Genomic DNA, 144,179 nt, shown 5'->3' on the forward strand with positions numbered 1-144,179 from the left:
CCCCACATATACCACTGTCACCTTCCCACATAAACCACTGTCACCTTCCCACATATACCAGTGTCACCTTCCCACATATACCACTGTCACCTTCCCAAATATACCACTGTCACTTTCCCACATATACTACAGTCAGCTTCTCACATATACCACTGTCACCTTCCTACATATACTACCACAGTTACCTTCCCACATATACCACAGTCATTTTCCCACATATACCACAGTCACCTTCCCCCATATACCACTGTCACCTTCCAACATATACCACTGTCACCTTCCCACATATACCACCGCCACCTTCCCACATATACCACAGTTACCTTCCCACATATACCACAGTTACCTTCCCACATATACCACAGCCACCTTCCCACATATACCACTGTTACCTTCCCACATATACCACAGTCATCTTCCCACATATCCCACTGTCACCTTCCCACATAAACCACTGTCACCTCCCACATATACCACAGCCACCTTCCCACATATACCACTGTTACCTTCCCACATATACCACTACCACCTTCCCACATATACCACAGTCACTTTCCCACATATACCACAGTCACTTTTCCACATAAACCACTACCACCTTCCCACATATATCAACCTTCTCACATATACCACAGCCACCTTCCCACATATACCACTGTTACCTTCCCACATATACCACTACCACCTTCCCACATATACCACAGTCACTTTCCCACATATACCACAGTCACTTTTCCACATAAACCACTACCACCTTCCCACATATATCAGTTACCTTCTCACATATACCACAGTTACCTTCCCACATATACCACTGTCACCTTCCCACATACACCACTGTCACCTTCCCACATATACCACAGTCACTTTCCCACATATACCACAGTCACTTTTCCACATAAACCACTACCACCTTCCCACATATATCAGTTACCTTCTCACATATACCACAGTTACCTTCCCACATATACCACAGCCACCTTCCCACATATACCACTGTTACCTTCCCACATATACCACTACCACCTTCCCACATAGTGTCCCTTCCCACATATACCACAGTTACCTTCCCACATCCTGTACCTTCCCCCACATACCATTACCACCTTCCAACATATGCAAGTGCCCCTTCCCACATATAGCAGTCTCACCTTCCCACATATGCCAGTGTCCCTTCCAACATATACCAGTGTCCCTTCCCACATATACCACAGTTACCTTCCCACATCCTGTACCTTCCCCCACATACCATTACCACCTTCCAACATATGCAAGTGCCCCTTCCCACATATAGCAGTCTCACCTTCCCACATATGCCAGTGTCCCTTCCAACATATACCAGTGTCCCTTCCCACATATACCACAGTTACCTTCCCACATATACCACAGTCATTTTCCCACATATACCACAGTCACCTTCCCCCATATACCACTGTCACCTTCCCACATATACCACTGTCACCTTCCCACATAAACCACTGTCACCTTCCCACATATACCAGTGTCCCTTCCCACATATATACCAGTTACCTTCCCACATATACCACAGTCACCTTCTCACATATACCACTGTCACCTTCCAACATATACCACTGTCACATTCCCACATATACCACAGTCACCTTCCAACATATACCACAATCACCTTCCAACATATACTACAGTCTCCTTTCCTCACATACCATTACCATTTTCCCCACATAATAAACCTCCTCCTTCCCACATATACCAGTGTCCCTTCCCACATATACCAGTGCCCCTCCCCACAAATACCACTTCCACCTTCCAACATATACAAGTGCCCCTTCCCACATATACCACTGTTACATTCCCACATATACCTCTACCACCTTCCCACATATACCAGTGCCCTTCCCACATATACCACTGTTACATTCCCACATATACCACTACCACCTTCCCACATTTACCACTGCCACTTTCCCACATATACCACTACCACCTTCCCACATATACCACAGTCACTTTCCCACATATACCACAGTCACTTTTCCACATAAACCACTACCACCTTCCCACATATATCAACCTTCTCACATATACCACAGTCACCTTCCCACATATACCACAGCCACCTTCCCACATATACCACTGTCACCTTCCCACATATACCACAGTCACTTTTCCACATAAACCACTACCCCCTTCCCACATATATCAACCTTCCCACATATTCCACAGTCACCTTCCCACATATACCACTACCACCTTCCCACATATACCAGTGCCCTTCCCACATATACCACTGTTACATTCCCACATATACCACTACCACCTTCCCACATATACCAGTGCCCTTCCCACATATACCACTGTTACATTCCTACATATAACACCACAGTCACCTTCCCACATATACCACTGTCGCCTTCCCACATATACCACTGTCACCTTCCCAAATATACCACTGTCAATTTCCCACATATACTACAGTCAGCTTCCCACATAAACCACTGTCACCTTCCCACATATACAAGTGTCCCTTCCCACATATATACCAGTTACCTTCCCACATATACCACAGTCACCTTCTCACATATACCACTGTCACCTTCCAACATATACCACTGTCACATTCCCACATATACCACAGTCACCTTCCAACATATACCACAATCACCTTCCAACATATACTACAGTCTCCTTTCCTCACATACCATTACCATTTTCCCCACATAATAAACCTCCTCCTTCCCACATATACCAGTGTCCCTTCCCACATACACCAGTGCCCTCCCCACAAATACCACTTCCACCTTCCAACATATACAAGTGCCCCTTCCCACATATACCACTGTTACATTCCCACATATACATCTACCACCTTCCCAAATATACCAGTGCCCCTTCCCACATATACCACTGTTACATTCCTACATATACCACTACCACCTTCCCACATTTACCACTGCCACTTTCCCACATATACCACTACCACCTTCCCACATATACCACAGTCACTTTCCCACATATACCACAGTCACTTTTCCACATAAACCACTACCACCTTCCCACATATATCAGTTACCTTCTCACATATACCACAGTTACCTTCCCACATATACCACAGCCACCTTCCCACATATACCACTGTCACCTTCCCACATATACCACTGTCACCTTCCCAAATATACCAGTCACTTTCCCACATATACTACAGTCAGCTTCTCACATATACCACTGTCACCTTCCTACATATACTACAGTCAGCTTCTCACATATACCACTGTCACCTTCCCACATATACCACTGTCACCTTCCAACATATACCACTTCCAACTTCCCACATATACCACTGCCAACTTCCCACATATACCACAGCCACCTTCCCACATATACCTCTGTCACCTTCCCACATATACTACCTTCCCACATCTACCACTACCACCTCCCACAATAAATCAGTACCCCTTCCAACATAATACCACTGTCACCTTCCCTCATATACCACTGTCACCTTCCCCAATATACCACTGTCACTTTCCCACATATACTACAGTCGGCTTCTCACATATACCACTGCCACCTCCCCCTATATATCAGTTCCCCTTCCAACATATACCACTACTACCTTCACACATATACCACTAGCAACTTCCCATATATACCACTACCACCTCCCCCTATATATCAGTACCCCTTCCAACATATACCACTACTAACTTCACACATATACCACTACCAACTTCCCATATATACCACTACCACCTCCCCCTATATATCAGTGCCCCTTCGAACATATACCACTACTAACTTCCCACATATACCACTGCCACCTGTCAGCAAATATCTACCCACTTTATATTACTCTGTCACCTTCTCCACTGTGTTTTGTGGGAAGGCTGCGACTTTCCTAGATACCAATGTCACCTTCGCTAACACAAGAGACATCCCTCTCAGATACCACTGTTATTTGGCACTGGCTAATTTTGTATTGCAGAAATTATGGAGAAAATCGTAGAGAAATGACGGGTGGTGAAGTTCCCTTCAACATCTCCTTGCCACTTTTGGGGATAGGCCTGCTGTCCCTGCTCCTCAGCCTCACCTTCTGCTGTTATATGTGGAGGTATAGCAAGAATAGGTTGATCAAAACAAATGCATTTAAATTTTCCTGTCAGCTGGGCAAATGAGCTAATGTCATGATGTGTTGTCCCTTTTCAATTTTTTTTTAGTTAAAGAGCTTCTTCTGAATACTAAAAATGCCTTGTGTTATGTAGCCCTGAGCATGCTGAGGTGAATGGCTGCCTAGCTTGTTCATATGAATGACCTTGACCCACTGACTTTCAAGTACAGAGAGGTTAAATGTGTTATATTTTTTCAAATAGCCAAGAGACCTATAATATATAAAAAATTGTTTACATCAATTTGACCTTCATTTACTTTTAAGGTCATAAATGTGAGATGTGTGTCAGATAACAACATTGAACAATTAGTCCCATTAGGCCTTTTGTCTAGAGTAAACAGTTTCCTTACCTGCAAGTAAATAGTTATGTGTACATGAAGTGACCAAGGAGAATAAATCTATTTGTCATTTACTGGAATTAGCTGTCCTTCACATGCAGGGAGCATCTTATATTAGATATTTTTTTTATCTGCATTCAAATAACTTTTATTTTTAGATTTTGTTTTTTTGTTTTTATCAAAATTTATAGTCCTATATCTTCGCAAAGTAATGGCATATCTTAGAAATTGTTATCATTCCACCAGAAATATACCGACCAAAAGTTTCCACTCTAGGCTTCATAGTTCAGTAGAAGAAGCTTTTGGAAAACAATGAAAGTGGGTGAAGGTCATTCATGCAAACTTGATAGTCTTTCCTCCTACCAAGCTAAAGGCAAGCTATCATGACACTGCGCATCAGTTATACCTCGGGCACTTCGTCCACAGGCAAAAATACGCTCAAAATAGACAGATAATTTTGGTAAGTATTCAGATTATTTTGTGTTGATAAATCAGATAAATTATGTGACCGATTTCCTAAAGATACAGACTTTCATAAAGACATGAAAAAAAGCTTACCATCCAAAACGATGTTTATGAGAATAAAAAGTGTGTATAGTTCTATTTGTGGTAACTTTACATAAATATTAATCAGGCCTACATTCTGGGTTGACAGATTGCGGTGTAAGGCACGTCAGGAGCAAGGATACAGAAGGGTAAGTGCTGTCAATCTGTTCTCTCTGAATGGTTACCACGTGTTCAGAAGCATGTGCATTGCGTGACAAGTGTAGCGATAGTCCTACTGTTTACCAGCTCCAGGCTGTCCATGGAGTTCGCGGTCTCTTGGTGCAAAATTTACATGTAAAATATAGGACCTGTCATTACTATCATACCAGAAATTATTTGCCTTTCTTTGGGTTTTTTTTAAAGTCAGGATTGGAAGTATTAGCCCATTTCTGAATTCAAAAAAGAACAAAACAAGTTTTTGAATGTAAAAAAAAAAAATCCAGGGAATATCAGATTTCAAAATTTGCAATCTATTTGTATTGTGTGAAGTAGAAATGTGTATGAAATGCGAAGTAGAAAATTGTACAGTATGCAAAATAGACAATTGTGTAATATGCAAAATAGACAATTGTACAATATGCAAAATTGACAATTGTATAATATGCAAAATAGACAATTGTGTTATATGCAAAATTGTATAATATGCAAAATAGTATAAAATGCAAAATAGACAATTGTATAATATGCAAAATAGACAATTATATAATATGCAAAATAGACAATTGTATAATATGCAAATAAATAGTTGCAAATTTTCTTTATTTGGAAATATGATTCCATTGCATTTAGATTCATTTGATGTTTTTGTTTTTTCAGATCAAATTCAAGACATGTAAAAAGAGAAAGCTTCCAAATGATGTGAGTGTGTTATATGATATATCTGGAAGTACCGTCTGGGTCACGTTATCTAAAGCCTGGTTAGCTTTAGGAGTTGTTAAAGCAGAAATTGTATGTTTTAGATCTTATTTACCATATATGTGAAGTTTTGTGTATAGGAATTTTAAATCATCATCAAGAAAAACAAAATTATTTATAAAATTCATAACAAATTTTCAATAATATCAAATTGAAAATATAAAATTTGTGACTTGTTCAGCTATATTATTTCTGAGCATTTTTTTCCCCAGTGATAATTGTATTCCTGGTTTTCACATATCATCAGTGTATATATATATAGACACAGCTGTCCGCAAATGGGTGCAGACAGTGAGGAGGAGCATGCTGGTTTTATTACCACTGACAAATTTATTTCTGGTATTCAGGTATATTCATAATTTTCACAGATGATGCACCTATGTAACACACCAAGTTCATGTCTGTGAAATACATGAGATGTTCCTGTAATGCTTTACAGCCTATTTTGTGTAGAAATAGGGGGAGAAGCTGTAAGATAACAATCACAACATATTTTTATGTTTCTTCTTTTCCATGGAAACTAGACGTGCCCAGTGTGTATTGAGGAGTTTGAACAGTCGGAGTATGTGGCCATATGTCCGTGTAACCACTGTTTCCATATGAAGTAAGTAAAGAACACTATCGTGTTCAATATATGGTCATGATAAAGTTTATTATGGAATATATTGTACAAAAGAGTATGAGAATACAATTTGGAAAGAGAAAAAAAAAAAGGAAAAAGAAAATTCCAGGGGTAAACTTGGCATCTACCCAATGCCTATCCAGCAAATTTTCTTTGTTGCTATTTTGGAATCATAATGCAAAGTATCAAAATGAAAGATGAATACCTTACAAAGAGAATAAACTCTAATCCAGAAATAAAACCTTCATGTTGCTTTATCCTCTAAGAGAGAATTACAGAAAATAAAAGAAGCACTTTTAAACAAATTTTAAGTGAAGTGGTACCATTTTTTTGAAAGACTAATTTTCAGATAACGAAAATTTTCAAACATTTAAAACTGTAACAATTCCTGTAAATTGCCATCATAAAGGTTGATGTGGCCATGTTTCAGTTTTGGTATTTACTAATTTAAATAAAAAGATGTATATGATATGAGGTCTATTTCTTTATGAAAATCTGTCAGATATGTCAAGTAATAAAATAACAAACGGCAGAATAAATACAATACTGGTCAAATGACATGACTTTGATCCCTTTCAATGTCATCATATTCATATTTTAATATTGATTTCAATATAAGATTTTGCGAAGTTATCGAATGAACAGTAGCCCTTTAAAAGTGCTTGAATTATGATGAGACTTTGCTTAGAGGTCTGACTTGGGTTTCCCGGGGTCTTTCCCCACCACCCATCTCCCAGGGAGTTAAACCTACATCTTCAGGTGAGGTTTAAACACTGTCTTTAGCTCTAGAAATCATGGCCGACCGGATCTGGTCTAGAAAATATCATTACTAGTAGTCCAGATGTAGGTATCAAATTTAAGAATATCAAAAAGGGCCATGAAAATGTAAGGTGTTTATTTCATGTTAATAAATATCGTAAATATATGATTTTAAATTCCTACAATTGATATAAAGACATCGAGTGGAAGAGCAAGATTCCCCTTGACACTCTAATCAATGTCTGCGTCCTTACAGGTGTCTGTTGGAGTGGCTACGGTACCAGAACGCCTGTCCCATGTGTAAGGCACCGGTCCAGACCCTACCTGCTGCCGGGGAGAGAACTGGGCTCATTCCACTTGACCAGAGGGCGCAGGGCTCGGAGAGGGCCGGGGTTTCCACCATTGAAACAGTGTAGCTAGTCCACAGTAAACAGACTTGGGACCTTGGATCTTAACTGTGATAAATGATGTGTTCTTCAAGATGGAGGTTACAAACATGTTCTCCTTGTGATAAAAGTAACCACTAAGGCAGAAAAGGAGCTTGGATCCTTAATGTGATAAACAAAGAGCTTGTCAAGAGGGATGTTACATATCCTCCTTGTGCTAAAATTAACAGGATATGACAACAGTAATAGCTGTGAAGTGGAATCATTTCATAAACGTTTTGGAAACACAGAGTGGTACCTGGAGTATTTTGATGTGTTGTATTAGGATTCATGATCAATACAGGTCAAAATTACCAGCTGCTTGAATGTTTGTAATGAATAAATTTTTCATGGTGATTGACAAGACTCCAGTTGAACCAGATGACATGTGGCCTAGCTGGCTCAAGTGTATGCTCTGGTTTATGAGTCTTTCAGTTCTCTGTAACTGACAGGTTCTGCAAACAATGACGGGGGACTGTCATATGGCCCCTGGTGATAGTGATGTGTTCTATGGTGATATAGTGCTCGGTGGTGATAATGGTGGTGTTCTGTGGTAATTGATTATGCAAAATATCATAAAATATATTGTGATCACATTTCATTTCTTCATTTTGAAAATATATGTGGTAGGGACAATCACCCATACAAATTGATAGGCCTTTTTGTTGATTTTAAATGAAAACAGAAGCATTCGATCTGAATTAATCAAGCTCGTGGTTGCAAATGTAGATGCTTATAGTACCAGGTAAAGACAGAGTTACCTAAGATGTTCACTAAAATATGAGAAAATCGAGATTGGTAACTTCATTATTATCATTTAGTTATATAAATTTTTATTGTTGAATGAAAATCATTCATTGCAATTCAAAATTAAAGTAGTTTCTAATTTTCCCGCAAAAAGTGAAATTGTTAATTTTAAAGTTCCTATGAATTTTCTTTTTCATTTCTTTCAAAATTTCTTTCAAAATCAAACAAGGGGAAGAGTAAATCACACGACTTCGTACAAAGGGAAATAAATATCTAGTATTGTACATGTTTTTATTATGATAAGTGTGAAGGCCTATTTATATACATGTGTTAATAAATGTAACATGTCACTAATACAATTATATTCTTCTTTGTCACTGAGATGTTTGTATAGATGAGATGAATATCAAAATATTGGGCCCTTTTGTTTATAGGGTTCAAACTTTCGGACCAGCTGGACCTGAGAGTTGTTTTATGGCACTTTCTGGCGAGCCTTGGACGCTATATTGTTTTAGCTGAAATTTCTATATCAAATCTATGGAAGATTGAATTTCTGGATGTTTGGTATGAGGGAACTGTTTGGTCCACATAAACAAACACGCCCAGTAAACTTTATGATTAATTATGTTCAGGGTCACAGAAATGTTTGTGAAATAATAATATCATCATAACATTATGTATTGAGATTTACTGATTTGGTCTAGGTCATTGAAATGTTTGCATTATTGAAATGAATATCATCCTACCATTGTAGGTTTAGGTTTTAATTCAGCAGCTGTAACTACACATATAATCAGATTATCATTAAATCTGCATTTTTCTTTTGTTTAGTTTTTAGCATTGTATGTTAATCATTGCCATAGAATCAAGTTAAAAAAGTGCTAAAACACACTTTTAAAAGTAAACAATAAACATCATTTTGATGTTTATTGTTAATTATATACATGTATATTTTGTGAGAGTGAGTGTGTAGATATATATATGCTGTATAACATGACCTACATTGTTGTTAAAATTGGTTGTTATTTTTACTGCACTGTTGTACCGTTACAATGCAAAATTGTCCTCGTATTGCAGCTTGTGAAAATCTTAAAAATTCTTGTTAAATTTGCCAATATCTGTGTACATGATTTTGGTTTTCTGTATTATATTACCTCAATACCATTTGATCTGTGTTCTGTATCGTAGAGCATTCCTGACATGTCCACCTTTATTCCAGTGGTCCGTTGTTCATTGTTTCTCCCCTTTTTCTGCCCTTATGGCTTTTTCTGTACATGTGTGAGCTATAGATGTTTAAGAGATTTTATTGTCAAAGCAACGTACATTTGGGTTGCCGTGCCTGAAATTCATCAACACTTAGAGTCTGCCTCAAAGCTGATTTATAGATTTGTTTAAACTTCAGTCTCTTTGCTTAGTACATATTAAGTTCATGCTGAAGTCTGTTATGTCTTTGGTTAATTAATTTTTAGCTTAAGTTTCTATGTTTGGAGTACGAAAGGTGTCTATTGATCTTAAGTCTCTATATCTAAAGTCTGTAAGAGATTCAGTTTGCACTGAGGTCGCTTGTTAAGTCTTTGTTAAGATTAGAGAGCTTTGTTTGGGTCAAAGTCATTGTTAAGTCTATAGGATAATAAGTTTTAGCTAAAGTTTCTATGTTAAGTTTATGGAAGATCGAGTTTGAGGTTAACCTTTTATATGTTTAGTATAGAGGATCTTATACTAACTCTATGTAAAATTAAGTTTCAGCTTAAGTCTGTATGTGAAGTTCATGAAATACTTAGGTGTGAGATTTAGTCTCCATGCAAAGTCTTTGGTAAGTTTGAGATCTAGGCTCTACATCAAGCTCACAAGAGGCTTCAGTTTGAGATTGAGTCTCTAAGTTAAGTCATGTTGGAGACTTCAGTTTGAGATTTAGTCTCCATGCAAAGTCTTTGGTAAGTTTGAGATTTAGTCATTAGTTAAATCTGTGGGAGACTTCAGTTTGAGATTTAGTAAGTTAAAGTCTATATAAAGTCTATTGGAGAGTAAGTTTTAAAGTCCAAAGGAGATAGGTGAGATTGAGGCAGATTCAAAGTATTGGTGATATGTTAAGGAGCCTGGTCAGATTTAAGACTTTGAATATTTTAAACACAAAATATGGCACATGTATAAACATAACTGATAATTAATGAATATTTTTGTCATATTAAAATTCTAGGGAAGTGCAATACAAAGTTGGATCCAGGTAAATGTTCCGATATGAGTTTTTGATCAAGATTATTTCTAAACAAATCCATTAATAATCAACCTGTATGAGAGTTTCTGTAAGCTTTGACATTGACCTTTCATAGGTCCTAAAATCTGAATCTGATTTTGGTTCTAATGTTTTATATCATTTACAAACATTGATATTGGTTTCTAGGAAGGTGTGTTAATCTTTTTTATTTTATTTCTATGAAGCTGCAGGTGCTTGTTTAGTTGTTAACGGTAAATAGAGGCAGATATTGAACAGCGTTTTACTCATTTTATCCACAATCAATAATATTTAACAATAACCCTACCCATCATGTGTGTTTATCCCCTTACATAATGCTATTTGCTCAAATGAAGACGAGACACTTATGACTTCTATAAAAAAAAAAAAAAAAAATGGATTGTTTGATATCAATTGAAGTTTTTAATGTTTGATATTCCAATATGAATGTTTAAAATGAAAATATTGTCAAATGACAATATCCAAGTTGTCCTGTGATGCAATGGTGATGAGACACCTTAATACAATAATGTCTGTTATACTGTTTATCATTCGATTGTTGTGAGAGATTAATTTTTACGTTAATTTGTGAGTAAACTCCTAAACTACCTAAACCTTAAGTCTTCCTCAAATATCTATCATTAGGTAATTAATATAATATTAAAATTGCACACTCCCAACCCACCAGTTGAAATATTCTATCACAAATAAAGTCAATATAGGTTGTGAAATAAAGTAATGTACACGTTATTAATTACGTGTTAACACATCATAAATGGTGCAAAATAATCAATAGATTTGTAATACTTGGGTAATACTATAATACTTGGGTGATACTATAAAACTTGGGTAATACTATAATACTTGGGTGATACTATAAAACTTGGGTAATACTATAATACTTGGGTAATATACTATAATACTTGGGTAATACTATAATACTTGGGTAATACTATAATACTTTGGTAATACTACAATACTTGGGTAATACTATAATACTTGGGTAATACTATAATACTTATTTATTGAATGTTAATTGAAATTAAAGGGAGACTATTCTAACATAAATCGGAGATTTAATATTGACGGTCCCTTATAACCTTAAACAATATAGGTGAACAGTTGAGCAGGGCACTTGTAAGTTTCTATAAACTCATTCACCCCTGAAGACACATTTGAACTCTTCCAATTCAAAGGTTGGAATAGTTCATTGTGAAATTTCATGGGTGAATGAGTCAAGTTTGTGAACTGTTTTCCAAGGAATTCTCTTTATGTTGAAAATATACTGTGGTAATGTTTTAAAGAAACTGATTTTAGCTAATTGAAGTTTAACATATTTTACAGAATATTCAATTTTATTACTAATTTCTAATAGAAACATGATTGTTTGTTGTCCTTGATTGAAGTTTACAACAAAACTTTACATGCAGTGTATCAATAGTGTTAAAATATTTTACATTAAACTTATGTATATTCTGGTGCCTATAAATATATATTACTCATTAACAAATTATATTGTACAAAATATGGTGTACATTGATTGCTCCATTACAAATAAAACCATTTAAAATTGAACATATCGAGTACATTGTATCTGCTTTCAGTGACCAAAGTTATATACATGTTCTGAGCAAGTGCACACTGTGTGTTACAACATTAAGTGGTCAACCCATGCTGTACTATGGGATATTTTGGTGTTTTTTGTTCCAATAGGGTGGTGAAATTTTGGTGTTTGACAATATTGTGTAGTAAATTTCTCAGCTTTCAGATGCCTATATACCAGTATTTGCTCCATCATGATCAGTACATTACGGTAGCTGTGCGGCTAAAAAACAGACCAATAGCCTTTGTTTACCCAGGTATTTACTAAACAAGAGATCTCAGAGGGATCTTGGCGCCCACCATTGTGCCATCTTCATTAATTCCTTGTCAGTTTGATCTTTTCTCTTCTTTTCTCTATAATCTGTTTGATCGAGTCATGTTAACAGTAAATGCACCTTGAGGTAACTTTTGATCTTAACTTAATACTGCTGTGTATAAAAGACAACCTTCAAAGAGAGTTTGTCATTTCACATATTTACTAGTACAGTACTTAATGTGAAAGAAATATAATTGATCATTGCAATATGAGAAAGATCTGTTTAGTTCTTCCTTTAGCCATTTTGTTTTTATGATCAGTCTCAAAATATAACATGCACAACGAGGGATCAAAGGGAACCTACATATCAAATTTGAGAAAGATCCCTTAAGTTATTCCTGAGAAATAGTACTAACAAACCTTCAATGTCAAAAATTGAAGATGCCTGTCGGTCGTCCATTTTGTTTATCTGATCAGTTTCAAAAGTAAACCTGAACAATACAGGATAGGATTGATTTCTACCCCCAGTACAGGTATGTCGTATTACCCAATACACAGGTATATCTATCCACAGTACAGTTATGTCTTATTACTCAATACACAGGTATACCTACCTACAGTACCGGTATGACTTATTACCCAATACACATATATATCTACCCCCAGTACAGGTATGTCTTATTACCCAATACCCAGGTATATCTATATACAGTCAGGTATGTCTTATTACCCAATACACATATATATCTACCCACAGTACCGGTATGACTTATTACCCAATACACATATATATCTACCCCCAGTACAGGTATGTCTTATTACCCAATACACAGGGATATCTACCCACAGTACAGGTATGTCTTATTACCCAATACACATATATATCTACCCACAGTACCGGTAAGACTTATTACCCAATACACATATATATCTCCCCCCAGCACAGGTATGTCTTATTACCCAATACCCAGGTATATCTACCCACAGTACAGGTATGACCTATTACCCAATACACAGGTATATCTACCTACAGTACAGGTATGTCTTATTACCCAATACACTGGTATCTCTACCCACAGTACAGGTATGTCTTATTACCCAAGACACAGGTATATCTATATATAGTAAAGGTATCTCTTATTACCAAATACACAGGTATATCTATATACAGTACAGGTATGTCTTATTACCAAATACACAGATATATCTACCCACAGTACAGGTATGTCCTATTACCCAATAATCAGTTATATCTACCCACAGTACAGGTATGTCTTATTACCAAATACACAGGTATATCTACCCACAGCACAGGTATGACCTATTACCCAATACACAGGTATATCTACCTACAGTACAGGCATGTCTTATTACCCAATACACAGGTATATCTACCCAGTGTACAGGTATGACTTATTACCCAATACACAGGTATATCTACCCACAGTACAAGTATGTCTTATTACCCAATACACAGGTATATCTACATACAGTACAGGTATGTCTTATTACCCAGTTTACATGTATATATCTATCCAAGGAACAGGTATCACATTATTGATTATACATAGATGTTTGACAATACACACCAGGTATGTAAATGCTACGGTTTTTAAACACAACCTACACTGACCTACTACACAATCTATTGATTTATTGTCACGGTATGTCTGTCGGTAACCTTGCTCAACAGGGAAGTTATTTGGTCTGCACATCTGCAGGTCTAAACAGGTAGATCTACACATTGCCATGGATTTGTGAACACAGAGCAGAAATTTGTTGATGTTACTTCCCAGTCAGCACCATTGTCAAATTTCAGACAGAAATATGACTTCCAAGTTTTGATCAAAACTTTTACAATGTCAGCAGGAAAGTGACAGATTTATCAGCAAAGCTAGAGGGAAGTTCATCATGTGATTGTGAATCCCAGGGCTGGATAACTATGGACAATGATACGTGAACCTTCTGATGTGTGGAACGGTTAACCTGGATTCATCATCACAGTAACCCTGTGACATCAGTGATCGTGAGGTAGTTATTCTATACTGTGTATACATTACTAAATGTTAAACAAACATATACTACTGGTCCATTGGGACATTCAAGTTTTCACTTCTTGACATACCCAAATCTTATTTGCGAGTGTTTACTGATAACAGTATCTTTATACAAGAACAACAAATATCAACAAATAATTTAGCTTTTCATAAAAAATGGCAACCCCTATCAGTCAAATTCCTCTCCGAATTAAAGGTCAAACGACATGTATTCACCACAAGGGCAGAAAACTATATTTTTATTGTGAAAAATGTCAGGAACTGGTTTGTCCAAAATGCCTTTCTTCTATTCATCAAGGCCATTTTGTTTGTGAGCTAAGTGAAATCTCTCCTCAGAAAGAACCAGACATTAAAAACTTTATAGACAGAACAGAAAAAAATGACCTTGTGCAAATTGGGAAATACATCACCACTACCGATACCCTGCTTAAAGACAACACCAGTACTTTTGACAAGTTGTCACAACAGTTAAAATTACAAACAGATAAATTAAAACAAGAGCTGGACATGCTTACAGCACAGACACTCTCTTGTTACCACAAAATGGAAGAGGATAATACCAAACTGATAAATAAATACAAACAGGACCTTGAGATGTACGAGAAGCAACTCAAACAACAAGTTCAAGAATGCAAAGCAGCTCTCCAGCGTGGTTCACACATACAGATTTATGATGCTTTTTGTGAGATCCATTCTCCTACATACGGTCTTCCTGTAAAACCTGTCCTAGTTACTGCCAACTTCACTCCAAATGAAAATCCTCAAGATCGTTTGAAAAAAGCTTTGGGAAAAGTTACCACCTCAGGTCAAGGTCAAACTTTAACTGACCAGGATCGGTCAGTCTCAACATCTGATGATCTGGGACAACCCTTTACACAACAACAACGGTCAGGAGCAAAAGTGAAGAAAGCAGTGACAACATACAAACTGCTGCCACAGACCGAGGTAGTGGAGGAGCGGGAGTTTCCATGTTACATTAGGTCTATATGTCCCACCACTGATGGTCAGGCGTGGACCAAGTACCTGGACAAATTAACTCACCTGGACAGGAAGGGTAAAGTAATACAGAAGGTCAAAAACAATGTCTGTATCTATGACATCAGCCTGTCACCCACCACACACACACTGTGGGTCTGTGATTATGAATACAGCATCATGGAGCTGGTATCAGGACGACTGACACACCGATTTAGTACCAATGAGGAACCCAAGTGTATATGTGTTACAGCCAGTAACCATGTCATTGTAGGGATGACCAAACACATCTCCAAATTTACCACAGATGGTAAAATGGTGTGTACTACAATGGCTAAAGGGACTGGGAAACCATTAGTGTGTTCACCACACAGGATCACAGAGTGTCCTGTCACTCACAATGTGGCAGTCACTGATTTCAGTATTGAAAGTGATGGTGGTGATGGAAACAAACATGTTGTTGTGATGGACACTGATTTCAAGGAGCTGTTTGTATATAGAGGTGACATCCCCAGTATATATAACCCAACACCACAAACAGAAGGTGAACCATTTTACCCCCGTGATGTGGTGTATGACAGTGTGGGGAACCTGATCATAGGGGACTATGACAACTACAGGGTCCTACTCATCAGTGGAGTTGGTGAGTTCCTCAGGGTCATACACACAGACACAGACTATACAGTGGCTGTAGGTATAGACAGGGAGGATGTCCTGTGGACAGTGTTTGGGACATGGTGTGATAAAACAGTCAAACTACTACAGTACAGCAGTGTGTGACACCTGTAACCAAACAACTAGTGTATCTAGTTACCATGACAATGACATGGAAATTAAAGACAAAGGAAACTTATCATGATTACCAATCAACCATAAATTGTGTGACATTCACAGGATTAAAAGTAAAATGACTAGACTACAGATTGTGTGACATTCACAGAATTATAAGTAAAATGTCTTGACTACAGATTGTGAGACATTCACACGATTATAAGTAAAATGTCAAGACTACAGATTGTGAGACATTCACAGGATAATAATTATAGTACAATGTCTAGACTACAGATTGTGAGACATTCACAGGATTATAAGTAAATTGTCTAGACAACAGATCGTGTGACATTCACAGGATTATAAGTAAATTGTCTAGACAACAGATTGTGTGACAGACAACAGATTGTGTGACATTCACAGGATTATAAGTGAAATGTCTACACTACAGTTTGTGTGATATTCACAGGATTATAAGTAAGATGTCTAGACAACAGATTGTGTGACATTCACAGGATTATAAGTGAAATGTCTACACTACAGTTTGTGTGATATTCACAGGATTATAAGTAAAATGTCTAGACTACAGATTGTGTGACATTCACAGGAATATAAGTAAAATGTCTAGACAACAGATTGTGTGACATTCACAGGATTATAAGTAAGATGTCTAGACAACAGATTGTGTGACATTCACAGGATTATAAGTAAAATGTCTAGACTACAGATTGTGTGACATTCACAGGATTATAAGTAAAATGTCTAGACTACAGATTGTGTGACATTCACAGGATTATAAGTAAAATGTCTAGACTACAGATTGTGTGACATTCACAGGATTATAAGTAAAATGTCTAGACTACAGATTGTGTGACATTCACAGGATTATAAGTAAAATGTCTAGACTACAGATTGTGTGACATTCACAGGATTATAAGTAAAATGTCTAGACTACAGATTGTGTGACATTCACAGGATTATAAGTAAAATGTCTAGACTACAGATTGTGTGACATTCACAGGATTATAAGTAAAATGTCTAGACTACAGATTGTGTGACATTCACAGGATTATAAGTAAAATGTCTAGACTACAGATTGTGTGACATTCACAGGATTATAAGTAAAATGTCTAGACTACAGATTGTGTGACATTCACAGGATTATAAGTAAAATGTCTAGACTACAGATTGTGTGACATTCACAGGATTATAAGTAAAATGTCTAGACTACAGATTGTGTGACATTCACAGGATTATAAGTAAAATGTCTAGACTACAGATTGTGTGACATTCACAGGATTATAAGTAAAATGTCTAGACTACAGATTGTGTGACATTCACAGGATTATAAGTAAAATGTCTAGACTACAGATTGTGTGACATTCACAGGATTATAAGTAAAATGTCTAGACTACAGATTGTGTGACATTCACAGGATTATAAGTAAAATGTCTAGACTACAGATTGTGTGACATTCACAGGATTATAAGTAAAATGTCTAGACTACAGATTGTGTGACATTCACAGGATTATAAGTAAAATGTCTAGACTACAGATTGTGTGACATTCACAGGATTATAAGTAAAATGTCTAGACTACAGATTGTGTGACATTCACAGGATTATAAGTAAAATGTCTAGACTACAGATTGTGTGACATTCACAGGATTATAAGTAAAATGTCTAGACTACAGATTGTGTGACATTCACAGGATTATAAGTAAAATGTCTAGACTACAGATTGTGTGACATTCACAGGATTATAAGTAAAATGTCTAGACTACAGATTGTGTGACATTCACAGGATTATAAGTAAAATGTCTAGACTACAGATTGTGTGACATTCACAGGATTATAAGTAAAATGTCTAGACTACAGATTGTGTGACATTCACAGGATTATAAGTAAAATGTCTAGACTACAGATTGTGTGACATTCACAGGATTATAAGTAAAATGTCTAGACTACAGATTGTGTGACATTCACAGGATTATAAGTAAAATGTCTAGACTACAGATTGTGTGACATTCACAGGATTATAAGTAAAATGTCTAGACTACAGATTGTGAGACATTCACAGGATTATAAGTAAAATGTCTAGACTACAGATTGTGAGACATTCACAGGATTATAAGCAAAATGTCTAGACTACAGATTGTGCGACATTCACAGGACTATAAGTAAACTGTCTAGACTACAGATTGTGAGACATTCACAGGATTATAAGTAAATTGTCTAGACTACAGTTTGTGTGACATTCACAGGATTATAAGTAAAATGTCTAGACTACAGATTGTGTGACATTCAGAGGATTATAATTTTGAGATCAAAAGGTCCTATACAACTCAACTACCAATCAACTACTTTTCAGTGCTGTTTGCAAACAAATCTGTGACCTATAAAGTGGATTGTATATAATATCACTCTATACCTGGATATAGTAATCAAAGTTTTCATTTACACACTTGATAGATACAGGCCAAATGTTATTTAGATCTGTTAGGAATCTACAGAAAAACACTTCACAATCTTTCTTCACAAAATAATAATTGGGAAAACTAACTGAGAAGTAGATCAAATTTAAAGTTATTCATTTGAACAAACCTGATCTCACTCACTGGTAAATCAGGCATTCTGTCAGACAAATATCGTGACTCAATGTCACTTTACTAATCAGGAGAAGCTGTTTCGATATAGACATATACAAATGTATGTCCCTTATGACCTTGAAAGTAGGCTAAGGTCATATATAAGAGAAAACTTAATAGTTCAGTAGTATACCAGATACCTATTGGCTGACTATCAGGACCCTGGGTCTATATATAATGACATTGAAAAGGAGGGGGGTGGGTGGGGGTACACATCCTCCATTTATACAGAATTTAGTTGTTTTTGCCTCCAGGTTGTCTTGACATATAATCCAATTATACAAAATGATATAATACAAAAACTAATACAAAACAAGTTTGGTTAAATTCCTTCATTGGTACAAATGGATAAGGATTTTTTCTCTTCTATTTCCCATATTGGGTCCCCACTCTTCTGGTCAAAAAGGGGGCAACAGCCTCAGTTTATATACAAGAGATCCCAGAGGGATATTGGCATTCACCATTGTACCATCTTCATTAGTTCTGTGTCAGTCCGATCTTTTCTCTTCTTTCCTCTTATCTGTTTGATCGAGTCATGTTAACAGTGAATGCACCTTGAGGTAACTTTTGATCTAAACTTAATAGTGATGTGTATGAAAGCCAACCTTCAATGTGAGTTTGTCATTTCACATATTTACTAGTAACGTACTTAATGTGAAAGAAATTGAATCGATCATTGCGATATGAGAAAGATCTGTTTAGTTCTTCCTTTAGCTATTTTGTTTTTATGATCAGTCTTAAAATATAACACGCACAACGAGGGATCAAAGGGAACCTGAGAAATAGTACTAACAAACCTTCAATGTCAAAAATCGAAGATGGCTGTCGGTAAGCCATTTTGTTTAACTGATCAGTTTCAAAATAAACATACACAATAAAGGATAGTAGGGAACCTGCATATAGAATTTGAGAAAGAACCCTCCAGTACTTCCTGGGAAATAGCACTAACAAACCTTAACTATCAAAATCCAAGATGGCTACCTGTCGGCCATGTTGTTTATCCGATCAGTCTCAAAAGGTGTCCTGTACAACAACGGACTAAGGGTAACCTACATATAAAATTTGAGAAAGATCCCTCCCGTGCTTCCCGAGAAATAGCGATAATAAGAACTGTTTAAGGAGGGACCACGGACGCAAATAGCCTGGTATTGTACATGCACAAGTTGTTTTCAGATGCCATGAATATACAGCCTCTTGTACGTTATCTCACCTGGCTGCACAGGAGAACACATATAAGGTTAATGTTACTTAACTACCCCGATACTTACCAATGTTATCGATCAATAGTGATGTGACTTACCTGTAGACCTTAAATACAACACAACGGATATGAAAACATTGAAAAGTTATCACACCTTCAGATGAAAACATACCGTTATTGATGTGCTATGTATGGTATGTGTTAATCCTGCACAAAAAAAAGGTTCCATGGTTTGCTTTACAAAGATATTACTCATGGAAGTCAATAACAGATGCATATATGATTAATATCTAGGTTGAATGTCGACCGAAAATCGGATGTTGCGACAACATCTCTTTGAAATCATGAAAGTTTGTCTCATTCATTCAGAGTGCAAATCAAAATATAGCCACATCCAAATTCTCTAAAGTACAGTAGCGTATGACGCACAGCTGATATCACGCTATCTCGATCATTCTGCGTTGGTCACATCACAACGTATCGGTCTGTGGTCAAATACTACACATTGGTCATCTTGTTCAGATGATTACTGAAAAAGTCACAAAGATATATTTATTATGAGAATCCTTTGAAGGAATCAATTCTTTATTATATATCAGAATATCATATTAGCAATGATGTACCTGTAAACTTAGAACCTCTAAGTACAAAATGTAGCTGAGGAAATCGTCTTGTTCGATTATATATAGTGTAAAATTGGCAAAATAATCATTCAATTTTCAATTCCATATACATGTACATAAAGTTAAGCAAGGGGATCCAAGCATGTCATTAACTCATTCACCCCTGAAATTGCATGATGGACCAACCTTTGAATTGGAAAAGTTCAAATGTGTCATCAGGGGTGAATGAGTTAACAATGAACCGTTAGTGATTTTATTATCTGACTGAAGAAGTCAACAGTTGCACAGACTAGCGTAAAATTGGTCAAGAACTGAACAGAGACAGCGTCGGCATATCAAAGTCCTCACCCTACAACAGGAAAACTAGCACTTTACAATTGAGCCATACTCCTAACACTGGGTGAGAGTTCTATATAAAAATAATCATATATACCTAGCACTTGCAATCTACAACAATTATAATACTATTTTCATGGTCTGACCGGTGTAGATTGCAATAAAAATATCTAGCAGGCACAAAACTAACTTAAGCTTGCATAGATACAAGTATACAAGAATAATTACTATACAAAAAGTCAACAAAAGTCTACAAACTGCACCTGCTAACTTGACTACGAACCATTGTAGTTCTTTATTCTAGAGTTTTCCTAGTTTCGGCAACCTAAATATTCACATAAGGTGTTTTTTCCTTATAAAAATAAAATTCTGTATGTCTGCAGTGAGTCTGGTTTTTGTTTTTGAGACTGTGCTCCAATATAGTGTGAGCTAAGTAGGTCCTCGGGTACAGAGGTATCGTGATCAACTCAAAAATAACTTCCTGTGTGTTTCTCATGTCTACATGATCACAAGACTTCACATATATGGTTTTTCCTGACAATATCTCGGATTAATTTGACAAATAAATCTTTGATACAAACAAGATATTGAAACCATTTGATTATTAAAACACTTCAACGTTCCAGTTAATCATCAAGATTTCACTGAATTTCCCCAAAATTTTTCAAGTTTAAATAAAAGGTTTTACTATTGAAATGAACATGAGAAATCACAAGTGTTTAATGGAATGTGGTATATATATATGGCAATCTTCAATTGACTAATTTCTTTTTGTTAACTGAAGAAGCTATCTGCTATTTTACAAAAGTTATTCTATTTAAAACTAAAAAAAAAGGAAACAGTTTTTCATTCTATTCTTTCAATGTTTTTTCACTTTGTCTTCATTCAATCATTCTTTTCACTTGAAACTTACATGCATACATGAACGCCAGTTATACATCCGGACATGTAATCTGTACTATTTATAGTTTATGTGGTCAATAACACAAAAAAACCCATTAATTAATTAATTTATATAAACTAGAGTCTAAATGAAGCCTTTATAAGCTAACAACCATGACACAAACACAAATAAAAAACAATATCAAATAATAATTATATAAATATAGATATATATAGACACAGGTGCTGCCAACCATGACCGCGACAGTTTATATGGCTCATACTTCAGTGATTTCGACACAGGAAACTTCACCGTTTTAACCGACTAAAATTTGTTACTTTATACAATTGGTCTAGGTTTTGAAGTGATTGATGGACAAGAAATATATTATATTGTTACATTGAATGGTAACTTGGTCGGACATGGTTTTGAGGACATAGTTCTGATATTCGCTGAACTTGTTTAACAAATCGTCCTTTTTCACTGTCATCCATACAGCTTGTATTAATGTATAATATGTATGTTAATTGATATAGGAGCTAACAATGTTTTCTGGTACCCTTGTGTTTCAGATAAGAGCTATTTCCTGTAAGAAAGCAGTCATTAGCTGGTGTAAGAAATCTCTTTATTAGCTGGTGTAAAAAATCTTTGTATTAGCTGGTGTAAGAAATCTCTGTATTAGCTGGTGTAAGAAATCTCTTTATTAGCTGGTGTAAGGAATCTCTTAATTAGCTAGTGTAAGAAATCTCTTAATGAGCCACTGTAAAAAATCTCAATGAGCTGGTGTAAGAAATCTCTTAATTAGCTGGTGTAAGAAATATCTTGATAATTTTTTTTTTATCTTACATGACATTTCACAAGCTGAGTGGTAATTAAGTTAAATATCATGACGTCGTACTATACAACCACATGACATAATGTTATTACCTCGCTGTCATCATGAGAATCGGTATTTTTTATATCATTTGTTGAAAAGAAATGAGAAATTCTCTTTCATACATGTTTGCTAGAGATTGGGAAAGCCTTTGGTTTTACTGTTTTAAAACTATAGGTGTGGACATTTTTGAACATTTCACACACATTTATCCCGCGTCTGTGTCGTAATATACTGAATTCCTTAAAACCTGGTTCTACCGTACAAATTTATACATTCTAGTAAAAGTTCTCAGCGGAGATGGTAACAATCTTTAAAGAAAGTTTGTTGAATATCTATTGATATTTGTTGACATTGAAATGTATCAATTGTATCATCTTATAAATGACATATCTTATAAATGACAATAAAAATAGATTATATGTGCATGTGAAGATGTGATTTATACAAAAAAAAGTCTTCACACCATGGCAAGGATCCTCTGTAAATATAAAGCGATATTTGACGACTGACTTCGGTAAATAAATATCAACCTAGAACACCCTAGCCCTATCTTCATTAACAACCCAACATTTTAACGTCTGAAGAGCATACAACGGAGAACAATTCCGCTTGCAAGTGGAAACGATATGTAACATTTACAGGTAAAATCAGGTAAAAATTCACCAGGTACACCAGTAAGAAATTCACCCATTAACCATAAACAAGTTCAATAATAAACAAGGTAAAAATCAATTTTAAACCAATCATAAATGTACTAGTCAAATCAGACACAATTTGACCTTTGACCTGTAAACCAGCTACACTATAACCTTTGACCTGTAAACCGTCTACAATATGACCTTTGACCTGTAAACCAGCTACAACATAATCTTTGACCTGTAAACCAGTTACAATTTTACCTTTGACCTGTAAACCAGTTACAATTTGACCTTTGACCTGTGAACCACATACATTCTGACTCTCTTGTTAGTTAGTCATGGACAGCTATTTAAAGACATGCCTTTAAAATCTATAACAATACAAAGTCACAAATAATACTTTCAAGTTTAAATTTCTGCTATAGCACACAGTTAAAATACTTGTTGTAATTTCATCGGCCAATGTGATAAAAAAAACAACCCCAGTGCACAATTAAACAACAACAGCATATCCCAAAGTATCACATTAAGGAGTATGACACAGAAATCTAAGTACAGGTGTGGATTGGATTGGTGTACATGTGTGGTATACAGGTGTGGATTTGATTGGTGTACAGGTGTGGATTGGATTGGTGTACTGGTGTGGATTGGATTAGTGTACATGTGTGGATTGGATTGGTGTACTGGTGTGGTATACAGTTGTGGATTGGATTGGTGTACTGGTGTGGTATACAGGTGTGGATTGGATTCGTGTACTGGTGTGGTGAACATGTGTGGATTGGATCGGTATATAGGTGTGGATTGGATTGGTTTACTGGTGTGGTATACAGGTGTGGATTGGATTAGTGTACAGGTGTGGATTGGATTGGTGTACTGGTGTGGTATACAGTTGTGGATTGGATTAGTGTACTGGTGTGGTATACAGGTGTGGATTGGATTCGTGTACTGGTGTGGTGAACATGTGTGGATTGGATCGGTGTATAGGTGTGGATTGGATTGGTGTACTGGTATGGTATACAGGTATGGATTGGATTGGTGTACATGTGTGGATTGGATTGGTGTACATGTGTGGATTGGATTGGTGTACAGGTGTGGATTTGATTGGTGTACAGGTGTGGATTGGATTGGTGTACAGGTGTGGTATACAGATGTGGATTGGATTGGTGTACAGGTGTGGTATACAGGACAAGCATTATAACAAAACTGCAACCTGACAGCTTTCAACATGTTAACAAACCTTGATTTGTGTTCTGTATCGTAGAACATTCCTGTAATGTCCACCTTTATTCCAGTGGCCCATTGTCCATTGTTTCACTCCTTTTTCTGCCTTTCTTCTGGGTTTTTGTCTGTGTGAGCTACAGATGTTTAAGAGATTTTATTGTCAAAGCAACGTACATTTAGGTTGCCGTGCCTGAAATTCATCAACACTTTGAGTCTGCCTCAAAGCTGATTTATAGATTAGTTTGAACTTTAAGTCTCTTTGCTAAGTACACATTAAGTTCATGCTTGTCTGTTATGTCTTTGGTTAATTAATTTTTAGCTTAAGTTTCTATGTTTAGGGTACGAAAGGTGTCTATTGATCTTAAGTCCCTATGTCTGAAGTCGCTAAGAGATTCAGTTTGCACTGAGGTCGCTTTGTTTAAGTCTTTGTTAAGATTAGAGAGATTTGTTTGGGTTAAAGTCATTGTTAAGTCTATAGGATAATAAGTTTTAGCTAAATTTTCTGTGTTAAGTTTATGGAAGATCGAGTTTGAGGTTAACTTTCTATATGTTACTATAGGGGATCTTATACTAGCTCTATGAAAAATTAGTTTTAGCTTAAGTCTGTATGTGAAGTCTTTGGTAAGTTTGAGATTTAGACTCCACGCAAAGTCTTTGGTAAGTTTGTGATTTAGTTTCCATGCAAAGTCTTTGGTAAGTTTGAAATTTAGTCTCTACGTCAAGCTCACAAGAGGCTTCAGTTTCAGATTGAGTCTCTAAGTTAAGTCTATGGGAGACTTAAGTTTGAGATTTAGTCTCCATGCAAAGTCTGTGGTAAGTTTGAGATTTAGTCTCTAAGTTAAGTCTGTGGGAGACTTCAGTTTGAGATTTAGTAAGTAAGTCTAAATTAAGTCTATTGAAGAGTAACTTTTAAAGTCCGAAGGAAATAGGTGAGATTGAGGCAGATTCAAAATATGGCACATGTATAACCATAACTGATAATTAATGAATATTTTTTTCATATCAAAATTCTAGGGAAGTGCAATACAAAGTTGGATCCAGGTAAATGTTCCTATATGAGTTTTTGATCAATAATATTTCTAAACAAATCCATTAATAATCAACCTGTATGAGAGTTTCTGTAAGCTTTGACATTGACCTTTCATAGATCCTAAAATCTGAATTTGGTTCTTGTTTTATATCATTTACAAACATTGATATTGGTTTCTAGGAAGGTGTGTTAATACTTTGTATTTTATTTCTATAAAGTTCGTGCCTGTTCAGTTGTTAACAGTAAATAGAGGCAGATATTGAACCACGTTTCACTCATTTTATCCACAATCAATAATATTTAACAATAACCCTACCCATCACATGTGTTTATCCCCTTACATAATGCTATTTGCTCAAATTAAGACGAGACACTTACGACTTCTATAAAAAAATTAAAAAAATTAAAAAATTGTTTAATATTAATTTAAGTTTTGAATGTTTAATATTCCAATATGAATGTTTAAAATGAAAATATTGTCAAATGACAATATCTAAATTGTCCTGTGATGCAATGGTAATGAGACACCTTAAAACAATAATGTCTGTTATACTGTTCATCATTCGATTATTGTAAGAGATTATGTTTTATGTTAATTTGTGAATAAACTCCTAAACTACCTAAAACTGAAGTTTTCCAAAAATATTTATCATTAGGTAATTAATATAAATATATTAAAATTGCATACTCCCAACCCACCAGTTCAAATATTCTGTCACAAATCAAGTCAATATAGGTTGTGAAATAAAGTAATGTATACGTTATTTATTACGTGTTAACACATCGTAAATGGTGCAAAAATAATTAATACATTTATAATACTTGGGTAATACTATAATACTTGGGTAATACTATAATACTTGGGTAATACTATAATACTTATTTATTGGATGTTAATTGAAAATAAAGGGAGACTATTCTAACATAAATCGGAGATTTAATATTGAAGGTCCCTTATTACCTGAAACAATATAGGTGAATAATTGAGCAGGGCACTTGTACGTTTCTATAAACTCATTCAACCCTGAAGACACATTTGAACTCTTCCAATTCAAAGGTTGGAATAGTTCATTGTGAAATTTCAGGGGTGAATGAGTCAAGTTTGTGAACTGTTTTCCAAGGAATTCTCTTCAGGTTGAAAATATGCTGTGGTAATGTTTTAAAGAAACTGATTTTAGCTAATCAAGTTTAACATATTTTACAGAATATTCAATTTTATTACTATCTTCTAATAGAAACATGATTGTTTGTTGTCCTTGGTGAAGTTTACAACAAAACTTTACATGCAGTGTATCAATAGTGTTAACATATTTTACATTAAACTTATGTATATTCTGGTGCCTATAAATATATTACTCATTCACAAATTATATTATACAAAATATGGTGTACATTGATTGCTCCATTACAAAATAAAACCATTTAAAATTGAACATATTGAGTACATTGTATTTGCTTTCAGTGACCAAAGTTATATACATGTTCTGTGCACACTGTGTGTTACAACGTTAAGTGGTCAACCCATGCTGTACTTTGGGATAGTTTGGTGTTTTTTGCTCCAATAGGGTGGTGAAAGTTTGGTGTTTGACAATTTTGTGTAGTAAATTTCTCAGCTTTCAGATGCCTATATACCAGTATTTGCTCCATCATGATCAGTACATTCGGTAGCTGTGCGGCTAAAAAACAGACCAATAGCCTTTGTTTACCCAGGTATTTACTAAACAAGAGATCTCAGAGGGATCTTGGAGCCCACCATTGTGCCATCTTCATTAATTCCTTGCCAGTTTGATCTTTTCTCTTCTTTTCTCTATAATCTGTTTGATCGAGTCATGTTAACAGTAAATGCACCTTGAGGTTACTTTTGATCTTAACTTCATACTGCTGTGTATAAAAGACAACCTTCAAAGAGAGTTTGTCATTTCACATATTTACTAGTACAGTACTTAATGTGAAAGAAATAAAATAGATCATTGCAATATGAGAAAGATCTGTTTAGTTCTTCCTTTAGCCATTTTGTTTTTATGATCAGTCTCAAAATATAACATGCACAACGAGGGATCAAAGAGAACCTACATATCAAATTTGAGAAAGATCCCACAAGTTATTCCTGAGAAATAGTACTAACAAACCTTCAATGTCAAAAATTGAAGATGGTTGTCGGTCGGCCATTTTGTTTATCTGATCAGTTTCAAAAGTAAACCTGAACAATACAGGATAGTGGGGAAGCTCCATATAGAACCCTCCAATACTTACTGGGAAATGGCACTAACAAACCTTAACTGTCAACATCAAAGATTTGTTTATCCGATCAGTCTCATAAGAAAATAGGCATAACTTCATACCAAGGGGAACCTACATATTTTTTTAAGAAAGATCTCTCCAGTACTTCCTGAGTAATAGCCATAACAAACCTTCACTGTCAAAATCCAAGATGGCTGCATGTCTGCCTCTTTTTTATCTGATCAGTCTAAAAAGTAAATATGCACAACTAAGGACCTAGGGGAACCTACGTATAAGATTTGAGAAAGATCTCTCCACTACTTATTGAATAGTGATAACAAACATTCACTTTCAAAATCCAAGATGGCTGCCTGTTGGCCATTTTGTTTATCTGATCAGTCTCAAAAATTAACATGCACAACGACGGACCAAGGAAAACCTGCATCATAAATTTAAGAAAGATCCCTCCAGTACTTCCGGAGAAATAGTGATAACAATCCTTCACTATCAAAATCCATCTTGGACCAAGATGGCTGCCTGTTGGCCATTTTGTTTATCTGATCATTCTTAAAATAAAACATGCACAACTACAGACCTGTGGAAGCCTACATAACAAATTTGGGAAAGATCCCTCCAGTACTTCCTGAGAAACAGTGATAACAAACCTTTAATGTCACAATCCAAGATGGTGGCCTGTCGGCCATTTTGTTTATCTGATCATTCTCAAAATTGAACATGCACAACTACAGACCAATGGGAACCTGCTGTACATATATAGTTTGAGATGGCCATTGTGTTTATCCGATCAGTCTTAAAAGTTGCCCTGCACAATTAGGGACCAAAAGGAACCTACATTTAAAATTTGAGATAGATCCCTCTGGTACTTCCTGAGAAATAGCGATAACAAACCTTCACTGTCAAAATCCAAGATGGCTGCCTGTCAGCCATGTTGTTCATCCGATCCGTCTCAAAAGTTGCCCTGCACAACAAAAGACCAAATGGAACCTACATATGAAATTTGGGAAAGATCCCTCTAGTCCTTCTTGAGAAATAGCGATAACAAGAACTGTTTAAGGACGGACGGACGACCGACGGACAGACGACGGACTCGGGGCGATTTGAAAAGCCCAACATCAGATGATAGTGGGCTAACAACATACCCACAGTACAGTTTTGTCTCATTACAAAATACACAGGTATATCTACCTATAATACATGTATGTATTATTACCCATTCTTGCATACTAGACCGAGATATCCGCATTTCCGGCGGTGCTGGAAAATTCTATCCGACCCACAGGTCTAGATCGCTTACATGCGCAGACTGGCGGGGAAAATATAGTGACCTTTCGGGGTCACGCTATTGTTCGTGACGTCATTGTATGGCGTTTTGGGGTCAGTCAGGGTCATTGACGTCACTAACAATTGACATCTGGGCTTCATATGCAAATGAGAAATGTGCAGACATTTTATAACTTTACTAGAAGAGCAGCTGTTATTACGGGTTTTAGGTAATAAGCAAGAAATAGAATCCATCCCTGATGTGAGGTAAGGATAAGGTTATTCAAACCCTCGGGATGAAATATTGAGCAAAAGACCCTCGGCACAGCCTCGGGTTTCCTGCTCAATATTTTATCACTTGAGTTTGAATAACCTTATCCATACCTCACATCAGGGATGGATTCTATTATTCTTGCATACTAGACCGAGATATCTGCATTTCCGGCGGTGCTGGAAAATACTATCCGACCCACGGGTCTAGATCTCTTAAACGCGCAGACTGGCGGGGGAATTATAGTGACCTTTTGGGGTCACGCTTTTGTTCGTGACGTCATTTTATGACGTTTTGGGGTCAGTCAGTGTCATTAACTTCACTAACAATTGCCATCCGGGCTTCATATGCAAATGAGCAATGTGTAAACAGTTTACAAATTTACTAGAAGAGCAGCTGTTTTTACGGGTTTTAGGTAATAGGCAAGAAAAAGAATCCATCCCTAATGTGAGGTAAGGATAAGGTTATTCAAACCCTCGGGATAAAATATTGAGCAAAAGACCCTCGGCAAAGCCTCGGGTCTCCTGCTCAATATTTTATTCCTTGGGTTTGAATAACCTTATCCATACCTCACATCAGGGATGTATTCTATTGATACACAGGTTTCTCTCATTTCCATGTGTGTAAGATAGAGCTATCCAGGGTAAGAAAAGAGTGTCGGAAATTTCTATCTTACACCCCATTTCACATGACGTGACATCACAATGGCTCAACAATGACATGACGTCACGAATTTGGAACTCTCCGATGCCGCAATGCGGAAAAGGCGAGATTTATTAATTTTTGTTTGCAACTATGGGGTATGCTTAATCTGGCTGATAGATTCGTTTTCGTCTACAAAGCTCACAGGAATAATTAATATTTTCAAAATGGTACCCAGTCCAAACGCATTAACATGGTTTCTGAGCTTATTGTGGTAGTTGGAATGAGAGAAAAATGCTCTTTCATGCCCAAAAGTGTAGAATAGGAAAATCCTACCTCAAGATTTTCAAATTTTGCAAAACCCTCAGCATAGCTGTAATTATCCAATACACAGGTGTATCTATCCACAGCACAGGTATGTCTTATTACCCAATACACCGGAAAATATACCCACAGTACCAGTATGTCTTATTACCCAATACACAGGTATATCTATATACAGTACAGGTATGTCTTGTTAACCAAGAGACAGGCATTTCTATCACAGTACAGATATGTCTTCTTACACAATACACAGGGATAGCTACTTACAGTACAGGTGTGGCTTATTTCCCTAATCAAAGGAATATCTACCTTAAGTAATACACCGGAAAATATACCCAAAGTACCAGTATGTCTTATTACCACACACAGGTATATCTATCAATAGCACAGATATGTCTTATGACCCAATACACCGGAAAATATGCCCACAGTACCAGTATGTCTTATTACCACACACAGGTATATCTACATACAGTACGGGTATGTATTATTACCTAATACACAGGTATATCTACTTACAGTACAGGTGTGTTCTTATTACCCAATAGACAGGTATATCTATCCACAGTAAAGGTATGTCTTATTACTCAATACACAGGTATACCTACCCACAGCCCAGGTATGTCTTATTACCACACACAGGTATATCTACTTACAGTACAGGTGTGGCTTATTTCCCTAATCAAAGGAATATCTACCTTAAGTACAGGTATTGCTTATTACCCAATACACAGGTATATCTATCACAGTACAGATATGTCTTATTACACAATACACAGGTATAGCTACTTACAGTACAGGTGTGTCTTATTACCATATACACAGGAATATCTACCTTAAGTACAGGTATATCTTATTACCCAATACACAAAAGGTATATCTACCTTCAGTAAAGGTATGTCTTATTACCCTATACACAGGTATATCTATATACCTACAGGTATGTCTTATTAGCCAATACACAGGTATATTTCCCCACAGTACAGGTATACCTTATTACCCAATACAAAGGTATATCTTCCTTCAGTACAGGTATGTATTATTACCCAATACACACAGGTATATCTATCACAATGCAGATATGTCTTATTACCCAAGACACAGGTATATCTATATACCTACAGGTATGTCTTATTACCCTATACACAGATATATCTACGCACAGTACAGGTATGTCCTAATACCCAATAATCAGTAATATCTACCCACAGTATAGGTATGTCTTATTACCTCTTATTACCCAATACAAAGGTATATCTCCCTTCAGTACAGGTATGTCTCATTACCCAATACACAGGGATATCTATATATAGTACAGGTATGTCTTATACCTACAGTACAGATATGTCTTATTATACAATACACTGGTATATCTACATACAGTACAGGTATGTATTATTACCTAATACACAGGTGTATCTACCTACAGTACAGATATGTCTTCTTACACAATACACAGGTACTGTAAGTAGATATACCTGTATATTTGGTATTAAGACATACCTGTACTATATATAGATATCCCTGTGTATTGGGTACTAAGACATACCTGTACTATATAGAGATATACCTGTGTCTTGTGTAATAAGACATATCTGCATTGTGATAGATATACCTGTCTATTGGGTAATAAGACAAACCTGTACTGTAAGTAGCTATACCTGTATATTGGGTATTAAGTCATACCTGAACTGGGGGTAAATATACCTGGGTTTTTGGTTAAAAGACATACCTGTACTGTGGATAGATATACCTGTGTACTGGGTAATAAGACATACTTGAACTGGGGGTAGATATGCCTGTGTATTGGGTAATGAGACATACCTGTACTGAAGGAAGATATACCTTTGTATTGGGTAATAAGGTATACCTGTACTGTGGGGAAATATACCTGTGTATTGGGGAATAAGACAAACCTGTACTGTAAGTAGATATACCTGTTTATTGGGTAATAAGACAAACCTGTACTGTAAGTAGCTATACCTGTATATTGGGTAGTAAGACATACCTGAACTCGGGGTAGATCTACCTGTGTATTGGGTATTAAGATATACCTGTACTTAAGGAAGATATTCCTGTGTATATGATAATAAGACACACCTGTCCTGTAAGTAGATATACCTGTTTATTGGGTAATAAGACAAACCTGTACTGTAAGTAGATATACCTGTATATTGGGTAATAAGACAAACCTGTACTGTAAGTAGCGATACCTGTGTATTGTGTAATAAGACGTATCTGTACTGTGATAGATATACCCAATACACAGGTAGTATATCTACTTACAGTACAGGTGTGTCTGATTACCCAATACAAAGGTATATCTTCCTTCAGTACAGGTATGACTTATTACCCAATACACATATATATCTACACCCAGTACAGGTATGTCTTATACCTACAGTACAGATATGTCTTCTTACACAATACACAGGTATCGCTACTTACAGTACAGGTTTGTCTTATTACCCAATACACTGGTATATCTACTTACAGTACAGGTGTGTCTGATTACCCAATACAAAGGTATATCTACCTTCAGTACAGGTATTTCTTATTACCCAATACAAAGGTATATCTTCCTTCAGTACAGGTATGTTTTATTACCCAATACACAAAAGGTATATCTACCTTCAGTACAGGTATTTCTTATTACCCAATACAAAGGTATATCTCCCTTCAGTACAGGTATGTTTTATTACCCAATACACAAAAGGTATATCTACCTTTAGTACAGGCATGTCTTATTACCCAATAGACAGGTATATCTACCCCGAGTTCAGGTATGTCTTACTACCCAATATACAGGTATAGCTACTTACAGTACAGGTGTGTCTGATTACCCAATACAAAGGTATATCTTCCTTCAGTACAGGTATGCCTTATTACCCAGTACACAGGTATATCTATCACAATGCAGATATGTCTTATTACACAAGACACAGGTATATCTATATACAGACAGGTATGCCTTATTACCCAATACAAAGATATATCTAACTTCAGTAAAGGTATGTCTTATTACACAAGACACAGGTATATCTCTATATAGTACAGGTATGTCTTATACCTACAGTACAGATATGTCTCATTACACAATACACAGGTATCGCTACTTACAGTACAGGTGTGTATATGGTAATAAGACACACCTGTCCTGTAAGTAGATATACCTGTATATTTGGTATTAAGACATACCTTAACTGGGGGTAGATATCCCTGTTTATTGGTTAATAAGACATACCTACCCACAGCACAGGTATGTCTTGTTAACCAAGAGACAGGCATTTCTATCACAGTACAGATATGTCTTCTTACAAAATACACAGGAATAGCTACTTACAGTACAGGTGTGTCTGATTACCCAATACAAAGGTATATCTCCCTTCAGTACAGGTATGTCTTGTTACCCAATACACAGGTATACCTACCCAAAGCACAGGTATGTCTTATTACCCTATACACAGATATATCTACGCACAGTACAGGTATGTCCTAATACCCAATAATCAGAAATATCTACCCACAGTATAGGTATGTCTTATTACCCTATAATACACAGGTATATTTACCCAGAGTACAGGTATATCTTATTCCCCAATACACAGGTATAACTACCTACAGTTCCGGTATTACTTATTACCCAATACATAGGTATATCTATATACAGTACAGGTATATCTGATTACCCAATACAAAGGTATATCTTCCTTCAGTACAGGTATGTCTCATTACCCAATACACAGGATACACAGGTATATCTATCAATAGCACAGATATGTCTTATTACCCAACACACAGGTATATTTACCTACTACAGTTTTGTCTCATTACAAAATACACAGGTATATATACCCCCAGTTCAGGTATGTCTAAATACCCAATATACAGGTCTATCTACTTACAGTACAGGTGTGTCTGATTACCCAATACAAAGGTATATCTACCTTCAGTAAAGGTATGTCTTATTACCCTATACACAGGTATATCTACTTACAGTACAGGTGTGGCTTATTTCCCTAATCAAAGGAATATCTACCTTAAGTACAGGTATGTCTTATTACCCAATACATAGGTATATCTATATACAGTCAGGTATGCCTTATTACCCAGTACACTGGTATATCTACATACAGTACATGTATCACTTATTACCCAATACACAGGTATATCTATATATAGTACAAGTATGTCTTATTACCAAATACACAGGTATATCTATATATAGTACAGTTTTGTCTTATTACCCTATACACAGATATATCTACCCACAGTACAGGTATGTCCTAATACCCAATAATCAGTAATATCTACCCACAGTATAGGTATGTCTTATTACCCAAGACACAGGTATATCTATATATAGTACAGGTATGTCTTATTACCAAATACACAGGTATATCTATATACAGTACAGGTATGTCTTATTAACAAATACACAGGTATATCTATATACCTACAGGTATGTCTTATTACCAAATACACAGGTAAATCTATATATACGGTACAGGTATGTCTTATTACCAAATACACAGGTATATCTATATACAGTACAGGTATATCTTATTAACAAATACACAGGTATATCTATATATAGTACAGGTATGTCTTATTAACAAATGCACAGGTATATCTATATACAGTACAGGTATGTCTTATTAACAAATACACAGGTATATCTATATACTTATTAACAAATACACAGGTATATCTATATACAGTACAGGTATGTCTTATAACCAAATACACAGGTATATCTACCCACAGTACAGGTATGACCTATTACCCAATGCACAGGTATATCTACCTACAGCACATGTATGTCTTATTACCCAATACACAGGTATATCTACCTACAGTACATGTATGTCTTATTACCCAACATGTATGTCTTATTACCAAATACACAGGTATATCTACCCACAGTACATGTATGTCTTATTACCCAATATGTATGTCTTATTACCCAACATGTATGTCTTATTACCCAACATGGATGTCTTATTACCAAATACACAGGTATATCTATATACAGTACAGGTATATCTTATTAACAAATACACAGGTATATCTACCCACAGTACATGTATGTCTTATTTCCCAATACACAGGTATATCTGCCTACAGTACATGTATGGCTTATTACCCAATACACAGGTATATCTACCTACAGTACATGTATGTCTTATTACCCAATATGTATGTCTTATTACCCAACATGTATGTCTGATTACCCAACATGTATGTCTTATTACCCAACATGGATGTCTTATTACCAAATACACAGGTATATCTTCCCACAGTACAGGTATGTCTTATTACCCAATACACAGGAATATCTATATACAGTACAGGTATGTCTTATCTATCCACAGCACAGGTATGTCTTATTACCCAATACACGGGTATATCTACCCTCAGTACATGTATGTCTTATTACCCAATATGTATGTCTTATTACCCAACATGTATGTCTTATTACCCAACGTGTATGTCTTATTACCCAACATGTATGTCTGATTACCCAACATGTATGTCTTATTACCAAATACACAGGAATATCTACCCACAGTACAGGTATGTCTTATTACCAAATACACAGGTATATTTATATACAGTACAGGTATGTCTTATTACCCAATACACAGGAATATCTATATACAGTACAGGTATGCCTTATTAACAAATACACAGGTATATCTACCCACAGTACAGGTATGGCCTATTACCCAGTTTACATGTATATATATCTATCCAAGGCACAGGTATCACATTATTGATTATACATAGATGTTTGACAATACACACCAGGTATGTAAATGCTACGGTTTTTAAACACAACCTACACTGACCTAGTATACCGTCTATTGATTTATTATCACGGTATGTCTGTCGGTAACCTTGCTCAACAGGGAAGTTATTTAGTCTGCACACCTGCATGTCTAAACAGGTAGATCTACACATTGCCATGGATTTGTGAACACAGAGCAGAAATTTGTTGATATTACTTCCCAGTCAGCACCATTGTCAAATTTCAGACAGAAATATGACTTCCAAGTTTTTATCAAAACTTTAACAATGTCTGTAGAAAAGTGACAGATTTATCAACAAAGCTGAGGGAAGTATATCAGGTGATTGTGAATCCCAGGGTTGGATAACTATTGACAATGACATGTGAACCTTCTGATGAGAGGAACGGTAAACCTGGATTCATCATCACAGTAACCCTGTGACATCAGTGATCGTGAGGTAGTTATTCTATACTGTGTATACATTACTAAATGTTAAACAAACATATACTACTGGTCCCTTGGGACATTCAAGTTTTCACTTCTTGACATACCCAAATCTTATTTGCGAGTGTTTACTGATAACAGTATCTTTATACAAGAACAACAAATATCAACAAATAATTTAGCTTTTCATAAAAAATGGCAACCCCTATCAGTCAAATTCCTCTCCGAATTAAAGGTCAAACGACATGTATTCACCACAAGGGCAGAAAACTAGAATTTTATTGTGAAAAATGTCAGGAACTGGTTTGTCCAAAATGCCTTTCCTCTATTCACAAAATCCATCCACTTTGTGAGCTAAGTGAAATCACTCCTCAGAAAGAACCAGACATTAAAAACTTTATAGACAGAACAGAAAAAAATGACCTTGTGCAAATTGGGAAATACATCAACTCTACTGATACGCTCCTTAAAGACAACACCAGTACTTTTGACAAGTTGTCACAACAGTTAAAATTACAAACAGATAAATTAAAACAAGAGCTGGACATGCTTACAGCACAGACACTCTCTTGTTACCACAAAATGGAAGAGGATAATACCAAACTGATAAATAAATACAAACAGGACCTTGAGATGTACGAGAAGCAACTCAAACAACAAGTTCAAGAATGCAAAGCAGCTCTCCAGCGTGGTTCACACATACAGATTTATGATGCTTTTTGTGAGATCCATTCTCCTACATACGGTCTTCCTGTAAAACCTGTCCTAGTTACTGCCAACTTCACTCCAAATGAAAATCCTCAAGATCGTTTGAAAAAAGCCTTGGGAAAAGTTACCACCTCAGGTCAAGGTCAAACTTTAACTGACCAGGATTGGTCAGTCTCAACATCTGATGATCTGGGACAACCCTTTACACAACAACAACGGTCAGGAGCAAAAGTGAAGAAAGCAGTGACAACATACAAACTGCTGCCACAGACCGAGGTAGTGGAGGAGCGGGAGTTTCCATGTTACATTAGGTCTATATGTCCCACCACTGATGGTCAGGCGTGGACCAAGTACCTGGACAAATTAACTCACCTGGACAGGAAGGGTAAAGTAATACAGAAGGTCAAAAACAATGTCTGTATCTATGACATCAGCCTGTCACCCACCACACACACACTGTGGGTCTGTGATTATGAATACAGCATCATGGAGCTGGTATCAGGACGACTGAAACACAGATTCAGTACCAAGGAGGAACCCAAGTGTATATGTGTTACAGCCAGTAACCATGTCATTGTAGGGATGACCAAACACATCTCCAAATTTACCACAGATGGTAAAATGGTGTGTACTAAAATGGCTAAAGGGACTGGGAAACCATTAGTGTGTTCACCACACAGGATCACAGAGTGTCCTGTCACTCACAATGTGGCAGTCACTGATTTCAGTATTGAAAGTGATGGTGGTGATGGAAAACGACATGTTGTTGTGATGGACACTGATCTCGAGGAGCTGTTTGTATATAGAGGTGACATCCCCAGTATATATAACCCAACACCACAAACAGAAGGTGAACCATTTTACCCCCGTGATGTGGTGTATGACAGTGTGGGGAACCTGATCATAGGGGACCATAACAACTACAGGGTCCTACTCATCAGTGGAGTTGGTGAGTTCCTCAGGGTCATACACACAGACACAGGCTATACAGTGGCTGTAGGTATAGACAGGGAGGATGTCCTGTGGACAGTGTTTGGGACATGGGGAGGTCACACAGTCAAACTACTACAGTACAGCAGTGTGTGACACCTGTAACCAAACAACTAGTGTATCTAGTTACCATGACAATGACATGGAAATTAAAGACAAAGGAAACTTATCATGATTACCAATCAACCATAAATTGTGTGACATTCACAGGATTAAAAGTAAAATGACTAGACTACAGTTTGTGAGACATTCACAGGATTATAAGTAAAATGTCTAGACTACAGATTGTGAGACATTCACAGGATTATAAGTAAAATGTCTAGACTACAGATTGTGTGACATTCACAGGATTATAAGTAAAATGTCTAGACTACAGATTGTGTGACATTCACAGGATTATAAGTAAAATGTCTAGACTACAGATTGTGTGACATTCACAGGATTATAAGTAAAATGTCTAGACTACAGATTGTGTGACATTCACAGGATTATAAGTAAAATGTCTAGACTACAGATTGTGTGACATTCACAGGATTATAAGTAAAATGTCTAGACTACAGATTGTGTGACATTCACAGGATTATAAGTAAAATGTCTAGACTACAGATTGTGTGACATTCACAGGATTATAAGTAAAATGTCTAGACTACAGATTGTGTGACATTCACAGGATTATAAGTAAAATGTCTAGACTACAGATTGTGTGACATTCACAGGATTATAAGTAAAATGTCTAGACTACAGATTGTGTGACATTCACAGGATTATAAGTAAAATGTCTAGACTACAGATTGTGTGACATTCACAGGATTATAAGTAAAATGTCTAGACTACAGATTGTGTGACATTCACAGGATTATAAGTAAAATGTCTAGACTACAGATTGTGTGACATTCACAGGATTATAAGTAAAATGTCTAGACTACAGATTGTGTGACATTCACAGGATTATAAGTAAAATGTCTAGACTACAGATTGTGTGACATTCACAGGATTATAAGTAAAATGTCTAGACTACAGTTTGTGTGACATTCACAGGATTATAAGTAAAATGTCTAGACTACAGATTGTGTGACATTCAGAGGATTATAATTTTGAGATCAAAAGGTCCTATACAACTAAACTACCAATCAACTACTTTTCAGTGCTGTTTGCAAACAAATCTGTGACCTATAAAGTGGATTGTATATAATATCACTCTATACCTGGATCTGGTAATCAAAGTTTTCATTTACACATTTGATAGATACAGGCCAAATATTATTTAGATCTGTCAGGAATCTACAGAAAAACACTTCACAATCTTTCTTCACAAAATAATAATTGGGAAAACTGACTGAGAAGTAGATCAAATTTAAAGTTATTCTTTTGAACAAACCTGATCTCACTCACTGGTAAATCAGGCAATCTGTCAGACAAATATCGTGACCCAATGTCACTTTACTAATCAGGAGAAGCTGTTTCGATATAGACATATACAAATGTATGTCCCTTATGACCTTGAAAGTAGGCTAAGGTCATATATAAGAGAAAACTTAATAGTTCAGTAGTATACCAGATACCTATTGGCTGACTATCAGGACCCTGGGTCTATATATAATGACATTGAAAAGGAGGGGGGTGGGTGGGGGTACACATCCTCCATTTATACAGAATTTAGTTGTTTTTGCCTCCAGGTTGTCTTGACATATAATCCAATTATACAAAATGATATAATACAAAAACTAATACAAAACAAGTTTGGTTAAATTCCTTCATTGGTACAAATGGATAAGGATTTTTTCTCTTCTATTTCCCATATTGGGTCCCCACTCTTCTGGTCAAAAAGGGGGCAACAGCCTCAGTTTATATACAAGATATCCCAGAGGGATATTGGCATTCACCATTGTACCATCTTCATTAGTTCTGTGTCAGTCCGATCTTTTCTCTTCTTTCCTCTTATCTGTTTGATCGAGTCATGTTAACAGTAAATGCACCTTGAGGTAACTTTTGATCTAAACTTAATAGTGATGTGTATGAAAGCCAACCTTCAATGTGAGTTTGTCATTTCACATATTTACTAGTAACGTACTTAATGTGAAAGAAATAGAATCGATCATTGCGATATGAGAAAGATCTGTTTAGTTCTTCCTTTAGCTATTTTGTTTTTATGATCAGTCTCAAAATATAACACGCACAACGAGGGGTCAAAGGGAACCTGAGAAATAGTACTAACAAACCTTCAATGTCAAAAATCAAAGATGGCTGTCGGTAAGCCATTTTGTTTAACTGATCAGTTTCAAAAGTAAACATGAACAATAAAGGATAGTGGGGAACCTGCATATAGAATTTGAGAAAGAACCCTCCAGTACTTCCTGGGAAATAGCACTAACAAACCTTAACTATCAAAATCCAAGATGGCTACCTGTCGGCCATGTTGTTTATCCGATCAGTCTCAAAAGGTGTCCTGTACAACAACGGACTAAGGGGAACCTACATATAAAATTTGAGAAAGATCCCTCCCGTGCTTCCCGAGAAATAGCGATAATAAGAACTGTTTAAGGACGGACCACGGACGCAAATAGCCTGGTATTGTACATGCACAAGTTGTTTTCAGATGCCATGAATATACAGCCTCTTGTATGTTATCTCACCTGGCTGCACAGGAGAACACATATAAGGTTAATGTTACTTAACTACCCCGATACTTACCAATGTTATCGATCAATAGTGATGTGACTTACCTGTAGACCTTAAATACAACACAACGGATATGAAAACATTGAAAAGTTATCACACCTTCAGATGAAAACATACCGTTATTGATGTGCTATGTATGGTATGTGTTAATCCTGCACAAAAAAAGGTTCCATGGTTTGCTTTACAAAGATATTACTCATGGAAGTCAATAACAGATGCATATATGATAAATATCGACCGAAAATCGGATGTTGCGACGATATCTCTTTGAGATCATGAAATTTTGTCTCATTCATTCAGAGTGCAAATCAAAATATAGCCACATCCAAATTCTCCAAAGTACAGTAGCGTATGACGGACAGCTGATATCACGCTATCTGGATCATTCTGCGTTGGTCACATCACAATGTATAGTCTGTGGTCAAATACTACACGTTGGTCATCTTGTTCAGATGATTACTGAAAAAGTCACAAAGATGTATTTATTATGAGAATCCTTTGAAGGAATCTATTCTTTATTATATATCAGAATATCATATTAGCAATAATGTACCTGTGAACTTAGAACCTCTAAGAACAAAATGTAGCTGAGGAAATCGTCTTGTTCGATTATATATAGTGTAAAATTGGCAAAATAATCATTCAATTTTCAATTCCATATACATGTACATAAAGTTAAGCAAGGGGATCCAAGCATGTTATTAACTCATTCACCCCTGAAATTGCATGATGGACTATTCCAACCTTTGAATTGGAAGAGTTCAAATGTGTCATCAGGGGTGAATGAGTTAACAATGAACCGTTAGTGATTTTATTATCCGACTGAAGAAGTCAACAATTGCACAGACTAGCGTAAAATTGGTCAAGAACTGAACAGAGACAGCGTCGGCATATCAAAGTCCTCACCCTACAACAGGAAAACTAGCACTTTACAATTGAGCCATACTCTTAACACTGGGTGAGAGTTCTATATAAAAATAATCATATATACCTAGCACTTGCAATCTACAACAATTATGATACTATTTTCATGGTCTGACCGGTATAGATTGCAATAAAAATATCTAGCAGGCACAAAACTAACTTAAGCTTGCATAGATACAAGTATACAAGAATAATTACTATACAAAAAGTCAACAAAAGTCTACAAACTGCACCTGCTAACTTGACTACGAACCATTGTAGTTCTTTATGCTAGCGAAGTTTTCCTAGTTTCGGCAACCTAAATATTCACATAAGGTGTTTTTTCCTTATAAAAATAAAATTCTGTATGTCTGCACTGAGTCTGGTGGTTTTTTTGAGACTGTGCTCCAATATAGTGTGAGCTAAGTGGGTCCTCGGATACAGAAGTATCGTGATCACCTCAAAAATAACTTCCTGTGTGTTTCTCATGTCTACATGATCACAAGACTTCACATATATGTTTTTTCCTGACAATATCTCGGAATAATTTGACAAAAAATTCTTTGATACAAACAAGATATTGAAACCATCTGTACAATCATCAAGTTTTCACTGAAATTTCCCAAAAAATTTTCAAGTTTGAATAAAAGGTTTTACTATTGAAATGAACATGAGAAATCACAAGTGTTTAATGGAATGTGGTATATATATATGGCAATCTTCAATTGACTAATTTCATTTTGTTAACTGAAGAAGCTATCTGCTATTTTATAAAAGTTATTCTATTTAAAACTAAAAAAAGGAAACAGTTTTTCATCCTATTCTTTCAATGTTTTTTCACTTTGTCTTCATTCAATCATTCTTTTCACTTGAAACTTACATGTATACATGAACGCCAGTTATACATCCGGACATCTGTACTATTTATAGTTTATGTGGTCAATAACGCAAAAAAAACCATGAATTAATTAATTTATATAAACTAGAGTCTAAATGAAGCCTTTATAAGCTAACAACCATGACACAAACACAAATAAAAAACAATATCAAATAATAATTATATAAATATAGATATATATAGACACAGGTGCTGCCAACCATGACCGCGACAGTTTATATGGCTCATACTTCAGTGATTTCGACACAGGAAACTTCAACATTTTAACCGACTAAAATTTGTTACTTTATACAATAGGTCTAGGTTTTGAAGTGATTGATGGACAAGAAATATATTGTATTGTTACATTTAATGGTAACTTGGTCTGACATGGTTTTGAGGACATAGTTCTGATATTTTGTAAACTTGTTTAACAAATCGTCCTTTTTCACTGTCATCCATACAGCTTGTATTAATGTATAATATGTATGCTAATTGATATAAGAGCTACCAATGTTTTCTGGTACCCTTGTGTTTCAGATAAGAGCTATTTCCTGTAAGAAAGCAGTCATTAGCTGGTGTAAGAAATCTCTTTATTAGCTGGTGTAAGAAATCTCTTAAATAGCTGGTGTAAGAAATCTCTTAATGAGCTGGTGTAAGAAATCTCTTGATGAGCTGGTGTAAGAAATCTCTTAATTAGCTGGTGTAAAAAATCTTTGTATTAGCTGGTGTAAGAAATCTCTGTATTAGCTGGTGTAAGAAATCTCTTTATTAGCTGGTGTAAGGAATCTCTTAATTAGCTAGTGTAAGAAATCTCTTAATGAGCCGGTGTAAAAAATCTCAATGAGCTGGTATAAGAAATCTCTTAATTAGCTGGTGTAAGAAATATCTTGATAGTATTTTTTTTATCTTACATGACATTTCACAAGCGGAGTGGTAATTAAGTTAAATATCATGACGTCGTACTATACAACCACATGACATAATGTTATTACCTCGCTGTCATCATGAGAATCGGTATTTTTTATATCATTTGTTGAAAAGAAATGAGAAATTCTCTTTCATACATGTTTGCTAGAGATTGTGAAAGCCTTGGGTTTTACCGTTTTAAAACTATAGGTGTGGACATTTTTCAACATTTCACACACATTTATCCCGCGTCTGTTTCGTAATATATTGAATTCCTTAAAACCTGGTTCTACCGTACAAATGTATACACTCTAGTAAAAGTTCTCAGCGGAGATGGTAACAATCTTTATAGATAGTTTGTTGAATATCTATTGATATTTGTTGACATTGAAATGTATCAATTGTATTATCTTATAAATGACAATAAAAATAAATTATATGAGCATGTGAAGATGTGATTTATACAAAAAAAACGTCTTCACACCATGGCAAGGATCCTCTGTAAATATAAAGCGATATTTGACGACTGACTTCGGTAAATAAATATCAACCTAGAACACCCTAGCCCCATCTTCATTAACGACCCAACATTTTAACGTCTGAAGTGCATACAACGGAGAACAATTCCGCTTGCAAGTGAAAACGATATGTAACATTTACAGGTAAAGCCAGGTACAAAATCACCAGGTACACCAGTAAGAAATTCACCCATAAACCATAAACAAGTTCAATAATAAACCAGGTAAAAATCAATTTTAAACCAATCAAAATAGTACCAGTGAAATCCGACACAATTTGACATTTGACCTGTAAACCGGCTACAATATGACCTTTGACCTGTAAACCAGCTACAATATAACCTTTGACCTGTAAACCAGTTACAATTTGACCTTTGACCTGTGAACCACATACATTCTGACTCTCTTGTTAGTTTGTCATGGACAGCTATTTAAAGATATGCCTTTAAAATCTATAACAATACAAAGCCACAAATAATACTTTTAAGTTTCTGCTACAGCACACAGTTAAAATACTTGTTGTAATTTGATAAATGATTTTGTATTTTTTTTTTTTTTTACAAATTTCATGGGAAAGGGACTTAAATATATATAATAATGTGAATGAGTGTATAAAACCAGTGCACAAATAAACAACAGCATATCCCAAAGTATTACATTAAGGAGTATGACACTAACAGTAATCTAAGTACAGGTGTGGATTGGATTGATGTACAGGTGTGGTATACAGGTGTGGATTAGATTGGATTGATGTACAGGTGTGGTATACAGGTTTGGATTGGATTGGTGTAGAGGTGTGGTATACAGGTGTGGATTGGATTGGATTGATGTACAGGTGTGGTATACAGGTGTGGATTAGATTGGTGTAGAGGTGTGGATTGGATTGGTGTAGAGGTGTGGATTGGATTGGTATACAGGTGTGGTATAAAGGTGTGGATTGGATTGGTGTACAGGTGTGGTATACAGGTGTTGATTGGATTGGTGTACAGGTGTGGATTGGATTGGTGTAGAGGTGTGGATTGGATTGGTGTACAGGTGTGGTATACAGGTGTGGATTGGATTGGTGTACAGGTGAGGTATACAGGTGTGGATTGGATTGGATTGGTGTACAGGTGTGGTATACAGGTGTGGATTGGATTGGTGTACAGGTGTGGATTGGATTGGTGTAGAGGTGTGGTATACAGGTGTGGATTGGATTGGTGTAGAGGTGTGGTATACAGGTGTGGATTGGATTGGTGTAGAGGTGTGGTATACAGGTGTGGATTGGATTGGTGTAGAGGTGTGGTATACAGGTGTGGATTGGATTGGTGTAGAGGTGTGGTATACAGGTGTGGATTGGATTGGTGTAGAGGTGTGGTATACAGGTGTGGATTGGATTGGTGTAGAGGTGTGGTATACAGGTGTGGATTGGATTGGTGTAGAGGTGTGGTATACAGGTGTGGATTGGATTGGTGTAGAGGTGTGGTATACAGGTGTGGATTGGATTGGTGTAGAGGTGTGGTATACAGGTGTGGATTGGATTGGTGTACAGGTGTGGTATACAGGTGTGGATTGGATTGGTGTAGAGGTGTGGTATACAGGTGTGGATTGGACTGGTGTATAGGTGTGGTATACAGGACAAGTATTATGACAAAACTGCAACCTGGCAGCTTTCAACATGATAACAAAACTTAAAACCGTCTGAAAAAACAAAGTTTCATAAACAAAAATAAGCATCATGCATGGCATTGAAAAAGACCATCAAAACAGAATCTTTTAAATTACAGAAGAACTTTCTCAGTTATTATACAACCATCTAAATATTCATAAGTCAATCACTCTCCCTTTCAAAGTTTTTCATTACTGTAGTAGGTTTCTACCATCATATGTCATTTCTTCGGAAGATGATTTTCAAAAGACCAAGACAAGATCCTAAAAACAAGTATTCTTATTGAATATTGCTATGTCAATAAAAAATACAAAAGCTTATCAGACATATTTGATTTTTTTTTTAATCTATTACTTAATAGGGCTGGTCTCTCAAGCATAGCTGACTGTAGTAAAGTGTTTCTGTAGGATAGTACATGTATCAACATTAATCAACCCTTCCAATAATAACCCTAGGTAAGCTTAAACATTCCGTAACAGACGATGTTCAGAGCAACAGGGCTACACCGATTAGAAAATCGATATTAAACAGCCAGTGTTACCACCTCAGTTTTTACAATATAATACGAAAAATGCTAGTATTATGTTCTCCATTTTCTATAAATATGGAAAATGCTGGCACCTGGATATAAACAAGAGTTAAACAACTAAAATAAACTAATAAAAACATAGCATAACAATAACCCTGACAAAAGCATGTTATTCTTCAAATGTTGATGTTAAGTGACAACAAATTAAACCATTCAGCAGAGAGACAGCCAATGTTAGAGTAGTCTTTACATCTTATACCATGCCAACCTTACATGGCTTGTAACTTCAAGTTAAATATTGGTACATCCTAAATTGATTATACATGGAACAACAATTCATACTGGATAAATTTCCAATTCATTTAAATAACAACATTTCTGATTGGATGAATTTCCAAGTAATTTTTATAAGGATGCATCTGATTGGCTACACATTCAATGTATGCTGACTGTTAGTCACAATACGCTGGCAATTACTTAAGGTGCTTTCCAGTAAACCACACACATATTCTGGATACATAATTCGGCAATTTAAAAATCTGAATTTGCAAACAGTGTCAATTCCACTTGAATAACATAAAATGGTGAAGGATTTTAATTTACTGTAAAAGAGAATTTTAATTCCCAAATTTTTGAACACTAATTCCTGTGAACTTCGACAGAACATATTAATTGTTAACGTTGTTTAAGTACTGCTAGTTTAACCATTATGGTAATTAATGTTTGTAAGCCTAGATGAGCTCGACATAGTTCGCGGGAAACATTCCGTGTTTTCCTGAGGGATCTGTGCCCATCCACCATCCTGGGTCAATCTGGTCGATGTTCAAGATGATGTCATCAGGGTCAAAGGTTATTTCAGTCTCATCAGCTAAAATGATATATTTAAATGGAAATGAATAATAATATTCAATTGGAATATAAAAGTACCATGAAAAAAAAAGAAGAGAAAAATTTGATTACCATTATTTAATATGATTTAGGGATGATAGATCACGCAACAAGACAGGACGACATCAAGATAGTATTTCGCTCTACAATGAAAACTGGCTTAAAAACCAAGAATCTAAATTGCCCTCAATTAGACCTCTCTCAGACCAATGCTTCATTTCTGCAACTACATATAATTACTTTCACATTATACAAACTTCGTTAAAAGAGGCCTGTTTGAGTATACAATAAATTGTCTACGGCTACGGAAGAAATTTCACAAAGTTAAATAACAAAATACAAGTTCTAAAGCATCCTTAGAATATCATTTTATCACGTCTGATAAACACCTTCTTTCCAATGTCGTGTACAGATTGTGAAACAAATTTGCTGTAAATTTAGAAACTGTAAATGAGGTTAAAGTTAAACTTACAAGCTTGGTAATCGTAGAGGGCCCGCGCACACTGTCCCTGACTCTGTGCTACCCTAGCTTGTTCCTGTTCCTCTGCCTGCTGTTGGTAAGCCTCCAGCTCACCCTCATCATACTGAGGCTGGTCCACGTGCACGGAGGGAACCACATCAGGTGTGCTGTCTTCTGTCAAGTTGTAAAATCACACCAACATTTATCATTATGTTATTCAATATTGTAATCGGAAAGGGCAAACTGATAGTTTTTCGATTACAGTCTATCCTCAGCCCATCACTGCTGCCGACAGGTACAAGGGTGGCTGGAATACTAAGATCCCCTGATGTTTCTAATAGGCAAACCCATGCTTTACAAATACTGTCATCATAGACAGATGTATGGTACACATAGATCAATCAAGCTGGTTGTTATATACAGGTGTATGTTCGGCCACATTGTCTTTAATTATATATACACCTCAGTCAGTAATAGGTGATCCTTACAGACAGGTGTAAGCTATACAAAGGGGGTCTATATAGACAGGTTCAAGCTATACAAAAGGGGTCTATATAGACAGGTTCAAGCTACCAGGTAGACTTATGAGTGTAGAAAAACAAACCATACCATCTATCTATATAGAATCATACAGTTATATGTTTGTGACAAAAACACATAAAACATTGCCTACTTTTATAACGAGGGTATAATGTCACAAAAAATATGTCCTTACCGTTGTCATCCCAATCATCGTCCTTTTCCTCCTCCTCATCAGATTCCTGGCGTTTGGGCAGTCCATCAGCCAGTAGGTTCCGGCCCCTAGGGAGCTGTGTGACTTTGGGAGGTGGTGATGGCTCTCTCATGACGGGCTGCTGGGGTGTTGGGGATGGTTCCCGCATCACCGGCAATTGAGGCTCTGGCGAAGGCTCCCTTGGGGGTGGAGATGGTTCTCTAGGGGGAGGAGAGGGTTCTCTTGGGGGAGGGGAGGGTTCCCGTGGGGGAGGGGATGGTTCCCGTGGGGGAGGGGAGGGTTCCCGTGGGGGAGGTGAAGGTTCCCTGACTGGCTGCTTTGGCGGACTGCGGTCTTGTGAGAAAACGTCGTCGCCCGTGTTTTCTGTTGGTAAGCTGATGGGTTGTTTTGGTTGTCCATTGTACTGTTGTTCTTGACTGAGGAAAGCTGGCTGTCGCAGTTTCCTGAAATAACAGAGTCAGTAAATAGCAGGATATATGTATTGACATGCTCAAGTCTACTGAAAGTCACTTCAGTGTCGTTACACTTAATGAAACATGATACAATCTCAGTTTCAAGATCTAGAAGTAGCTGTAAGACATATATATGCCCTCTCCCTCTTTGATGGAAAAGGAGCGAGGTGCAAAGTTTTACTAAAGTCAGAGAAATGAAAGCTTTCTCAAAGGACAGAGACCTACATTTAATACACTGGTGTAGTACATGAGGTTTGATGGATGTTGGACTTTTAGTATTACGGGAATGGAGCTAAACAGAAAGTATATAACCCAGAACACTATTGACCAACCAGCACAAAAACAACAGTTGCTGACCCCTCTAGGAATGTAAGCGATGCTACAGTAAAAGGGATTGCCACGCAAACTATTTTTTTTAGTTAGGAGTGGGGCAGCAGACGTCAGTTTGGCACATTGCCTGGTGTCAGTTGATAATCGTATGGGAAAGAAATATTGAAACGACTACAGCGGTGAGGAGGGAACTTACTTTGGGGGAGGAGGGGGTCCTCGTCTGATGGGAGATGGTGGTTCGTCCATACTCTCCGATTCTTTCCTACGGAACAACGCCCGAGCGTTGGCCGCTGAATTGGAGGTTAATTTAGTCGCCTCCTACAAATGATGACATGGATGAGAATGACACGTTATACTGTCTGTGTTTCTGTCTGATGTAATAACAATGTAATGCATATCGGAAAACAATTTATCAAAAGATGTGAAAGAAATGGACCCAGATGCACAGACAGACAGATGAAGCCCACTTCCGTTCAGCTATGGCCTCCAGCAGGGAACGAAACAATACACATTTCCTTCATATATCTAAGTAATAACCATGATTATTTTTGGGATTACTTAAAAAATGTGTGCACTTTGCATAAATCTGCAAATAAACCCCCCAAAAAGTGCTACATTTCTTCGGCATATACTGTATAACCCCCAAACAAATCTTGGTTATGCCTGAAAATTTTATGTAAAAAGACAACAGTTTATTAGTTTATAGGTAATGAATATTTCTTCATTTCTGACGAAAACATGATAATTATGCACAAAACTCAACATTGCACAGTAATTTCATTGCCAAGCAACTTCAACAGATCAGAAGTTAAAATTACAAATACTGCGTCAAACATTGCAGTATACAACGTCATCCCTTTTTGTGTCGTCTGTTTTTTTTTTAGGTTATACAATATATACATTTTTGATTTTAACCTAAACAATTGCAGCATAGGGGGAAAGAGCCAAAATGAAATTACACTAGATCGTAAAAATTTCATTCTCAGTTATTCATTCACCCCTGAAGACACATTTGAACCCTTCCAATATAAAGGTTGGAATAGTTCATTATGAAACTTCAGGGTTGAATGAGTTAATATAAATAGTGATGTGAAAGGATGAAATCATTATAACTATTATTATATTGTTAACAAACATCAACAGATTTTTTTAAAGAACTTACAGCGGCTCGCTCTTTTCTCACCACCTCGCTTCGTTTTCCTCTCGCTGTTTCCTCCTTATATGCCAAATCCTGTTCTTTTTCCTGAGAAAAGAAGACACCAATCATAAACACTAACACTGTATTGGCCGAGTTATTAGGCTGTGGTCTGACAGATTGGCCAATTCCGAGTGTGAACTTTTTCAAGACAAAGCAGCTCGCAGAGATCTTCCAACTGACTACATACTTTCACCAAAACAAACCTGACCTACAAAATTGGCAAGGTGACTGGTGCCCATAAGAAATATTACATAAGACTTTAAACAACTCTACCCCTCAGCCTGTATTCATGAAACTGTTCCCATGCTCAAACCCAAATTATGTGATCAAGCCCAATTTCTTGTGTCAGTGATAAAAAAATAAATAAAAAAAAAAAATTGTCAATGATATGTAAATAATTTTAAATGACTTTGAGCCCAATACTGTTTTCAGTGTTTACACTTGACTTTTTGACCATCTTACATGATTGAAGCAGGTTATAAGAAAGCCGTCTTGAGCACAGAATTTCTCTGTTGAGAGATTTCTGAGAAATCGTGCTTGAGCATGAGAACGGTTTCATGAATACGGGCCCTGGGCTAAATTAGTGGGACATCACTGTAGACACCACCAGGCTTATCATGGAACCACCTTTGAAGTAAACCAGACCCAAATACGTCTTGAAGATCATGAATAGAAAGCGCTATATTTAGAACAGTCCTGTCAAGGTCCATTGGGGTGAGACTGCAGGCCAATCATCAGTGATCTGGAGGCCCAGGAGATGCTCAAAGCGGACGTCCAGCTAACTGATAATCAAACAGAATCTTCAACCTCCTCACAACAGAGGGATGAAGGTTATATAGAGCGCTGGGTTTTTTTCTGCAGGAAGTGCAAGCACAGTATGCTAAAACGAAAAACTTTGCGACTTGTGTAATTTTTTGCAGTTAAAAGGTCATAGGAGTGTATTGCTAAACGGAAATAGGAAGTACATGCCTAGTTGAAAACCCAATATGGGGAGACAGTATCACAATCTCCGCATATTCTAATGTTTAATATTAAACTGATGAATATTGTATGTTTATTATTGACAGAACAGTATGTTCTTTCAATATAAAATATTTCAAAGCAATCTAGGCATTAATTCAGTTGTTTTTTAATCAATGAGTCACATGTGTCCATTTTTCTGTACTTCAGGAAACCGGCTACCTATTTCACTACTGTGAAGTTTTTCAAGAACGATAACTCTTTCATTCAATTACTAGGTGTATATGGTTTTATTATAAAATGTCAATTTTTAATCGTTTATAGATAATTCATTTTACACAATTTCAGTATTTATGAAATTGATATATATCAATGCAATACTAATCTATGTCAGTATCATGTTTATTGACATCATATTGCAAAACATTGTGTTTCATTTTTTTATTTTTTTACAAAATTCACTCCTTTTTACATAAATTTCTATTTAAAATCCTTAAAATTCAGACAACCTATATTTTTTTTGTGGCAGAAAATTTTCTTTACTTCAAAGCAATATAACTACAAAATTAGAAGAAATTCTACTGAGAAATGGCGACACAATCCTATTACCTTAATTGCCCCAATCAAGCCCTACCCAGGCAAAAGTGGTTGGCATCTATACTATGTTTAACTTCATAAAGTGACGTTAAATTAGTACTTCAGGTGATGTTGTGATAGCTCCTCCATGTTATTTTTATCAATTTATCTATGAATCCTAAATATTATCAAAAGACTGGAATAACAATATAACTATTATAATAACTGTCATGAAAATAAATTGTTTATATCTTACAGCGAATTATAGGACAGCATCAATCATGTAAAGCTCTTCAAAGTTTCTGAGTAAGAGTTAAGAATTTTCAATAATAAACAAGGTTAGATAATTATTTAGGAGATATATAGCCTACCCATTGTTCTTTTTCTGTTGCCGTGTCTTGCTGGCTCAGACGTCGTTCAAGCTTACGTTGATCTGTGATGGACTTCATTCGTTCACGTACTTGGACATCTCGCTTCTCTGCTTCTTGTTTCTGTCAAAAACACAATTTTCAGCATATTTTCATCATGTTTTCAGCAAACAATTAAAAATACCATTAAGATATTGTTAAGTTTCATTACATTTTCAGCACAGTAAACTTTCATCAGTATAATTCAACATTAACTTCATTAGTATGTTTTCAGCATAAACATTTCTATCAGTATGTTTTCAGCATAAACATTTCTATTTTCAGCATAAACATTTCTATCAGTATATTTTCAGTAAGGTTTACTTTCATCAGTATATATATTCAGCATGATTTTTACATTAGTTTATTTTAAGCTTGTCATCAGGAAATATTATCAGAACTACTTCAACTTGATCATTTTATGATTTTTTTTTGCATGGTATTTTCCAACCAATGGTAACTGATATATAGTTATGGTTTATATTTGAAAAAACGAATTACATACATTGTTTTGTTTATTTAAGTATGACTAATGGAAGATATGCATAAAACAGAACGACACTGTTATATCTACAAAAAATGCCAACTGAAACAGAGAACTATATATCTACAACATGAGAAGTATTGAGTATTTAATCTGAGGGCTGAGCACATTTAATCTAGCATTTTGTTTCCAATTTTATGGAAATATCAGTTTTAAAATTTTACTACAATATGGAAGCTGGATACAATGGCGTCACAAAACATACACGCTATGTCACACGTACTATGCATCCTGAAATTGAGTAAAGATTAAGAAAGAGTAAAGAAAACTGTCAACGCATGCAAATTGTGGAAACAGGAAAATCTGTTCTACAAATAAACAAAAGAGTTAGTCCACAACAGAACAGGCTTGCTACAACAGAGAGGGAATAGTGAGATGTTTGACTTATAAATAGTTCTATTTGAACATTTTATGTATCTAACTTCCAATTGAATTGTCCATCAAAATATTAACAGACAGTGTCCAGATTTTGAGTCCATTTGTTTAAAAGCTACAAAATGTATTTACCAACTAGGTGTAAAATTTACTGAAACAAACTTAAACACACTAGAACTCTGGACACTTGAAAACTACAGCAGAACTTTGATAATGTGTACAATTGTTTGGATTAATTTATCTCAGCATTTTTTTTTAAGCATAAACAGTATCGAGAGATGAATCTTGACTATTATTCATCAATTTGGAATGTTCTGCATTTTGCCGTATGTTCTGATTGATTTTGTCAAAATACTCAGGTATCAGATTACATAGGATGTCTGAATACTCAGTGATCAGATAACATAGGATGTCAAAATACTCAGGGATCAGATAACATAGGATGTCAAAATACTCAGGGATCAGAGTACAGAGGATGTCTGAATACTCAGTGGTCAGATAACATAGGATGTCAAAATACACAGGGATCAGACAAGACAGGAAGCCGAAATATTCAGGGGTCATATTAGACAACAAGACTAGTGAAATCTTCAGCTGGACTAGTGGTTCTAAAAACTACCAGCCAGATTGACTAGTCAAGATTTTGATAGTATTTATCATGATGGATAATATTGTTTTAGTGGATTTCCATGTGGACTGGAAAATTGGAAACTACTAGCTAGTGTCTTATAAACAACTAAAGAGCAGTTTTAAATACTAATATTCATTCATATCTTGAAAAATTAAATATGAAATCTAGAAAATCATCTGTAAAACAATAACATATAACCCCACTCCTGCTTTGATTGGAATGGAGTTAAATAAAAAAAAGTGTAGCAAAGTCTGTACCGGTAAGCTGAAAATATAGGTCACAGTGACCTAGATCTGATACATTGGTGTAAGTTCTCCTCAATGTGTATCTACATATGAAGAATAATTATTGTTAGGCTTCTAGTATTAGAGAAAGTGAGTTAAATAATAATAATTATAATAATTCGAGGTTCTGATAGACTGCTTTATCACCACCTAGTTTGTTGGTCGTCTCAAAGCGGTTCACAATTATTCGTGGTTATTGATGGACAGATAGACCGAGGAACAGACAAACATTTAGTGCCCACTAGGTGACGAGGACAAAATTATTTGTGAAATTGTTTTGCATCTGAGATGTCCTGAATTACACCCCGTCCATTCCTTACTTATTAAACTGTCTGCAAACATAGATTCAACAAGTTCTAAAACAAGAGGCCCAGGGGCCTTAATAGCTCACCTGGTATTTTATTTTTCAATTTAAAACCTGCTGAGTACCATTCAGGTTTATCAAAGGAGTACAAGTAACAAAGTTGCATCTTCCATTTATAAATATTCAATTCCCTTTGCCCAAAGATTCTCTAAAACAAGTTTGGTTAGGTTAAAATCCCTTCAACGGTACAGAAGGAGAAGGATCTTTAATGTTTTCCTCTATTTCCCCTAATGGGCCCCACTAATCTGCCCCAAAGAAGGGGAATCCACACACCTCAGTTTAAACAAAATTGATTCTTTTCTCCCTAAGCATGCTTCAGACTGCATTTGGTTTAAATCCCTTCACTTGTATAGTAGGAGAAAAAAAATCCTCTATTTCCCCTATTGGGCCCCGCTCCTATGCCGCCAGAAGGCCCACACCCTCCGTTTATACAAACTTGAGTCTCCTTTGTCCAAAGATGCTCTAGGACAAATTTGGTCAAAATCCTTCAATTGGTTGAGGAGAAGATTTTTAAAGATTTACCTATTTTCCCCTATTTGGCCCCGTCCCTCTGCCCCCAGGGGGACCATACCCTCCGTTCATACAAAACTGAGAACCCTTTGGCCAATGATGCTCCAGACCAAATTTGGTCAAAATCCCTTCATCGGTACAAAAGGAGAAGGATATTTGATGTTTTCCTCTATTTCCCCTAATGGGCCCCACCCATCTGCCCTTAGAAGGAGGCCCACACACCTCAGTTTATACAAAATTGATTCTTTTGTCCCTAATCATGCTTCAGACTGCATTTGGTTAAAATCCCTTCACTTGTATAGCAGGAGAAAAAAAATCCTCTATTTCCCCTATTGGGCCCCGCCCCTCCGCCCCCAGAGGGGCCACACCCTCCGTTTATACAAACTTGAGTCTTCTTTGTCCAAAGATGCTCTAGGACAAATTTGGTCAAAATCCTTCAATTGGTTGAGAAGAAGAACATTTTTAAAGATTTACCTTTTTTCCCCTTATTTAGCCCCGCCCCTCTGCCCCGAGGGGGGGCTATACCGTCCGTTTATACAAAACTGAGAACCCTTTGGCCAATGATGCTCCTGACCAAGCTTCAGACTGCATTTGGTTTAAATCCCTTCACTAGTATAGTAGGAGAGAAAAACTCCTCTACTTCCCCTATTTGGCCCCGCCCCTCTGCCCCTAAAGAGGCCACACCCTCCGTTTAAACAAACTTGAGTCTCCTTTGTCCAAAGATGCTCTGGGACAAATTTGGTCAAAATTCTTCTATTGGTTGAGAAGAAGAAGATTTTTAAAGATTTACCTATTTTCCCCCTATTTGGCCCCGCCCCTCTGCCCCCAGGGGGGTAATACCCTCCGTTTATACAAAATTGAGAACCCTTTGGCCAATGATGCTCCTGACCAAATTTGGTCAAAATCCTCTGAGCCATTCAGGACAAGTAGCATTTTAAAGGAAAAAGTTGACGGACGCCGGACGCTGGACGCCGGACGCCGGACGCCGGACGCTGCACCATGGGATAAGCTCACATGGCCCTTCGGGCCAGGTGAGCTAATGATAACCAACGGAACTGGACAAAAAAGTGTGGTAAATCGCTGAATTGTTGCTAAAGGCCAACAATAATTACCTCCCTTTAAGGCATGTATTCTAGCCTCGGGCAGCATACACTTACTTTCATAATACATTGCATTTCTAAAACTAATCTGGTTAGTTGTAGTACTCTAAATACGTTTTAGCAAACTGAGAAAATCGATTATAAAACACACTGTGATACATATACATTCAAAAATAGTGAGTATACTGGTCCACTGTATATGTAGATAAAGAAGCACTGTATATCAGACATCTACATCAGATACTACATATGTGTCAATTCTTCGGTTCTCGGTTCATTACAGACCTATTTACAGGCTCTTTACAGACCTATTTACAGGCTCATTACAGGCCTATTTAATTGTTCTCACATTTACAACAGAAGGACTTTTAGAAACATTAAAAGTTGTTTCATACAAACATTTATTATTGATATAAAAGTTTTGGTGATATTTACTTATTATTCAGGCATTGATTTTTTTTTTTAAATCCACACATCGAAGGACGAAACGGTAAGGATATCAAAGCAAGGGGGTTTATTAGGTCATCACAAATTTGAAATTAATATCAGTAAAATTAACCGAAAGAATGTGAAGAACTGACACAAGACAAGAAGAAGATTAGTAAATTTATAAAACATTAGGTAAAACTTAATCACACTGAAAGCCAATCCAATAAGAACCACAGCCAAACTATAAGAGAACCAACATGCCAGAGTGGTCTCACACTGTATTACCTCCCTTTCCTTCCTTTCCACCACATCACGATGTCTTTCACTGAGAACTTTTTTCCGTTCCTCAGCAACTCGTTTTTGTTCCTCTTTCTGTATGCAGTAAATCATTGCCATCATATTTGGAAAACTCCCAAGCAATATTTTGGGGTCCAAGTTTCTCAAAAATTTTCACCAAGGTCCATTCCATCATATATAATATTTCGATATCTAATTAATTTAAAGCTCAAGTTGACCATTGAAGACACAGCTAGACTTGAACTACCGTTTGATGCAAACAATATCCTATGGTCTAGATCTAATGAACTCTTCAGGAGATGGTCAATTTTCAATGAAAATTTCTGAGAAGTAGAAAACTAGACTAAAGAACAGTTCTTTGGACCTTTTACTGTTTTCATGGAGAAAACACCTATCTTGTATTCTTGTCTTTACAAGTGAGTGATATATGTATGTTCCAGGGATTTAGCTAGGCCTTTTTTACTACATTCATTCTCCATTTTTCCCTTTGATATCTTTTGAAAAAAAATCCCCTTTTTCTATTCAATTTTCCCCTTTGGAAATATTTTAATACACACCAGACATTTTTCATGCAATTATTGTATACTTAGAGTGTGAAAGCCAATGGAACACATATCCATGGGCACCAAGATAAAGGTTTTTCTTCTCATATCGTAATTTTTTTCCCATTATAATATTTTCAGTATCATTTTCATCAAAACAAAGCATTTGGTCAATTTTAGTCCATAATTCTGTACATGTAGACACTTAACATACCAGTCATTTTCCCCCTTTTTGCCAAAAGGGTAGTTACTTCTAAAAGCTGGATAAATCCCTGTGTTCATAAAAGTGTCTCACATTACATGAACATTTTAAGGAATTATTTTAGACGTTTATGGGAAGATAAAGAATTAAACATATATACTTCTATCATCATAATAATTCCCCATAGGTTTGTAATACATTTGTATTGGAGTATTTCATATAGCCCATCATTTGAATGTTAGCTACAATATAAATACTGTGCTTTATAAACACAGGAAAACCTTAGGAATCATTTGATTTCTATTCAAAAGGGTCTGTATTTCCAATATGAAAAGTCACTGAATACCACAACAAGCACTGTATTACTTAACTCAGCTAGCCTAGGAGCGTTACCAAAACACCCCCAATATCTTTATCAGATCTTCTTTCTGCATTTATCAAGTAAGGCACTTATTCAATTAATATCTGAATTAAACTTCAACCCACCTCTGCCTCTGCCCAGAATTGGTCGCGATTTTTGGTGTTGATTTCCTTGGCGATTACCACTCGTTTGTATACAGAGCCCTGAAACATTGAGTATTGTTGAGTACATAATGTCGTTTAAATCAACCAATCACAAAACTGCATCACATTTACTGCTGTTATCTGTTTTACCTTCAGCGTGTAGCAGTCTAGTCTGATATAATCGTATAAGAAATTCGCAGATTATTCGTAGCATGAAAACCACGAAAATATTACTGCCATGAAAATAACCTGTATAGAGTATATTAAAATAAAACATTACGATTGAATGCACAATAAAAACGTAACATCCCCTGAATAATATGTGGAATACATCTTGCTATTGTGGGCCCAAAGTAGGTAACCAATATTTATTATATTCATTATATTCATTATCGCAAATTTAGAGTCAGCATTATGATTATACAGAGCCATTTCTATTACCACTGGGCCATCCTTCACTGGTTTCTTGGGTTTTTCATCGTGTACGCTGTAGTTCGAGCCCGAAGCCTTGGACACTTTGCCCGTGATTATGTCCTCGTCCACGTCGTCATCATTCCGCGCCTGAATGGTCACATGTACTGGCTAAAAAGAGACATAACATTTTGATCAAATAATGCCCTATGATATATATGTGTGAGCTCAGCTTTTATTGATGGTGTTTTAGTAGCATAGTGCAAATAATTTTGAAGATAATAAATCACCACGCTATACTGAAATATTTCTGTAATTTAATTTACATATTTTATACATGAATCATAATCAAAATACCTATACTATTCCTTCATTGCAGAAAAACAAAATACATGCATGTCTTTCAAATTTTTCATGAGGAGGAAACCACATGGCATAATGTAAAAATATCTAAAATGTACTTGTATTAAATACAATAACTATTACTTCATAAAATATACAAAGCCAGAGTTTAATCAATAAATAAATATGATGCAGACGAAAAATGAAGATGNAGTTACTAGTAATCTGATGCTGCTTTCAGGCAAGCCTTTACAAAGCCTTGCAAGGCCTGCATAAACATTTGCAGGTTCGCCAGGATTTAAAAAGTCGAATATGTTACATTTAAAAACGGACGTTTAATTTACATATTTTATACATGAATCATAATCAAAATACCTATACTATTCCTTCATTGCAGAAAAACAAAATACATGCATGTCTTTCAAATTTTTCATGAGGAGGAAACCACATGGCATAATGTAAAAATATCTAAAATGTACTTGTATTAAATATCTAAAATGTACTTGTATTAAATACAATAACTATTACTTCATAAAATATACAAAACGTGCGGGACATCAACGGCTTTCTGAAGGTATCACAGATCTAATGTCTTTCTCTGGTTCAGGATTTATACGTTGTTTGAGGGTAGAGTTGAGATCATTCACTACATCTGACAATATAGGTCTTTTTGTCTAGAAATGTATTGATTGCATTCCTAAAAAATCGAACTTATTCTAATGTATTTTCATGCTTGCCTAGTCCCTATTTTAAGAGAAATTACAACTCTCATCTTCATTTTTCGTCTGCATCATATTTATTTATTGATTAAACTCTGGCTTTGTATATTTTATGAAGTAATAGTTATTGTATTTAATACAAGTACATTTTAGATATTTTTACATTATGCCATGTGGTTTCCTCCTCATGAAAAATTTGAAAGACATGCATGTATTTTGTTTTTCTGCAATGAAGGAATAGTATAGGTATTTTGATTATGATTCATGTATAAAATATGTAAATTAAACGTCCGTTTTTAAATGTAACATTTTCGACTTTTTAAATCCTGGCGAACCTGCAAATGTTTATGCAGGCCTTGCAAGGCTTTGTAAAGGCTTGCCTGAAAGCAGCATCAGATTACTAGTAACTCCTGGAGTCACTCTGCAGACAGGGTAAGTGAGTTAACCCCTAGAGTCACTCTGCAGACAGGGTAAGTGAGTTAACCCCTAGAGTCACTCTGCAGACAGGTTAAGTGAGTTAACCCCTGGAGTCACTCTGCAGACAGGGTAAGTGCATTAACCCCTGGAGTCACTCTGCAGACAGGGTTAGTAAGTTAACCCCTGGAATCACTCTGCAGACAGGGTGAGTGAGTTAACCCCTAGAGTATCAAGGATAAATTTAGATATGACCCTGTTAGTTACTGGATTCTCATGAGAACTGCCAGCACACTACTTACCCAGTTGATCAGGACATACTTGGGGAGGTTGGTATTGGGGTCCATCACCTTACAGTAAGCATACATGATCTTGGAACTGTTAAGGTCATCAACCATCTCCTCAATACCACCATCTGCAAAAAAATACATTAAGTTATAATTAGTTGTGGTCAAACAATGTTTTCAGCAAGGACGGCCCCAAGATGAACAAATATCTTCTATATATAGAATTTCCCCTAGTTTGACATTTTTACACTTTTCCAGAATGGGCTCTCAGTCCTGATCAAGTACACTTTTTGAACGTAGAGTAACTGTCCAAAAAAAAAGAAGAAGGCAAACAGCCACCAAACAGAGTTTTCATAGCTGTCTTTTTAGAAGAAAAAAAGTGTTTCTTTCTCCAACTGTTTAATAGTCTGTTACAAGATTCTCGTTTAAAGTTTAACATACATGTATTTGATAAATTGTAAAACTTACCTCCTTTTCCAACCAATTTAAGTGTTGAAGATTGACCTTCATAACCAAATATCAACCTGAAAAAAAAATATGAAAATATACAAATCTATAAATGAATAAAATTAAAGTTCCGAGTTTTGACACCATTTCTGCTTGCTAGTCTACAGGACCAAGTCAATAGATTATATGTAATTAAGTATACATTAATGTAACTAGTTTTAAAGAGATTTTCTGAAGGAAAAATCCCCAGCAGGAAATACAAAAGTGATTTGCAAGAGAACTATGGTGTAGTCCATGTAATTAGACAATGATTTACACGTTGATGTGAGATGTAATGTGTCTGTAATTTAAGCTGTTTATATACCTTGTATTTGGACAGGAATATTATTATTTAACAATCTATCAGTCAAATAAGATCACAATACCTTATAAGGAACATCATTTTTACACATCCAAATGACAAGTTTCAATCTAAGTTAACTGATTCACCAGTTCAACCTGTATCAAAAACGTTAGTATCAATGTTGTTTTGATGATTGATGACAGAGCCGAGTTCTTGGCTGATAACAAAATAATCTGTTGAATCTCGAAAATGGAGATACACTTTACACTTTTCCTGTAAAAACATAATCATAGGAAATAATTGTCCTGGTTTTTTTGGGACTCTTTTTTTTTTGGGGGGGGGGGGGGTCATCATTTTTAGACACAGACCATACTTACTTTAATGAACATCCGGGCCAACAACAGTTATTAATAAAAATGTGTTTGAAAATGGTGTATTGATTTCCAAAAGAAATATCAGAAGGAATACTAGATATGCTATCGACATAACAGCTGCATGTGGTCCAACATGGCTCACATTCAGACCTTTTCTGTCTGGTCAATTAATCCCCTATTGCAAAATTTCTCTACATTAAAATCTGGAGACACTATTTCATCTTATTGAAATCATTTCAACTAAGGGCACCAGTAAATGTTTGTAAATATTGAGTAATGTGTGAAATATTTAGAATGTCTCAAGCTAATGACTGTATACTATTTAAAAAGAATATAGTATGACGAAAGAAGGAAAATGACACTACTGCCATTCAAAACATACATGTATAGACCTTCAGGTCTCGAAACAATACCAAGTTACTTCATCAACCAGATTGTAGAATATTCTGATTACCTACCCATGATGCACCAAAACTTAAAGATCCATGTCCCACTGCACTGTAGTTTTTCGTAATGTATATACAGTAACCTCCCCTTAGTTTGGTTTTGTCTATACCGGTAACTACAGAACGCTTGGACAAGGACACTTCTGTTGAGTAGCTGGCAGCTCCGTCAGTTAGAGCGACAGCATAACATTCTGAAGTCGTGAGTTCAAATCCCTGCCCTGCCCGCTGAATTTTTACTTTCAAAACGCTGTTGTTGATTTTGGTTTTTTTCAAATTTATTTTTAATACTTTTTTCATAAAAGTCCCACAAAATATTGTTTTCTTTTCAGAAACGATTTATGAAAGCAACATTTATGCCGAAGAAATCTGTTTCTGATGCGTAGTTACTGTTTCTGGCAGTGGTACGGAGATCCTTAACTTCCTGTGTACATTTGTGTCCCAAGGTTAACGCTTTATGTCTACACCAGCTTGGCGGGACATAAAAAGACAATGATCAACTGTCATGGTTATATATATACCTATCACTCAGTCTGGCAATGTCAAAAACTATACTGGTATAGCCACATCAAAGTCAGATCAGCTATGAATACCATGGCCTGATGGCAAGGTTGGTGTCATAATATACGACATTAATATTGTATGGCTTTGCCATTACATATTAACTCATTCACCCCTGAAGACACATTTGAACCCCTCCAATTCAATGGTTGGTATAGTTCATTATAAAATTTCAGGGGTGAATGAGTTAAACCAAAATTAGAAGGTATCCATATCAGCTATAAATGCTTTATATATAACACTATTGCTGATGTCTTCATTATATATATATATATATATATAATTATTGTTACAGTGAACATTATATACAACTGACCCTTACTTATAAATGTTTTTCTTTTTATTAGTATTATTTAAACAAGCATACGTACAGGATACGTACACTAATTTGAACTTTTAAAAAAATGCTGAATTTTGATAAATTGATTTAGTTTTGACTGACATTTCTCTTGGCACTCAGAGCAAATGACAAGTTCTTTTTTTTTCCATTTCGGAATATCTTATTGTACCAATCTCAAGCACAAACAGAATTGGGCTACAGGCATATAGCCTATATATAATTGTTAAGCCCTCTCCTTATGACAAGTTCTATATGAAAACCCACTTAAACGTTAACTGAAAGTAGTTCAATGTTTATTGACACTGGATACCAATTAATGACCCTTCCTGGAAGATAGCCGTTACATTTATTGAAAAAGCATACCGGCACATGCACACAGTACACTAGCAAATATTTAATTTAATTAAATGCTGAATTTTGATGACTTAATTTTATATCTCAGATCAAAAGTTTAAAAGAATGATAAAAACAATTTAATTGCTTTCAGTTTGTATACTTATTCCATAAATGTGGATTCCAATAGGAAACTTTCAAATTCAAAATGAAGTAAAAGATAAGTGCACTTCATGGAATTCACTATTTCAACTTGGTTTTCACAGTACAATTTAAATACAACTTCAGTTTTGCTTGATTATCCTCTATTACATCAAATCAAAATGGAAAAAAATCTGTCTTTTTATTCATTTTTCTGGTCACTGTTATTAAAAAAGTACATGTGTAGCGGAAACTGATTAGGACTGCAGGTGTTAAGATAGCTGCGACAATGTAGCTTGTGACGAGCAGACAATTTTTTTATATTGCCTCGTCAGAGCTACGACTCAGTCCTATGTCAACTAATGGAGCAAAATCAAAAGTGTCAAATCTGTTAGATGACTGTCTAGTGATCAAGTAAAGCGGATGTAAAACCAACTAATCAATCAATCAATCAATCAATCAGATAGTACAGTTCAACTTATTTAAATGTCTGTCTAGAGTTCAGAGGGTCAGGGTTTGAATCCTGGTCTGTCTATTGCATTTCCCCTGTCCATGCTTACACCAGCTAATACAGATATTTCTTACACCAGCTAATACAGACTTCTTACACCAGCTAATACAGATATTTCTTACACCAGCTAATTAAAAGATTTCTTACACAAGCTAATACAGAGATTTATTACACCAGCTAATACAGTCTTCTTACACCAGCTACTACAGATATTTCTTACACCAGCTAATACAAACTTCTTACACCAGCTAAATAAAAGATTTCTTACACTAGCTAATACAGAGATTTCTTACACCAGCTAATACAGAGACTTCTAACACCAGCCCATTAAGAGATTTCTTACACCAGCTCATTAAGAGATTTCTTATGCCAGCTCATTAAGAGATTTCTTACACCATTTCTTACACCAGCTAGTACAAAGATACCTTACACCAGCTAATGAAAAGATTTTTTACACCACCTAATACAGAGATTTCTTACACCAGCTAATACAGATATTTCTTACACCAGCTAACTTGGGGTCCAATCAAATATAACAATTGAAGACCTTAGTAAAGAATCTCATGTGTCTACAGCAGGGTCGAAGACTTTATTGAAGGAGAGGAAAGTAATAGAAGTGTACTTGGATCAAGTGACATGGTTAAGCTCAGTTGGTTTGAACGTCTGTCTAGAGTTCATGTGATATATATATATATGTAAGGTTCTGCATGGGTTCCTACCTAGTATATATATAACTTTATTTGTATGCTTTTTCCAGTGTTGCAGTTGAAGTCTCTGTATTTGGAGAAAACCCCATATATAATTGATGGCCAATGCAACTAAGATAAAAACTATTTCTAAATTTGTACAATGAATTAGTAACAAAAGTTGGACTTAGGAAAATTATTATAATTTGAAGGTATTGATGAACACGATATAGGATAAATAAAGCATATCAGAAAATTAAATGCAACTAAAATTTGATTCCAATGTCTAATTGATAAAAGGAATATGTGTGCTTGCAGAAGAAAACAAGTAAGATTATTTTCAACGTATATTTATAATCATTGTCATATATGCCAACCGTCTAGGAGGGAACTCCAGATTTTCAACCTGTTAATTTGCTTAATTGTTCTTATATTCTAAGATCTATTAATTTCATCTAAAAGAAAAACAAGGGATAATTTTGTCGAGCTGGGGGGGGGGGGGGGGGGGGGGTGTTATACACACATATTATTTATGTTTTAATTTTGAGCATTCATGATCACTCACTGAATGAATCTCCATCAAAAAGTTGGCAAGTATGTTATGTCAAGTACCTATTGATTAGTTACAATATTGATTAGTTACAATATATGAATGTCTAATCAATGTGTAACATTTTGTTCCATCTTGAAAAATAAGTGGATAACAATTTAAAATTAATTTTCATCAAGGGCGATGTATCAAAATAATATACATAAATATATTTCAACAAATAATCCCAAGTGGCAGTTCTAACAGATCATGGAAGTGCAGAAAAAGACTATCAGCCTGTACACAGTATTAACCCCAGGGTACAGTGACACCGAGTTAAGCTGTGATGATTCATAACATGAGTCAAGTGTTCAACAGGTGAAATCAACCCTAGGCCTGATACGGTTGCACAGAAGTCGATAGAAACCGATACGATTCCTTGGGTCATTGACACCTGACAACATGCAGAATGTTTTCAATCGTAAGGTTTGCTTACGACCTAAACATCTAAGTATATTTGGATGTGATATCGGTCCCGATTAATAAATAAATAAACAGAAACAATAACCGGAAGTATATATAGCTGGGAGTGACACTGACAAGAGAAAATGGGCGGGTTGGCGATAACAAACAGGTTATTTCAGTTTTGTGCACGATTGGAGTGTGCTTAACATTAATCCAAATTAATTATTGGTTAAGAAAAGACCAGTCTCACCAATCCGTGTCCGATTTTTCATCCACAACATCCCGGTAACTCTTGATAAGAGCATCTTGATTTTTCCTCATATCAAGCGCCATCCTGCTTTCTGCATGTGCTTGTGTACTACGTCACCAATTCATGCGTAGTGTCACGGTTTGCACTCACCCTCGGGCATAATATACACTGCGATCTCTTCAGAAGGGAAAGTCTTGCATACTGGTATGACCATCGGGCATTCTCTGGTCAAGAACAAGACACGCTTGACCGACTGCGGCTAAGCCTGGTAATTATCTAGTTACGTTATGTTGTGTGGTCATTTTACGGTCTGTTATCTCATAATGCGCTCCCGCTGTCAGTCAGCTGTCATGCGAGGCCACGGTTTGTTTACAAACATCGTCTTGAAATATGAATGGCGCTGCATAAATAGGCCACTGTGAACGTAAACCACCTAACGGACTCGACATCGTTTTATTAGCTATTGATACGGAATTGATCATGTTTATATCATAAAGATTGATCATAACTGTGTAAGAACATGTCCTAGAATTTGGAAGATATAGATTCAATAGGCCTAGTGTGAAAATTGAAATGTCTGCATAATATTTTGAAGCAGTTTCTAAAAATAGAATTTATGCAACTAATATAGGTAAGATTATAATTTGATTAAAAGAAAATCTAACAAATAAGTTGCACCACTTTTAGTTGATAACTTTATATATTTTTTTATAAAGGGTACTGTATGTGTTAATTTATACCTTTAGTATAGTATTTATATAATAACAGATAATGATAATTTTGAATTTTCTAAATAATCCAAACTTCAATGTCAAACTTATCGCACTTAACAAATTGTTTGGATGATCTACAACTTGCACAAATTATACCGTGCATCATGTGCATTATTGCCTGTCTGTCTTAATCCTGGAAATTATCATTAAACTTTTATTTTCAGACTTGTAATGGTAATTGAATTATTTAAACTGAACTACAAATGTAACATACATATTAATATTAATTGTCATATCTGAACAAGTTATGTTAGCACCAGTATGCATAACAAGTATTCAGTTCGCTTCAAAGATTTCATTGTAGGAGTTTACGCTAGAATCAAGATGACGGATCATTAACTTTAGGGTCCACGTATAAAATCTGAATCAATGGATTTAGTTTGTGCTTTTATTACCAGCTGTCACTGTCAGTGAATTAAATTGTTGTAAAGTATGTGTATTACTGTTACAAGTTTCAACCTGGTGCCCTTTTCAATGTACACACAAAAAAGTGTCATCTCAAATTTAAAACCGTCAATACACAAAGGGAACAATTGGCAGCATGTCACCATTTATTGTATATATGTACACCTGACCATTTATTGTATATATATGTAGTACACCTGACCATTTATTGACTTTTAAATCTGATACCAATGCCAATGTTCAGTTTGTAAATGTTTGCTTATATAGCTGTTGAGACGTACATTTGATTGCTAATCTGCAGTAAATGTTGTCATTAACTTATATTACATCTGATATCAAAGAGACGTAACTAAACTATTCTAAAGAGCAAACATTACCTGATAATTGTGTTTATATATTAATTGCATGCTTTTAATAAATCGAAAATCGAAAATCAGCCATTAATGTTTTCACTAGATTGGTCCAGGCACTGTAATTGGACTGATATATCATATATACTTATGTTTTTGTCATCTATGTATACCCTAGCCTTCAGCCGATTTTTTCAAGAATATTTGTACCAAGGTGGCTGTCCTGGGCACTAATTACAGTAAATATGATAGCTAGGCTTGTACATAATTAAATTTCCTGTTTTCAATATATAGTTTAATTTCCAGCTTTCAATACTTTTCATTAGAATTCTCATATTTCTGGTCACTACATGTATATACCTTGCATGCACTAGTAGGCCGGAGTTTGATTCCCCAATTGGATGTGAATATGTATAGGGTCACCCGATTCTGGCCATGTGCCAGATTGCAGGTTTTTTCCAGGTTCTCCAGTGCCCTGCATGATCCCTGCATCATGCATGGTGACCGGTGTCCAAGGAGACAATGTATCTGATTCTGGCCTTATTGGTTACTTTATATTGTATAAAATATCGTTAAATTTATCACAGGAAAACTTACATGAAACATTGAAAACAATGTAGGCTTCATATTGACTTACATAACATTGAATATTGATGAGGAATAGATGATTGGTTGCTTGTATAACTGTTATTTGGGACTTGTGAGATTTAATAGCTACCGTACATAAAATTACATTGAGAAGTATCTGCATGAGAGACTACCTTAACCTTGTCTAGAGCTTTCTCTGAAAAGATCACCACTTTCTCTATCATCCTTATAAAGCATTTAACTTTATACTCAACTGTTCCATCTTTGTTAAGAGACCAGCTTAGAGTCTAAAATGTTCTTGGGTAGTCTCCTAATACAGATTTAACTGTAGATATGTTGAAGCAATATGATACTCTAAAAGAGAACCGCCCAATTGGTTAATTGATGCTGGTGAAATAGATTTGGCAGTTCTAGGGGAAAACTATACTAATTTGAAGTGCATACTAATGGACAATTAAGCTCACAAGAACCTGATACTGTTGTTTGTGTTAGCAGGTGATTGAAATAGTATAAAAGCAAATTAAAAGAAGTTTTCAGAATCAACAGATTGCTTTGTTTTCAAGCAAAAATATATGAAAAGAAAGCCTAGCTGCTTCACAGTGGGCAACAGTTGGTTTCATTGGCCTGTGCTGTACATGATCACTGCATTAGTATTCCTGGGGAAACAGTTGGTTCACGTACAGGCTGATATAGGGTTTACTGCTGCCCACTAAATTATTTATTGCTATTGGAAAACGGTCGGTTCTAAAGAGTAAAAGGATGACTTCTGTCCATTGCATAATAATTTTGTGAATGAAAATTTCATAGATACTTTATTTTAAAATTGAAAAAAAATATCTGGTACGTGTGTTCCAAACCATTTTCAATACAAAGCATATCACATGTGTAATACTTTTCGTTGTTTATAAGAGCTGGCCTTCATTTCGTTATCATTAATTAAATCATTGAAGTTTTGAGATGGACTATATATATATAGAACTTTTATTAGCTAGGTTGAATTATGCAAATTATTACATTATCCTTGTCGCAGAGTTAGCCACTTAATTGGGTAGGTGGGTGGCAGGGGATGTATTTTTACAGAGTCGGAGTAAACTTTATTTATTTTACAACAATTATGAAACAAATTATTTCAACTTATATTAATAACTCTTATTAGCTCGGATGTTAGCATGCAAAGGGTCTAAATGTGGGAGGAAACCAGAGTACCCCGGAGAAAACTCACATGGCCGGGCAGGTGACCCCATACCTTTTCATGTTCGATAGGGGAATTGAACCTCGGCCGCCTTGGTGAAAGGCAAGTTCGCTTTGAGTTGACGCCACCTGGGTGGGAGATCAGTCACAGGTATCGTAGAGCAATCTTTGAGTGGGGGAGGGGAGAGGTGGCTTCAGTCACAGAGCCGAAGATACCTCAGGGAATTAGTCACAGATATGGAGCAACCTTAGGATGGGGTGAACATCAGTTACAGACTTGGAGCAACAGGGCAGTACTGCATTTGAACAAGAAAGATCGATGCTCTAGCTAGCCAATTGAGGTGATTGAAATAGGAGTTTGTCACAGGCACCGCTGTATCAGGAAAGGAAAAATGTAATCATTCTACACTGGGATTAGAACACAGGACCTCAAAACTCTAGATAGACTCACTGACAGAGATCCAGTCCAGACTCAAAACTCTAGATAGACTCCCTGACAGAGATCCAGTCCAGACTCAAACCTCGAGATAGACTCACGGACAGAGATCCAGTCCAGACTCAAAACTCTAGATAGACTCACTGACATAGATCCAGTCCAGACTCAAAACTCTAGACAGACTCACTGACAGAGATCCAGTCCACACTCAAAACCCTAGATAGACTCACTGACAGAGATCCAATCCAGACTCAAAACTCTAGATAGACTCTTACCAATTAAGCTACCTGGTCACTTAGATAGACTCTAACCTTAGGATGGGGTGAACATCAGTTACAGACTTGGAGCAACAGGGCAGTACTGCATTTGAACAAGAAAGATCGATGCTCTAGCTAGCCAATTGAGGTGATTGAAATAGGAGTTTGTCAAAGGCACCGCTGTATCAGGAAAGGAAAAATGTAATCATTCTACACTGGGATTAGAACACAGGACCTCAAACCTCTAGATAGACTCACTGACAGAGATACAGTCCAGACTCAAAACTCTAGATAGACTCTCTGACAGAGATCCAGTCCAGACTCAAACCTCGAGATAGACTCACGGACAGAGATCCAGTCCAGACTCAAAACTCTAGATTGACTCACTGACAGAGATCCAGTCCACACTCAAAACCCTAGATAGACTCACTGACAGAGATCCAATCCAGACTCAAAACTCTAGATAGACTCTAACCAATTAAGCTACCTAGTCACTTAGATAGACTCTAACCAATTAAGCTACCTGGTCACTTAGATAGACTCTAACCTTAGGATGGGGTGAACATCAGTTACAGACTTGGAGCAACAGGGCAGTACTGCATTTGAACAAGAAAGATCGATGCTCTAGCTAGCCAATTGAGGTGATTGAAATAGGAGTTTGTCAAAGGCACCGCTGTATCAGGAAAGGAAAAATGTAATCATTCTACACTGGGATTAGATCACAGGACCTCAAAACTCTAGATAGACTCACTGACATAGATCCAGTCCAGACTCAAAACTCTAGCTAGACTCACTGACAGAGATCCAGTCGAGACTCAAAACTCTAGATAGACTCACTGACAGAGATCCAATCCAGACTCAAAACTCTAGATAGACTCACTGACATAGATCCAGTCCAGACTCAAAACTCTAGCTAGACTCACTGACAGAGATCCAGTCGAGACTCAAAACTCTAGATAGACTCACTGACAGAGATCCAATCCAGACTCAAAACTCTAGATAGACTCTAACCAATTAAGCTACCTGGTCACTTAGATATACTCTAACCAATTAAGCTACCTGGTCACTGACAGAGACCCAGTCCAGACTCAAAACTCTAGATAGACTCTAACCCATTAAGCTACCTGGTCACTTAGATATACTCTAACCAATTAAGCTACCTGGTCACTGACAGAGATCCAGTCCAGACCTCACTACTATACTCCTGATTATAAACACAGCTGGGAATTTATTTTTAGTATTTTCTTGGTTAGAATAGTTATTAGATAATGGGCAAATCACTACATACATTCAGCTTTATATATCTTCCTGACAACATTTTGCACAAACTTGTCATTGACAAATGTATGTTAATTATGTAAAAAAAATCATTGTTTGTATATTATGTAAATTCAACTCATGTTAGCCTAAATTCTTCTCGCATGACTGTATTTAAAAGAATTTCATTATTCTTATGAGACAGTTTAATTTGTACAAGTGATGTATATTTCACCTGCCTTGTATAGATGTGTATATATATGGATGTACTTATATACATGTTTGTGTATATATGTGGACAAAACGTTAACACTGCAAGTTTTCCTGGAAAATTGCCTGTTTTTTATTTTTTTTCTATTTATATTACTTGCAAATTTATAGCCATATATGAAATAAATTTATGTAAATGGTTGTCCTTTTCACCATAATGTAAGACTTGGCAGGTGTATTGTACTTTGTACTCGATACTCGTGCTTTACTTAAGGAGGTACAACACACTAGCTTGCTTTCCATTGCATGATGTTTCCATATCCCCAGTAATCCTTAATTAATAATGTTGAATGTCTGCAGTAAAAGTTAGTGCCTAGATCTAAATCAGCAGTTTTGGATCAAAAGATACAATTGTAAGTACAAAAAAGCCTCTTGACAATCATATGCGCGTGACATTTTACATACATGTATATGTACCAGGTGCATGTAATTACATTATGCATGTATGTCGGCTTATGTAAATTTGAGGATGTTACTTTTATTAAACCGACCACACGTAATTAATATGTTTTGAAAACAATAGTTGTGTTCAATGATCAGACTTAAATGAATAAAATTGTGATTAACATTTACAGAAAGATTTAATCGTAAATATTATAAGAAATAGTTTTCTATCTTGGTCAGGTTATGTATGAAGTGATTAAACTGCGGTTGAGCATGAGTAAATTTATCATAGATGGCGAAGTAGTTTATTCAATTTATACATGCTCAACTGTAATCACTTAATAACCTGACCAAAGTAGAAAATGATTCCTTAAAAATATATATATGATACCTGATTTTTTTTATGGATGCCATAATTATACATCCAAAAAAAACAAAAATCGTGATACACAGCAGTCTCTCGTGAATGATCTACTGATAACCAGTATAACCTCGCTACAAACATTCTAAAATGTCTGATCTCCTGTATCAATTTTTGTTTAAAATTGTTGACGTGATAATCATGTAAATGTGATGGGATATATATGTAGATCAACAAAGCTGTTCACTGTCTTGTTGTACACTGTACCGTTTTTTCCCCTGTAACGGCCGTTAATTTTCATATTGTCATCACAATCTGACGTACGTGTGCAGCTCTCATGATCACATAGCTTGACTTCAGCCAATCACAGACAGGCAAATGATATAGAGCCGTTTATGGCCAGTTAATCCGCATATGTGACATATTTTTATGCATTTTTGTGATTGTATATAATGTAATTTGATACATATAATTGTATAAAATCAATGTTATACGTATTGGATAAATATTGTAATTTTACAGTCATCTGTATCAGATTTCACTTTTTAATACAAAATTGTATCATAATGTAATACAGAATTACTAGCTTCCCTGTTACGTATATATGTATCCCAAAAAACAGGAGCAATGTATAAGTAAGAATCTTATATCTTAATTAGATTGGCAACATTGAAGACTTGACTTGATTGGTGATCTGGAAAAAAAAAGTGTTTTTCATGAATATTCATAAAAGTTTTACGTAAATAAAAGGATTCTGAATTTGTGTCGATTTCATATGAGATGGAGATTTATGAACTTCTAGACTTTTTTTGCCTCCTAATGTATAGGATATGCACACATTATGTGTACTGACTATTAACGTCCCTCAGGCCGGGCCTTGTTGATTATCTCGCATAAAAATGTGCTAAATTACACGTTTGTTCTCAAACTGGTATGGAATCTCCATTTTAGACCTAGTTACAGAGCTCTATATTTGTGGCACCTGTACGTAAGTAATGAAGTACCTCGTTAGTTTGACGGTACATATATATTGTAGTCAGTCGGTCTGCAGCTGGCTTACAACTCTAATTCATTATAAATTAAAACACTGTACACAAAGTGTTTGTAACAGTATACTGTTGTTAGAATTGAATTCATTTTGCATTGACGTTTTTTTATACAAACTTGTTGTAACAAGTTCTTCATTTTTGAGAGACTTTCTGTATACACTCGGCAGGGCGTTACTTGTCTAGCTAACTTGTTAATTTACATATGATATCATGTTCTGCTGAGCAAGCAATATATTTTGATTTATTCTTTTATTTTAGACAAATATAATTTCAAATCAGGTTCAACAAGTGTATTTGAAAATGATAATCAATTCATTCTTTCTTTAGACAGATTTTTAAATCAGGTTTAATAAGTGTTTTTTAAAATGATTAAAATATATATAAAGGTAAAGTAAGGATCATATGGTAATTCTGACTTCAGATTAAGCTTACCAGTAAATGCTGATTTAGTAAAAATTTATATATTTTTTTTGTTGGCTAGGATTATATGGGTGAGTGAATAACCTCAATCCAAGCATTCAATTCTTCTTCGACCAATTAGACGTCCACCTTTAACTTATATGATATTGTATGTCACTTTTACGTACATTCTGTGTGTATGGGTGACTGTTTATGCGCTGGAGAGTACTTCTGTGTTCTGTTTTGGCTATAGAACTGTGTTTCTGCTTGAAAATCACAGCACAGATAGTGTTATACCTACCCTGACCATATGTTATCCGCCATCCAGGGTTGCCGGAGTTGGCAGTAAGGGTAAATATCTTACTCTAAGATTAACAATGAAAATTTATAGAAATTTTGAAACAATGAAACAACATGCATGCATTAATATGTCAGCGTAGTCTTTACTTTTGTCTTTCGAGTATTTCTTTTTTATGGATATACCCGTCTTCTGAGGGGTTTACAATGGTATCATCTTGTACGTCTGTCAACGACTTTGTCTCTGCGCATGCTCTGTCAATCGACAATTTATTCCTGATCATCTTCCACAAAGTTTTGAGGTGGTTAGTTTTGGTAAGAGGCACAGAATTTAATTTCCGTATTTCTTCAATGCATTATAACCTTGCAGACTTATATTGGTTGATAATGTATACATGTATGGAGTCAGTGTAATGTATCTATGAACGTAACTTATATCACCAGCCGCTTTTAGGTAAACCAGCGGGAACAACTATTCAGAAAAAAATCTATTTAGATAAACTTGTATGCATGGGGGACATGTTCATGGCATGGTTGTTAAGTGTGTTGCCTTAAGCCTATTGACTGCCGATTGCAAGTCACAGGGCAAGAACCAGAGTTATTAACGCAATGGTTCTTTCAGCCATTGTGGAATTGAGAAATTGACTTTCCTCAGGTATCGGGAAGGTAAAGGTATATGTAGTACAATGTACAGGGTACAGTACTATAGTGCACACATGGATGCTTCAGAGACAAAACAGAGATGTGGAGGTACTGAGGTACACAAAACAGAGATGTGGAGGTACTGAGGTACACAATACAGAGATGTGGAGGTACTGAGGGACACAAAACAGAGATGTGGAGGTCCTGAGGTTCACAAAACAGAGATGTGGAGGTACGGAGGTACACAAAACAGAGAGGTTGAGGTACTGAGGTACACAAAAAGGGGATTTGGAGGTACTGAGGTACACAAAAAAGAGATGTGGAGGTACTGAGGTATACAAAAAGGGGATGTGGAGGTACTGAGGAACACAAAACAGAGATGTGGAGGGACTGAGGAACACAAAACAGAGATGTGGAGGAGTACTGAGGAACACAAAACAGAGATGTGGAGGAGTACTGAGGAACACAAAACAGAGATGTGGAGGGACTGAGGTACACAAAACAAAGATGAGGAGGTACTGAGGTACACAAAACATAGATGTGGAGGTATACTGAAGTACATAAAACAGAGATGTGGAGATACTGAGGTACACAAAACAGAGTCTTGGAGGAACTGAGGTACACAAAACAAAGATGAGGAGGTACTGAGGTACACAAAACAAAGATGTGGTGGTACTGAGGTACACAAAACAGAGGTGTGGAGGTACTGAGGTACACAAGACAGAGATGTGGAGGTACTGAGGAACATAAAACAGAGATGTGGAGGTACTGCGGTACACAAAACAGAGATGTGGAGTTACTGAGGTACACAAAACAGAGACGTGGAGGGACTGAGGTACACAAAACAAAGATGAGGAGGTACTGAGGTACACAAAACAGAGGTGTGGAGGTACTGAGGTACACAAGACAGAGATGTGGAGGTACTGAGGCACACAAAACAGAGATGTGGAGGTGCTGAGGTACACAAAACAGAGATGGGGAGGTACTGAGGTACACAAAACATAGATGTGGAGGTACTGAGGTACAAAAAACAGAGATGTGGAGGTACTGCGGTACACAAAACAGAGATGTGGAGGTACTGAGGTACACAAAAAGGGGATGTGGAGGTACTGAGGTACACAAAACAGAGATGTGGAGGTACTGAGGTACTCTAAACAGTTTATCATGTATACTAGCAGTAGTAGCAGAAGGTGTCACTTTGCTTGCCACCAGAATATATATACATATGACAAGATGAAGTTTGGTTTATATGGCAGTATTAAATGTCGTGTTAAAATGTTAAATGGTTAATTAAGTAATTAAAACATAAATTTTCACTTCTCAAACATCTACATGTTAAGGGACAGCATAACAGCTGTTGACCAGCTGTAGCTAAATTAGAACACCCAACTAGAGCTTGGAAGTTCCAAGTTCGAATATAAGTTTGGCCCCATACAATGTAGCATTTTTCCTCCTGGTATATAAGTCTAATGCTTCTGTTTGTTAGTAGGTGTGGCCTGTACTATGTACCAGCCCTTCTATATGAATGGTATATCAGTGTCGGATTTATTGCATTCCCATCACGTTTACAAGTACAGGTCTGTTTATTAGTAAAATTACAGTAATTATAACATGTACGTACCTGAGAGTTACCAGCTACTAGATTATTTGTTTACGTGGTTCCAGCTTGGTATGAAGGTTACAGTGTGCCAGGAGCAATGGGCTGTGAAAATTAATTCCCAGTGTCTGTAAAATATGTTACAAGAATGCACAGTGCACACTTATGATTAATTACAGGCTGCAACCAGATGGTAGCTCTTGACTTTCATTTCACCACTTAACAATTAAAAGTCTCACGAAACATTAGCAGCTTTATCCACAGACATGGTTTATAATATGTATGGTATCAAACAATTTATTTGACATAAAAATTGAGTGATGATTGTGAATTACTCAAACGCACGTTTTCACTGAAAATATCTATATTCCTAATGTATTTTTAGCCTACCTGTCCAAAGTGCAGGTCAATTCATGCACTAGCGCAATGTCCATTGTCTGTGGTCAGATTTTCCTTTGAAAAACTACTATTCCAGAGCAGTTGAGGAGATTTTGGCTAAATTTGATTCGGAACATCCTTGGACAAAGGAGACATTGTTTAAATGATATAAACATCATATAATTAACAAGTGTTTTCTGAGCATGAATACAAAGATGAGTAAGATCATGCTACCATGAGAAGCCTAGGGTTCTGGCCTCACCGCTGGGGACTTAAGTTCCATGGACATATCATGGAAATGATTGAGTTTCAAACCCGTAACCATATACATAATATGTACAGATATATAAATGAATATGGATCTCAACAAAATATGCTTTATGAAACATCTTTGGTCTTTGTTTATAGATGAAAGGACTAAACGGAACCCTGGATCATATGAACAGTGTACATTCCAAGATGTTTATAGAAATGTTTTATGTTGTAGAAATTTTTGATGTTGTACAAAGGCAAAATACAGCTAGGAACAATTCCGAAATGGTTTCTATGTTTACTGTATAGTTAGTATTTTACGCTGGAAATTTAATTTCGCTAATTATTTGCAGTCACCAATTTAAAGATAGCACTTACTAAATACCAAGCGAATATTAATACCACAATATTTTCCCATGAAAACATAGTTATATATACAGAAATAAATCTGTTACCTGTTCACTGCCAAATAATGAAGATAAAACAACAATTCAATGTCATATTTTACTTTATTTTCACAAAACATATGTAAAATAAATCTCATCACCCAAGTGCAAAAGTACACTCCTCTGCCAACGCGATATTTTCACCTGGCCATATTGCACGAAATTTAACCCCTGCAAACTGGTTCTGATCGGGACAACCATGAAAATATAGCCCCACGAAATTTAACAGTATACTGTATCTTAAAATCTCTCATGTTTATATTCATATCTTTACAGATATGCATACAACCCAAGCTGACATTGAAAATCCCTGTCCTGACATTGCCACCTATAGTGATGGTAAACAAGGCGCCGAGCGACATCAGCACCGGGAGCAGTCAGTACGAGTACATCAAGTGTGTAGTCGTCGGCGACTCGGGCGTGGGCAAGACATGCTTGGTGCGGGCCTGGGCCTGCGACACTAAGTACAGATTAGAACAGCTGGTCAAGACCCATGTATCAACGGTTTGGGCTACTGACCACTACAGGAATGACAAGGAGGTCAGTTATTAGCTCACCTGCCCTAAGGGCTAGTGAACTTAATATGCTGTGGTGTGGCGTCTGTCGTCCGTCGTCCGTCAACTTTTCCTTTAAACAACTTCTTTTGAAGAATGGACAGGCCTAAAGTCATGATAATTTGGTGATAGCTTCGTTGGTTAGCGCCCAATAAAGTTTAAGAACAAAAATGACCTTGACCTACTATGAAGGTCACAGGGATCAAAAGTTTCAAATACTTAAAACGACTTCTTCTGTAGAACTGATAGGTATAGAATCTTAATATGTGGCTCGTAGCTTTTTGGTAGAGAGCCCAACAAAGTTTGAGAATGAAAATGACCACAACCTACTTTCAAGGTCACAGGGGTCAAAAGTATCAAATACTCTAAGTGACCTCTTCTGAATAATTTAAAGGCATAGAATTATAATATTTGGCTGGTAACTGTCACAGATGTAGCCTGACAAAGTTTGCTATTGAAAATTACCTCAACCTACTTTCAAGGTCACAGTGTGGTCAAATATGTCAAACACTTAGACCAACTTCTCCTGAGGAACTGAAACGTATAGAATCTTTATATTTTGCTGGTAGCTTTTTTGGATAGTTCCCGACAAAGTTTGAGGATGAAAATGACCTTGACTTACTATCAAGGTCACAGGGGTCAAATATGTCAAACTTATCAAACGACTTTTCCTGAATAATTAGAATGCATAGAATCATATTATTTGGATGGTTGCTTCTTGGAATTGAGCCCAACAATGTTTAAATATCCAGGTGAGCGACACAGGCCCTCTGGGCCTCTTGTTATAAGTGCATCGGTCGGTCAGTATCTAAAGTTTTCAAATTTGATCACTGTATGTTTTCAATTGATCAGTTTATTATACGCTGTTTGTAAAAAAAAAATCATTACATTAATGTTCAAAATCAAGGATAATTAGTTATTATTTTAGTGCCTAAACTGTTTGTGACCTGAAATACTCAAATTTACAATGAACATGTATCATAATGATTTTTCGGATTTTTCGTTCTGTCATTTTATTCCATTGTTTTTTTCGCAGGTTCTTGATAGATCCTGGTGCCATGTAGATGATTGCCGAGTCTCCCTACGATTATGGGATACCTTTGGTTACCATGACAAAGACAGAGGATTTGCCTACAAAGGGTAAACAGTCATAAAAAAAAATGATGAAACTCTGATTGCCTGAAACTTTTTCAACTTCACAATTTCCTGTAGACCATTTTATACTTCAACGAATGTGAAAGTTTTATTTGTAATTTAGCTAGTTGCATGTATTATGTATTTTCAGGGCTGATGTTGTGCTCCTGGTATTCAGTGTTGTAAAGCCAAATTCTCTACGCAATATTCTTTCAAAATGGCAGACAGAAATAAAGAATGAATGTTCCACGACCCCCGTTGTCGTTGCTGGGACTCATGCAGACATGCGCTTCCTGTACAAGGACCAGCATTACCGGGGCATGGAGAAGGGTTTGTTGTACAAGTAAGTTGTCAGTTCATCATCAAACTAGGGAACATTTTCAGCTCTGACCTGATTTGGAAGCAAAGTGGAAATTATGAGTGAAAAAAATTCGAGTTCAATGTAGCCTCATTTTCACATTTTAACTCAATGGAGTTGGAATATTTGATAAGAGGTTGGTTGGTTTACGGATTTAATGCCTACATGACACCACCGATCAGTTTTGTTTCACTGACGGAGGTCGGTGTTCTGTCAGTGTGCGATAAGGGGTACAAACCCATTCTCTTTACAGCATATAGTCCTTCAATCTGATTGGTTGTGTTTGCACTTTAACATTGATATTTAAGTCATTTTCACCGAACAAAGGTTGCAGATGTAAGTAAGTAAGAGGTATTCACCTAGAATTTCTGCCCATTCTTTCACAGTTTGAAGAAATGTCTGCTTAATTTCTTTCGTAAAAGATACGTCAATTTATTATTAGCAGTTCCTGATATTATTTTTAAAAATAGGCTACGCGCTGGTCATACGAGTAATAAACGTGATGTAAAGAGTGACAAAAGCGTTTGAAGGTCCGAATTCTGTGTGGCCAGAGAATATTACTCCACCATGTGCTCTTGTTTGAAATAAACTACACTTCATGTATTACTATCTGCATCAAATAAAGCTTATTTACACCAGGAAGCTGAATGGTACTGTAACTTCCCTGTTGTTTCGTCCAATATCAAAAATCTGTGATGAACAGGAATGTCTGGGTGATGTGTGATTGCATGCTCTGAAACTTCCGTTGATGCATTGAACTTCCCTGTGCAGTAATAACACCGGAATTGTCTAAGTTCAGCCATGTATCCTCTGAAAATGAATATACAGTAGATAGGTCACTCAGATTGTGGATGATACGTTTTTCATCAATCATAGCCTAGTAATAGTAAGCGTTTCCCAAAATGAAATATTCTCCGAATTCCTTATTCTCATAACAGGGTACCATGGGAGGAGCAGAACCTACTTACCCCAACAGTAATTCTGATTTCATTTCCAACTTTTGTAGGGGTTAATGTTTATCCTCTCATGTATACTTGTTACAGTAAAGTGCTTTAATTTCGCTGTGTCAAAATTTTGTGTTTTCATACCTAGAGCAAATTTGCACTACATGATTCCCATGTGTCAGAATTCATACACGACACAGCTGTCACAGACAACTACTGGTGATGTTTTCCTAATTTCATGTGTTTGGTGTTGCCCGTTTGACATCGATTTTAATTAGGTATTTTTTTTACTGCTAAGATGTTAATAGAGCGATAATTCCTTTTAACTCAAACCTAACATGTTACCTGTCCCCCTGACTGCCTGCAGTATTAGCATGCAATTGGGTGAAATGTCTCTATGATTATTGACAGCTTACTTAATTTACTTGATTGAGCCCACTGTGCCTTAGTGAGCTGTTTTCAGCGGTTAAGAGTCGAGACACCAGTCGTTTACACTCTTTGCTTGACAAATTAAAGAAAACAGACGTTTTCTAAATCTCACAAAATAAGGTTACAATTCCTGTTTGTGTTCAAAACCAACTTGGCCTTTATAAATCAATACTAAACTGATGAATCGTATTCCTAACACAAGTATAATACTTGTACGACCCGCGTGTGATAGTCGACCATTGTGAGCATATTCTGTACAGTTGTAAAGATAAACTTGCTACTTTGTAGAACAGTCTTATTGGCATAGACATATACATTAGATTTTTAAATAAGAAGCTGTGTGTTTGTATGAAGAAACATTAAAGAATTTTACACTAAAATGGGAACTGTACGTTACCATGGAAACAATGTGTGTTTTCAGGGCGATAGATAAAGGTGACATCATTACGCCCGACCAAGGACGTGAGGTGGCACGGATGATTGGTGCTCCGTACTACGAGACCAGCATCCTTTTCAACTACGGCATCGAGGATGTCTTCTTCAATGTAGTGAGAGCAGCCATGGTCGAGAGACGTAAAATAAAATTTTGGAACACACAGCTACGACGTATACAGTATCCTCTGATCCAATCACCACTGCAGGTTCCTCAGTCTTCATTTCCAACAGTCACCGTGGCAGCATCAACTTTTGACCTTAACCTTGCACAGTTGTTTAAAGATCAAAATGATGGTGATATCATCTTTAATGTCCGGGGCGTACGTATCCGCGCACACAAGATCTGTTTGGTTATTGCTTCTGAACTTTTCCGTGAAATTCTCTTGATGGACATAAAGGAGCAAGAAGGCGGTAGTGTTCCTCAGACTAATGGAAGGACGGAGAAAAGAACTAACAAAGAGGACGAACAGGTGCTTTTGGATAATGAGGATATTCTAGAAGAATCTCCCATCATTGATGCAAATTCTAATTGTTCGGATGACCGTATGGTACGGCATGGCAGACGAGACATTATCAGCACAAGATATTTGAACCATGCAGCATTTGAAAAAGTTGAAACAGTACGTAGCAAGAACTCAACAGGTGAAGGTGTTCAGCAGACAGTCGTCACGGTTACGCAGGAAATCACGCCCCAGGCATTACAGTGCGTCCTGGAGTACTTGTATACTGGTCGGGTGCGAGAGGAATACAGTCAGTTGTTGGAGGTACAACAAGCTGCCGAGCTTCTCAAGTTGTTCCCTATGCTGGTGGCTCTGTCTAACTTACAAACCCAGGAGACTTACCTCAACCTGGGTCTGGAGAAACGATTCCACACCGACAGAGTGGATAAGCTTCAGGAGTTGATTTTTGAACAGGGGCTCCTAAAGGGTAAGTTGAATTCTCCTTGGGGCTTCTAAAGGGTAAGTTGAATTCTCCTAGGGGCTCCTAAAGGGTAAGTTGAATTTTAATAGGGGCTTCAAAAGGGTAAGTGATATTGTAAAAGTGAGAAAAAAACCTTTCTTATAGGGGCATCTAAAGGAGAACTTACAACTAGAGATTAACAAATTAACTTGCAGTATGTCAAACCATTTTTGAGCAGCCTCTAAATGGTCACATTATTATACTATAGGAGTTTCCAGAGGCTAATACTATTATGATAGGGGCATCTGTTAAGTGTGATAATTTCTTTGATGGTTAGCATATATAGCCAATATCATAAGTAAATAACATGTTCATTAAGAGAAGTAGAGAAAAAATCCAATAATGAATGTCTAGTTGCAATCACAATGTTAAAAGTTGTGCTGATAACAACAGTTCCATTACACCTGTGTTTTGCAGACATCCATTTTGAGGTAGACGATGGAGTGGTAGGTGCCCATAAGCCCCTGCTCATCGCGCGCTGTGAGATGATGTGTGCCATGTTTACTGACAACTTCCTGGAGGCCTCCGCTCATGTGGTTTGTTTTAATTCCTTCCTCCAACCTTCAAAATCCTTAATCTTCACAGCCCTTAACCCTTTACCATAACTTCCAACCAGCCAGGGGCTGTGGTGGCCGAGTGGTTAGGGCATCTGACATTCTGCTACCACTAGCCCTCCACCACTGGGTCGCGGGTTCGAGGCCTAAGTGGGTCAGTTGCCAGGTAATGACCGCAGGTCAGTGGTTTTTACTCCAGGTACTCTGGCTTTCCTCCACCTCCAAAGCCTGGTACCAAATTTGTAAGCCCTCAAATTCTCCAACCCTTAACCCCAAAGTCCATACCACCTAGCATGTAAATCTTAAAATTTTAAAAACACAACTCCTAAACCCTCAAATTCCTGAACCCCATATCTAGCTTCCATATCACCAAATGCAAAGTCACACTTCAAAAACTCAAACTGCCCAACTGCCAAACCCCTGAAATATAAGGATGGACACTCAAGGGTGATTTTGTGGTTCCATTGATTTCTAGATTTTTTCCTATTCAAATGGTTCATATCTTTATACACAAAGCCCACATAGTGTTTGAACAGCTATTGTTTAGCCTAAAATGGTATGCTTATCTCAAAAAGTGAGAAAGTTAAACAAATACGGAATTACATATAAGGGAGGACTACTACTTTTGGGAAACACTATTTAGACTTGAAAATCCTTTCTATTTATAGAGACATTTACACTTGGGGAACACTGTATATCTTTACTTAGACTGGGAATTCCCTGTCAATTTATAGATTCCTTTACCTGATGTGACCTGTGAGGTATTTGGTGTCCTACAAGAGTACCTATACACAGACAAGATACAGAGTCTGGACTCTGTAGACCAGCTGGCTCTCATTGCTGTGGCCAACCGCCTCTGTCTACCCCACCTAATCTCCTTGGTAGAGGACTATGTTGTGACGGAGCTGAGCCGAGCCGCACGATGTGACGAGGACATTTTGGAGGAAGTGCTCATGTTGATAGAGCCATCTCAGGTAATTACATATATAAGGATGAATAGAATCTTCCCCTACCTTGAGGGTGTGACAGAGAAATCTCCAACCCGAGGGATGATTTTCTTGATTGTCTTACCCGAGGCTTTGCCGAGACATTCGAGAATATCATCCCGAGGGAGATTTCTGTCACACCCTCAAGGTAGGGAATGATTGTTTTTCTCTCATCCTGTTTCACTCACAAATCCACTGACAAGTGTGATTGCATGAAATATAAGCGGTAATTGCATGTTTTTCCAGCAAATCTAGAGTTGTCTCCCATGGTCTGCTACTATTGATGTGACGTCATACTATTGTTATGACTTAGATCGCACGAATCTGCAGGAGGCTTTTCCCCCTAGTAGGTGACAAGCTGATCTTTTCCGGATTAAAAGGGAGACACACCTGTGATTCAGGGTGGGAGAAGTCATCAGGAACGATCAAAGCTGAACAACTGCTCATACCCAAAGTTCTTTTAATAACCAGTTATAGTTCTGAGGCCCCTAAAATCGCAGATTTGTTATTTTGATACAATTCATTGGATCTGTTTTACACAGATTTCAGGTCTAGTGGATGTGTCAAATAGTACTATGGTAAGGATAGATGTAGTTTGCAGGATTTGTTTTTCTCAGAAAATTGTTGCAACAAAAATCTCGAAAGTGAAACCTTCATAAAAACCAATGAAATTTAATTTTTGACCATCTGAGCATTAGTCATATTGCTCAATGTTTGATGTTCTATGTTCATTCAAGGTTCATTTAATGTTCATCACCCCTCAGATGACTGGAACCAGTTTACTGTATGTTATAATTTAGTGGAATCTCACGTATGTATGCTGGGTTATGAATAATTGATCGAAGGTGTGTCAACTTCTTCCTTGAAACATCTTCATTAGTAACAAATTAGGCCAGGGTAATAATCTGTTTGCCTGTAGCATGCTAGGTTAAATTGGGCTATCAAGTTTGTTCAAGTGAATGACCTTGACCCAGATGTTTCAGTATTTATTAGCATGTCAATGTTCATTCAAATACAATTTTCTTTTAACTGTTCAGAAATATTAGTACATTGTTGTGTTATCTGAGGGTGATTAAGCTAGATATCGCTGAGCCTTGTGAATAATTTATGAGAGGAAGATGTGAAATTGAATGTAGTAAATGGACAAAATTGTCTAGATATAGCACTTGGAAAAATGGATTGATTAAAGCACTTTGTGTACCTTTGTTAAGCCATTACACAAACCTACCAAAGCTAGCTGTGTTTTATACGACCTTAAAGCTAGAGTGAGGTCCTTGGTGTCTTTACAATTGTGATGTCATAGTCATAACGTTTGATAATGATGACCAATACTGGCTGGATGCTATTTCACTTAAGAGCTCATGGGCCATGTGAACTTATACCATACCACAGTTTAGCATCCCTCATCTCTCCCTCTGTGCAGCAACATTTCCTTTAAAACACTAATGGTTCTGAAAGGCTGAGTGGATTTTAACCAAATTTAATCTGACTATTGTTAGGCCAAGAGGACTCAACATTACATAAACAGAGGGTGTGGCATCTCCTTGGGGCAGAGGAACAGTGCCCAGATAGGGAGATACAAATAAATCTTTCATAGACGCGTTTAGTGCAGGTAATTAAACCATGACAACATCACAACAGTGGTTAACAGTGGTCAACATATCAAGTCTACTGTTTCCTTATAAAATGTTTAAAAATCATTGCCAAATCATTGCTGTACTGGGCAAGTTCCCTTAAGACAGGTATCTAGTTCTGCTTGTTTAACAGTTAAATCAAGAATGATATTGAATGCTTCAATGAATATGATTGGTTACATTTTTTACCGATAGTTCCACAATGCACTCCAGTTAGCTGCCTGGTGTCAGCATTACGTGTGTATCCATTACCGTGAGGCCAGTAAAAGGTTTTGCCGGGAGTTGCGTAGCCTACAGAAGGAGAACTTGGCATTAATAGAGGAGAACCAATGGCCTCCAGTGTGGTGAGTATCTGTAACTTAGGGTCGACAATGGTAAGCCGATTACTTAAATTCCCTCGCAACAAAACAGGGGATATAGGATTCCACCCGTACGTATGTACGTGTGTTACACTCTTTTTCATCACTCTAGCGACTTCATTCCTCAACGGAATTTCATGAAACTTCATACAAGTGTTAAGTATGACAATACCTTGAATAAGTTCTCGTTTCGGGTTTCTATGTTGAAGGTCAAGGTCACTGTTACTTTTTTTTAGAAAAAACTTTGCCATCGCTCTTGCGACTTCATTTCCTCTTACATATGTCACAATGTGTGAATGCGAAGGGATTTGTATCACTTGTGATGCCCTGTTGGTTATAAAATTTAAGAACTGAATAGTTAGATATCTAACTGTCCCATAGGTAGCCCCATGTTTACCTGGGTTAGTATCCATCTATGAGCTATGTTAATGTTGTTTTGCATTTATGCAGTAGGAAAGAGATGCTAGCTGACAGGGAAATGTTAAATCTGGACAGGTTTTAAAAAGGGGCCAAAAGGCAAACTTGTGAAATTCCATTTTTGCAATGACCCAGGCGGGTCTCTCCTTTGTTAATTTGATAAAACTGTATACGGGTACAAACGTCACATATATCTCTGCTAACAAGTTTGACTTATGTCCTACAGATCTGCAAATCAAATTTTGAAAATAAACTTTTGTATATTCATGTGTCATTGGCAGTACAAACTGCCCTGTTTAAAAATTACTCAAGTCTTAAACAGGATATTTCTTTGAAATGGTTGTCGTTTAATAATGGTCTTTATCATACAGGTATGTTAAGGAGAAAGAACGATATGACCAGCTGATGGGACAAAAGACTCCCAGTCTTCACATCCAGCGGAAGGCCCAGTTCTCACGCTGGCAGCAGTGCAAGGGCTCCTGTTTCTGTTTCTGTCGTCGAAGCAGGGTGTTAGTGGAAGAAGATAATTATGACTTCCCAATGTGAAAACTGCTGAAAGGGGAGATAATTCAGGGCTTTCAGTTTACTTTACCCTTAAACCTTATCACTAGTTATTAAAAACACTTGTCACCATCACAAAATGTTTGAATACTCAAATTTATCCACTTCGATGATATTATATTCCGAGGAAATGCAACGAGCCAAACTGAAACCACTGAAAAGTCGGCACTTCTCCAGGTGAGCTGCCTGCATCATTCAAGAGTGTCACTATCATCACTTCTTCGTAGTATGACAAAGCCTGTTCCTCAAAGACATGCTGTTACCTAAGTGAGTTTGATTGTCTCGTTGTTAGAAAATGTCTGTGATAGTGCTATAGGTACCCATCTGTAATAGAAGTGGTCAAATACTAAGGGGGTTCAAACCCTGTAAAGACCTATGTAATTCCAGACACGGAAAAAAAGTCCAGGTGTTATATTTACCTGGTCGATTAACAGAAGAAATCTCCAGAAAATAGAATTATAGCGTGAAACCTAATTCTGCGATATTGTTGCGATGTATGTTAAAGGAGACGTATAAAAGCATGTAATATAAAGTCTTTGATGTGTTTCATGCTGAAGTTGTGATAAAACCTGTCTAGATATACCAGTATCGTCGTCATCAAAATTGTGACCCTTTTTGTGATCTAATCAATTGTTTGCCTCCCCATACTTGATGTCGCCTTTTTTGTATTACCATGACAACAGTTATATCCTCTTGTCTGTCCCCTGTGATATCATCAACACGCACAATTTTCAAGAAACATGTCCCCAAGATCATGAAAATATTAAGGCTTCAGTCCAAATTAGGATGTTGTTTTATTCTTCAATTCCTCGTTAAATTGTCAAGATAAATATTTATTGCATTGACGTTTAAAATTTGAACATAAATCTTTGACTGTTTCATGATCCTGGGGCGAGGTCTTGTTAACTCACTCACCCCTGAAGACACATTTGAACTCTTCCAATTCAAAGGTTGGAATAGTTCATCATGAAACTTCAGGGGTGAATGAGTTAATGATAACTACAAGTAAATTCACATCATAAGTACCAGGTAGATATTTTGTTACTATTAGTTGGATTAATGTAATCAAACTTTCAATCATGTTTGGTTCAGTTTTCATACACGTGAAAATGTTCACCACATAATTTGATAAATCACATGAAGATATGTATGAATATATTTTAAAATGTTATTTGATAAATCATGTTAGCTAATGAATCAAAGGTGGATCTAGGCCCAGTGCCCCATTTAAGATATTTTGGTTGTTTTTGGGAATATGTGCATTTCCCTGTTTGAAAAAATCCTAGATCTGTGCCTGTGAATCATAAAATATCTATAGAGAATTAAGTCATGCTTGCACGACAACTACAGTAAACTTCGTTATACTGCCTACAGTAAACCTTGTTATACTGCCTACAGTAAACCTTGTTATACTACCTACAGTAAACTTTGTTATACTGCCTACAGTAAACCTTGTTATACTGCCTACAGTAAACCTTGTAATACTGCCTACAGCAAACCTTGTTATACTGCCTACAGTAAACCTTGTTATACTGCCTCCCTTTGTCCAGAGAAAAAGGAACCTTGAAATATGTTGGCGAGGTGGCACATGGATTAAAGGGCATTATAACAAGGTTTTACTGTAGTTTTAACATGATAAATTCTAGATATTATATTCGTCCTGTAGAAATATTTATCCACTATATATTTAAAAAAAAAAGAACCTGTGTGGACAACAGATGTCATAATGTATATAAATGTTTGTGATTGCTGGTAGTATAGCTGGTGTGGTCATTATACTCATCTGTGATATTATGTGTAAAATAAGGAGTTTTAGATAGTCGAGTTGTCTCTCATATAACCAACTATTTATTCAATGTTGATTTTAACTCAAGTATAAATCAACCTACTTAAGTAATACTGATAAAAGACGTTGAACAATTCCAACCAGAAAAAGCTGTTAAAATAAAAGCTGTAAGATTATTGATCCTGTATGCATTTCAAACTAGCTTTTGTGTGATATTGGTTTATCTCCGTCAGTCTCAATATACAATAATCTGGGAGAATTGACTTCGCTGATCCCAGTGGGTAGTAATTGAATGAAGGGGAGATAATCCTACATTCGGCAGTGATCAGACTGAAAGGTCTATGAATGTGTACTGATAACAAATGGTCACAGTTAATTTGTTATATTTACCAGTTTTATTATATTCTGTATACTTGGTCGGTTAGTGTACATACATATATATTTTATCATTTTTTTTCCTCGGCTGACATTAGCTTTACAATATATATATAGTATTGTTTTATTGATGTTGTTGCCTTACTAAGTTGTTTTCAAGTCTGTGATCTTGAAATGTTTTAAAGGATATACATCCAAAGTCATACACAAAATGAATGTAATTATTATTATTTTGTGGAAACTGTAAAGGCTGTACCAAGTAGCTAAATATATCAATTATTTATGTTTATGACAGAAAGGTTGAAAAATAACCTATACATTTTTTATTTTATTTTTTTAAATCTTCATACTGACCTGTCTCATGACTATGTTTTGCAGACAAAAGTCTTGGTGATTTAATGACTAAAAGTATAAGTACCTTAACATGATTGTAGGCGTCTAGTCATTTGCTGTTGAATTACATGTACTTTGAAGGAATTCGTTTTAAGTTCAATGGATAAGCGTGAGGAAATCAAGCACTGAACATTTTCCATCTTTCCGTGTATTCAAAGATTTGATATTTTTCTATTTCTTTTTTAATTTTCAAAGTTTACCTACAATGTATGATATGTTCCTATTATGCAATGAGAGGAAAACAAAATACAGATCAGATAATCCGACAAGTCCTTGTTTCAGAGATCAGGAAAAGGTTTCGCAATCTGCACACTATAAATGGTCAGTATAATGAAAGTGCCAAGATAGATTGGTAAAGGTTAATAAGACACAGGGACTGATAGTGCTGAGATAGTAATAAGACACAGGGACTGATAGTGCTGAGATAGAATTAGGACACAGGAACTGATAGTGCTGAGATAGAAATGGGACACGGGGACTGATAGTGCTGAGATAGTAATAAGACAGGGACTGAAAGTGCTGAGATAGTAATAAGACAGGGACTGATGGTGCTGAGATAGAAATAAGACACAGGGACTGATAGAGCTGAGATAGAAATAGGACACAGGAACTGATAGTGCTGAGATAGAAATGGGACACGGGGACTGATAGTGCTGAGATAGTAATAAGGCAGGAACTGATAGTGCTGAGATAGTAATAAGACACAGGGAGTGATAGTGCTGAGATAGAAATAGGACATAGGGACTGATGGTGCTGAGATAGAAATAAGACACAGGGACTGATAGTGCTGAGATAGAAATAGGACACAGGAACTGATAGTGCTGAGATAGAAATAGGACACAGGGACTGATAGTGCTGAGATAGTAAGAAGACAGGGACTGATAGTGCTGAGATAGTAAGAAGACAGGGACTGATAGTGCGGAGATAGTAATAAGACAGGGACTGAAAGTGCTGAGATAGTAATAAGACAGGGACTGATAGTGCGGAGATAGTAATAAGACAGGAACTGATAGTGCTGAGATAGAATTAGGACACAGGAACTGATAGAGCTGAGATAGTAATAAGACACAGGGACTGATAGAGCTGAGATAGTAATAAGACAGGGACTGATGGTGCTGAGATAGAAATAAGACACAGAGACTGATAGTGCTGAGATAGAAATAGGACACAGGAACTGATAGTGCTGAGACAGAAATAGGACACAGGAACTGATAGTGCTGAGATAGTAATAAGACAGGGACTGATAGTGCTGAGATAGTAATAAGACAGGGACTGATAGTGCTGAGATAGAAATAAGACACAGAGACTGATAGTGCTGAGATAGAAATAGGACATAGGGACTGATAGTGCTGAGATAGTAATAAGACACAGGGACTGATAGTGCTGAGATAGTAATAAGACACAGGGACTGATAGTGCTGAGATAGAAATAGGACACAGGGACTGATAGTGCTGAGATAGTAATAAGACACAGGGACTGATAGTGCTGAGACAGAAATAGAACACAGGGACTTATAGTGCTGAGATAGAAATAGGACATCATAGGGACTGATAGTGCTGAGATAGTAATAAGACACAGGGACTGATAGTGCTGAGATAGTAATAAGACACAGGGACTGATAGTGCTGAGATAGAAATAAGACACAGGGACTGATAGTGCTGAGATAGAAATAGGACATAGGGACTGATGGTGCTGAGATAGAAATAGGACGTCATAGGGACTGATAGTGCTGAGATAGAAATAGAACACAGGGACTGATAGTGCTGAGATAGAAATAGAACACAGGGACTGATAGTGCTGAGATAGAAATAGGACACAGGGACTGATAGTGCTGAGATAGAAATAGGACACAGGGACTGATAGTGCTGAGATAGAAATAGGACACAGGGACTGATAGTGCTGAGATAGAAATAGAACACAGGGACTGATAGTGCTGAGATAGAAATAGGACATAGGGATTGATACTCACAGTGCTTTCAACATACCTCTGATGATAAAAGCTCTTTTACTACAAAACTTAAGCATATCAAAGTATTAATATTTCATACTTGTTATTTCAATGTTATCGTGTATAATTACAATTAACAATATCATTTTTGCTTTAAGACGTTGTTTTGTCCAAGGTGCTTCACAACCCTAGATTCCAGTAAGATAAAAAAATCTGATTGGTGACAATCAAATTAGCTGTTATATTTGTTACTGTTTAGAAATATGTACAGTATTAGTGCTTCCTTTTGAGTCAAACTATTTGTTGTCGTAACATTTGCTACTGATCGACCTTGTTAAGTTTTTGAGTAAGAATGAGTATGATAATAGTGCTCGGATAATTTAATAACGGGACAGTTTTTTCTGTCCCTCGATGAAGTCAATTACCAGGGTAGGCACATATATGTTGTTTGGAAACAGTTTTTTAATTTTAAGATATTATATGTGTGTCAGAAATATTGAAATAGGAAGTTTCACTGTCAGTCTGCAGAGAATTTCTTTAAGATATTACTTTTATTAGATTTGCTTATGTTTAAGTTTTTGTGTTTTATTGAGATACCAACAGTTTATTGGTAGTTCAGCTGGCTGAACCCAAATCAAAATGAACGGCACATTAGACTAAGGGGAGACAACTCTACCAGTCTTGGTTTCAATCTAAGAGCTTAGGTCTTTCATCACTATAGTCCAATATTTTGGTTGGATTTTCTTTTTGTACAGGGTATATCCTCTATGGACAAAAGAGTGACATTTTGAAAAAGAAATAAAAAAAAAAAGGAATTAAAGAAAATCAATTTTGTTACCTCAAATATTCTTTCAAAGATGACTTGATCCCTCACCCCCGTTTTTTAATAATTCAATGTTAAACACTTGCATAGACTTTCCATAATTATCAGACCAGTAACACTTTGTAAATACAGACAGAAGAAGGTTTTCAACAACATTTACTGTTGAAATATTTACATTTTTAAATAAGTTTGGCTCTTTTGCGAGATACGAAAATAAAAAAACGATAGGATATTTACCGGTATTACTGGAAGTATCTGAAAATTAATAAAAAGGGAGGATGAATTCATTTTATAATAACATGCTACACAGGCCGACAGTAAGAATTCCGGCAAGCAGTATCTGATAAATAGAATATCAATTTACTAAGGATTTTTTTTTTTAAATTGCCAGTATCTGTCAGCGAAGGTTCTGTTCATACTTGTAAGGTATAATTCTGATGTAGATAAAATGTTAAATGCCTGGCATATTTACAGATTTTGCTGACTTATTTATGCATGTAGAACTCCCCACACATTTGAATTTATAGTCTTCCTGACACAGAGACCATTTTTACACATTTGTAGATTTTGCTAACTCATTTTAAGATATTTGATTCAGAAAACCATCAAACACCATGCAAGCATTAAGTGTGATTTTTTTTAACCTGGTTATTTCATTGGCGAAGTATCATTAATTAATATCAGGAAGAAAGATATTGTAGAAAAGTGCCAGTCAAAAAATTGTTCTAGCGTTATCTTTTATTATTTTGTTTTTTTCTTTAGCAGTGTTGTCATGCTTTTCATTATTTTGTTATTTATAAAATCATCCCCCTTAAAAGGAGTAAATGCAGTTTTAAAAAAGAACTGTTAACTAAATAGAGAGAAAAAAATAATTAAGACTAAAATAGAAAAACATACTGTGGCAAAAATAAATATGGAGATACATTAAAAAAATGAAGTTGTTTGTATTAACTTTGTACAACATTTGTGTAAATATGAATAGCCTTATTGCCAAATCATGTGATCATGAATATACTTGATTTGATTCCCCACGTCCTGTATATACTCTGAGTGAGAATGATGTTAGAATTACTCCTGTATATCTGTAGATCTTAGGGTAAGATTATGTTAGGTCTACACTTGTATATACAGGTAGATCTGAGGGTAGGATTGTGTTAGGACTACACCTGTATATACAGGTAGATTTGAGGTTAGGATTATGTTAGGACTACACCTGTATATACAGGTAGATTTGAGGTTATGATTATGTTAGGACAACATCTGTATATACAGGTAGATTTGAGGGTAGGATTGTGTTAGGACTACACCTGTATATACAGGTAGATTTGAGGTTAGGATTATGTTAGGACAACATCTGTATATACAGGTAGATCTGAGGGTAGGATTATGTTAGGACAACATCTGTATATACAGGTAGATTTGAGGGTAGGATTATGTTAAGACTACACCTGTATATACAGGTAGATCTGAGGGTAGGATTGTGTTAAGACTACACTTGTATATACAGGTAGATTTGAGGGTAGGATTATGTTAGGGCTACACCTGTATATCTGTAGATCTGAGGGTAGGATTATGTTAGGACTACACCTGTATATACAGGTAGATTTGAGGTTAGGATTATGTTAGGACTACACCTATATATACAGGTAGATTTGAGGGTAGGATTATGTTAGGGCTACACCTGTATATCTGTAGATCTGAGGTTAGGATTATGTTAGGACTACACCTATATATACAGGTAGATCTGAGGGTAGGATTATGTTAAGACTACACCTGTATATATACAGGTAGATCTGAGGGAAGGATTATGTTAAGACTACACCTTTATATACAGGTAGATCTAAGGGTAAGATTATGTTAGGACTACACCTGTATATACAGGTAGATCTGAGGTTAGAATTGTGTTAGGACTACACCTGTACATACAGGTAGATTTGAGGGTAAGATTATGTTAGGACTACACCTGTATATACAGGTAGATCTGAGGGTCGGATTATGTTAGGACTACACCTGTATATACGGGTAGATCTGAGGGTAGGATTATGTTACGACTACACCTGTATATACAGGTAGATCTGAGGGTAGGATTGTGTTAGGACTACACCTGTAAATAGGTGTAGATCTGAGGGTAGGATTATGTTAGGACTACACCTGTATATAAAGGTAGATCTGAGGGAAGAATTATGTTAGGACTTCACCTGTATATACAGGTAGATTTGAGGGTAGGATTGTGTTAGGACTACACCTGTATACAGGTAGATCTGAGGGTAGGATTATGTTAGGACTACACCTGTATATACAGGTAGATCTGAGGGTAGGATTATGTTAGGACTACACCTGTATATACAGGTAGATTTGAGGTTAGGATTATGTTAGGACTACACCTGTATATACAGGTAGATTTGAGGGTAGGATTATGTTACGGCTACACCGGTATATCTGTAGATTTGAGGGTAGGATTGTGTTAAGACTACACCTGTATACAGGTAGATCTGAGGGTAGGATTATGTTAGGACTACACCTGTATATACAGGTAAATTTGAGGGTAGGATTATGTTAGATCTACACCTGTATATACAGGTAGATTTGAGGTTAGGATTATGATAGGACTACACCTGTATATACAGCCTGTATATCTGTAGATTTGAGGGTAGGATTGTGTTAAGACTACAACTGTATACAGGTAGATCTGAGGGGAGGATTATGTTAGGACTACACCTTTATATACAGGTAGATTTGAGGGACGGATTATGTTAGGACTCCACCTGTATATACAGGTAGATCTAAGGGTAGGATTATGTTAGGACTACGGACTACACCTGTATATACAGGAAGATCTGAGGGTAGGATTTTGTTAGGACTACACCTGTATATACAGCCTGTATATCTGTAGATTTGAGGTTAGGATTATGTTAGGACTACACCGGTATATACAGGTAGATTTGAGGGAATGATTGTGTTAAGACTACACCTGTATACACAGGTAGATTTGAGGGTAGGATTATGTTCGGACTACACCTGTAAATACAGGTAGATCTGAGGGTAGGAGTATGTTAGGACTACACCTGTATATACAGCCTGTATATCTGTAGATTTGAGGTTAGGATTATGATAGGACTACACCTGTATATACAGGAAGATCTGAGGGTAGGATTATGTTACGACTACACCTGTATATACAGGTAAATTTGAGGGTAGGATTATGTTAGGGCTACACCTGTATGTACAGGTAGATCTGAGGGTAGGAGTATGTTAGGACTACACCTGTATATACAGCCTGTATATCTGTAGATTTGAGGGTAGGATTGCGTTAAGACTACACCTGTATACAGGTAGATTTGAGGGTAGGAATATGTTAAGACTACATCTGTATATACAGGTAGATTTGAGGTTAGGATTATGATAGGACTACACCTGTATATACAGCCTGTATATCTGTAGATTTGAGGGTAGGATTATGTTAGGACTACAGCAATAGATGACCATATGACAATATGATAATTAGATGTTATATTGATACATTAGTATATCCACACTTACATTGTCTGGTGAAAGTGGGACTGAATTGACTGACACCAGGTGTGGTAGTGGGACAATTTGACAGTTGACTGTGTTTTGGTGGGACAATTTGACAGGCGACTGTTTTAGTGGGACAATTTGACAGGTGACTGTTTTGATGGGACAATTGGACAGGCGACTGTTTTGGTGGGACAATTTGACAGGTGACTGTTTTGATGGGACAATTTGACAGTTGACTGTGTTTTGGTGGGACAATTTGACAGGCGACTGTTTTAGTGGGACAATTTGACAGGTGACTGTTTTGGTGGGACAATTTGACAGGCGACTGTTTTAGTGGGACAATTTGACAGGTGACTGTTTTGATGGGACAATTGGACAGGCGACTGTTTTGGTGGGACAATTTGACAGGATCTGAGGGTAGGATTATGTTAGGAATACACCTGTATATACAGGTAGATCTAAGGGTAGAATTATGTAAGGTCTACACCTGTATATACAGGTAGGTTTGAGGGAAGGATTGTGTTAGGACAACCCATGTATATACAGGTAGATCTGAGGGTAGGAGTATGTTAGGACTACACCTGTATACAGGTAGATTTGAGGGTAGGAATATGTTAAGACTACATCTGTATATACAGGTAGATTTGAGGGAAGGATTATGTTCGGACTACACCTGTAAATACAGGTAGATCTGAGGGTAGGGTTTTGTTAGGACTACACCTGTATATACAGGAAGATCTGAGGGTAGGATTTTGTTAGGACTACACCTGTATATACAGGGAGATTTGAGGGTAGGATTATGTTACGACTACACCTGTATATACAGGTAGGTTTGAGGGAAGGATTGTGTTAGGACAACCCATGTATATACAGGTAGATCTGAGGGTAGGATTATGTTAGGACTACAGCAATAGATGACCATATAACAATATGATAATTAGATGTTATATTGATACATTAGTATATCCACACTTACATTGTCTGGTGAAAGTGGGACTGAATTGACTGACACCAGGTGTGGTAGTGGGACAATTTGACAGTTGACTGTGTTTTGGTGGGACAATTTGACAGGCGACTGTTTTGGGACAATTTGTTAGGTGACTGTTTTGGTGGGATAATTTGACAGGTGACTGCTTTGATGGGACAATTTGTCAGGTGAAAGTGGGACTGAATTGATTGACACCAGGTGTGGTAGTGGGACAATTTGACAGGCGACAGTTTTGGTGGGACAATTTGACAAGCGACTGTTTTAGGGGGACAATTTGACAGGCGATTGTTTTGGTGGGCCATCTTGACAGGCGACTGTTTGGGTGGGACAATTTGACAGATGACTGTTTTGGTGGTACATTTTGACAGGCGACTGTTTTGGGACAATTTGTTAGGTGACTGTTTTGGTGAGACAATTTGACAGGCGATTGTTTTGGTGGGCCATCTTGACAGGCGACTGTTTTTGTGAGACAATTTGACAGGCGATTGTTTTGGTGGGCCATCTTGACAGGCGACTGTTTTAGTTGGACAATTTGACAGGTGATTGTTTTGGTGGGACAATTAGACAGGTGACTGTTTTGGTGGGATAATTTGACAGGTGACTGCTTTGATGGGACAATTTGACAGGTGACTTTTTTGGTGGGACAATTTAACAGGCGACTGTTTTGGGGGGCCATCTGGACAGGCGACTGTTTTGGGGGGACAATTTGACAGGCGATTGTTTTGGTGGGCCATCTTGACAGGCGACTGTTTTAGTAGGACAATTTGACAGGTGACTGCTTTGATGGGACAATTTGTCCGGTGACTGTTTTGGTGGGCCAATTTGCCAGGGGCCTGTTTTGGTGGGCCATCTTGACAGGCGACTGTTTGGGTGGGACAATTTGACAGATGACTGTTTTGGTGGTACATTTTGACAGGCGACTGTTTTTGTGAGACAATTTGACAGGGGTCTGTTTTGGTGGGACAAGTTGACAGGTGACTGTTTTTGTGGGACAATTTGACAGACGACTGTTTTGGTGGGACAATTTGACAGGCGACTGTTTTGGTGGGCCATCTGGACAGGCGACTGTTTTGGTGGGACAATTTGACAGGTGACTGTTTTGGTGGGACAATTTGACAGGTGACTGTTTTGGTGGGACAATTTGACAGGTGACTGTTTTGGTGGGACAATTTGACAGGCGACTGTTTTGGTGGGACAATTTGACAGGCGTGCTGAGTTGTATTTGATTGTATATTTTGTAATTGTTGGACAGATTTGGACAGGAAAGACTGAAAGATGACAGTGTGAATATAGTAATGTATTTGAAGTTATATGTAAATGCCTATATGAGCTTTTAATGTGAAACCAATGTAGTGAAACCTGACTAATCCGACCCCTGAGAATTCTGACATCCTGTCCAATTGAACATAGTGCTTTAATCCAATTTCTTATTTCTTTCAGGGTGTCAGACTAGACAGGTTGGTCTAATAGTCTGCGTCCCAAAAGATGTCAGATTAGACAGGTTTGATGGGACAATTTGTCAGGTGAAAGTGGGACTGAATTGACATGTTGTATCCAACTTGATGTCAGATTAGACAGGTTTCACTGTACTATAATATCATAATTATTTACACTGTATTTAATGGTATATTGTATGAATAAACTATATTGTTGTTGCCAATGCTGTATTTTGTTGTATTTGATTATAATGGGGTATACAATATTACGGAGTTTTTTCACCTGTGACAAATCATATTTAAGTAAGTTAGTGACACGGAGTACTACCATTTACTGAAACAATTTTAAGGAAGCGTATCGGAGCGGAGAAAATTGGAGAGGAAAAAAAACAATAGTGGCCAAAAAGAAAGAAAAATATAAGTTCAAAAATCATTTCTTCTTTATTAATTGAAAGGGGAGTGGTAAGGACATTTAAAAGAGTTTTAATATGTAACAGAAATATCCTGAACTACTTCCACTCCCATGATACATGAATGATTGTCTCCCTGTCAGTGGCCACATAACACACAGCTAAACATATAGGTCACAGTTACCTACATTTGATACATTGGTTTAATTCTCTGCTAGATCAATCAATATCTAGTATTAGTGTAACTGAACTAAACACATAGTAAGACTAAGCCAAGACGTCGTACGAACGAATTTGCCAAGATTACGTACGGACGAACTAACCCAGTTATCGGACGGAACAAACTATACACCATTTACTGTGAAATAAACGTACTTCAAAAAGAAGTAGATATATATTTATAACGCCTATACCCTGTTCAACGGATTTGTGCGGTGGTTATATTAACTCATTCACCCCTGGAATTTCATAATGAACTATTCAAGCCTTTGAATTGGAAGATTCAAATGTGTCTTCAGGGGTTAATGGGTTATGCTTTTAAAACATATTCCTAGTATGACGAGAGATGTTTCAACAGCGCATTTACGGATAGTTACAGATCCCTACCAACATTTCTTTTTATTCCGTTTTTGTTTTAAAGCTTAGATTTACAAAATAATAATGGTAAGAGATGCGTGCCTTCATTTGTATGGGACGTATGTATAGCTCTGATGGTTGTTTCATAATGGAGCCCATGCCATATGTTGTATAGTGAGACGGGACAGGGGGTACATGTGTATCTGTATACTTGATGCCTGACAGGGATTAAGTCACAGTGATTTATTAGCCTGGACCAAATGTGATATTCCCTTGTGGCTGAATAAAGAAACATATCATGTACACCCAACTGCTGCCATGATTAATGTAAAAAATGAAGGTTGAGAGGGGGAGCAAAAGATTGACTCCGCGCGTCGGCACAGATTGGTCATCACCGTTAGGGAGGGTGTATGCTTGACATAGTGGATCGGTTGACACCGTCTTTTTGGAAACCATGTTGGAAATAAACCGTTCTTATTTCTAATATTTGCTGCCACACTTTAATCATTGAAAGTTGAGCATTATTCGAGAAGGCAGCGTGCCTTTTTTGAGCGGTTAAACGTCCGCTTCAATACCGAGTAGTTTGGTTATCCAGAAGACGACAGGGCAATTAACGTCTTGGGACAACTTGTCCAATAACGTCGGAGTCACATAGAAAAAACAAACATAACACGTTGTGCCAAAGGCACCAGCCCTGCCTCATGTGTACAATGTGTGGACGTTGTATACTTATATGTTTGTTATGGGTCCGTGTTTCTAAGTCTCACAATAGTGCCATATCGCTTGAATAATGCAGCATATTATATACCGTAATACCAAACCCATAGTATATAATTATCATTCAAGGTTTGCAGAGTCTTGTGAACAAACTGGAATGAAGCGTCTTGCTGAAGGCAGAGACGAGAAAAAACTGTTTTATGTCCCTACTTAAGGACACAATACGACCAATCGGGTGGGGACTGAGCCTGGGCCGGGTTTCCTGAATCGCAGACAATCTATCCATATACCCCCATGCACCCCAAGCACTGGCTGCGTACAAACTGGATGTGAGGTTTGTTGTGTTTAAGAACAATTCTTATAGTAAAAAAAATAGTTGGCGTCGTAGAGATAAGACTGCGCGTCGACGTCTATTACTTTCGTACCATTTCTCTCCGCTTCGCATCAATGTATTACGGCAAGTAATCATCTGTGTTGTTGTCCGCGCGTCCGTGTGAAGTGATTAGCACTGCGTCTTTGGGAGATTTAGTGCTTCGGAAGAAGTATTGTTATATAATAGCGTGTCTGATTGAATTATATTGATCACATTACATGGAAATTAAACATGGTGGTGACCTCCTGTGCTCGAGTTTTCTCGGTCGTTTTTCCCTTATTCGGAGCCTCTCTAGAAAAATGGAAAGGGGACACCACACCTGAGTTATACGTGACTGAAGCAGACGGGAAGCAAGATCATCTGTACTGTTGTGCTACTGTTATGCTTTGGTAAAATAACATTTATTATCCTTGTGGTAAGGAAACACAATTCTTTGTATCCCTCGATTTTCCAAAAAGTCATGATTCTCAACCAAAAGGGCACGGTTGAGGTTCGGCTTTATTGGGTTTGGCATCCTATTAACAGGATTCAACATTATTCAATGACGTTGAATGTGTGCATATATGGTGGAGGAGGTATTTTGGTGTATTTGCCTCCTTGCGATAGCGCAGATCTGATGCCGACTACTGAGTGCTACCTAACTGAAATACGTGTACCATGCCGAAAGCACCCAATAACAGTAACCCACCCGGTCATACATGTAGTTTACCAATAACGCGTGAACCAGCTGTTGCGATTACCCTTAATGATTCTGAACGTTAGGCCAAAAGTGAAGTACATCATGTATTACCAGAAACTACTAGTAGATTGCTTGGAAACATAACAGTATTAGGAAATAGAGAGAAAATTTGTATAAAGATCCCAAAAGTTCCAATGTGCGGCAGCTGATTTATTTTGGCTACTTCTGTGTCCCCTAGCAGAATCCCCGATCCTGAAGGGGGTCCCCCATTAGTCGCCTCTTACAACATGCGGTGAGTAGCTTTTTCAATGCCTGACAGGTGTGTACAAGTGCAATAAATGTTTACTATACTGATAACACTGTGGGTTGGCGTGGATTTATAATCGCTGTTTGGGGAGTCATTTGTCGCACAAGAGACTCTGACAGTTTCAAATGATTGTATGTTTTGAGACCGTTTAATCTTTCCACTTCGCTATGCCACAGATAGGTGGCGCTACTCCGGATATAGGAAGGGACGTTTACTTAGAGCCCCACATATGCCTTACAATTCCCCACCATAATATATATATATAGATAGATAGATAATATCTGCGTAGTCCATGCAGTTTCATAGACTAAGATTATTCCAAGGACAGCACTATGGTTTATTTCAGGATGATGGATGGAGCTCCTATAAAAGGCCATTCCTTACGTACAGATCCACGGGGGTGGTGAACAGGAAGAATCTTACATGTCTTACTTGTTCATTCAATATTGCATGAAAAGGCAGTTGGTGGAGTTATGTAAATATGCGGCAATACCTTCTGTGTCTGGACAATCTCAAACCTACCGTCTAGTCAACTTAACAGCCGAGACCTGTTCTTATAAACCTCACTTGAAATTATTGTAGTAAAGTATTGGAGTTAAGATTAAACGGATGTCATTGCGTATTTAAATTTATTCTTAAAAAGATATTTTGAGAATGTTTTAAATGTGATATTAATCAGATTTCGTGTTACTCCTAAAAACTGTGTCATCCGCCAACCCATTAATATCTCCAATGACAAATACCTTTGTGTGTTAAACGCAAAACCAAAAGCCTGGCCCAGCTTCGATAGAATGGTATCGAACAGAGCCTTTGAAATGATTAATCGGGCGTTTTATCATTTATATAGTGGGAAAAAAGTTTGGACAGATTCATCATTAGACTATGTTGGTTTTATCAGATAAAAGCTGGCACTACCGGATATGACCATGTGTCATGTTCTCGTTAAATCTCAAACTCTCGTACTTTTTAACAAAAATGGCCCGAGTGAATACGGACAGCGTGGTCGTTTCCGCTACCACAAAACAGGTACAATGGATAGCGTAATTTTCATTCATTTAAAAATGTATTAATGAAATCTAAAACCAAACATCACATTATTACCACACATGAAACCGATAAGATAAAAATGATGTCGTTTTCCCACCTATTCTTAACGTGTACAAACTTTCATATCTGTAAATATCTCCCTAAGCACGTCTGAGCGTTGTCGGAATAATTTGACCGGATAGAACTGTGTCCGGATATTGACATTCCAGTGAAATGGCACTAAAGTGGCTCCTTAGGGTTCTATCATTAGACCTTAGCTGTTGCGAAGACGCAAAATCTTAGTAAAAACGAACTCAAACGTATATTGATTGTGATGTCTGATCAACTGTACCGCTGGTGTTAGCGCCTTCCAATACCATTCTCCACATTACTTTATTCAACGTTGACCCACTATTTTAGTACGTAATTGTTGTGCTACGTTTTGTTTTGATTCGGAGGAACTCTATTTATGAGCAATTATACTTTGAAATTTATCAGATGCACATGCTGTTCTACTGGAACTTAGTGGTGTTGAAAGACCGAATTGTATCAGTAGTAGATTTTCATACTAAGTTTAGTGGCGGATCTCGAGAGTGATCGAGAGGCTACCAAAGTATCATGCGAGGTTTCCAAATAGGAAAATAATGATTAAGCTCATGAGTATTAAGGAAATGGACAGACATCGGGGTTTCTTGAAGCCTCCCGGAAATCAAACTTGATTTCGACACTCATCCAAGATTGTTTTACTATAATTTCAAAATTGCATACCATATTGTTTCAAATGATAAACAATTACACTAGGTCCAGATTGGTCTACCGTCAGGTCAACACATGCTCGTGCGTGCCACATGGTACCCATTCCTTATTGCGAGGCGAACATTGTCATTTCAACCGGAAGTACTTATGTCTACTTAGCAAAAGAGTGGGCAGAACTACGAGGCAAGCAGTGCCGTCTTGTCCAATCGACAAATGAACTTTGTACCGGAAGTCGTATGATCCGAATAATCACCACGACGCACATAAGGGCAAGGCACGTAATGGCCGTATGACTAGCGGAGCAAATAGTTTATTCTGAGAATTAAATTTCTTTGACCCTGACCCCTGTAGCAAAAGTACTCCTTGAATTGAACTAAATTTACTAGAAATCAAAGATGCTAACCTTTCCAGTGAAATTTAGGGAATGTAACATTATTTTCATTAATCATTAATAATTAACAATATACATTTCTCTTGAGAATCCGTTCAATTTCTGTAGAATACATATACAGCATGGTGCCATAAGTGAGTAAACAAACCGCAACTTTAGATGGCGGTTTGCTTTTCCCCTAAATATATTTAGATAAGATATTACAAAGCACTGAAAAAAATGAATATTTATTTATCTTACGATTCAACATTTACAAGTTAAAAAGGACTGAAATAACGTAATGAATAGTTTATGATTTCGTTTGTTTCGTTTCGCTTCTTTATTCTGTTTAAGGAACATTTTCCTTCTGTAGGCAAAACACGGTATCTCCCCTTAATTTTGTTTGGGATAAAAATGCAATCGGGAACCGTCGGCCTTTTCAATCAATAAACGATTTTCTCGTTAACGGAAAGTGCCAACAGTTCCCAATCGGATATAACTGTTATGTAGCACTCCCGCTGACCAGGTATCATGAGGTATATAGACAGCATAATGACGGACGTCCTGGTTTCGAATCCTTGTCTTGTACTGTTGTATTTTTCTTTTTCGTAAAACCACCGCAAGGTATAATCTTCTTTATAGGAATGGCTTACGACAACTATTGTCATACCGGGGAAATGTTTGCAACGCATAGTTACAGCGTTTTGCACAGGAACGGGATCCTTAAGTTTTGTAACTTTAGTACTTGTCAAGTTGACGTATTAGGAATTCTACATTATTGCTGTTTTAGAAAGACATGCTCTGGTAAATATATTGACGTAAACAACAAGTGTTGTGATTAACTTCAGGCCAAATATGGTATGTAACCTCGGCTGACCTTTATGAGTGTTACTCGTAGCGGCCGCGGGCTGTATGACAAACGTCTGTTAAACAGAAATACTGTATATCTATTTCTTCTACGTTTTTATTGTTTTTGTCATTATTTCGTGATTTAACTGGCGTCCATTTACATCAATTTGCATAAGGCTGTCACGATTGTAAGTTTTAATCGTGATATTTTTTTTTAAATCTTGATACCTATAAGATAACTTCCAGGGACTGGTTCATATCAAGGCGTATCTTTCTGCCATGTCCGATTTATATTTTATATTTTCGGAGATATTACTACGATGGCCGACAAGAGTCTGGCAAAAAGANCGGCCGAAAACAGCCATGGTACAGAAACATGTGAAACCATCAGACAAAAAGGTTACCAAGTATGACAAATTACACCCCGATAAGGCTGTCATCACATACAATGAAATGTTATCGCACGGAATGTCTGTTATTTTTATTACACCAAATGAGCTTCCAAACTATTACTTACTCATTTAAATTGAAATCAACTATTCAATAAATATCCTTTACCGAATTTTATAAATGTTTTATTTTAAAAAGGAAGTCATTATGGATTATTATTCTAATACATTTCTAATGTATTCTACCGTCGGCGTCTTCAACTTCTCAAATGAAAGAAACTCCAAACCAGTTAAAAACGCCGACGGGGTCCGTAGGGGACAAGGGGACAATCAATTTAATTACTTCGAAGGATAGTCTACCTTTTTCTAAAAAAAAAATTGGGGGGAGGGGATGGAAATACGATGGGCTAGTTGTACGATTCGTTTTTAATCTGGACATCTTTCAAAACAAGGGAAATGACAAAAATATTCAGATGTCCTTTATCCCTTTTGGAGACCCTGTCAAGGCCCCTATACTTACACAATTGCAACTAACTCTGTTTTTCATCAGAAGTGATTAATGAACTTCACGACTTGTTTCGACGTTGTAATTAGGGCTTCACTATTCGGGTTCAGTTCTGGTCATAGTGTCCGATAACAACATTCCGATGCTCTGGTGGTACACTTTTTTCGTATCTTTTTGTACCGTAGGTGGTACAAAAAGAAATGAAAAAAGTGTAACGCGGTACTAAAAGAAGAGAAGCTTTCACATCTTTTTGTACCAGGCAAAAGTGTACCACGGTACAGAAAGATATGAAAAAAGTGTAACGTGTGATTTCATGGTACACTTTTTTCATATCTATTTGTACCATAGGTGGTACAAAAAGAAATGAAAAAAGTGTAACGCGGTACTAAAAGGTGAGAAGCTTTCATATCTTTTTGCCGGCTGATATCAGCTGTTGGTACATATACATGTGAAAGTAAAGAGTGTTTTTTGTAAAGTTCTTTATAATCTTTATGTACCATGGTACATTTTTACATGGTACACAAAGATTTGAATTTTCATATCTTTGTGTACCATATGAAAGTGTACCGTGGTACAAAAAGATATGAAAGTTCATATCTTTTTGTCAGGCTCTTGTCGGCCATCGTATATTACAGATTTGAAAATAAACAGAAAATTGACATTGAAACCTACAGTTCTTTCAGCAGCCTAAAGGCGGTACAATATATACAGGTATGTATTACAAAGGTTTACAAATACAATCCGTCATCCGAGACCTCGGGGTTGTCGTAACTTTGTATTTATAGGGCTAAGAAACCAAGGTAATTGTGACTGCAGGGAGTTTGATGTTGTCAACAGGCCTTGTGACAGAATGTACAATAAAATGTACAATATTTACAGCATTTACTTGCAACAGATCAAGAGTTTCTCCGATAGAACAACAGGTCATATTCACTGTAATAGTTCTTGGTCAATGTGTCAATGATGTCCAGAGTTAAAAGTCTCGAAGCTGAACACGCTATAGTTTCTAATTTTATGGGTATTATGTATATATATACTCGTCTTTCCTGTGATATATATAATAACTTGACTACTGTCATTGTCAAGCAATCAGAAACCGTCGGCACTTTCGTATTTCCCCCCAATTTGTACTACAAGAACCTATATGTCGGGTAAAGCACCATATATCCGGTTTTCGCCCCTTTGATAGAATTCCACGAGCAGCAGCCCTTTACCTTAGATACTTTAACAGATGGTACGTAGGATAAAGCACAAAACAAACCGAAATCTTCAAGAAATACATCGTCGTTCGGTTCAAGGCTTTGATTAGAGCCGTTAGGTTTGGAAAGGTTTTCAAGGTAAAATTTCCCACATCGTCTTTCAGGAATGTAAGCATTGTACAAATCAGAATGCACAAGATATTTTAAGTAACACCACAAATGCCACTTTTCCAGTTTGATTGATTCAAATTAAGACTTTTTATTGAATTAAAGATACGGGTACATAATGAACGATGGGAATTCTGGAGGTCTGAATCACTCGAGATTTATGGCCTCCACTTCACCTCAAATAAACCTCACAACCTTGCATATCACATCCCGCAATACAGAAACCCCCACAGGTGTTACAGCATAGCGCCCACATCTCATGTAAGTATCACTTCGTTCGTTTAATTAAAATTTAACCACCACTTTGTAACTGGTTTTAGAAAGCACTTTCAGGTACTTATGTGCTGTTTGTTCTGTGTTAACTTGTAGGTGGCGTTTTTTTGAAGTTTAAGAAATCTTTTATGGTAAAAAAATCACACCTGTTTTACAGACCTCATTTATTAAAATATTTAAGAATTTAAAAATAAAATTGAAAAGCTTAAAACAATATTGTTTTCTGTCTTTAATAATTAAACTACAGAGGGAACATGTCAAATCAAACCCATGACGTCGAGGTCGTGAAATAAACAGAGTTTGACACCCAGTAGGTGAGGGATAGAGCGTGATGGATACAGCGTGTAGTATTCCTGGTTGACTGTGAGGGATAGAGCGTGAGGTATTCCTGGTTGACCGTGAGGGATAGAGTGTGATATTCCTGGTTAACCGTGAGGGATAGAGCGTGTGATATTCCTGGTTGACTGTGAGGGATAGAGCATGAGGGATAGAGCGTGTGATATTCCTGGTTGACCGTGAGGGATAGCGCGTGTGATATTCCCGGTTGAATGTGGGGAATAGAGCGTGTGATATTCCTGGTTGACTTTGAGGAATAGAGCATGTGATATTCCTGGTTGACTGTGAGGGATAGAGCGTGAGGGATAGAGCATGAGGGATAGAGCGTGTGATATTCCTGGTTGACTTTGAGGAATAGAGCGTGTGATATTCCTGGTTGACTTTGAGGAATAGAGCGTGTGATATTCCTGGTTGACTGTGAGGAATAGAGCGTGTGATATTCCTGGTTGACTGTGAGGGATAGAGCGTGAGGGATAGAGCGTGTGATATTCCTAGTTGACTGTGAGGAATAGAACGTGTGATATTCCTGGTTGACCGTGCGGGATAGAGCGTTTGATATTCCTGGTTGACCGTGAGGGATAGAGAGTTTGATATTCCTGGTTGACCGTGAGGGATAGAGAGTTTGATATTCCTGGTTGACCGTGAAGGATAGAGCGTGTGATACGCCTGGTTGACCGTGAGGGATAGAGAGTTTGATATTCCTGGTTGACTGTGAGGGATAGAGCGTGTGATATTCCTGGTTGACTGTGAGGGATAGAGCTAGTGATATTCCTGGTTGACCGTGATTGATAGAGCGTGTGATATTCCTGGTTAACCGTGAGGGATAGAGCGTGTGGTATTCCTGGTTGACCGTGAAGGATAGAGCGTGTGATACGCCTGGTTGTCCGTGAGGGATAGAGAGTTTGATATTCCTGGTTGACCGTGAGGGATAGAGCTTGTGATATTCCTGGTTGACTGTAAAGGATAGAGCGTGTGATATTCCTGGTGAGGGATAGAGAGTTTGATATTCCTGGTTGACTGTGAGGGATAGAGCTAGTGATATTCCTGGTTGACCGTGAGGGATAGAGTGTGATATTCCTGGTTGACCATGAGGGATAGAGCGTGTGATATTCCTGGTTGACTGTAAAGGATAGAGCGTGTGGTATTCCTAGTCGACCGTGAGGGATAGGGCGTGTGATATTCCTGGTTAACCGTGAGGGATATAGCGTGTGATATTCCTGGTTGACCGTGAGGGATAGGAATAGAGCGTGTGATAGTCCTGGTTGACCGTGAAGGATAGAGCGTGTGATACTCCTGGTTGACCGTGAGGGATAGATCGTTTGGTATTCCTGCTTAACTGTGAGGGATACAGCGTGTGATATTCCTGGTTGACCGTGAAGGATAGAGCATGTGATATTCCTGGTTGACTGTGAGGGATAGAGTGATATTCCTGGTTGACTGTGAGGGATAGAGCTAGTGATATTCCTGGTTGACCGTGAGGGATAGAGCGTGTTATATTCCTGGTTAACCGTGAGGGATAGAGCGTGTGGTATTCCTGGTCGACTGTGAGGGATAGAGCGTGTGATATGCCTGGTTGACCGTGAGGGATAGAGCGTGTGATATTCCTGGATGACAGTGAGGGATAGAGCGTGTGATATTTCTGGTTAACCGTGAGGGATAGAGCGTGTGATATTCCTGGATGACAGTGAGGGATAGAGCGTGTGATATTCCGGGTTGACTGTAGGGGATAGAGCGTGTGATATTCCTCGTCGACCGTGAGGGATAGAGCGTGTGATATTCTTTGAGGAATAGAGCGTGTGATATTCCTGGTTGACTGTGAGGAATAGAGCGTGTGATATTCCTGGTTGACCGTGATGAATAGAGCGTGTGATATTCCTGGTTGACCGTGATTGATAGATCGTGTGATATTCCTGGTTAACCGTGAGGGATATGGCGTGTGATATTCCTGGTTGACTGTAAAGGATAGAGCGTGTGATATTCCTGGTGAGGGATAGAGAGTTTGATATTCCTGGTTGACTGTGAGGGATAGAGCTAGGGATATTCCTGGTTGACCGTGATTGATAGAGCGTGTGATATTCCTGGTTGACCGTGAGGGATAGAGCGTGTGGTATTCCTGGTCGACTGTGAGGGATAGAGCGTGTGGTATTCCTGGTAGACCGTGAGGGATATAGCGTGTGATACTCCTGGTTGACCGTGAGGGATAGATCGTGTGGTATTCCTGGTTGACTGTGAAGGATAGAGCGTGTGATATTCCTGGTTGACTGTAAAGGATAGAGCGTGTGGTATTCCTAGTCGACCGTGAGGGATAGGGCGTGTGATATTCCTGGTTGACTGTGAGGGATAGAGCTAGTGATATTCCTGGTTGACCGTGAGGGATAGAGCTTGTGATATTCCTGGTTGACTGTAAAGGATAGAGCGTGTGATATTCCTGGTTGACCGTGAGGGATAGGAATAGAGCGTGTGATAGTCCTGGTTGACCGTGAAGGATAGAGCATGTGATAACCGTGAGGGATAGAGCGTGTGATATTCCTGGATGACAGTGAGGGATAGAGCGTGTGATATTCCTGATTCCTGGTTGACTGTGAGGGATAGAGCGTGTGATAGTCCTGGTCGACCGTGAGGGATAGAGCGTGTGGTATTCCTGGTCGACCATGAGGGATATAGCGTGTGATACTCCTGGTTGACTGTGAGTGGTTGACTGTGAGGGATAGAGCGTGTGATATTCCTGGTTAACAGTGAGGGATATAGCGTGTGATATTCCTGGTTGACGGGATAGAGCGTGTGGTATTCCTGGTCGACCATGAGGGATATAGCGTGTGATACTCCTGGTTGACTGTGATGGATAGAACGTGTGGTATTCCTGGTTGACCGTGAGGGATATTATTCCTGGTCGACTGTGAGGGATAGAGCGTGTGGTATTCCTGGTCGCCCGTGAGGGATATAGCGTGTGATACTCCTGGTTGACTGTGAGGGATGGAACGTGTGGTATTCCTGGTTGACCGTGAGGGATAGAGCGTGTGGTATTCCTGGTCGACCATGAGGGATATAGCGTGTGATACTCCTGGTTGACTGTGAGGGATAGAACGTGTGGTATTCCTGGTTGACCGTGAGGGATATAGCGTGTGATATTCCTGGTTGACGGTGAGGGATAGAGCGTGTGATATTCCTGGTTGACTGTGAGGGATAGAACGTGTGGTATTCCTGGTTGACCGCGAGGGATATAGCGTGTGATATTCCTGGTTGACTGTAAAGGATAGAGCGTGTGGTATTCCTGGTTGACCGCGAGGGATATAGCGTGTGATATTCCTGGTTGACTGTAAGGGATAGAGCGTGTGGTATGCCTGGTTCACTGTGAGGGACAGAGCGTGTGATAATCCTGGTTGACTGTGAGGGATAGGGCGTGTGATATTCCTGGTTGACCGTGAGGGATAGGAATAGAGCGTGTGATAGTCCTGGTTGACCGTGAAGGATAGAGCGTGTGATATTCCTGGTTGACTGTGAGGGATAGAGCGTGTGATATTCCTGGTTGACCGTGAAGGATAGAGCATGTGATATTCCTGGTTGACCGTGAAGGATAGAGCATGTTATATTCCTGGTTGACCGTGAGGAATAAGGCGTGTGATACTCTTAGTTGACTGTGAGGGATAGAGCGTGTGATATTCCTGGTCGACTGTGAAGGATAGAGCGTGTGATATTCCTGGTTGACTGTGAAGGATAGAGCGTGTGATATTCCTGGTTGACTGTAAAGGATAGAGCGTGTGGTATTCCTGGTCGACCGTGAGGGATATAGCGTGTGATACTCCTGGTTGACCGTGAGGGATAGATCGTTTGGTATTCCTGGTTAACTGTGAGGGATAGAGCGTGTGATATTCCTGGTTGACCGTGAAGGATAGAGCATGTGATATTCCTGGTTGACCGTGAGGAATAAGGCGTGTGATACTCTTAGTTGACTGTGAGGGATAGAGCGTGTGATATTCCTGGTTGACTGTGAAGGATAGAGCGTGTGATATTCCTGGTCGACCGTGAGGGATATAGCGTGTGATACTCCTGGTTGACTGTGAGGGATAGAGCTAGTGATATTCCTGGTTGACCGTGATTGATAGAGCGTGTGATATTCCTGGTTGACCGTGAGGGATAGAGCGTGTGATATTCCTGGTTGACCGTGAAGGATAGAGCATGTGATATTCCTGGTTGACCGTGAGGGATTCCTGGTTGACCGTGAGGGATAGAGCTAGCGATATTCCTGGTTGACCGTGAGGAATAGAGCGTGTGATATTCGTGGTTGACCGTGAGGGATAGAGCGTGTGGTATTCCTGGTTGACCGTGAGGGATATAGCGTGTGATACCCCTGGTTGACTGTGAGGGATAGAGCGTGTGATTTTCCTGGTTGACCGTGAGGGATAGAGTGTATATTCCTGGTTGACCGTGAGGGGTAGAGCTAGTGATATTCCTGGTTGACCGCGAGGGATAGAGCTAGTGATATTCCTGGTTGACCGTGAGGAATAGAGCTAGTGATATTCCTGGTTGACCGTGAGGGATAGAGCTAGTGATATTCCTGGTTGACCGTGAGGGATAGAGTGTGATATTCCTGGTTGACCGTGAGGGATAGAGCTAGTGATAGAGCGTGTGGTATTCCTAGTCGACCGTGAGGGATAGAGCGTGTGATATTCCTGGTTGACCGTGAAGGATAGAGCGTGTGATATTCCTGGTTGACTGTGAGGGATAGAGCGTGTGAATCTCCTGGTTGACCGTGAGGGATACAGCGTTTGACAGCCCTAGGCAACCATGATACTTTGACCATTGACAGACATTTTGTAATTGTCAACCTTTAGATCTAAAGCGTTTCACTGCGAATGAACTCCGATGGTTAATATAGTAACTTCGTTGGTTTTCAAATATTTATTGCTACTTCGGTCATGTAACCACGTGTCTGTCTGTCAGGTGACCGACTGACAGTAAAGATGACTACCTAGGTCATGGGACCACGTGTATGTCTGTCAGGTGTCCGACTGACATTAAAGATGACTACCTAAGTTTATGTGATCACGTGCATGTCTGTCAGGTGTCCGAAATGACAGCAAAGATTGTTACCTAGGTCATGTGATCACGTGTTTGTCTGTCAGGTGTCCGACTGACAGTTAAGATTGCTACTTCGGTCATGTGATCACGTGTATGTCTGTCAGGTGTCCGACTGACAGTAAAGATTGCTACTTCGGTCATGTGATCACGTGTTTGTCTGTCAGATGTCCGACCAACTATTAAGATTGCTATTTTAGTCATGTGATCATGTTGATGTATTCTAACCGTTTTTAATTGTCCGATGAGAAATGTAGCAGGATTATCAACGATCAGAATTAAACAGCTACGGGGAATCGTTTACGGATGAAAAGATGTAACGCTGTGCCAAAACGGCAAAGTCCAGGTGATAGCGCAATCATGTCTTAATAAGTAGTAAATGAAGACCACAACTGGCTGAGAAACTTATGATACTTTTCTTGGTAGTGATATTTTAATTAAGTCATTTATTTATTGCAAATTCCATGAAGTTTTACAAAACCATAACTCTGAACCGGATTTAATGCAGTGCCGCCTTTGCTTTCTTTATTATATGGTTGTGTGTTATTTCCATACAACAGAATGTTCAGGAACGGTCTACAGAAATCGTTAACTAGCTGTTATTTGGATTTTCTCTCTCGAAAAGATGGCAGATGTCATAACCATATAATATTTATCATAAAAATCGTCTGATGACACGAAACCTGACAATATCAAGGCCAAGAGTTAGGTTGAGTAGATAGTCTATAGGATCTTACATGAGTTTCCATTTCATATGAGATTTATGAAACGAGTCTAAGATTTTTTTAATTTAGCGAGCCTCTGGCGAGCTAAAATGAAAAAATCGTGACGAGTTGCATAAATGTCATATGAAATGAAAACGAGTGTAAGATCCTTTTTATCACATAATCAAGATTTGCAGCATTTTTTCTTGTAAAACGACAATTTTCATGCAACCTTAAAATGTAAAAATCCGTCATTTTGACTCCAGTGCGTAAGTCTGTGACGTCATGTACTTGTCCTAGGCGTGACGTCACAATTAAAACAATTGAATGAAACTTACAACCAATCACAGGACTGATAGGTCATATTACATTGGTTAATACTCAAAAAAAATATGACATGGGTATATTCACTGGATAACATACTACATTATGTACGATTTATTACGCGGTACAATGTAAGTTGACTGTGCATAAGGACTGGGACTGACTTATGTTATATAAATGTAGGGATCTTAATTAGTTACAGATGTTCCCCTCCGTTAATTGCTCCTTTTCTTCATCATCAATAAACACGCCATAACTAAGTTTGTGTTTTCATAGTTTGAACAGACAAAGAGCAGACACGTGTTTTTTATGTGTGTAATAAATTGTGTTTCAAACGAACCCCATCTCTTTAACATTAATAAAGCTACTAGGAGTGTTCCGTATGTATTCCTGAATCAAACAAATTTATTATCTTGACTCTGTCTTATTAATGCACACTTCGCCTCAAATCCTTGACGATGTTAAACGGAAATGCTTTAGGAATGGTGTTGAGTCTGTAATAGATAGATATTCCTTATCACCAATATGTCGCTACAGCTCTGGATCTGTTGTCTCATTCTCCCTGAGGTATTTATCAGGCATCTCTGATGAATGAATCAAAGATTTACTCCGATATCCTAAAATATTCTCCAGCTATTTAAGTCCAGCCCCCACAACCCTAAAATAGTGCCTCGCGCCTTAAAATAGCGTCTGTCTCCCGCATCCTCGGTATAGTTAGACCGATTTCTACTATACTATGGAATTCTAGCGTAAAGGACGAGCGCGTGCCTGTGGCATTACGAACTGCGCGCGCATATTTTGTGGCTTAGGGATGGGGAACACGTGTTATATCACTCCTCCTCCCCTCCCTCCTCCCCAATAAATTATCTCAGTAAGTCACCAGTACATATATGCCATCTGCCAACTGGTGGCTTTTCGGTCGAAAATGCAATTTGATCTTTCTTTCTTTTTTTAATTTTATTTTCACAAAGGAAGTTACTTGTCTTTTAATTGTATGCTTTGCTTCAGAGAGAAAAAAATAGTTTCATAAAATAATAGCTATGTTAAAAAGATAAATAGTAAAATAAAAATAAATAAATCTAGTTTGTATGCTTTACATATTTTTGATATATATGTGTTTTATAAACGTATGCTATATTTCCCCCTGTGCATAATTAAGACAAGCAAAGTTGTTTTCTATTGCCAACCAAATGATAACTGAGGAACAGCTTGTGTAACGATCGACAAAATATATGAATATATTGTTATCAATATTCCTGTGATATATTAGACATCTGCTCTAAGTAAACTGCCCGTGAGTCTTTGCAAATATACTACAAGATTATTCATATCAACCGTACAGAAACAATTGCGAAAAAAAAGTACGCATGTATATATATTTACCTTGCTGACATACATGTTTGTAGTCGTAGCCACAGGGACCTGAGAATTTGTTACAGCTTTATATGGACCAAAGCTGAGGTGTTCAGAGTCATATTACACATTTTAGGGGTTTCGGTAAAAATACAATCTAAAATGATGATAACTCCTAAAACGTGTAATTTTACTCTGAACACTCCAGGTTAGGTCCATATATATTAGCTGTAACACATTCTCAGGTCCCTGTGTCCCGCTCCTATACGACTGTAAATATTTCATTATAATATGTTTATGATAGGGAAGTACGTTCTGAGTTTGTATAATTAATCGTCCAATCACTGGGATATTTCCTCAATAAAATTACTTTCGTCTGAGGTATGGGGTATATTTCCGTAATTAAAATACTTAATGCTGAGGTATCACCTAGTTTCGGTATGTTTATTGACTAACGTTTCATTTTGTAATGCATCAATGACGTCATTGTTTAATAACAGCGTTCCGACAGACTGTATCCAGTGTGTATTTGTGTAATATAGAATGGTGTACATATATTTCCAGATCAAGGGTTTTATATCAAACTGGAGAAATGAAATGTATACTTCTCTGAAATGAACCAATTATAGAATATTTAAGTACGAACTTTGTTTAGAAAAGTACTTACTAGACCTCCCTCCGAAACTAGCCAAAGCGTACTGTAAGTTTAGAACATGTAATACTAAGTTACCAATTGAAAGTGGTAGGTGGTTCAATATACCACGTAAAAATAGATTATGTAGTTTATGTTATTTAAGAGAAATTGGGGACGAATTTCATTATCTGTTTACATGTACACATCAACCAATTCTCAATAGTAGGCGAAAACATATGTCCAGATATTATTATGAAAGACCAAACACATTTAAATATCATACATTATTCAATTATGCAACACAACATGAATTGACATCATCGGCTAAATTTATTACCAATATTAATGACATAATTAATTTATAATACTAATGTCCGTCCTGTTCCACCACGTATTATTGTCACCCATTTGTATATATGTATTCTCTACACGGTATTGTTTATGAGAATAAAACAATTGTCATTGTCATTGCAGGTTTTACCTTACCTGTGTGTGTTCAGTCAATATATACATCCTACCTCTTTTGATAATCGAATTGGTATCATAAACTATCTGAAAAGTGACTTAGGTAAACTTTACGGCACCCGCCACTTATTAAGGGCCGAGACTAGTCCAAATCAATTTTATGTTTTATGAAAAGGTAGTTTTTTTGTACTTTACTATATTATTTTAGCATTTCACTATATCTTTTTGTATTATTTTGAATCTCTAGTTTCGTTAAAATACTATGTCTGAAATACAAAATATGCAGTTCCGGTTTTCAAAATTAATCATCATTTGAAGAAGAAAATTCACGAAAATCGACGTGTGCAAGTCTACAAAATTTGAGCGCCCGGTCGAACAAAGATGAGTTTGATCGTCGTGGATTGAGCTCATTCTTATAGGTTTAAAAACATATCACACCAAAAACATGCTTGAGATTCTTATCTGCATCTTATTATTTTGAATCGAATGGTAAAAGTTTTGATAAAAGTACTACCAAAAAAAGGAAATTTTGTGTTAAATTGTCGCTACGCCCAGTGGACTTTAGACATCTGGGTAAGCATAGCCCATACGGAAATCACATGTCCTTATAAGGACACTAAAATGTTATCAATATCACGATGATTTGATTGGATCTCTCGGATGGGGTCGAATCCGGGTACTCTTTCCTTGTAAAATCTTTTCATTACCCATGCCCAAGCTTTATTCCGCAGTAAATGGTTATATCCCTGTTTATTTTTTTTATGATGACCGGAACCGATACCATTAGATTTGTTTTACAAAGGTGATTATTATTTCGGACTACCCAGTCGCCTGCCTCACAAATTACCAAATGCTGTTATCAAAATAGATCGAACAAATGTGTCATGCCATAAAAAATGCCGAGTAGAAAACCTTCCGCATTAGTTTTGTATAATACGATTTAAAATACATTCCCCGTCACGATAAACGGATACTAAACTGTTATATTCGGTTCACGTTGATATCGACTTTATTTTTACACCTTTGGCGTCAAAACAGACAGGTAATACAGGTGTGCTAATCGATAATGCTATCAAGGTTACAGCCGTGTGTGTCACGCCTGAGTAACGGCCCGGACACTCCACCCTTCCGTCCAATTGTTATTTAAATCCCCTCTTATCGTAGCTGCTATTTCCATATTTGGGCATTTGAAACCATAATTGCCTCCAAGAGCGGATCAAAATTCAAAAGGCGTGGCGTGGGGTCGCGAGGTCTTGCTTTCTCCCATCATCCCTTTCAATCCCATTACTAAACATTAAATCCCTTCGATACATTTTTCTATCCGTTCTTTATCTGTTACATACAGATACTATCATCATATTACATGTATATATCATATAATATCATATATATCATATATACCCCCCCCCCCCCCCCCACACACTTTTCTTTTGTTTACCATACTAATAATCACACTATACACTAAAAATCATAAAATGTCGGAACGATGAACAGAAACAAGGTGAAAGACAAGATAAGGTTTATGAGAAAGAGGACATTGGTAAAGTTCAGTCAGCTTTATTTTAGTGACGAAGACCATATAACATGAACGGACAGCAAAATTACAGCACCTGCTTGACTCTTCCTACTAACCACTAAAACACAGTCCGTCGAATGGGACTATAAATGGTGGCCCGTGTGAGAACTGTCCATTCTCTTACCGTGGACAGATTTATCCTTACTTTTACCGGTGTGAGATTTCCTTGTCTCACCCTAGGGTTGAGACAAGCTACACGTGCTCTTTGCACGTTCTCCGCAATAAACCTTATGCCACTGATGTGACCCGGAAGAAGAACTACTATTATGTGGTCACACACATACACAAGTTCGTCTGCTAATCTTGTAGTGTTTACATTTGACATCAAAGAAGATTGGATTGATTTTAAAATGTTTAAAATATGATGCGTGAACCGTCTGACGCATACATATAATATTAATACGCTATCCACGTGTTCCTGTTAACAAACAATATGCTTCGTCTTACACTTGGACAGGAACAACAGGGTAAGAGAAAAATAATCACTCACCCCCTCGGGAATGAGATAGGGTCCCAAGGGGATGAAAGATTTTATTAATCTCGCACGGAAAAGATCCCTATGAGTTTTTCGAAAAAGAGTAGGCGCGTAAACGGCGGCACAGAGGATAGGGTAAGCTTTATTCCAAATTTCCGGCCGTTAGAACTAGGGTCTCTTTATTAAGACATTTAGAAGGACTTCTTAATTATATATACAAAACAAATTTATAGAATAGTTAGAAGCTGGTGTGAATCTTGGCGGCTTTCTACCTCACTAGGGTGTGTGTGTGTGTGTGTGTAAACGTACCCACATTCATTTTGGGAATCAATTTAACGATAGCATTTATACCAAGTCGTTAACCAGACTTTTGATCCGTGTGAAGGTTAAGGGCCTCGCCGGAGCTATACCAGAGCACAAATTTGACGACTTTCAGGGATCGGTACTAGTACGGCAGCGCAACGGTATCACATCGCTAAGATCGATACTACATCGTCAGAACATCGGCGAAAAAAATAGCAACTGAAGGCGACGGTATAAATTTTTGAACATTCTCAAAAAATTCCACCGTTGCGCTACCGGAGCGAGCAACGGGACTACAACGGCAGTATGGTTTCATTAATGTCAGTAGAGCACCGGCAGCGATGTGTACCGTACTGGTACCGATTTGATACCGTAGTACTTCCGAATACCACCGAAGTAGTACTGATGTGCCACCCTAACATCGGCAACGCAACGCTATTACTCCGATCAACGTTGGCACATCGGTAGAACAACGGCGGCGCCCCGGTTCAACATCGTCGGCTCATCGGTCACACTGAGGTATCAGAAAAGTGGTATTCAGTAGCACATTGGCTCTTACATCGGTAGGACAACCGTATCACATCGGGAACGCCGGTACTACATCGGCATTGCTTCGGTCAAACTTAATTTTCTTTAAGTGCTTTCTCGCCGGAGCTCTGCCGATTTTCTCGCCGTCGTTAATATTTTGCTCCGGTTTAGTCCCGGCGAGGTATATCGGTAGTGTGTGACAGGCCCTTAAGCTTGAATTTCTTGTTGACAGGTCGACATGGGATCATTATTTTCTACCCTTTTAAATGCAGTGTCACCATTATTTCTATAGTCAGTTCTCCTCGATATTATAAGAAATATTTTGTTGGAAATTATGGCCCAGTGATCTTGAAGAAGTTGACCTTTGACATCTATATATTACCTACGTGGTATTTTTTTTTTACTTTTAAAGCTCTTATTAATTTCTGTTTATTACAGAACTAAATCAATGAAAAACACAAAAGCATCCCGACCTGTATTAGTTGTATGTTTGCTTTTTGTGTCAATTAGATAACACCGTTTTTCTTTGAATTAAAATCGATTCATTTAAGGAATATGTTAATTCTATAGAATTTATAGTTTATGTCAGATAACATAAACCAATCGAATGGTTTATATGGGGATCGTCTACAAATGGTTATAAACATAATTTTGTATCTGAGCATGTTTCTATGTGGGATTCGTATTCCGACATAAAAAACATGACGTCACTTCCTGTGCTCCTTACTCTGTTTATATTCGTAATGTTCACGTTTTGTTTGGCAGTGTGGCGTTAAACCACGATAGGACCCTAGACTTAAATAGGACCGGTGTGTGTCTTACTTGATATTTTGTAGTAAGATTTTAGCACCATGTTTCCTCCAGATTTTGAGGTGACTTTCACAGGGACCTGATAATTGGTTACAGCTATATTTTGAATAATTTTACACGTTTTGAGGGTTAAGATTAATTTTCGGTAAAAACGCCACCCCTGATGATGATAATGTAGTATAGTAAAATTACTCTGAACACCTTAGTTTAGGTCCAAATATAGCTGTAACCAATTATCAGGTCCCTGTGGTGACTATCATGTGCTACGTTCCATCGAAAAGTGACAATAAACACGCATAGTCACTAAGCATGTATGTCTCAACAATTCAATAGTTTACCTTCCCAGAAATCAGGTCCTAAGTAAGTCAAGGAAAACTTAAAAGAAATGTTGTAACAAGTACCAAAACATCTCATAGAAATGTTCTAAGATAGGTAAGTTTAATGCTTGAAATAAAAAAGAGAAGATTTCATTCAATCAATACCACAGCTTGAAATGTTACCGATCGGCTGATTTCAAGTCATATCACACGAAACCAACAAAGCCCACTGACAGGAAATAAAGAGCACGGTAATTTTTCTGTTTAAAGAGGGGAAATCTGACATCTGAATTTATTTCACGTTTTTATAATTTTCTCTGGGCAGCTGTCATCGTGACGTTGAACCACCCGGAATCAAAACGCCGCATGATCAGCCTATTATAGTGGGATTTGTTGATTGTCGATACGTACATGTAGTAGTAGCCAGTCAGAATACAGAATCAGTCGGCAAAGATAATAATCATTAATGTATTAGCAAGATACTTGACATCAGGATGTAACAACATATCGTTTAATCAAAATATAATTTTGCATGTCGCGTAAGGCCGTTGGGTGTTCTCAACACTTTGGGATTAATCAAAATCTTAAATTTCATCTAGCTTAAAATAGTTCTCGTATGTATCCGAGGATGAAGATAGGGTATTGATTTTCAAAACCAGAAGAAGGGAGCGAAGAAGGAAGCGATATGGAGTGAAATATAGTTACCTCACTCAAGGATATAGAAGGGTAATTGAGAAAACAAACAAATGATGACAGTTTATGTTATAACGCCCATGTCTAGCGAATTACTGCTGCGATCAGAGTGTGAACTCATACCACGGTGTACGTCCAACCTAATTTCACAGAAAACATAATTTCATCGGCGCCAAATCCGTTCTGTTAGAGGTTTCTTCTGTGTGAGTGGTTCTCCAGAATGAACCAATACGTCCTCTAGCTTAATCAGAAAAAATAAACTCAAAATTTCAAAATTATTCATCATAAATGAAAATACATTACTGTTATTTAAAAGTTGTTCTCAATTCCTATTGCAGTTTTTTATACTTTAAAAAATGCGAAAATATTTTGGATAAATATTTTTATTTTATTTGTTGATCAAATTTTCGATTTCGAAATGTTATACTACATTCCTGACATCTATCACATAGGGATTCGTACGCAATGTACTTAATGTACCAACAAACAGGTGTACATCAGTAAACAAAATACCATATAAGGATATTCACTCTGCCTTGAAGGATGGTTTCTAATAAACAGACCAATTATCTATTCGCGTCATTTCCTAGACGGATGCTTTTCTGGAATAAAATATTCATTGTAAACCCCATATATATTAACAGTCGAATTTATGTAGCGATGATAATTGTTTAATAATGAGAAGTTTGGGTGGCGGAGTCAAGTACTGCGACAATCGGGAAACGTCGGCACTTTCCGTAAACGAGAACGTATACACACTTGTCTATGAAAAAGAGGCAACGGTTCCAAAATGGTGCTGCAATTGTTTAACATGTTTCACAGCGATATGTTTGTCGTCGATGGGAGCTTAGTTTTTGAAAACCTTTTTACGTATTGTAAGCTAGCAGTTCCCTACATCTTAACAGAATAACAACCGAGTATTACGGTGACTTATGGTGGCCGGTTAGGGCCAAGATCTCGCTTCCTCTCCGTCGTGTTCTCGCATCCTCGCTCCATTGCGGTCGTATTCCTGCGCTGTCGACTTTAGGTCGACGGAGCGAGATTACGAGATATGTGATAAGGCCCTAACCAGCCACCGTAGTAACGAGTAATGATTATGTCTTTACAAAATCGCAGGGTTGAAACTATGAACAGAATGTAGTTTGATACTAATATTATCATTTTTCATTATCTTTGATAATCGTTCGTTACCTGACTTGAGTTTGTTCTTCAACTATGAGGGAGATTTTCAAAAAAAAAGGAACTGTCATTAGGCAAAGAACTCAAGCGTAATGAGTATGACGTAACTATTGCAATGACGTCACTTACATCACTCCAGAGTCATACATAGATTATAAACTGAATTAGGTAGGTTCGTGTATTTTGTATTGTATTTTGGTTTTAAGTTCAATTATGAATATCAGAGAAGTTCCAAGCGAATACAACTAGCTTTCTTTGATTCTTGCTGTTTTGATAAACCCTAGTGGACCCGACATTGAAACCGAAACTGGAATTTCCAACAGGTGACTTCCTTAATGTGTTTTGTTTCGTTTGAGACGTGGATAATCTCCCTTTGCAATAATAACAACACTGACATCATTCCGAAATAATGTCCTAGTTTCCATTGTTCATGGATTTCCGGTGTCGTCAGTCGTCCGATATGTTTATATCATGCTGAAGTGTGTGTTAAATCAAATGCACAAGTACAATACAGATAAAAATATTTTTTAACTGTCTATCGTTTCTCGGATATGCGGGTAGGTAAAGATCACAGGGACCTGATAATTTGTTGCAGGTATAGTTGGACCTAAACTAAGCTGTTCAGCGAGAAAGTTAGGTGAGGGTCGACATTTCGACATCGAGAGCTTTCCTCCCTTCTCCTATATATGATCATTGAGGGTGTTAATTTTACCGAAAGTCGATCTAACGCCCTAAAACATGTCAACTTACTCTGAACACCTTAGTTTAGATCCAAATATATCTGTAACAAATTATCAGGTGCCTGTGGTAAAGATGGCTGTCAACTACAGCACCATCAGAGACGATATCCTCTTTCATACCGTGTTTATCTAAGTCGACAAAAACTAATTTATAAGATGGGTTGGTATTAGATGTTTTCGGGCGCAGACAATATCCGGAAGCACTCTATGACCAAAACTGAAAGTTGCATCAGCAAAGAAAACCTTGTTGTTACATGTAGATACATAAAACGCACTCAATGATATCTCTATAGCAGCCCCTAAAAACCCTAAACATAACAAGTACCACTTCACGTATCCTTGTTCTCTGAAATATCTTCGTAACAAGACTGTAATATACAATCTCAGAAATATTCACTTTTAACCAAAATCTAAATGTTCTGTTTTTTTAAATAAAGGTATTGCGTATACAATTTTATATAGTATATCATTAAAGTAGTTGATCGTGTCTTTACTTGCAACGAGTAACATTTTACAAAATATCGGAACTTCACCGTACGCGAATTTCAATAAACCATGAATGCAGAAAGACTGGGAAGCACAGGTGGGTAGGTCGACCGTGTTTGTCAAAAAGAAAATCGGGCTTACCTTTGATTGCTTATTATTACCTGTATCAATGGAATCAATTTCCTGTTTTCGTTATCTTCAATCTTCATTGGTTCGTCCTCGTTGGTACACCTGTATAATTACTAGGTACTCGGTATCTGATCAAATTTGATACATAACGACTGCAGAGTTATATAATTAACTGACAAATAAATGTTTTATCCAATGCTGAAAGTTTTGTTATATTTACATATTGTCATGTACGTATGCGCCATCGAAAATCAATTAAACTCCGCGGAAATGTTAACGGCTTGATTTAATTAAAGGTTTAACAGGGACCGAGCAAGTACAATATAACGCACAATCAGAAACCAACTCCTTGTGGCAGAGACAAAAAGCCACATAGTATATACGTCTCTGCTCGTGGCTACCACTGATCAATGATAATGCAGAATATTTGACATACCGGACAAACTTTTGTTTGTAAATTTGGAAGTTGTAATGATTGCATGAAAGTCAATTTTATTTGAAAATTAATCATTATTAATTGTCATGACTTTGAAAAGTAATAACAAACGATAAACACGTCACGTCTTTTCAAAATTTTATTTCAACGTCTATTCATTATTACAAATTTATCCGACTTCACACGACAATACAACTGGTCTCACTTAACTTAATAGTTTTAAGACGATACCACATCACAGATCCACCCCTCCCCTCTATATAGACCGTATCTGTCCCTCGCCCCATTAACCCTCCGAACTAGATCGCACTTCCTAATCTAAAATTGCGGCTTAAAATTCCTTTCATTTATAATCCCTAGTTCGTTTATATAAAGACGATTTTATAGACAAACCTTCATGACCTTTGGCATGGTAAGTTTTTTTGCCCTGTCACGGTCACCATTGAATTGCACTTGATATTTTAACCTTCTATATTTTTGCTTGGGTTTAACGTCCTCGCGCCAGCCAGGGTTATAGAACGACGGGTTTATCAATATCTAATTTATTTCTATATTATCCGGTAACGGTTTAATAATGACATTTACAATCTCCCGAGCACAATAGGCACTTCGTTAATTCGCAGGCTACGCATCATTGGATCTCAATGCATTTTGAGGTAAACAATAACGCTACCAAATCATTAAAAATAAACAAATAAATAAAGAAACGTATATGTATTTGATGACCTGTAGAAATCTATGAAAAACCCCACACACAATAAAAACAGATCTGGATCTTGGCCTTAAGATTATTTTTAGTTCCATTACAACTCGGCCTTTCCGGTTCAGGATTTCGTGGTCTTTGCTGAAAATCTCGGAGTGGTTTCCGTTTGTTTTCACATCCTGTTGCCTTCCGTAATTTAGACTATATTTTATATTTTGTGTAACACACAGCTTCAGATACAACATCAAAAAGTGATTTTATCACGTTTTGCACAAGTATTGGTCTCATTTGAATTCTAATTATAAACTAGTATCTATGGAGACAGTGAATGAATTAAACTATCTTGGAATCTTATTGACTTATAATGGGAAATTTAAACAAACACAGAAACAAATATCTGAACAAGGAAGAAAAGCTTTGTTTGCATTATTGGGTGTATGTAAATAACAATATTTTAATATTGAGACTCAATTAGCAGTGTTTGATACTTATGTCAGTAGTATAGTCAACTACGGATCAGAAGTATGGGGATTCCGACATCGAAAAACTACATGTAGGTTTTTGTAAAAGGTTGCTAGGTGTGCGCAAATCCACTCCGAATATGATAGTATATTTCGAATTAGGCCGTTATCCAATGCATGTAACAAGGAAACTAAAAATATTTAAATATTGGTTTAAAATGCTCAATACCGAAAACTGTTTTTTGAAATCCTGTTATGTAAATATGCTGCTAATCAAGGATCCATGGGTCTGTGAAATAAGAGATGAATTGTATCGTTTAGGCTTAGAATATATATCTGGGACGCTCAAAATGGAAACAATTTCACTTTTTTAGTTATTAAGGCAAAATTAATTGACATTTTTAATCAAGAGGGATATAGTTTAATTACAGGTATGTCTAAAGGTATGCTTTACAGAGAATTAAACAATACGTTTTTACTACAATCGTATCTAAAAAAAATCAGTTAATATCGGAAAGAAATTGATTGACTTAGGCTGTCAGCCAAGAAATTAAACATTGAATCTTGACGTTATGTTGGCACTGTTAGAACTAATAGATTTAGTTTGCACAGGATATACAGATTTAAGACGGAAGTATTTAATATGTTGCTATAGAAATAACCCTAGTGTATATAAGCTTGTTCAATTACTTAATACACAGAATATTAAAGAATTATGTAATCTTGGAAAGTATCTGATAGCGGCAAATAAGCGCTGATCAGAAATATGTTCTCCAGTGACTAATGTGAATGTGGCTATTTGTAGATATGTAAATATCCTGTTTATCATATGTTTACACTGATAAGTCGCAAGACTCAAAGTTAATAAAGAACTTGAACTTGAATCTATCACTCTATCAATAAATCCAGCTAAGGACACATTTGAGGCACAGTCGGCTTACGAGTGAAACTAACCAGAGTTGTTTACATAGAATATTATAATCTAGGATTTAAAATTCATGTGCCCATGTTTAATCGCTAAACGTGTTGACACCCACCTGTGTTTATAAATACAAACATTAGTTATGACTTGGAACAAGTGTATTCACACCGTATCGGGTTTGGTTATGCAAAACTACGAAGTCATCGTTAGACATCTACCTTTATAGATCGTGCTTTATATAGCTATTTTGATTGATCGCGTAATGGTTTGGTAAATAACAGCGTACGTTGTTGGTGGTTTTCATACACACATTTCCTTATAAAAATCACCCTTGTTACGTCCCAGACCTTATTAAACGTTCACGTCTTATTAAAGAGAACCTTTGTTGTTGGTAAAATATATGTATACACATCGTTCTGGATAATAAAGGTAGCTATACTTTTTTAGCACACCTTTACCTTCAGGTAAAACTGGATGCTTTGGAATGTAAATAAGCGTCATGTTGACTTAATCCCGACCTTTTAAACGTTTGATGCACACGACACCACACGACACCACAACACGGCCTAGCCATTTTGTATTACATTATCTCTCAGACGACATGTTCAGAATTTTGTGGTTTGACTGTGAATGTGAATAAGGACACAGATGTGATAAATTTGGGCATTTTTATCAATTTGCTGCACCAAACTATTTTATTTTATCATCATATATACAACTGTTAGAAGATAGCTATTCATACAGTACGATAATGTAAATATCTTCTGTGGGGATTTAAAAATAAAGTTTAATAAATTCCTCGGAAAATTTTATAGGTGCAAAGACCAGCATATATACAGCAGTGAAACGTCAAATGGTTCATGTAATCAAAATAGAAAAAAAATCAATTTCATACCTAGTAGCAAATACATACGCGTAACTAATCTGTTTTAATGACACGTGAAAATTTCGGAATCACATGATCAGCCAATTGGAATCTGACAATTTATGCAAATTAGGATCAGGCGCGCGAGGAATTTACAGCACGCGGGGGCGTACCCAGATATAACTCTGACGTGACTCAACCGGAAATGCTCAACAAATTGTCAGAAAATACATAAATAGGTGCTGCTTCATGGAGCAAATCAGTTTTACCCAAAACATCAGACTGACAGGTTAGCTTGTTGACAACTACAGTAAACAAGATTTTACATTGAAACGAAACCAGTTTTACCTGTGCAACAAGTTGGATTTATCATTTTACAAACCTTAAGGTAAGTCCATACTTTTATCCTTTATTACGTACATTAACTAGGTATTTATTTTACACAAAACATATTTAGACAATGTCGGAAAATTGAAAAAGTTGCTGAATTTTTCACATTTTTTTTTTTGAAAAAGAATACGCATGTCACAAACTGTTTTTTACATGTTTTCTCAACATTTATCAGCACACGACTCCAATTCTAGAGTTCACAGAGAGTGCTAAATCAAAATTCTATCGTCTTACTATGCCTCCTCTAAATAGATATGTATATCATATTCAGCATGCGGTGTTTCATGGTGACCCCCATTCACTGGGATATCTCGAGTTAGGTTTACGGATCTTTTCAAAGTAGGAACCCCACCGTGTGATATTTGCCTCATATAAAATCGCATTTGCTCTTTGGTGATAAAACATGAACTACGCATTGGGTAGCATTGTCAGCTTTCTTGACTAAACACTAAACGCGAGTTTATTTTCTGGTATTCATTCATGTGATTGTGGTTGTTGTTAGCTTGTACGAATGATAACTATTAATAATTATGTAATTTCTTACGAAGTTAATACGATATATGTAAAGTTATAATCATCATCAGCGGTTCTATATACCAATGCAAAGATAAAGCTGAAGCTGACATATCAAACCGTGCTTGCACCGATAAATTTCCTGCTAGAAATGTTTTTATGTGCATCTCAAGTTTTTAATTAAAAATCAGTTGCAGCTGAATCTAGTTAGCGTTACCATTGAGGCCAGTATTAATCAAACTAATTTTAGAATAATTTTCTTTTGACTTTTTAATTAGCATACGTATTTGTTTTCTCTCTTACAGTTCTGAAAAAAATATCAAGATGACCAATCACGTGATCCTGTTTGTCCTGATGTGTGTCGTGTCCGTACTAAGCCAAACGATGCCCTGTCCCAGTGACCAATGCCGCTGTGAAAAAGGAACGCGTGCTCGAGGGCGTATCATCAACTGTCGTGCACGAGGGCTTGCCCAGATTCCTAGATTCGAACCGACAGATGAAATGTTCTACGAACTCACACTTGCAAACCCAGTAGGTTGTTCCGAGTGTAACAATATCACGGTTATTCCGCCAGGCGCCTTCGCTGGACTTAAATTCCAGATACTGGATTTGAGTGGAAACAAAATTAGCTACGTGTCCTCGGAGGCATTTTCACGTCTGGTACCCATGCTGACGGAGATCTCTATTGAAGGGGATGGGCGGTACCCGCCGCCATACCAAGAACTGTCCGTTTTGACCAATCTCCAAACCCTTACTCTCAAGAATTTTAGCCAGTTGTATATGAATAGAGAAAACACAGATCTTCAAAACTTGTTGAATCTAGAAGAGCTCAATATCAAGAACATGGAAATCTCGCATATTTCAGAAAATGTTTTCCAAAATCGTCTTCCCAAACTGAAACGTCTTCAGCTCGCGTTTCTTCCCCTTGTTACACTGCCAGTGTCAAGTCTTCGTCATCTGAGAAAGTTGGAAGTTTTTCGCGCCATTAGTATTGACATAACTGACATACCTTACAGGGCGTTTTCAAGCTTTCAAAATCTTAAGGAACTAGATCTTTCCCACAACGAAATCAGAGTTATGACACCCGGATGTTTCGACGGCATTGACGACTCTTTGGAATACCTCGGGCTTCATCTCAACAAACTGAACGAAAAAAACGTAGGACCTTTGGCAGCCGCGGGATGGAAAAACTTGAGACAATTAAATCTAGGCCACAACAAAATGACCAGCATGCCTGTTGGCCTATTTTTCAACATGAATGCGCTTGAATATCTTAACCTGGATTCGAACCAAATAGCATTAGTGCAGACAAGTACCTTCCAGGGATTACAGTCTCTAGACTATATGGACCTTTCATACAATAAGCTTTCTTCATTGTCCGCTGGTGCGTTCCTTCACACGCCAAAGCTTACACAGCTCGATATAAGGGGAGAAGACACGCCTGTATTCAATCTCTCAAGACAAGGGATCCAGGGACTGGAGAACACACTCGAGGACCTCATATTAACAGACACCGTTGTTTACGAGCAGGATATGTGGCGGGCTGTATCGTCCCTTAGTCGACTCCAGGATTTGAAGTTGGGCGGAACAAAGGTCACTGCCATTCCGGACTACCAGTTCATCAACAACCGTAACTTGGTCACTCTCATGCTGGACAGAAACGGAATCACCGATTTGTCACAGAAAACATTCCATGGTTTGGATAGAACTTTGAAAACACTAAATCTCCAAGGTAACGTTATCAAATCCATTAACAAATGCGTGTTGACATCTCTGACTAATGTCGAAATGTTGTATCTCGGCAAAAACCCTCTGAACTGTGATTGTAATCTCTTGGCTTTGAAAAACTGGATTACAACAAGAATAAGTAAAAATTTCATTTTCCAGTACATGGTGGACGCCATGTGTCGGGCACCGTCGGCGCTCAATGGTCGTGAAGTTTGGGAGCTTGACAATGCTCAACTGACCTGTGGGCCTGATCGAGCAATCACTACATGCGAAACATTGCCAGATGTTATTACAACTACAGAAATTCCGACTTCTAGAAGCACTCATGTTACAGAAACAGATGAAAATGCTCTGTTTAGATTCACGAGACTTGTGGAAACACAAAATACAGTTGAACTCGACTGGTCTTTTATGGACGATAGAATAGTGTCTGGGTCCAAACTGGAATATCAACTTCTTGGACAGACTTCGGAAAACATGGTGATCGATTTGTCACCATCTTTAAAAAACTACGTCATTTCCGGTTTACGACCGGATTCGAACTATTTGCTTTGTCTAAGTGTAGTACCAAGGAGCACACGATTACCGTCGATAAGACCAAGAAAAGTGTGTGTCGCTGTCAAGACATTGACGTGAAACTGTTCACGAACTTAAATCATTTTACTTTATTTGACTCATTCCCTTTTGTCAATCGTTCAGGTGTAGTGTAGTTGTTGTTTCGGTTTTAGGGGGACCAATTGGAAAGAAGACAAAACGTGATCATAAAGATGTTTGTGTTACCTTGGCTTTGGTTGCCTTAGTGACAAACATCTTTGTGGTCACGAATTTGATTTATTTTGACGAACGAACGCTTTGTTAGCGCGAATATTGTAGCCAGCTCTACCCAGTGTTGTCAGTTCCTTACACTGTTAGTGAGTGTTAGGAACGGCAACTCTGGGTAGATAGATATTGTAGGGGAATGTGTGCCTTTTTAGTCCTTTTGAGACTTTCATTTTCAAAACGCGTATTTTTGACTGTGATCAAATCACCGTCAAATGAACTATTGGTAACTAAAACAGATGGCAGTTCACTCTAACGATACCTATACTAGTTCAGAAAGGTAAAAGGGAGATTACTCGTCAACTTGTAGAAAATTGAAGTGAAATACATTCCGCTGGACGATTGTCGGATTCCGTCATGAATAGCAAAACGACCAAATTTTAATAACTAATGTTATTTTGTGAAATGTGTTTCATGCTAATTTATTTGCCGGGGCGTTCCCTGAAACTGAAATATATTACGCATCTTATGAAATCCAATTTTATAACTATTGCAGGTGTATGTGTATAAACAGTGTGTATATAGTTTTCTTTACTATTTTTATCTCATTTTAATGAGCAGTGAAGACTTCCAAAACGTATAAACTGCTCACCATTATATTTTATTTCACATGTAAACATAAATAATATATTCTATGAAAAATATCATGGCCGACCGGTGCTTGTTTCACTGTGTAGAATTATTACCGCAATAACTTGTTACAAAGAAATACATGATCCATAGGAACGTTTTCTGATGGTGTATGTATATGTATTATATGTTACATTATTGAGATATTTATGGGGTAAATGCTTTATTACATACTTAGTGTTCTAGTCATTCTTGTATCGGTGAAATGAAATTATTATAATCATGATATTAATATTTTATATTTTTTGTATATATTCGTTTTTATCTTGTTATGAACATTTTTACTTGTTTTCAATAAAATATAGAAAAAGAACATTGAAATTACTTTGTTTGTTTTATCGACAGTGACAATGAAACCACTGTCAGGTAATCGGATATGACGTCATGAATTATGACGTACATATATGTACAGCTGGCCCGTATTCATGAAACCGTTCTCATGCACAAGTATGAATTCTGTGCTCAAGCCAAATTTCTTGTTAATCGTTCTATCATGTAATATAGTCAAAAAGTCAAGCGTAAATATTGAAAACGGTATTCGGCATTATGTCTCACCAAAATTATTTCATGTTATTGACTAATTGTGACTTTATTACCAATTTATCACTGGAACAATATGTTTGGCTTGATCATAAAATCGGAATTTGAGTATTAGAACGGTTTCATAAATACAGGCCTAGAAATGGTCTGGGAAGGTATTGCAGTATCATCCGGTTTGTGTAAGACATCTATTAGACAAGATTACCGGATGGTACGTGTTTGATGATTGTGGAGATATTGTATGAGTTTGGCTTTTACCCACTGCATGATGAAAGAGGCAACCACTGTAGGAACTCCGTTCAGAGTTCAGCATTTGATTTTGTGTCCTCTAATTGGGGCCACACAATAGACCACAATACATCTTCTTCATCCTTTGTTACATTTAGAATCTTGACATTTCATCTTTTCTTCATAACAGCATTTTTGTTTGTAAGCGCCTAACTTCGCAAAATCTCACTTTTGGCCTTTGTGACGAACCTTTTCCCAGGTTAGAAAGGCAATGGGTTCAGTCGCTAGGGCAGGGACTCCTTAAAATGGTAGTATAGTTATTCTTTGCTAAACGTTCCTCATTTAGGGTAATGGCAACAGCTGGTTATCCCGTTGTCAGTATAATGTGACCGGGTGGACTACTGTGTCGGGTGACTTCGGAATAACGTTTCAGTGAGATAGCACTCTAAAGTTGGCATTGCAAGGAGACAAATACACCGATATACCGTCTCCAGCACACTTCACACACGGAGACTTATCCTTAAATACGATTATTTATTAGTGGGGCTCTTAACCCAATTACACCAAAACAAACTTGTCCATGTTCAATGTTGTTGTCTGCATCTTATCCGTATATATAAATGTCTTTGCCAATCAGAGGCGATGGACGATGGCAATCTTTGATTTCGGTGTTCTGGTAATATGGCGTTATATCCGTACACTATAGAACATCCCCATACCACCAAATGTACAGTGTATATTGACTATCTATCGTTCTGTTCTATTTTTAACAACAGAGACGTCGACTTTCGCCAATGGCCATCTTTGATTTTAGGATCCTTGTAATGTGGCGGTTTTCTATTAGGATAGCCCCCAAATTCCATGTTCTACATCTTCTAAATGAACACTGACGGAAACTGTTAGGGTAAAAGTGCATCGACTATAAGCTTTACTTAAGGAACGTTTGAAACACCTTACATATAACAGCGCATCACCATATGGAATTTTTGAAATATTTAGACTTCTGGGTTCTGAGATAATCTCCGGAAACGGAATTGTGGACGGACAGACTTTACGGTACGTCGTGATTATATAGGGTAACGACATCTCCGATAGAAGTTATTTCACAAGGAAAAAATTAAAGCAATAACACTAAAAATTCAAATTTTCATATTTAAAAAATGAGCACATCACAAAATGGTTTTAGAAATGTATTGGAAACTTACAACATATAAATGATAACACGGGTGGATATCTTAGACAAACATACGTACATTGTATTTAAAAAATTTAACATAGTAAACAAGCAGATAAATATAACTAAGTATGGTCAATGTACATGTATTAGTGATAACATTTCATTATTTCTTGCCTTCTTATGGTAGAGTATAAATATTTGACCCGATGCAATATAACGCACTCTGTCTCTTGCAAGCAACGAGAGGCAAATGAACACTTTTCATTGGTTGATATTAGCCCATCCTCGGTATCCAGGGGTTACGCTCATGTTCGCTCTCTGTGCCCCTGGAAAATTGAAGGCACGCGCTAGCTATTTGATTGTAGCGAAAGTGAGCGTAACTCCTCGATATCGAGGATGATATTAACCATATATTGTTTTACAACAAACCAACGCTCTTCCAAAAACCTCCCCTGCAAATGTAAACAAGCGAGCTGCGGGGCTGGTTTCCTTTGTCGAAGGAGGGTACATGTACGCGCTTTTAGTTTTGTATGTATTTGAGGATTTGCTAGCGGACAAACGAAAACGTTTCTATCTAATCTCTAAATTTACTTCAAACCTGCCAAGCTCACGGTCAGAACGTTTTGCTGAGCTTACCGCGGTTGTGACTTGAAAAAGTGTTAGCAAGTCTATCAAATGCTGATTTCATGAGCTGACCAGCGACGTCGTTAGATTGGTGGATTTGATTGATTGAAATAAGCATCTGGTATAAAACATGACGTCAATGTTAACTAGAACTGTAAGCTAAAGGCTAAATAATACCCCCGCTCCTATATATAAACTAGAACTGTAAGCTAAAGGCGAACTAATACCCCCGCTCCTATATATAAACCAGAACTGTAAGCTAAAGGCTAACTAATTCCCCCCGCTCTTATATATAAACCAGTACTCTAAGCTAAAGGCTAACTGATACCCCCGCTCTTATATATAAACCAGTACTGTAAGCTAAAGGCTAACTAATACCACCGCTCCTATATATAAACTAGAACTGTAAGCTAAAGGCGAACTAATACCCCCGCTCCTATATATAAACCAGAACTGTAAGCTAAAGGTTAACGGATACCCCCGCTCTTATATATAAACCAGAAGTGTAAGCTAAAGGCTAACTAATACCCCCTGCTCTTATATATAAACCAGAACTGTAAGCTAAAGGTTAACGGATACCCCCGCTCTTATATATAAACCAGAAGTGTAAGCTAAAGGCTAACTAATAACCCCCGCTCTTATATATAAACCAGAACTGTAAGCCAAATGCTAACTAATACCACCGCTCCTATATATAAAACAGAACTGTGAGCCAAAGGCTAACTAATACCACCGCTCCTATATATAAACCAGAATTGTAAGCTATAAACTAGAACTGTAAGCTAAAGGCGAACTAATACCCCCGCTCCTATATATAAACCAGAACTGTGAGCCAAAGGCTAACTAATACCACCGCTCCTATATATAAGCCAGAACTGTAAGCTAAAGGCTAACTAATACCCCCGCTCTTATATATAAACCAGAAGTGTAAGCTAAAGGCTAACTAATACCCCCCGCTCTTATATATAAACCAGTACTGTAAGCTAAAGGCTAACTGATACCCCCGCTCTTATATATAAACCAGAACTGTAAGCTAAAGGCTAACTAATACCACCGCTCCTATATATAAACCAGAATTGTAAGCTAAAGGCTAACTAATACCACCGCTCTTATATATAAACCAGAACTGTAAGCTAAAAGCTAACTAATACCCCCCGCTCCTATATATAAACCAGAACTGTAAGCTAAAGGCTAATTAATACCACCGCTCCTATATATAAACCAGAATTGTAAGCTAAAGGCTAACTAATACCCCCGCTCCTATATATAAACCATAATTGTAAGCTAAAGGCTATCTAATACCACCGCTCCTATATATAAACCAGAATTGTAAGGTTAAGGCTAACTAATACCACCGCTCCTATATATAAACCATAATTGTAAGCTAAAGGCTAACTAATACCACCGCTCCTATATATAAACCGGAACTGTGAGCCAAAGGCTAACTAATACCACCGCTCCTATATATAAACCGGAACTGTAAGCTAAAGGCTCACTAATACCACCACTCCTATATATAAACCAGAACTGTAAGCCAAAGGCTAACTAATACAACCCCCCCCCCCCCCCCCCCCCCCCGCTCCTATATAAACCAGAATTGTAAGGTTAAGGCTAACTAATACAAACGCTCCTATATATAAACCATAATTGTAAGCTAAAGGCTGACTAATACCACCACTCCTATATATGAACCAGAACTGTAAGCTTAAGGCTCACTAACACCACTGCTCCTATATATAAACCTTAATTGTAAGCTAAAGGCTGACTAATACCACCACTCCTATATATGAACCAGAACTGTAAGCTAAAGGCTACCTAATACCACCGCTCCTCTATATAAACCGGAACTGCGAGCCAAAGGCTAACTAGTACCACCGCACCTATAGATAAACCGGAACTGTGAGCCAAAGGCTAACTAATATCACCGCTCCTATATAGAAACCGGAACTGTAAGCTTAAGGCTCACTAACACCACTGCTCCTATATATAACCCAGAATTGTAAGCTCACTAATACCACCGCTCCTCTATATAAACCGGAACTGTGAGCCAAAGGCTAACTAATATCACCGCTCCTATATATAAACCGGAACTGTAAGCTTAAGGCTCACTAACAGCACTGCTCCTATATATAAACCAGAATTGTAAGCTTAAGGCTCACTAATACCACCGCTCCTATATATAAACCAGAATTGTAAGCTAAAGGCTTACTAATACCACCGCTCATATATAATCCAGAATTGTAAGCTAAAGACTTACTTATACCACCGCTCCTATATAAACCAGAACTGTAAGCTAAAGGCTAACTAATACCCCCCGCTCTTATATAAAAACCAGAACTGTAAGCTAAAGGCTTACTTATACCACCGCTCCTATATAAACCAGAGCTGTAAGCTAAAGGCTAACTAATACCACCCGCTCTTATATATAAACCAGAATTGTAAGCTAAACGCTAACTAACAGCACCGCTCCTATATATAAACCAGAATTATAAGCTAAAGGCTAACTAATACCCCCCGCTCTTATATATAAACCATAACTGTAAGTTAAAGGCTTACTAATACCCCCCGCTCTTATATATAAACCAGAATTGTAAGCTAAACGCTAACTAACAGCACCGCTCCTATATATAAACCAGAATTGTAAGCTAAAGGCTAACTAATACCCCCCGCTCTTATATAAAAACCAGAACTGTAAGCTAAAGGCTTACTTATACCACCGCTCCTATATAAACCAGAATTGTAAGCTAAAGGCTCACTAATACCACCGCTCTTATATAAACAAGAATTGTAAGCTAAAGGCTCACTAATACCACCGCTCCTATATAAACCAGAACTGTAAGCTAAAGGCTTACTTATACCCCCGCTCCTATATATAAACCAGAACTGTAAGCTAAAGGCTTACTTATACCCCCGCTCCTATATAAACCAGAACTGTAAGCTAAAGGCTTACTTATACCCCCGCTCCTATATAAACCAGAACTGTAAGCTAAAGGCTTACTTATACCCCCGCTCCTATATAAACCAGAACTGTAAGCTAAAGGCTTACTTATACCCCCGCTCCTATATAAACCAGAACTGTAAGCTAAAGGCTTACTTATACCCCCGCTCCTATATAAACCAGAACTGTAAGCTAAAGGCTTACTTATACCCCCGCTCCTATATAAACCAGAACTGTAAGCTAAAGGCTTACTTATACCCCCGCTCCTATATAAACCAGAACTGTAAGCTAAAGGCTTACTTATACCCCCGCTCCTATATAAACCAGAACTGTAAGCTAAAGGCTCACTAATACCCCCCGCTCCTATATAAACCAGAATTGTAAGCTAAAGGCTCACTTATACCACCGCTCCTATATAAACAAGAATTGTAAGCTAAAGGCTCACTAATACCACCGCTCCTATATAAACCAGAACTGTAAGCTAAAGGCTCACTAATACCACCGCTCCTATATAAACCAGAATTGTAAGCTAAAGGCTAACTTATACCACCGCTCCTATATATAAACCAGAACTGTAAGCTAAAGGCTAACTAATACCACCCGCTCTTATATATAAACCAGAACTGTAAGCTAAAGGCTTCCTAAGGCAAAGCAATATTGCCTCCCACCAGTAATGATTTCTTTATTGGCCGAGCTGTACACTTATTTAAGTATATATAGGTCACTCACATACTTCCTGTACTCCCTCTCGATGCCAAAACATACTTGCAAACCAAAACTTGTTAGCCCACATGAAAGAGTTTTGCTGAAAGATGTAACACAGATATCTCCTCCAATATAAAGATGTAATAGATAACTCCTCCGATTCTAGGGACCAGCCTGACAAGCTCTCCACTGTATAACCAAGAGGTTTGGGGCTTTGCGCTTAATTATCGTAAATAAAACAAGTAGTTCGTACAAAGGGGCATAACTCCATCAGAAAGGGTCGTAATCCCATATTTGAATGCCGGTGCACAACTACATAAGATACCGATCATTCACGGAAAGTTTCAATGAAATCCACTTGTTAGTAAAGGAGGAATTTCGCGGACAAGTATTTCGTACAAAGGGGCATTACTCAATCAAATAAGATCGAAATCCCAAATTAAAATACCGGTGCACAACTACATAAGATACCGATCATTCATGCAAAGTTTCAATGAAATCCACCTGTTAGTTAAGGAGGAATTTTCGGACAAGTTACTGTGGACCGCAGACAAACAGGGTGATTCCAGTATACCCCCCCCCCCCCCCTTTAACTTCGTTGCGGGGGTATAAATAGTTATCCTCTGTCGAGTTTGGGTACCGAAAATGAAAAAAAACACCCAAATATATCCAGGTTAAATAGACAAAATAGGACAACTGCCGACAGGGTCACAATGATTGTGAGGTGAAAACATTTAGGCATCACTATTACAGTATATTGTACCGAATAACAATGACGGTCAAAACGACGTCAGGGACGAAATAATGACATAACTTTACCATATCGTCAAATGACACTAAAATGTTCGGAACCACTTCCTGTTTCAATTTGTCGATTTGAACAATGGAAATGGATCATAACCGAAGAGTTCAGGCTGAAAAGGAGTTTTAGCTGTGGTATGACGAATATTCTATTTCATGGTCTAAAAAATGTCTGTTACGCAATAGTAAGATTGACAGGTATGATAAATAACCAGGTATGTTATATAATTAGGTATGATAAATAACCAGGTATGTTATATAATTAGGTATGATAAATAACCAGGTATGTTATATAATTAGGTATGATAAATAACCAGGTATGTTATATAATTAGGTATGATAAATAACCAGGTATGTTATATAATTAGGTATGATAAATAACCAGGTATGTTATATAATTAGGTATGATAAATAACCAGGTATGTTATATAATTAGGTGGATAAATAACCAGATAAATAACCAGGTATGTTATATAATTAGGTATGATAAATAACCAGTTATGTTATATAATTAGGTATGATAAATAACCAGGTATGTTATATAATTAGGTATGATAAATAACCTTATAAATAACCAGGTATGTTATTTCGAACAGTTCTTTGAACAGAAATCAAGTCTTGACAACTATGAAATTCATGAAGTCACAACAGAGTTTTTATGACAATAAAATAGCAAATGTTGTTATAGTCTCATAACAGCATTAACTTCTCAATGCATTGCAATGGAAGGATGCAGAGCAAATGTATCTATGATAGTTATGATACATAACTAGATAATATATTTAAATAGGTATGGTATATAACTAGGTGTTATATATAAATAAGAATCTTACCCCGAGGGTTAAGATTTTTCTGTCCAACCCTCAAGGTTTGGAAAGATCCACCAAAGTTGCTTCTTTTTCGAGAACTGTTATGTTTAAAATCCTGACAAGGGGTTCGTTAAACATTTGATCTGAAAATCATCAACCGGTCACATAGAATCTTCAGGGTGAAAATATAAAAACACGAAACACAAATGAGTTATCTATTCCACTGTCTCAAATGTACCAATGTAATAATTTAGAGTGTCACATGAATACATTTTTTGAAACTTGTTTCTTATTCCGAGACTCAAAGTGCATAATATGACAGTGTCATGGCCTAATTACAGGAACACTGTCACTCTGCTCTTCTTCTACTTTACGGTGGGCATGTGTAGATGTTCGTAATGCGTTTCTTTTTCGGATCAGGATTCAAACATGGCCGCCATTGCTTTAAATTGATTAAATGGTTTGTTTAGGTTGCTTTTGTTTTACGTCCCATTAACAGCTATGGTCATTCAAGGACGTGCCAGGTTTTGGTGGTGAAGGAAAGCCGGAGTACCCGAAGAGAAACCACCGACCTACGGTAGGTATCTGGCGTCTGCCCCACGTAGGCCGAGAAACCCGCGACCCAGTGGTGGAGGGCTAGCGGTTGCAGAATATCAGACGCTTTAACCACTCGCCATTGATTAGTACATATCTATGGGGGTAACCAAGGCGACGCCAACGGGCCCCCTCTTTTTTCTGATTTTGCTCCAAATGAGTACGTACTTGGGTATTACGTCATTTTGACTACAAGGGTAGTCCAGGGGACATCAGTCCCGATTACAAGTAAAGCTTGTTGTGACTTGCTACAGTAACGTGTATGGAATGGAACTTACTTGTAGAACACATTTCATTTAAAACAACAACAACAGAACAGGTAAGTGTCAAAATAGCCAAGAAATTGGTACAACACAATAGTTAATCCTTAACTTTGGTACAATGTCAAGGTCAATATTGTAACAAAATCGTCTTGGAATATGGTAAGTTATTGTTAGCTTATCTCCCTTTATTACTGACGATGCCACTCCGAGAGCCAAGGATTGTAAACACCACATGTAAAGGATCGTGTCATAGCAATTCACGAACCTTAATGTTATTCATGGTTTCTGGCAAAGAACATCTTTCTTTTCACCATAGCTTATGTCCACCAAAGCTACTTTATTACCTATCATTTGGAATGCCAGTGATGCAGGATCTGATGAAAAAGCTTTGAGATGATTAGGTAGATTATCGATCCAGTCTAAAACAGTGTCGTCAAATATCCACTTGCTATTTGAATATTTCCCGGCAATCCTGATGATTTCGGAAGCTACAAAATTATGGTGTGTATTAAAACAAGAGGCCAATGGGCCTTAACGGTCATCCGAGTTAAAATACAAACGTTCCTTCTTATTGTGATGTGACAAAGAACAAAATTACATACAACCAAATATATCTTTTTGACTGTGGTTTGGCTTTGAGAAAATGATGTTAGGGAATGACCAACATATCTTTATATAGCAAGTAAATGTCAGTTAGGTAGGGGTTCAAGTAAAGAGTTTCGCCCCCCCCCCGTTATATGTGTCGCGCCTTCACAGTAAATAGTGTCGCGCCCTCACAGTAGATAGTGTCGCGCCCTCATAGTAAATAGTGTCGCGCCCTCACAGTAAATAGTGTCGCGCCCTCACAGTAGATAGTGTCGCGCCCTCACAGTAAATAGTGTCGCGCCCTCACAGTAAATAGTGTCGCGCCATCACAGTAAATAGTGGCGCGCCCTCACAGTAAATAGTGTCGCGCCCTCAAAGTGGAAAGTTGCGTGCCCTCACAGTAAATAGTGTCGCGCCCTCAAAGTGAATAGTGTCGCGCCCTCACAGTAAATAGTGTCGCGCCCTCAAAGTAACTAGTGTCGCGCCCTCATAGTAAATAGTGTCGAGCCCTCACAGTAAATAGTGTCACGCCCTCACAGTAAATAGTGTCGCGCCCTTAAAGTGAATAGTGTCGCGCCCTCATAGTAACTAGTGTCGCGCCCTCACAGTAGATAGTGTCGTGCCCTTATAGTGAATAGTGTCGCGCCCTCAAAGTGAAAAGTTGCGTGCCCTCACAGTAAATAGTGTCGCGCCCTCAAAGTAACTAGTGTCGCGCCCTCATAGTAAATAGTGTCGCGCCCTCACAGTAGATAGTGTCGTGCCCTCATAGTGAATAGTGTCGCGCCCTCAAAGTGAATAGTGTCGCGCCCTCACAGTAGATAGTGTCGCGCCCTCACAGTAGATAGTGTCGCGCCCTCATAGTAAATAGTGTCGCGCCCTCACAGTAAATAGTGTCGCGCCCTCACATAAATAGTGTCGCGCCATCACAGTAAATAGTGTCGCGCGCTCACAGTAAATAGTGTCGCGCCCTCAAAGTGAATAGTGTCGCGCCCTCATAGTAAATAGTGTCGCGCCCTTACCGTAAATTGCATCTTGCCCTCACTGTAAATAGTGTCGTACCTTGACATTTGGCATCTAGCACGGGAGATGTGTTATCGTATACTTACTTGCAATTCCTGACAAACTTTGTAGCTGCTCGGCCGAACCAATCACGGCAACTTGTTCTTTATTATCAAAACACAGGTCTATTGCATCTGGGTATGTTTTCTTAGGACCTCTGATTTTGAAGCACTCACAATCACCAGTAACGGTAAAGCTTGTATCACAATCTATAAAAACAATATAAACATTACTAAAACCTATAAAAACAATATAGACATTACGAAAACCTATAAAAACAATAAAGACATTACTAAAACCTATAAAAACAATGTAGACATTCCTAAAACCTATAAAAACAATATAGACATTACTAAAACCTATAAAAAAAGGTAGACATTACTAAAACCTATAAAAACAATAAAGACATTACTAAAACCTATAAAAACAATATAGACATTACTAAAACCTATAAAAACAATATAGACATTACTAAAACCTATAAAAAGAATGTAGACATTACTAAAACCTATAAAAACAATGTAGACATTACTAAAACCTATCAAAACAATATAGACATTACTAAAACCTATAAAAAACAATGTAGACATTACTAAAACCTATAAAAACATTATAGACATAACTAAAACCTATTAAAACAATGTAGACAACCCCAAAAAGTGTAGATAACAATATAGACATTACTACAATATATAAATAACGGTATATACATTACCACCATATATAAATAACGGTATATACATTACCACAATATATAAATAACGGTATATAAATTACCACAATATATAAATAACGGTATAGACATTACCACAATATATAAATAACGGTATATACATCACCAGAATATATAAATAACGGTATATACATCACCACAATATATAAATAACGGTACATACATTGCCACAATATATAAATAACGGTATATACATCACCACAATAAATAAATAACGGTATAAACATTACCACAATATATAAATAACGGTATAAACATTACCACAATATATCAAATAACGGTATATACATCACCACAATATATAAATAACGGTATATACATCACCACAATATATAAATAACGGTATAAACATCACCACAATATATAAATTACGGTACATACATCACCACAATATATATAAATAACGGTATATACATCACCACAATATATAAATAACGGTATATACATCACATCAATATATAAATAACGGTATATACATCACCACAATATATAAATAACGGTACATACATTGCCACAATATATAAATAACGGTATATACATCACCAGAATATATAAATAACGGTATATACATCACCACAACATATATAAATAACGGTATATACATCACCACAATATGTAAATAACGGTATATACATCACATCAATATATAAATAACGGTATATACATCACCACAATATGTAAATAACGGTATATACATCACATCAATATATAAAGAACGGTATATACATCACCACAATATATAAATAATGGTATATACATCACCACAATATATAAATAACGGCATATACATCACCACAATATATAAATAACGGTATAAACATCACCACAATATATAAATTACGGTAGATACATCACCACAATATATATAAATAACGGTATATATATCACCACAATATATAAATAACGGTATATACATGACCACAATATATAAATAACGGTATAAACATTACCACAATATATCAAATAACGGTATATACATCACCACAATATATAAATAACGGCATATACATCACCACAATATATAAATAACGGTATAATCATCACCACAATATATAAATTACGGTACATACATAACCACAATATATATAAATAACGGTATATACATCACCACAGTATATAAATAACGGTATAAACATTACCACAATATATCAAATAACGGTATATACATCACCACAATATATAAATAACGGAATAAACATTACCACAATATATAAATAACGGTATATACATCACATCAATATATAAAGAACGGTATATACATCACCACAATATATAAATAATGGTATATACATCACCACAATATATAAATAACGGTACCTACAACACCACAATATATAAATAACGGTATATACATCACATCAATATATAAAGAACGGTATATACATCACCACAATATATAAATAACGGTACATACAACACCCCAATATATAAATAACGGTATATACATCACCACAATATGTAAATAACGGTATATACATCACATCAATATATAAAGAACGGTATATACATCACCACAATATATAAATAATGGTATATACATCACCACAATATATAAATAACGGTACATACAACACCACAATATATAAATAACGGAATATACATCACCACAATATATAAATAACGGTATATACATTACCACAATAAAAAAATAACGGTATATACATTACCACAATATATAAATAACGATATATACATTACCACAATATATAAATAACGGTATATTCATTACCACAATATATCAAAAACGGTATAAACATCACAAGAATATAACGGTAGAGACATTCATCACAATATATAAATAACGGTATATACATCACCACAATATGTAAATAACGGTATATACATCACATCAATATATAAATAACGGTATATACATCACCATAATATATAAATAACGGTATAAACATTACCACAATATATAAATAACGGTACATACATCACCACAATATATATAAATAACGGTATATACATCACCACAGTATATAAATAACGGTATAAACATTACCACAATATATCAAATAACGGTATATACATCACCACAATATATAAATAACGATATATACATCACCACAATATATAAATAACGGTATAATCATCACCACAATATATAAATTACGGTACATACATCTCCACAATATATATAAATAACGGTATATACATCACCACAATATGTAAATAACGGTATATACATCACATCAATATATAAAGAACGGTATATACATCACCACAATATATAAATAACGATATATACATCACCACAATATATAAATAACGGTACATACATTGCCACAATAAATAACGGTACATACATTGCCACAATATATAAATAACGGTATATACATCACCAGAATATATAAATAACGGTATATACATCACCACAATATATAAATAATGGTATATACATCACCACAATATATAAATAACGGTACATACATTGCCAAAATATATAAATAACGGTACATACATTACCACAATATATAAATAACGGTATATACCTCACCACAATATATATAAATAACGGTATATACATCACCACAATATGTAAATAACGGTATATACATCACATCAATATATAAATAACGGTATATACATCACCACAATATGTAAATAACGGTATATACATCACATCAATATATAAAGAACGGTATATACATCACCACAATATATAAATAACGGTACATACATTGCCACAATATATAAATAACGGTACATACATTACCACAATATATAAATAACGGTATATACATTACCACAATATATAAATAACGATATATACATTACCACAATATATAAATAACGGTATATACATTACCACAATATAAAAATAACGGTATAAACATCACCACAATATAACGGTAGAGACATTCATCACAATATATTAATAACGGTATAAACATTACCACAATATACATATAACAGTATAAACATTCCGTTTACATATAGATAACAACATATGCAACCCATAATGTATATAACGGTAAAGATATTCCCAGACTATTTAATCAACAATACAGACGTTTCTACAAAATATCAATGACGGTAT

The 144,179-nt window shown here is 36.9% G+C and overlaps 7 protein-coding genes and 1 long non-coding RNA gene across 9 annotated transcripts in view; 5 read left to right on the forward strand and 3 right to left on the reverse strand.

Moving 5' to 3' along the window:
• Nucleotides 1–12,300, forward strand: part of LOC110455406 (RING finger protein 122-like) — a 15,059-nt gene extending 2,759 nt beyond the window's left edge. For both annotated transcript variants that reach the window (XM_021505525.1, XM_021505524.1), the window contains exons 2-6: nucleotides 3,962–4,087; nucleotides 5,138–5,177; nucleotides 5,845–5,886; nucleotides 6,468–6,547; nucleotides 7,581–12,300. In XM_021505525.1, the coding sequence (XP_021361200.1) occupies nucleotides 3,987–4,087; nucleotides 5,138–5,177; nucleotides 5,845–5,886; nucleotides 6,468–6,547; nucleotides 7,581–7,740 (423 nt within the window). In that variant the 5' untranslated portion in view covers nucleotides 3,962–3,986 and the 3' untranslated portion in view covers nucleotides 7,741–12,300. The remainder of the gene's footprint in view (nucleotides 1–3,961; nucleotides 4,088–5,137; nucleotides 5,178–5,844; nucleotides 5,887–6,467; nucleotides 6,548–7,580) is intronic.
• Nucleotides 1,308–3,939, reverse strand: LOC110455407. Its single transcript, XR_002463443.1, has 4 exons — nucleotides 3,630–3,939; nucleotides 3,347–3,360; nucleotides 3,096–3,141; nucleotides 1,308–1,485 (listed from the first exon to the last, which is right to left on the reverse strand). It is a non-coding gene; the product is annotated as an uncharacterized LOC110455407 (long non-coding RNA).
• Nucleotides 12,301–14,729: 2,429 nt separating the features above from the next.
• LOC110455404 lies at nucleotides 14,730–16,530 on the forward strand. Its single transcript, XM_021505518.1, has 2 exons — nucleotides 14,730–15,492; nucleotides 15,565–16,530. Exons 1-2 carry the CDS (start codon nucleotides 14,801–14,803, stop codon nucleotides 16,397–16,399), a joined length of 1,527 nt encoding a protein of 508 aa, XP_021361193.1. The 5' UTR covers nucleotides 14,730–14,800; the 3' UTR covers nucleotides 16,400–16,530.
• A 20,485-nt stretch (nucleotides 16,531–37,015) lies between these two features.
• Nucleotides 37,016–38,745, forward strand: LOC110455377. Its single transcript, XM_021505476.1, has 2 exons — nucleotides 37,016–38,477; nucleotides 38,729–38,745. The coding sequence occupies exons 1-2, from the start codon at nucleotides 37,016–37,018 to the stop codon at nucleotides 38,743–38,745; spliced, it is 1,479 nt and encodes a 492-aa protein (XP_021361151.1).
• Nucleotides 38,746–44,963: 6,218 nt separating this feature from the next.
• On the reverse strand, nucleotides 44,964–66,132 carry LOC110455378 (drebrin-like protein B). The gene is made up of 12 exons (XM_021505477.1): nucleotides 65,964–66,132; nucleotides 61,009–61,064; nucleotides 60,556–60,668; nucleotides 58,809–58,949; nucleotides 58,350–58,427; nucleotides 57,108–57,194; nucleotides 52,550–52,669; nucleotides 50,607–50,687; nucleotides 49,641–49,762; nucleotides 48,645–49,105; nucleotides 47,942–48,103; nucleotides 44,964–47,449 (listed from the first exon to the last, which is right to left on the reverse strand). The coding sequence occupies exons 1-12, from the start codon at nucleotides 66,044–66,046 to the stop codon at nucleotides 47,313–47,315; spliced, it is 1,641 nt and encodes a 546-aa protein (XP_021361152.1). The 5' UTR covers nucleotides 66,047–66,132; the 3' UTR covers nucleotides 44,964–47,312.
• Nucleotides 65,962–89,639, forward strand: LOC110455403 (rho-related BTB domain-containing protein 1-like). The gene is made up of 9 exons (XM_021505517.1): nucleotides 65,962–66,231; nucleotides 77,572–77,835; nucleotides 78,886–78,989; nucleotides 79,135–79,326; nucleotides 81,136–82,076; nucleotides 82,527–82,645; nucleotides 83,398–83,637; nucleotides 85,479–85,627; nucleotides 86,431–89,639. The coding sequence occupies exons 2-9, from the start codon at nucleotides 77,632–77,634 to the stop codon at nucleotides 86,603–86,605; spliced, it is 2,124 nt and encodes a 707-aa protein (XP_021361192.1). The 5' UTR covers nucleotides 65,962–66,231; nucleotides 77,572–77,631; the 3' UTR covers nucleotides 86,606–89,639.
• A 36,635-nt stretch (nucleotides 89,640–126,274) lies between these two features.
• Nucleotides 126,275–130,352, forward strand: LOC110455355 (leucine-rich repeat-containing protein 70-like). The gene is made up of 2 exons (XM_021505440.1): nucleotides 126,275–126,388; nucleotides 127,209–130,352. Exon 2 carries the CDS (start codon nucleotides 127,228–127,230, stop codon nucleotides 129,265–129,267), a length of 2,040 nt encoding a protein of 679 aa, XP_021361115.1. The 5' UTR covers nucleotides 126,275–126,388; nucleotides 127,209–127,227; the 3' UTR covers nucleotides 129,268–130,352.
• Nucleotides 130,353–138,632: 8,280 nt separating this feature from the next.
• LOC110455361 overlaps nucleotides 138,633–144,179 on the reverse strand; it is a 7,160-nt gene continuing 1,613 nt past the window's right edge. The window contains exons 2-3 of the mRNA XM_021505452.1: nucleotides 140,451–140,612; nucleotides 138,633–139,247 (exon numbers count right to left, since the gene is read on the reverse strand). Of these exons, the coding sequence (XP_021361127.1) occupies nucleotides 139,036–139,247; nucleotides 140,451–140,612 (374 nt within the window). The 3' untranslated portion in view covers nucleotides 138,633–139,035. The remainder of the gene's footprint in view (nucleotides 139,248–140,450; nucleotides 140,613–144,179) is intronic.

Source organism: Mizuhopecten yessoensis, unplaced genomic scaffold (genome assembly GCF_002113885.1).
Source record: "Mizuhopecten yessoensis strain PY_sf001 unplaced genomic scaffold, ASM211388v2 scaffold8213, whole genome shotgun sequence".
In the NCBI taxonomy this organism is placed as follows: Eukaryota; Metazoa; Mollusca; class Bivalvia; order Pectinida; family Pectinidae; genus Mizuhopecten; species Mizuhopecten yessoensis.

Bases quoted from the DNA above. Each gene is read 5' to 3' on its own strand.
- LOC110455378 (XM_021505477.1), bottom strand. From the start codon at position 66,046: ATGGCGCTTGATATGAGGAAAAATCAAGATGCTCTTATCAAGAGTTAC. The intron at 60,669-61,008 runs GTAAGTTTTACA...ATTTTTTTGCAG, and splicing joins TAAATTGGTTGGAAAAGGAG to ATGGTGGTATTGAGGAGATG. The intron at 52,670-57,107 runs GTAATACAGTGT...TGTTTTTGACAG, and splicing joins TGGAAAGGAAGGAAAGGGAG to AAACAAGAAGCAGAGAAGCG.
- LOC110455404 (XM_021505518.1), top strand. From the start codon at position 14,801: ATGGCAACCCCTATCAGTCAAATTCCTCTCCGAATTAAAGGTCAAACG. The intron at 15,493-15,564 runs ATCTGATGATCT...AGCAGTGACAAC, and splicing joins CAGGATCGGTCAGTCTCAAC to ATACAAACTGCTGCCACAGA.
- LOC110455403 (XM_021505517.1), top strand. From the start codon at position 77,632: ATGGTAAACAAGGCGCCGAGCGACATCAGCACCGGGAGCAGTCAGTAC. The intron at 77,836-78,885 runs GTCAGTTATTAG...TTTTTTTCGCAG, and splicing joins ACTACAGGAATGACAAGGAG to GTTCTTGATAGATCCTGGTG. The intron at 85,628-86,430 runs GTGAGTATCTGT...TTTATCATACAG, and splicing joins AACCAATGGCCTCCAGTGTG to GTATGTTAAGGAGAAAGAAC.
- LOC110455355 (XM_021505440.1), top strand. From the start codon at position 127,228: ATGACCAATCACGTGATCCTGTTTGTCCTGATGTGTGTCGTGTCCGTA.
- LOC110455377 (XM_021505476.1), top strand. From the start codon at position 37,016: ATGGCAACCCCTATCAGTCAAATTCCTCTCCGAATTAAAGGTCAAACG.